General features: G+C 39.9%; 2 protein-coding genes across 4 annotated transcripts in view; one reads left to right on the top strand and one right to left on the bottom strand.

The window, feature by feature from the left end:
* sema3b (sema domain, immunoglobulin domain (Ig), short basic domain, secreted, (semaphorin) 3B) overlaps positions 1–33,959 on the top strand; it is an 87,464-nt gene extending 53,505 nt beyond the window's left edge. For both annotated transcript variants that reach the window (XM_065961020.1, XM_020635336.3), the window contains exons 2-18: positions 5,025–5,520; positions 9,438–9,595; positions 11,305–11,367; positions 21,234–21,353; positions 21,811–21,904; positions 22,120–22,239; positions 22,331–22,473; positions 23,214–23,328; positions 25,317–25,386; positions 25,479–25,623; positions 27,779–27,998; positions 28,126–28,217; positions 28,323–28,364; positions 30,490–30,647; positions 30,793–30,848; positions 32,036–32,175; positions 32,599–33,959. In XM_065961020.1, the coding sequence (XP_065817092.1) occupies positions 5,328–5,520; positions 9,438–9,595; positions 11,305–11,367; positions 21,234–21,353; positions 21,811–21,904; positions 22,120–22,239; positions 22,331–22,473; positions 23,214–23,328; positions 25,317–25,386; positions 25,479–25,623; positions 27,779–27,998; positions 28,126–28,217; positions 28,323–28,364; positions 30,490–30,647; positions 30,793–30,848; positions 32,036–32,175; positions 32,599–33,111 (2,442 nt within the window). In that variant the 5' untranslated portion in view covers positions 5,025–5,327 and the 3' untranslated portion in view covers positions 33,112–33,959. The remainder of the gene's footprint in view (positions 1–5,024; positions 5,521–9,437; positions 9,596–11,304; positions 11,368–21,233; positions 21,354–21,810; positions 21,905–22,119; positions 22,240–22,330; positions 22,474–23,213; positions 23,329–25,316; positions 25,387–25,478; positions 25,624–27,778; positions 27,999–28,125; positions 28,218–28,322; positions 28,365–30,489; positions 30,648–30,792; positions 30,849–32,035; positions 32,176–32,598) is intronic.
* A 19,704-nt stretch (positions 33,960–53,663) lies between these two features.
* On the bottom strand, positions 53,664–129,118 carry sema3bl (sema domain, immunoglobulin domain (Ig), short basic domain, secreted, (semaphorin) 3bl). Of its 2 annotated transcripts, none has more exons than XM_020635335.3 (16): positions 128,682–129,118; positions 106,801–106,961; positions 97,986–98,048; positions 87,747–87,866; positions 76,727–76,817; positions 74,409–74,525; positions 73,944–74,086; positions 71,524–71,638; positions 71,250–71,319; positions 70,846–70,990; positions 64,861–65,092; positions 64,591–64,682; positions 64,308–64,349; positions 63,947–64,172; positions 60,575–60,702; positions 53,664–59,511 (listed from the first exon to the last, which is right to left on the bottom strand). In XM_020635335.3, exons 1-16 carry the CDS (start codon positions 128,785–128,787, stop codon positions 58,999–59,001), a joined length of 2,364 nt encoding a protein of 787 aa, XP_020490991.1. In that variant the 5' UTR covers positions 128,788–129,118; the 3' UTR covers positions 53,664–58,998. The 2 variants fall into 2 exon arrangements, with proteins under 2 accessions (XP_020490991.1, XP_020490990.1); XM_020635334.3 differs by having other exon boundaries at positions 60,575–60,705; positions 128,682–129,116.
* Positions 129,119–144,179: the final 15,061 nt, after the last annotated feature.

Below are 144,179 nucleotides of genomic sequence, written 5' to 3'. Positions count from 1 at the left end.
AGACAGGACAGTGGATAGAGTCAGAAATCGGGCAGAGAGAGAGTTAGGAGGGACATGTGGGAAAAGAGCCACAGGTCGGTTTCGAACCTCCACACATGCGGTGCACTCACTAACATTTCCTTCTACCCTTTAAATATTTTAAAAATGCATCAAGGATGATTTTAAGAAGGAGGGCAAATAGCAGATATGTAAATAGTTTTCACCTGGATTGTACATTTGATTTTTTTTCTGTCTATTTGTTTCACAGGAAAATGCTGTGCAACATCAAATATAACTCAAAGAATTTGAATAAATGTGATATTTGTGTTCCTACATGTCCAGTTCTTCATAACCTCTTCATTTCCCTCCTCCTTCTCTTGTCCCCCCGCTCTCTCTCCCACCTATCAGACAAACTGGTTCAAAAGCCACCAGAAACCTGCTGTTTCACTCATTTGCTCTGTAAAGCAGAAGCCCTCCCACCTCCTCACAAACCCATTCTTCCTCTTTCTTCCTCCATCCATTCCTCCCTCCTTTCATTTCTCCGTCGCAGGGAGGCTTAGACGCGTTGGTCGCAGGCCAGGGAAACTCTTTTCTCCCTGCAGGCGAAACAATTGGCTTCTTTCTCTCCCCCCACCCCACCTTTCTCCTCGCTCATTTTCTTCTCCATCGCATTCCCCCTTTTCAGTGGGACGAGGGTGAAGTCCTCTGTAAATTGCTCTGTCCCCTCCTAATTTTCTCTCCCCGCCTCTTCTACATCTTTGTCCTCCATTTCTATTCTCCTACCTTTCTCTGACTTTCCAGTTCTCCTCTCCTCCCTCTCCTCTTTTCCCACAATTTATCTGTGCTATCTCTCTTTTACAAACTTCTAATAATTATCCATCCATTTTTGCTCATTGCCTCTTCCCCAGTTCATCTGTCTGTTCTCCATGTGTCTTTTTAACCCCCCTTTCTTCTATGCCTAATTATCTATTCATCTCTTCTGCTTCTTTGTATTTCCACCCTTTTAAATCTATAATTCCCTCCATTTTCTCTCTCTCTCTGTCTCTCACTCACTCATTTAACCCTTTGTTTGCCTCCTTCTTTTCCCAAGTGCCTTTTAATCCTCCTTGCCCCTCAGTCATGCATCCTTTCCTCTCCAACTATCTCTCCTACTCATAGCTCTATTCTTGAAGTTTTTTGTCATCCCACTTTCTTCCAATCCTTGTCTCCTTGTTTCCTCCCTCTGTTGCCTCCTCCCTTTATGTCCCCTCTAACCTGTGGTAGTGGAGGTCGACAGGTTAAACTGCCGATATCCATTCATTTTGTATTATGTACTGTAAAGTATGAGGTTGCACTCTAACCTCGCTCTGAACAGCGTGTCTCACCCTGGAGGAGGGCCGCTTTGTCTACCCCGCTCTATTTAGGCTGGTTTTTGACAGTATGGCTCACCCCCCACCACCACACACACACACACACACACACACACACACACACACACACACACACACACACTCTAAAGAATATCCCTCTCTGTCTTTATTTTTAATCCACTCCCTCTTGGCATGCCGCTGCTCTGTGTCTATTGAAGCTGAACTGAATGCAAGTGTCAGCGGGCCCAATGGCTTTTTTATTAAGATGCATTATGGAGCATACAAGGAGTTTGTGTATTTGTGTGTGTGTTTGTGTGTTAGCAGATCTAAGTGCTGAGAAGCAGAGGTTTGTAGATGAGTATATGTGCTCCTGCACACGCTCAGGGCTCTGACATGAGACAAGGATGTGCAAAGAACAATAATGCTCTCCTATGCTCATAATTGGGAAGACACACACACGCTTTCAGAGACGCACTCACACAAGGCTCAGGGAGACCGGAGGGAACAATAGGACCTGCCGCTCCTTTTATAGCAGCCGGCAAGAGTGTAAGGGCTTCAGTGCGGCCCCTGTCACTCCCACGGACTGTGACGTGTGTGTGTATGTGTGTGTGTGTGTGTGTGTGTGTGTGTGTGTGTGTGTGTGTATGTGTGTGTGTGTGAGTGTGTGTGTGTGTGTGTGTGTGTGTGTGTGTGTGTGTGTGTGTGTGTGTGTGTGTGTGTGTGTGTGTGTGTGTGTGTGTGGGTGTGTGTGTGTGTGTGTGTGTGTGTGTGTCTGTTAGAGAGCTGCAGCTAAGGAGAGTGCTGACGTCCTTCTGCCTGAAATACTGCAGCATCTTTGCAGCTCAGTGCAGAAACCTTGAGCACACACACAAACACTAACACTGCCTTGCCCTCTGCCTCACACACACACACTTAAACACACACATTTTTAATGAATAATATATCCAAAATAACTTACTGATGCAAGCAGAAGTTTGATTTTTTTTTTCCAGCTTCACACCTGAACTCTGCAGACCAGAACTGTAAAAGTATCCCAGACAATCCCCCCCCCCCCCCTTTACAAAACAACTCTTTGTGCACATTTGAAACACTGAGTTGCATGTGCGCTTTTGTCCATTCATGAGTGTGTGTGCATGTGTGTGTGAGTGTGTTTACATACTGCAGGGTATGTGGGAGTTTATGTTCCTGTTCGGCTCTGTCCTGTTGTGTTGTGGCCTGGGAGCTGTGAGCTTATGAGAGCTCTCCTGTCTCCACGCCTCAATAGCTCCATTATTCATAAAACTCAGTGCCAACAGCCTTGACAAGCCTGTGTGTGTGTGTGTGTGCATATATGTGTGTGTGTGTGTGTGTGTGTGTGTGTGTGTGTGTGTGTGTGTGTTCATGTGCATGTGTGTGTACGTATGTGTGTATGTGGTGAGAGTTTCGATCTAGACTCTCATCAAAGTATTTCAAAATGCATATAAGTTTGTGCTTGAAAGTGACTGATGCAGATAGGCTCTCACCAATAGAATTAAAATAGATGCTTTAAATAGACAGAATTGGTTTTGGGGGGGTTATTTGAAAATGCTTGATGCTTGAAGATAGTAGAAACGATTACAGTGAGACAGTTAAAAAAACAACTCGCTCCACTCATCCTCAGTGACCATAGACAACAGAACAAGAGGTTTCTGTTACCAATCTCTAATTCAAGTCAATAAATCCAGAGGACATCAATCAAACATGTCAGTTTCTTTACTTGGATATTTTTGGTGTGCAAAATGTATCATAACTCTAGATATACAACATGCACTTTTATCAGAAAAAGCTCTCTATTTCACCCTAAGGAGTCACCTGTAAGGACGTTTGAACCATAGGCCGTCAATATTAATGGACGAAACCTGAGTGATGTCAACCCTCTGTTACTGCAGGGGGCTTCAGAAGCTTATCTGTGGCCGTCACCATGCTGGAAATCCGGTCTCAGCTTAACTTTCAGTCAACCTAACGACAGGAGATGAGGCGGGTTTTAAGCCTCCTGACATACTGTCACATTGCGCCTGCCTGTCAATCAGGTCAGCTGCGCGCTTAACTATGGATATAAATGGGCATTTTTGAATGTGGTGTATACAGTATGTGACTTATAGGTCTCCTGGAGCTCCTTGATGAACTGTAGGACTTCTGCATTAGCTTCACTTTTTCAACACCATAGGTTGCCGCTTGGTTGGAACACTTGCTTGTGATTATAAAATTCAGAAATGAAACCTGGGTGCAGCCCAAGTATGGCTGCATGATTTCTGAAACATCTACAGTAGTACTGCACAGCTGGACAAATCTAGGCTAAAAATCAGGTCCAGGAATAATGTTTTGATTACATTTGAGCCTGTGCATGTACAATATTAAGGCTGAAGTTGGGTCATGTTTTCCACTGTTTTCTTTTTAAGCTTTCAAGTATTAAAGAAGGCAATAACTGTCACTTTATGTCTGATAGATTCAATACAGTAATCAGCAGAGTGGAGCCTCTGAGACACAAAAGCTGTTTCTCTGCAGAGAGACAGATAAAGGACAGTGATAGAGGTAATCGTTAGGAGGAAGACAAAAAGAAAGGATTGAAAGGAGGAAAAGCAGACTGGCGGCCTGTCACCGACTGAGTGCCAACTGTGAGGTGTAATGTAATAAAGGGGACTGTTTCCACTGAAAGGCTTTATTGTTGCAGCTGACCGCAGAGTCTAAAGTCCTGAAAGAGAGGTGTGTGTGTCAGGCACACTCTTTACTACACAGCACTCATATAGATGTAGGCTTACAAACCGGTGACCTCATTCCGGCTCCTGCTGTGGTTTAGCTGTGGTTTACGGCAACACGCTCGCCACCCGGGCACAAAGTTATTGGGTACTTCTCCCGAACAATAACACGTCTGTCACTTTAAATTTGACCCAATTGCAAAGCTAACTTTTATAGACATCCCTTTTTTTGTTTCAGTGAACAGCAAGTCCCCAAACACTCATTTAACCAAACTACTATAATCTCATTTCTCACTTTTGTGAAGCTCTAAATAACTTCCAATTTCATTTATCTGCTGCTTTCTAATTCAATTTGACACCAAATCTGGTTACAAAAAAGCTTTGTGTTGTTTGGATTCTCTCACAAGTGACTTTCTGTTGAGCACCAATGCACTCACCCATTCATACATCCATCAGCGTCACTGTCGGCTCATTAGTCCTCACTATGAAGAGATTCTGGTGCCAGTGTGGAGAGGGCGAGAGACAGCCTGAGCAAGCCAGAGAGAGAGAGAGAGAGAGAAAGGGGGAAGCCACTCTGAGTTGGCAGGACTGCTAACACACACAGAGACTGTGCTTGGCTTGGCAGTGGGCATATCTCTATCGCACACAAACAGACTTCATCACTGTAGTCTGTGTGTGTGTTTGTGTATTTGTGTGTGTGTGTGTGTTTGTGTGTGAGTTTTGGACTCAGTTTCGTGTCCTACTGTAATGTGAAGAGATTATAGTGTTGTTGTTATAATGGAGGCTGGCATTAACACAGCCTGGCAGGGGGATCCATCTGACTCTTACTAAATATACCTCAGACACCAGTGTTTCTGTGTGTGTGTGTGTGTGTGTACATGTGTGTGGGTTCCTTTGTGTGCAGTGGCATCACTAGCAAAAGTGCACTTATGCAATTAGTGTCCATTTTCTAAATCCTCTCCCTTTCTGTCTCTATTTTTAGGTCCCTATGCCCATGTGTGAGCTTTGTGTCCCATCTCGGATGTAAGAGGTAAACTGAAACAGAGCTCTTCAGCACCAAGAAGGACGACACAGAGATTACAACGAAAATTAAGAACCAGAAAGGAGATTCTAACGCTTCCAAAGGCTAACAACAAGAGGGAAGATCTGTGTTGGGTTTGCAAAGCTGAGCTGAGCCCAAACCAGTCCAAGCTGAATATTTGGCATAACTGCTCCGTGGAATCTAAGTTAGCCTGAGAAAACGGAAATTTTCTACATCAGCTTTCGAAAGGAAAGTGTTGCCAAGATGATGACCATGATGATGATGATGGCGGCCATGATGGTCACCTGCAGCTCTCTGTTCCTGCTGGGTCTGGCTGCCGCTCACGCCTCCTCCAGCACAACGTCTCGCACTTCCACATCACCCTCCGCTCCCTCTTCTTCTGCTTCCTCCTCCTCCTCTTCATCCTCCTCACCGCGCATGAAGCTCTCATACAAAGGTAAGAACAAAAGCTTTGTGGAAGAAAGTTAAATGGGTTAACTTTTCTCTGGTGTGTTGTGGTTTCTTCATGTAAGTTTTCATGTGTGAGTTTTTGTCTTTTTTCATGACTTGATGCATTTTTTTTTTTTTTAATTCTCTGAAATCATCCACTCGCACTTTGTGTGTGTCATGTGAGTTTCTGCCACATCCTTTGCAGAGTAATTGCTTCTGATCAGTAGCCAGCACTAATTTGTGGTTGCTGTTACTATACACAAACAGCACACACACAGTTTAAACACACTGCGGCGGCTTTTTGTGTTTCATATCCAGCTTTGTAAGTTAGAAGCCGGCAGCTCAATGCCCTGCACAACCACAGAAACCAGGGACGTGTTCTATCATTGAAAGCCAGCAATTACAGCCTGAACTAAGGACTCACCAAGGACGTGATACTCGCCGAAGGCCGTCTGCCCAGCAGAGATATGTGCTCTCTTTAATTTAGGCTGAAGGTAACATGAAGCATATGGTTCAGGTTGGGAAGAGAGCAGAATATCTTAGTTTTAGATGGCACATGGGGGACTAAAAGAGATTCTCATGAATCACTGAAACACCTGATTTGATTTAGTTTGCAGGTCGGCAGGATCATACAAACTGCAGTATTCAATGCAGCAAATAAATGGGTTAACTGTGGACTCATTTTTATTTCTCATATAGCCTGCGATAGGGGGCAATCATTTTCAAGCAGGTGGCCACTGAATGGACAATATTGTAGATATTCAAGTCATATTAACTTTTTACTTACAGTGTCCTCCCTTGAGCTGCACTGCTACACTCAGTTGTTCTTCCAGTCTTGTGAGCATTTTAAAATAACATGATAATCATGGGAACAGAATTATGTAAGAATACATAAAATGTACTAACCAACCATTAGGGCTGCATCAAACATAAACCTTACATGCTAAATTTTACATGTAAAGTGTCCCCATGTCAGTAACTCAAATGTTTTTACATTTCAACTTCTAACTTGCTAACTTGCTCAGCACAGTATCATTCAAAAATATTTTTCTTCATGATGCACCATAAATGATAGTTTACTCAGCAGTTTTAGACTGTTTTCTTTGTGGCAGGTGGCAAGGAAATACTAAAAATGCTACGCTTTACATTTTCCAAGTCCATGTCCACATGTCAATATACCTTGTGATTGACTGGCAACTGGTTAAGTGTGTAACCTGCTTCTCGCCCAATGACAGCTGGGATGTGCTCCAGTGACATTGATAATTGGATGGATATATGGATGGATGGATGGACATGTCAACATTAAAAAGTTTCGGACATTCTTACTTGCTGACACAAGTTCATCAACATGTTACTAAAGAACATTTTGTCCTGCGTCCAACTAGTGATGTTCCTAGACGACTGATTTCCTAGTTGGTTCAATGGCAATTGAAAATCAAGTTAAACAGCCAAAATTGAGCAAAATGAATTTAACTTGTGTGTGGCTAACGTTAGCAGTGCAGGCCTTTTCTCTTCCCTGCAAGTTTACATCCACGTCTGTGATAAATGTGATTAAACTTTGGTCATTATGCAAGTTTATATCTGACACAGCCTACATACATTTTAATCTCAAGACCAGAATACTGCCAAACCACGCTGCACGGACGAGATGCTATCCCTCACTGTGCTTGTTTACATTGGGGTAGTAGGGTAGGGAGAGCAGACCCATTAGCTTCAGGTACAGCCAGTCTATGGCTACAACCCCAGCTAGTGGCAGGTGACTGCGCAGCAGTTGGAGCATTGTGAGCAAAAATATTAATAATTTGTTAAACCGACTAGTAAGTCTGTTGCCCTCTAGCTAGGGTGATGAGCTTTTACCGTTTAATCAAACACGCAGCACACTACATCCAACACATTGACAAGTTAATTTCAGGAAGAGAAATAGAGAACTGTGCTTGACGAATATGGGTCTGAGTTAGTATAAGGGGCCGTAGACAGATGATTGGCTGTATTGATTGAAGCCACACTCAACTTTTTTGGACCACTAGCAGTATAAGATAGGGCTTATTTATTTGTTTGTATTTGGAAGTACATTTGGTTTGCGTGAGTCAACAAGACTTCCATCTTCACACACATTTAAGAAACACAAGATAAAGTAAATGAAATGTTTTTTTCTACAGCAACTCTGCCATGTTAATTCAACTATTTCTGCAGCCTTCACTCAGATGAAGAAAGCTATTTTTATACTTCTTATACCACTACTGAAGATCTAAGAATAGCACAGTTTATTTTTTCTCCATACAGCCACACAGTACAATGAGAGCGGCTGTGGACTAACCCATTACTTATGTCAGGCACTTATATAATGGATACATGTGAAGAAATGGATACTATAATACAGCAAGTACTATAACTGTCTTTTTCACATAACACATTTACTGAAAGTGGCACAAACATATAAAACATTAGTAGTAGACCTAATGTCCTGATGTCATGCAGGCGGCTGTTTGGTGGCGTCAGAGTCTTATTTAAAGTTATAAATTGTCATTAGAACAACAGCAGACTAATAAAGCCATTGTAATGTTTGCGCCAAGAGTGCCTTGGTCTTGCTCTCTAAAGCTCTTCAGCGGGGGAGGTTTCAGTCCCTTTATTTCTTAAAAACACAGTTTTCCAATGGCTTTGGATAACTATTATAGCCTTACTTAAATAAAACAAGCTTGATTTTCCTCAGCATGTTTCCCCCAGGATTTGTTCTTGCCAGTTTGGAAACTACAAAGACACTCCATTTCTTTTTTCCATTGACAGCAAATGGTGCTGTTACATTCAGAGGATTTTGTCCTTCCTGTTGACAAGACGCTAGATTTAAGGCTCAGAAATGTGGATACTGATATAAAGTGGTAATCTTCCTTATCAACCACATGATATCTGGCCTGTGGCCAACCGACTTATTCAGATCTGAAGACTCAGATGACCTGAGGCCCTTTTGGGTCATTTTTTAGTGTTACTTGTTTTCCTCAAGACTTCCTTAAAAAAAGAATAAGCACACATATAATGGCAATGAACAAAGTGCTTTCTCTGTTTTGGCACCTCATTGCGTTTTAAAGAGGCTTGTGAGAGTGTCCATGGGGTTATGCAACAGGAAGAGAGCACATTTAGGGCTTTTAACCCAACATAAGAAGACAGATTTAGTTGAAAACCTACAATGAAAGGTCAAACAGCTCATTTTATGTTTCATAAAGGCCTAGTCCACAAGTTTTTTTAAAAAACAGAGGTTTTCCTCCTCTGTTTAAAAAAAATAATAATTCTGTCTACCCACGTTCTGAAAAACATCTTTGTCCCTATGCAAACACAAAAAAACAACTGACGGTTGACATGCGCAAGCCATGTCAAAAAACAATTTATTTAATAAAATGTTCTTGTAATTCCTCAGAAAGTTGGAGTGTTGTAAGAAGCAGCAGTGACCTTCGTAGTCCATTCAGGTGTCTCTGTTCATCAAAATAGAGGGAAAACTGCGTTTTCAAAGTACCCGCCTACGTAGCTGAGAAATCCTGGAGAGACTCATTCAAAAGTGTCATATGCATGTCGATATAACGGAAACAAACACCTGCGATGTGAAATCTGTGAGGGACTATAAATAGAAAAGAAAATATCTTCTTTGGACAGAATATAATGGCGACTATAATGGTATAAAATTGAGACACAAGGTTTTTGTCATAGTATGTTGTTTTCTTTCCACTCCAGCTCACAGTTTTTCCAATCCAGGATAATGTCTTAACCCAATCTTAAAACCAGGATACAACGTTTAACATGTGCAACACATAAGCAGTATACTTAAACACCGAATCATGACAAAGATACTAACCCACCAACACTTACTTGGAGCAACATTTAGCTAGAGAAATCTAGGTGTGGCTCGTCTATAATCGGATATTTGTGTGATTTCAGAGTTGCAGCAGTTCCACGGAGTGCGGCGGTTCGAGCTGGAGCGTTCCTGTTGCTTCAGCGCTCTGCTATTGGATGAAGAGAGAGGCCGTCTCTTCGTTGGAGCTAAGAACTTCCTGCTGTCGCTGTCATTGGATAACATCGCAAAGCAGGAGCACAAGGTTGGTAAAAACCCAAAGGGCAAAAAGTCAGTTAAAAAAAACATAATATAACGCAATGAAACCGCTTTTGTTTGGCAGAGATAATACACGTTAATATTATTAAACTTTTATTGTCCCACAGCAAAATAAAAGGTCTTTTGATCAAGCTTAATGAGTCAGACTTGACTTCTGAGGTTTCAAACATTCTTCAATTTGTTATTGAAAAAAGACACGCAGCTTACGAGAATCTTAAACACATTGCAGACCTTTTAGACAATGTGGGATGAATCAAAAATTATATCACAGCGTAATGACTTAGGGGACTAGTTCTGGTAGATGTATGACCGTAATGGAGAGTATTACTCAATTAGCAACCTTGTGAATTTGATTTCTCTGCTTGTGTTATTTTTAAACTACATCAATGAGATCGTTCTGGCAAATGATGAAAATGAGGAAGTGTTTTTTATTTTATTTTAACTAGTGTCACGTTGTCTTGATTTTAAATAATTATTTATTACTGTCAGGCCACACATGCATGCTTTATGAGTTAGTTTTCATGTGGACCAAAATATACAAAGAACAAAATAGTCACAAGTGTTGACGCATGGTATCAAGATGCCCCTTGTAAAAAAGACTGACTTTTTTCTTGCACATGTGTGACCAGTAAAGTGAGCCTTTCACATGTATGAAGAGAAGATAGAAAAATGTGGAATTAATCGGGAAAGGTATAAAAATCAAAGAGATGGATGGAGATAAAAAGGAGGCATCCAACCAAAGAACATTATGATTGATATCAGAAACATATACCTTGAAGTGAAGGTTTTTTAGTTTCGGACGCTTATGTTTGACTTTACAGATGCCCAAACTGGAGAATAACACACTAAACATTCATTGACAATAACAAACTCAAATACTTGGAGACAACAACAACAAAAACTGCCTCCTGCAAATATCTGTTCACAGCTGTATTTGGGTAAATGACAGGCTTTGTGAGCTAGATCTAAAGCCTCCGTTGGTGTAAGTATTATGGGCGAGTTTGATTTATGACTTGGGTGTGCAGATGCAGCATAGCTGCATAGTTTTTCATTGTCCTGGGGTCCTCCTCTTTTAAAATAAAAAGGATGTAAGGACAGAGAAGAGAAGAAAGAAGCAGATGGGAGGGGGCGGGAGCAAAAGAAGAAAAGTGAAGATTGACACGATGCATGAGGCTGGAAGGAAGTTTGATGAAAACCTTCATTGAAACAGACCTCTGGGTTCGTTTGAGGTGCTTCTTGCTCAAGTGCTTATTACTAATAGAGAAGGGACCAACATGTTTTTGCTTTTAAAGGTAGAGCAAGTAGCATTTTAAAAAATATAGTCTTGCACAAAAATAATGCAGCTTGGGTTGAAGCGCGACGCAGAGCTGGACTGCTTTCTGTTATACAGGCAAGTGCCAAACACCATCGGTTAGCTTGCGCTGCTGCCTTGCTAAATTATTGGCTTCTCCATTACAACAAATGGAAAACTCTCAGGTAGCTTGCAGTACAAGCAGAAAACTAACAAATAAAGTCCTGCAGTTGGCAAACACTGCTGGTGGTGATGAGCCCAGGAGGAGGGGCCAAACCAACAATCCCACTCTACCTTTAAGTGTCTAAAAATGGCATCAACCAGACTTATGCTGCTAAATAAATCAATGAATGGACGAATAAATGGAGATTTGGGATAATGTGCCTTTGCATGTTGTGTTTCAGATCTACTGGCCTGCTCCTGTCGATTGGAGGGAGGAGTGCAACTGGGCTGGAAAGGATATCACTGTAAGTCTAATTTTACCACGTTATTATACTTTGTCTTACCTTTTCTTCTCTTATTTCCATTTTACTAAATGAACAAATACATCTCCACTCATGCTTAAAATACTTTTTTGTAAAGAAGTAATGCAGATCAACATTTCCAGATGTTGAGTAATAAAAAAAAACAACCTTTCAATTAGGTCAATGTGTTCTTATTAGCTGACAAGCCTAATAACCAATTACATAATCCATTTGAAGATCACTCCTCATGAGTCTCCAGACACTCACAGTTAAATGAAAGGGTATGAGGAGCTCCTCGTGGAGGAGGTAACGCTCCAGTCCTACGCAGCACAACACAATGCTACCTTTTAATCCACTGCAGTCATGGGAGTCGTCACAAGACACAAAACACTGCGTTTAAACAGCTCAACATGTAATAAAAAGGTGCAACACTCCCACTTTGGACCTGCCCTGTGGTGAGATCACTTCCTCACAATGTGTTTGTTTTAAACCCCACCACATTGAGATCTGCCCAGCCTGTGGGTTTCTCCACAACAGTTCATCGATCAGGGCTTCGGTGTGTTTTCATGTGGCATCTTGCAAAGACAAATTTCCTAAGTGGTATTTTAATGAGAGGCCTGCACTTAGTTAAGGCATTAGATAAACCTAATTAGCACAGCTTGATTTCTACTGGAAAAACCTGATTTCTTGGCCAAGTGGACACATCACATGTTTAAAAATAAGATTTTACAATATCACTCTGACAGCAACTTGAAGGGATAAAAGGAAGTAATGTTGCTATTAGTGGCGCTTCCTTCAATAATTTACTTACAAGTCCAACTTTAGTTAAAATTGGGAGCCAAAACAAGTTAGCTTTTTGTGTCACTTAAGGTTCAGGAATTAAGGGTTCAGCCAGAGGTAGGGTTAAATAAATAAAGAACCCACAGGGTGTTTGCAACCTTATTTATGTAGTGTATTCCTTTTTTTTTACTTTTCTTTATCGAGGATCGCCTGATGGCATGTCTTGATGACAATAGTAGACACAAAATATATCACAAGATCAGACATTTTGAAGGTTAAAAGACAAAATCATGAACAAAAACTTTGTTCTGTAATGACTTTTAAAATCCATGTAAAGCAAAATCAGAAATTGATCTTTAAACATATGTGAATGTTTGATAAAAGGGTTGCTTTAAAAAATGTTTTGGGCGGGGGGACAATTTGCCTTTATTAGACAGGGCAGCTGAAGAGAGACAGGAAATGTTGGGAGGTGGGAGTGGGAGATGACATGCAGCTGCGATGAGGACTATAACCTTCGTACATAGATAAGGCCACACAACCACCAGGCCATCCAATGCTTGTTGTAAACTTGTGAAAAGACTGAGATCTATGTTTGACAAAATTATGAATTTAGAACATTAGTACATTTTCCTAACTTTAGGTTCAGGTTTTTTTGGGTGAGGCGAATTGGTAGCTCGATAACAAACTGGGGTTGGTTAGCATAACCACGAGCGCTACAACAATACGAAAGCACTGATTCCTTTAGAAACTGGGGTTCACCCCCTCGATCGCAAGTTTCCACACGTTCCCACAACAGTCTGCAGCTTTGGCAGCTGGCTGTGCCTTCATTCTGCAAGTGCATCTTCCGTGGATGTCAGAACTTAAGGAAAAGCTTGGTGTGTTTATTCAAATTCCTCAAGGAAGAGAAGGTCCAATAGAGCAGCGAGATTAACCCTCCATTGTCAGCTCACAGCAGTTTTTGACAGTTAAGAAAGGCATATCTTTCTCCCAGAAGTGGGCGTGGTTTTGGCACATTTAACAGACACGCCCACAACATAGCACAGAGATAATGGCTTCATTTTGTATAATTCTAAAACTTTATTTTATTATTTGCTTTTTTTTAATTACTGAAGTTTTCTCTGATGGTTAATACCAAATTTTTCTGTTGTATAACAAACTTAAAAACATATTTTGTATTGCTTTACACTGACTTTAGGAGGGATACAGCTGATATAGGGTGTTGCAAGGATTGAACTCATGACCTTCTATAATGCTTCCAAACCAAAGGCCACCATGCCACTTCTTTTTACTGGCCTCCAAAAAAAGTTTTAAAAAAAATCAAGATGTTCTATTTTGATCTACAGAAGAGAAACATTCAGTTTCCAGAAATACGTTGAATACACTGTATGTGATTATATGTGTCTAAATGTGATGACCTGTGTGTGCATGGAGTCTGGGCAGAGCCAGCTCAGCTTCACTGACCAACATGTAGAGGCCACGAGCAGCCTATAGACCACCCAGGATTACATCACACACACACAATTAGCAAACTCTATGTGTGTGTGTGTGTGTGTGTGTGTGTGTGTGTGTGTGTGAAACAGTAGCTTCCCCAACTGAGTTCTGACATGCCTCAGTTCTGTCTTCATATAGTATATGTGTAACTGTATTTATGTTCATGCTTCTGACAGTGAGTGTGCGCGCATTTGTTCATATGTTCCTAACATATATATCCTAAGTGTGTGTGTCTCTCTTTGTATGTACGTTAAACAAACCCTTCATCAGTGTGATTACACAGCTGTAGCAGACAGACAACGAGCTCCATTCATACTAAACTCCAGGCTCCAGTTTCACCTGACCAGTCTTAGTCTGTGCGTGTGCGCGTGCGTGCGTGTGCGTGTGTGTGTGTGGGGTGTGTGCTCAGATTTTTGTGTGTATGTGTCCTTTTTTTGTGTGTTTTTCACAGACAGAGTAACAGTGGAGACGGTTGAGTAGTTGAGTTGAGGAGGGAATTTGTAAAATTGCTCCAGATGAAGGAGTGATTGAGAGATTGAAGGAGCAAGAGATAAGCTGCCTTTCTGGCCTTTAAGATGTTAGTTCCATCCTATGTTAAACACTCACTCCCCTCTTATTCCTTTTGACTTTTAGTATCTGTGGGAACACTCCCCTACACACCGGGAACTGAGCTGACCTCACACCATTGACCTTAATTACAGGGACGTGTGTTTTTCTGAGGTCAACATCTTTCTCCTCCACTGGCTCTCTCCTTCACTCTCTATTCGTCTTCCTTCTGTTATGAAAAATGTGTTTTTTTTGTTTCGATATCGAGGAGTTCTTTTGTCATTTACAGCCACATCAGTCATCCATCGTATGTTTTCATTTGTTTCCATTCATGAAACAAATGCGCCCTTTTTTTCCATGTAAAAAGTGGAAATCTTTTCCCTTTATTCTTATGCAGAAGAAATGATCTTCAAAATGTTGTGTTTTTCTCCATGAACTTTTTACACTATAATTTTATCCAGCAAAAACTTGTATGCACTGCACAGGTGCACACATGCTAATGTACATACAATATCTTAACAAAACAACATAAAAAGACACTAGAGAGATTCTGTCTCTGGCAGGGTTGTTTCTATTCCGGCCAAACACACCATCAAACATAGTCTTCAGTGTTTCAGATGGTAAGACAGTGAGGGGTCAGATCCATAGACAGCAGCAGTGATCCCTCCCTCCTCAGCATGATGTTTTTCTAAACCAAACACTAATCTAAATAAGGTCTGAAATCTGAACAGTGATGCAGAAGTCCAAAGCTACAAAAACGTTCTGATTTGTACAGCCTAGCCTGAAGAGGGTTAGCTCTAGCATACAGTAATCAGGCTTTTCACCCTGGCTCTGCCTTCCCTGTCCTCCTGCTAACATTCTCTCTTATCTTATTAAGATGGGGGAGTGGGTGGGAGGTAGAGCAAGCAGCCTAACCTGGCATGGGTGAGCTCTAGTCTAAACATGCTTCTTGCTCCAGCTCTGCCTTCCCTAACTTTCTCTCTGCAGACGCTCCTTACTGTTTTCCCTTTTCTCTTTTCGTGTTTGGGACGGGAGATTTCTTGTCCTTTGTTTGGGCAAAGGCATCTTATTATTATTTCAAATACCTTTTTATTCAAATTTGTTTTTATTAATTAATTCTGCTAAGTATTTAAGTCATAGATTAAATGCAAAATCTACTACGAAATATTAAACAATAAAACTGCATGCAGACTGAAGAAATATCAACAATTATTATGAGCTGGTTGCCTGGCAACCTCATAGTGACGACAGGAAGTCACCCTACCCAGATCAATCAAGAAACAATCCAACCCTTTACTTCCCATAACAAACCCAGCGTTATTTGTAACTACTTTTGATGAAGTAAACAAGCACAGCATAAAAGGTACATTTTTATTGTTTTAAATGAAGACAGAACCAGGCTGTTTCGATTTCCCTGATTTGCCTTCTTATCAAAGCTAGGTTTAGTTTTTCTTGGCTTCAGTTTCATTGGAATAGACACTGTGAAATGAAGAGCATTTCAGGTTGAAATAGTTCATTTGTTTGGTTGTCATGGTGTTTTTACTTTGATGGCTTTTATGCACTTCCCAGTTTGGACACGTGTCAGTGTACACTTCATCACTCTTTCACACACATCTTTTGACCAAAGGAAAGCCACCTAACATGCACACAGAAGCACAGAAACACAGAAAGACAAACACAGACTTGTGCACATAAACATAAACAGAGTCAGGCAGTGGCAGTAAACAGTTGACAGTCCACCCAGACAGTCTGAGTCAGCACTTTGACTGTGGCGTCACTGTGGCTATATTTAAAACTACAGAAGAGTGTTTACACCATTATGTTGGCATCACCGGTTAGAGTCCACAGTCTTTCTTTGACAACCGAGAGTTGTTGATGTGATGACCATGCAGAATTCTTTTTACATTTAAGCTTCTGAAAACAGACCTGAATGTTTAGCAAATAAGGCGTTGCTTGTTCCACCTGCAGGGTGGACCAATAGTTGGACAGGCCAACCGAGTATTTGAAACTTGAAACACCCTAACCTTTATACCTTCATCCCCTTCATCTGTCCACCCTCCGATTATCCATCCTATTCTAAATCAATATCTTGGTGTGGTCTTTGTTAGTGAAAAAACACAACTGATTCCCTATGCTAGGCGCTGGGCTGAACTTAGTATAAAGTTGCTAACAGGCTCATGATTAGAATACTAACATGTTTATATCTAATAGGTTTGTTGACTGGGTTCACCAACTTCTCTTAGTGAGATAGCTTGCTAACATAATGACGAGGTCAATAGGAATATACTCTGTATATAACTTGAAGTTTGCTGGTGTTCTGTCGTAAACTAAATTATTCAGCAATTCTTGTTATATAAATGTTAGATGGAAAGTTAAGAGGTCACTTAACTTCTTGTGTTCCTGGGTTCTTATGATGGTTCTTATGATGGTTGGGTTATATATGTCTGGTTGTGTATCGTGCACTTTGGGTTCTTTTCTGTTGAATTGTTTTTAATTATTTTTGGTATTTTGCATCTGTTATATTCTTACTGTTGTTAATGTTTTTCTGTGTTTGGTTTAGTTTGCTTTGTTCTTGCTGTTTGTCAAAGCACTTTGTAAACCTGTGTTTTTAAAAGGTGCTATATAAATAAAGTTATTATTATTATTATTATTAACAATTTACCCTGGAGAAAACACACATTTTTGTACCAAATGTAATGGTAACCCATCCAATAAGTCTTAGGAAATTTTCCATACAACCATGAATGTCAATGTCATGGTGGTGCACAAAAATGAAGGGATCATAGATTGACCTTTATTTATGCTCCAGGGAATACGACTGCCTGCTCTAAATATCACTAGAACCAACCTTTGGGCCAGAATTTCTGTACCAACCATCCAACCAGCATTGCCATTAAAAGAGACAGTGCAACGTATACTAGATTTGCAAAATTGGTCATTAGGGTGGATAAAACCCATTATTTATCAGAGGTATTTTACTTTTAGGCTTAATATGCTATTTTTCACACTTAGATATAATAGAAATCAAGTATATCCTCTGAAAATAACTCTGAGTAATGACTGTCTACAATGAGTGTAACACCCGAGTCCCACTGTCTGTGATGTTTTCCGAGGTTTCTTCTTCTTTGTTTGCATCGCCGGGACGGCCGGCTGACTCCTCCCCTCACGTATAAAAGTTGTTTAATTGAGGGACTAGAGAAAAGAAGAATAACATACTGTACTCACTGCTTAATTGAATGTCGCCTAAGCGTTTCTAGATCACCCTCATTTCAGGTAAATTTACATGCAGTGTGAAGATACGAGTAAAATAAAGAGCGCTAGCATTAGCATGCTAACACAACAATGCACCGCGAGTTGTTTTGGTTTCATGCTGGTGCTCAAGGGCGACATCTGCTGGATCAAAAAATCACATATAAAGCCTTTAAAGTGTCCTTGAGTAGGGTGTCATACTGCCAAAAAAACAAGCCAGAACAATCATTCTTTCACTTTGAAGAATGACTGTGTAGTTTGGTTTACATCATCAGTGTGTGGGGATTCCCATAAAATCCCACACAACAGTAACTGAAACTAATAGAGCATTTCATGTCAAGAAATGGAGAAAATGAAATCCTTATTCGTCTCGATGACTTTGTCCTGCTTCATTTTTGTGTCTGTAAAAGGTCAAAGTCCATCACAAGAAATATGTCAGACACATGTCAATGCTGCTACATTGTCCTGTTCAGCAGAAGTGATCACAGGCATTCCTGGGGTATTACACTGTGCTGTGTAGTGTATCTAATGGTCGTCTAATGTGCACCATCGCTCTGTGTGTTCAGGCTCCAGCTCTCTGCCATTAACTTTATTAACATTTGCACAAGGAACAAGATAACTGCCTGAGGACAGAATCAAAACATCAAAACAATATAATAGCTATGTTTCTAGCTCTAATTTCACAAAAATGCATTCAATAGGGAACACTATTTGTAGGATTGGCATAGAAATATAGATGCTTGATATGAAGAAAGATTAAGGGAGTTAGTCTGAAGTTCTTGTATATTTGTGAAAATAAAGAAGTTTTAATATTATAAAGGAAAATATGCATTAATGGCATTGCATGACTATACTTTTAACATACTAAGTCATCATCACTTATGACAAATATTGTGGATAAATGTATTCAATTGGCCGTTTTGGGGGGAAGAGGGGGGTTATCTTTACTATAATAACAGAGCTAAATGAAAATCCCACACTTTTTATATATTCATTAGTCAATGCATTATTCTATGAAAGTGGACAGAGATTCAGATAAATAGCAGAAGGATAGACAATGGCTTAAATGATAAATAGGCAGATCTGGTTAATCATTTCTAGAAAAGAAAGAATAACGAGAGAAAGGGGGAAAAAAGACATCCACTGTGGAACAATGCAGCTTTAGAAGACATGGAGGAAAGAGCTGAAGCTCAGGCCACAGTGAGGTCACAGCCTGCGTTTTGCTCACTGTTTCAGCTAATGAGTCAGTGGCGGGTCAAAGGTTGGCCAGTGAACCCTCTAATACCCACCCACATACACATACACACACACACACACACACACACACACACTAAAAGAACTGTGATTGCTGGCATAATTCATCTCCTTCGTCCTCCTCCTTCCTTTCCGATCCTTTCAAGATCCTTTGGGCGTCTTTACCTTTTTTTCTTCTTCCTCCTGCTTTTTTTCTCTTTTGGTCCTACTGCCGCTCTGCTGACTCCCTCACCTTCCCCTGCCCTCTGACATACACACACACACACACGCACACGCACACGCACACGCACACGCACACGCACACGCACACGCACACGCACACGCACACGCACACACACACACACACACACACACCAACTCATGTATGTATTCACACACCAACAACTCCAACCCTAAACCCCTGGTGGTTTTCAAAGGCTTAAAAACAGGCTTAAAACTGCCCTTTGTTCTTAAGTGTGAGTGTGCGTGCATGTGTGCATGTGTGTGTGTGGTGTGTGTCAGGCCTAATGAGGCACAATTCCACTTCTGACACTGATTTCACAACCAGGCCTGTCTGTCTGTCACCCTTAGTTGAAACTGAGAGTTAAAACAGATGGATGAAAATAAGGTTTGATTAAATAAGAAATTAAAGAAGGATATAAAAACATAATAATAAGACACTTAGTCTGACACCTTTCTGCAGTGGTAATCAGCATTAAAAATAACTGTATAGAAATCATTGATTTTGCTGCTGATGGTCTCAATCGCTTTTCTAGATCACTTAAAGGAGTCAATATTAATTTTCAGTCTCTTTCAAAAGCAGCTAAAACTCCCAACAGGAGCTGTAAGGTACATATTTTTGTGTAAAAAGAGAAAACATCTGAACAGCTTACAAGAAGCTTCAACAGCTCCCCCATTTAGGACAAAATTGGACAATTGACGCCAAATGAAGTGCTGTGCGATTTCATTTAGGCTCAAATATACTTAAGATTAGGTGGTGAAAATAGAAACTGGAAAATTAACCAATAAGGAGGAATGTGATCACACTTTGTACACATGGTCATTTTTTATTATCACATTCTGCAGCAGACGGTCAGATTCCGGTCTTTAGAAAGCCCTTCTACAGAGGCCCCAGAGGGTCAAACATGCTGTGTAACCTGATCGACAGACAGATGGCCTGTGTGGGGGGAAAGTAGACAAGAAAGAAAGGGAGGGACAGTTAGATTAAATGTGAGGGCTTGTTTGTGATTAGAGATGAGTGTATAGCAAGAAAAATCAAATTCATTTGAAATTTTTGGGAAAATTGATGATGACTTCACAGGTAATATCAGTCATCCAATAGGTCCATTACACAACTCTTGAGCTAGAGATCACTGGTTGATATTTATAATCATGAACATCTCTGTGTTCATGTTTTCATCACATGTTGTGGCAGTGGGAAACAGGACATTTGCCTCAAACCCTGGTTTTAAAAGGTCCTAATAGAATTTTTTTTCTACCATCCAGTCTATAGTGTACAGTAAATGATTTCACCAGGTCTCCTGAGATCCAGCTTACTGTAACCTGACTCTCAGATGAACAGATGTGACTGTGGGTCAATAACCTGCAGTGTAGAGGAGACAAGAAAGGAAGAGAGAGAAATGGATGAGGCACTGAAAGTTATTGATGTGAAAAGAAAATCAAGGTAAAAGAGAGAATACAATGATATGGAGAGGGGCATGTTGGAAAGAGGACTCCCCCCCCCCTTCTGTTTTTTAAGAAGTTTTACATTTATTGATGTACTATCACATGGCTTTTTGTTGAGCAGTAAATGGGAAGGTCCATGCCAGTCCCATCACAGCACACTTAATGCTGTAGCTACTAGACAGCTGAAGAGACACACAGGGAGTCAGGTAAAAACGTGTTAACAGTAGCATCCTTAAGCTCACTTAGTTGACTAAACCTGAGATCTAATCTTATCTTAATACCTTTTGACCATTACATAATGAAGCAGTAAGGTTTCCCATGCCGGGGTTGTGTTCATTTAGAGGTTTCAATGGTCAGTTTGGTCTTTGTAGTCACATATAACGGACAAAACCCTGTAACAACAGAGTGCTGGAGGAGGAGCTCAGGACAGGACAGTGTTGTCACAAGCAGGACGGGAGAGAGGAGCTATGTGAGGAATGCACATCTCTAAACCAAAAGAGAAACAGAGTCCAAGCTTTGGTTGATCTGGGATCCGCTATATATGTGTTTGTGTGTAGGTGTGTGTGTGTTTCTCGTGTGAGTAGTATCAATCCATCACGTTTTTCCACTTTTAAGCTTGGCTGCAGCTGAATGAGGTCCCATTGGTGGTATTCTTTCTAGGAATATGAGGGGGAATGCCACCGATATCCTAAAATCTGTATTATTGATGTGTACCTTTAAGACTTTTAAATCTAAATTGTCTTTCACTATGATGTGATGAAAAACTTTGACCTCATATGTGTGGGGACAAAAACATTGCAAACCAATGAAGATTGTTTTCCCAAAGAATGTCCTTACATCTACTATCCATACTGACTCTTTGGATCTGTGTTTCTCTCTTTCAGTCGGATTGTGTGAACTATGTGAAGATTGTGCATCACTTTAACCGCACACACCTGTACGCCTGTGGGACTGGGGCCTTCCACCCTACATGTGCCTTTGTAGAGGTGGGACACAGGATGGAGGTGAGGAATTACACAAAGCAAACCAACATGAATGCACAAACACTGCAGAACTACAGTGTAACATTTCTATTTTTACTTTTTGTAAACATCATGAGATCTAGTCTAAAAAAATATTTGAGCATGCTGGAGGCTGCAGATATACTTTAAGTAGCTCAAGCTCTACTTATTTTCAGCGAATCAGTTTCATATAATAATCGATCACAAGTCATGGTGCAAGCAGACAGAATTCAACCAATACGCCCTTTGTTTGGGATAAATAGTTATCTAAAAAGTCTGTCAGGCCCTTAACAACTCAATCTTTATCTGGTTGATAGAAGTTAAAAAAAGAAGAAGATCAGAGATAAACTAAAGGGTTTTAATGTATTGGAGATCAATACTTTAGCATGAGAATGCTGTTTTCAGGGGGATCAATTCAAGACAAAAGTGACCTTCAATGCTTTTCCTCTCTCTCCATCAGGACCATGTGTTCAGGATTGACCCCTCTAAGGTAGAGGACGGGAAAGGAAAGAGTCCGTATGATCCTCGCCACAATGCTGCATCTGTACTCGTCGGTAAATAAACTCAAACATATTCACATGATTGTCCAATTTATTTTGAATTTGTCATCCAGAAGAGAGTTTTATCATTCCTGATTCAATGTGGCCCATTAGAAAATAACCTGAATGCCACCTCTTACTGTAATTGCATGATTATATTTTTCTGGCCACCAGTTGATCACATGGTCACATTACCAATCAGTGACTTATTGATCTATTCTGTCTCCTAGGTGATGAGCTATACGCAGGTGTTGCCACAGATCTGATGGGACGGGACTTCACCATCTTTAGAAGCCTGGGGAAACGGCCCTCCATCCGCACCGAACAGCATGACTCACGCTGGCTCAACGGTCTGTCTGGCTTAGGCATCTATTCAATAAGTTCTCTTGTATATATCATGGCCAACATTAATCTTGTTGGGTTCTTCTTTATGTCCTACAGAACCGAAGTTTGTTGGTTCCTTTTGGGTGCCGGAGAGCGAGAACCCAGATGATGACAAGGTATTTTTCTTCTTCCGGGAGACGGCGGTTGAGGCCCAGGGTCTGGGAAAGTCTACCTACTCCCGTATCGGACAACTCTGCAGAGTAAGAGATTCTTTCATTATCTAGTCCAGTATTTTAAATCAACTGGGTGATACAAAAAAGGCTGAATCAGGTCAACTCACAATGGCTATTTGACAAAAAAAAAAAATCATATCCTATTTTCCAAATCAAATGTTTCAAAGTAGCTTGAACTACAGTAGCTGTTGCATTCTTACCAAGCAGCAACCTCTGGTGTTGCAAAATGAACCCAATGCGGAAGTGTAAACACCTGCAGATTATTGAGTGTCCACTAGAGGCTGGCTGTAAAAGCCCCAGAAGTTACATAAACATCCATTCAAACATGCAGTTTTTACCACAGAAATGTTTACTGCCTGGTTCAAAAAACAAAATTGGTCTGATAACCTCATGTCTTTATTGGCACACACTGTACTGGGGTTGAATGCTTTATAACGCATCCATTTAGATTTTATGAAGGATAAGGGTTATTCATAATTAGGTGTTTTGCTGACCTGACTGACAGGCAGGCACAGTGTAACTGTGACCCTCCTCGACTCCAGCTCTTTTAGCCTGGTGTTAGGTTGACTGAAAGTTAGTTTGAGCTTTTCCAGCATGGTGACCTCCACCCACAGGGTTCCAAAGCTCCCCTGCAGTGACCAGTGTTTTACGTCACTGAGGCTTTGTCCACTATTATTTACTGAATTATGATTCTTAAACACTTAAAACATTCAAATGTACGATGTGTTATCCTGTAAATGACTCCTGATTCTGTGGTCTTGAATCAGAATGACCTGGGCGGTCAGAGGAGTCTGGTGAACAAGTGGACGACATTCCTAAAGACCCGTCTGATCTGCTCGGTACCAGGAGCTGATGGCAGCGACACGTACTTTGACGAGCTGCGTAAGTTCAATCATTTACTCAATTATGACAACTTTTATATCAGGCTGAGGTATGATGTCATATGACTTGAAGTTTAACACTGAGAAAGGGTCTTAATTTCAAAGAAAAGCTATGACACTGTGTTTGAGGGTTTTAAGAGAAGATAATTTTTGACCCCTAATAAGAAGCATTAGATGTAATTATGTTATTCAAAAGTTAGAACGAGCAAAACAAAGAGCTGAAATTTTGGCAAATTTTCTGACCTTGCCTCGTCCATTGGATCTTTACCCAGAAGCACATTCTTTCCTTGCAAAGGGAGAAAAAGTCAAAGAAGCATAATAAATCAACCAGGATTTCTGACCTCAGTTGTAGATTACCATTCAGCCTCACATTCCTGCAGACCTGGAGAAAGCATGAGTGAGAGATTAATTGCTAATAGATTCTGGCCTGATCTGAAGCCAGTGTTTTTCCCTGTGGGTTCAGAGAGAGTAGCAGGCTTTTTTCTTGTGAGTCATCTTATACGAACGGTAGTGAAGTGTTAGACACTTCTAGACACGGTTCAGAAGTGAATGTATATTTCTAAAGCTTGGATTCAATCTCAATCAATAAATCTTTATTTGTACAGCGCTAACTCATGACAAAAGTTGTCTCAAGGTACAAGACACAGGATTCTGGGAAGTGGAAATATTCTGGGAAGACAATGTTTCACTCTGCACTTTTCCACCCATAACTACTTTTTTTGTTAACTAATACAAACTTCTATACACTTGCAAAAATACATAAAAGGATGTGGGCCAATCATGGGAACTTGACTAGGCACAATGCCAAGGCTTTGTGCTTTCTTCTCATAATTCAATTTTTCCTCAGTTTCTGAGTAAAGTGAGAAACACATGACAGAGTCACACTTCACAAAGTGAAAAAAAAACAGCCCTACAGTCATGTGGCTTCCATAGCAGCTGCAACAGGTTCAACTCTCAAGATGGTTTTGGTTGATCTCTGTGACCATATCTGCAGGCAGTAATATGATGAAGCAGGGGAAGGTGAACTGGGTGGAAAAATCTGTCCAGATCCAAAACCAACCTCAGGCTAAATCTGTCCATCACATGAACAATGACTCCTTTCTGACCAAACTTTGGGGCAAATCAACAGAAATAACTACCTTTTAAAATGTGTGTATTTGAACAGTTGAGATGATTCGACTGAACCCCAAGGCCGCATTGCTTTTCCACACTTGGTATGTTTACATGCAGATAGAAAAATTTACTTTATTATGTTAGTCTGACTAAAACTGAAATTTTAAAATGCATGTAAATACCTTAGTCTGTTTAAATTGAACCTAAGTTGAACTAACACACCTAGATAATGCATTTGGGTATCAATTTACTCTTGCATGGACCTGAATTGGTTCAAAACTGGACTACCAGTCTAAGCATGCTGCAACGTCCCCACACGGGGACCCAGAAGGCAAACACTTGGTTTAGTGGAAGTCGCATTGTTCACTGCCTTAAGATGTCACCAAATGCTAGAGGGATAGTGTGCATTGCATTTGTATCAAAAGTAAAGAGAAGAGTATGATATGAAATGAAAATATACAGTAAATTGTCGTAGAGTTGTCCATGTTTTCACTGTTCAACTTAAAACCAGTTTGCAGCTTGCTAACTTGTTAGCTCAAAGGGGGGTATCACCAACTACTGTAGAGGAGTAAGACATACTTCCATCAATAAATTAATTATTCACCAGTGCTTGAAATGCATCGATCTGTGGCTAACCTCAATCAAAAGATTGCTTTGAATTGTTTTAAAATGACTAAATCTCTGAGCAAGGCTTGTAAAATTATTTAAAGAGGATTGTCCACCAAGTCATGACCCTCAGGTATTAGTGAAATGTCTCTTTAAAGTCCTAAAACAGGACCATAGGGCTTTGCTTATCTTTCTCTCAACCTTTGACCGCTGGACTACCACAACCTGACCTGTGTGCGTGTGCGTTTGTGCTTGTGTGTCCAACCTCAGGCGATGTGTTCCTGCTGCAGACTAGGGACAGAAAGAACCCCCTGGTGTACACCGTCTTCTCCACTTCCAGGTCAGAGTCTGTTCATTTTGTGTGCGCGTGAGTATGTGTGTCCATGTGTGTTTTGATGTTGCTAACCCAGGTTCCCCCCTGTCCCCCAGCAGCAGTGTATTTAAAGGCTCAGCTGTGTGTCTCTACTCCATGAATGACATCCGGAGGGCCTTCCTGGGGCCGTTTGCTCACAAAGAGGGGCCCAACTATCAGTGGGTCCCCTTCCAGGGAAAAGTCCCCTATCCCCGCCCAGGAATGGTATGTCAGGTCACGTCCATTGAGTGTCTAGTGTCTCTACCTTTGTTAAATAGTTACAAAAGAAATGTTATGTGGAAAAGATGTTGAGGTCATTGTTATTTGAAGTGGTGAGATACTGAGTTTATTACTCATTAACATTCTAAAGTATTTTTATGTGTATTTTTAACTATAGCTTTGTAAACTCAGTGTTTGAATCTAAAAACTATGGTAAGCTTAAAACTTAGATGAAATGAATGAAGCAGTTCATATTACTTCCACCTTAAAGCTCCTGCGTGTGGGGACCTTTCTTTGTGTTGTTTTTGGAGCTCCATGTGGACAGAGTGTCTCACATGCAACTTGCAATGAATCTTTGGCATGGAAAATGTTTATAAAGGCTGTTTCTGCAGAATGCTCTTTATCACCTTGTGGTACACCTACCCTTCAGCAGGGATGGCAGGGACAAAAATAATTTTATAAAAATAATACATCTTGTTTCTTATGGTCTGGTTTGCTGTTTTAGGACATATAGAGGTATCAGATTTAATTTCATTCGATTTGAAAATCAGATAGAAAACCTAATCAGGAGCTTTAATGTATATTTTGGTCATGAGTTAATGACTCACAGGTCACTATGTTATTTGATAATTATATAAAATGAAGCCACTATTCATAGTTATTTTTGTTATTGGTTTTTAAGTAAGTAAACTTAACTTGCTAAATGCAAAGCAGTAATATTAATAATTTACAAGCTTTTCTTCTTATACAGTACTTTAAAACTGTTCATTTCTATGGTACGTACAAATCATTTTATGAAAGGGTCTTGGATGGTTTTCATGCCTTGTTTATAACATTTCTAATTGTGGAACTGAACTGTTAAAAGTGTAATTGTTATCCATAGGAACATATGGTATTTAATTTGACCAGCAACCATGGGATATAATACTTAAAGACACTTAATACACTTGCAGTGTTCAGTATGGGACCTTATTAAATCCCAAAGCTCTCCACAAAACCTCCCAATCAATATGTGCTTATCAGAGCGCTTACTTTCTGCTAAGCACACAAGCGTAGCGTCAGCAGGATTTGTTATGCAGAGCTTCAGCTGTTACTGCCACAGCAGAACAATCCCCATTGTATTTCTGCAGAATGGTAATTGTGTTTGGCCTACAGTAAACCCTCGCTCACGCCATCATCACCTCACTGTAGTCGTAAAAATCAGCGGAACTAATCAAATTACTGAAAATGACCCAGCTTAAAGTGAATTATGCAAAATTGACTAGAAAGCAGAGTCATTGTTTAAAATGCATGAACAAGATCAAGAGTCTTTCTCTGGTTCTATCTACTGTATACACTTTAAATGCGTTCAAAGAACTGCTTGGTGCTACAGCATCTGAGTATCTGAGAATGAAAGTCCAAGACAAGAATTTTAAACCAAGTGTGAAGCTTGACTCTGATCAGGAGAAAATCTCTCATATCCCTGTGATCCATCGCACCATAAACACTTCACTGTCTCCTGCTGGACTTTGGTCTCACCAGTGAAAATGTAATACCAGCAATGGGCAGATCCATCACAAAACCAATGCTCATCAAATGTTGTTTGGCTTATGATTGAGTTTCTAAGTGCACACAGTTGCTTTTGTTCACCAAAGCTACAAACCTTGTAGTAGTTCAGAACTAAGAACTCTGAATTGCTGGTTTTTGTCTAAATCCTCTTGTAAAGTAAAATATGCATAATTACACATCCAAAAATCACTTTTCATATGCATTATAAGAGATATGAGATTAAATGATGTCTTAAATTTACTTTGAGCATTTAGCAACCCTTCAAACTTATTATTTCCTCTTTAAATGTGAAATATGCATGTTTATACATTTACAAATTGTTATTTGCATATCAATTTGTCTTTAGTTTAAATTATGTTTCAAGTTTTTTTGCACCATTTTGCATCTCATTGAAAAGTAAAGCAAATTATTTTCTTCAATGGAATCAAAACTGTCCTTATAAATTACTAAAATTGATCCTATAAATGTTTAGGTCATCAACAGCCATTTACAAGACTCATTTCTGTGCTTCATCACTTCATTGAAACATGCTCTGGTGTGTTTTAAAGTTTGTATCAATAAGGGACTTAATGCTGTAGACTGATTTCAATGTTTCTGTTTCGCTTTCCATCAGTGTCCCAGCAAGACCTTTGGCAGTTTTGAGTCCACAAAGGGTTTCCCCGACGATGTGATCCAGTTTGCGCGTCACCACCCTCTGATGTATAACCCTGTCTACCCTATGAGCAGACGGCCTATCTTTGTTAGAACCAACGTTGACTACAGCTTCACCCAGGTCGCTGTGGACAGAGTCAACGCTGCAGATGGACAATATGATGTCATGTTTATTGGCACAGGTGACAGATTATTTTCAGTTTTTACCTTTTGGAAGTTACTTACATATAGGCCTATATTTAAAGTTGGAAATTATGTAATAAAATACAAAAAATAACTCCCTCTCGTTCTCTCTTTTTTCATTTACAGACAAAGGGACAGTTCTTAAAGTGATCAATGTTCCTAAGGAGAGCTGGAACAACATGGAAGAACTTCTTCTGGAGGAGCTGGAGGTCTTCAAAGTAAGTTAACTCAGAAGAAGCTGATTTCTTAATATAAATAATGTGTACTGACTGTATTTTAACTAAGAACACATGACTCATTGCTTTCCTTTCTCCGCTCTCCAGGATGCTTCATCTATCGTCGACATGCAAATCTCATCAAAACGGGTATGTTTTTATACTTCAAATCTGATGGTAAAAAATATGAAGTGGTGTTCCTTAGGATCCTAAATCAAATTGATCTTCATGTTCATCAGCAAAAGAATATATCCAATAATGCCCAGGCTGTCCCAAGGCAGAATGGTACACTGCCAACAGTCCCGGCAGGCTGGATTTTGAACCAAAGCAAAGCACTTTTTTTTACAAGCTGAGGCAGCACTATACAGAAATATTGAAGGGCAGGTGTAGGGCAGGGGACTAAGAATAGAACAGTCTTAGAGGAGGACAGCAACAGAAGTTGACAGGAGGAAACTGGTTGTAGACCAGAATCAGAGGCATGAGGCTGCAGTGTAGGAACAATCCCTCAGTGGATAAGTTCAAAAGTTTATAAAAGATGAATTGAGGTTGATCAAGGGGGCAAGGCAGAATAGATTAATGCAGGGATAAACCTGTGTCCGAAGACCATTTACTCTTTTTGACTAAGTGCTGTAGTGTCTATCAGTGACTACTTAGTGTAGTGTTGTCAGCAAGCTCAATAAAGTGGGAAAAGATGCAACTTTGGGTACAGGACTTTTTAAGGGTGAACAAGTCAGGCAGCAGGCGTGATGTAAGGAAGCTAAGGGAGAGCAGATAAAAAAAACAGCTTATGGTCACTCAGGATATAGCTACAAATATTCAAAAGCCACACATGGACACAAAAGCCAGCCTTGTGTTGTGGTCTGAAAGACAATGTGTTGTGTATACTGTGGAGCTAACAGTTCCTTTGAAGCAGCAATAGAAATATGTTTTGAGGAGAAAAGCCTCTATATATAAACAGTTATGGTTGATGGAAGGAGTAAAGGTAAAGGACTGTGGGCATTGGTGTTGGGTTATAGAGCATAATTTGTCTTTGTAAGGTGAGCATTCAAGAACACATTTAAAGATGCAGTAAATTGGAGGAGGGAGCAATTTTGGAACTTGTAACTTTTTGTAAGACCAGATGAGCTTAAGTAGGGATAAGTAGGGTTGGCAGTCAGTATCACTGTAATACCACAACCCGCAAAGTACAATGGATGTATCCAGTGGGACCAGCCAAGGCAGTTCAAAGGCTACAGAGTATTTGCTACTGTATGTATTTGTGTTGGTGTAGGAGTTAAACTTAGCTACAAGGTAAGTTAGGTCAGGGCCAGAGGGTGATGACCCTTACCACTGGTCCCAGGATATTTAGGATGATGACAGTTCTAAAACGGCCCTTAAGGGCAGTGGTTCCCAACCTTTGCTGAGCTCCCCCAGGACCCACATGAAAAAAGTAATAAATTTCTGAAGGAAAAAAAAAATCAAAATATTGGCATTATAATCTGATTTACGAGTTTGGCTAACTAATTAGCCTGATATCTTTGAGTCAGGAAACAAGTATTTTACACACTTTAATCGGTAGAACTTTAAAGGAAGACTGTGTGACTTTTTGATCCAGTAGATGTCATCTTTGAGAACCAGCAGGAAACCAAGACAAACTGCTGTTTGGCCACACCTTCGTCACACTGAATCCTCAGCTCTCCTACAGAGCACACCTCGACACACCTCAACCCCTATGCCCTCACGTTTGCTCAAATTGGAACGCACCATAATTAAGCACTAAGCGCAAGCAGAGTTGTCCTTGTCTCGAGCTGCATTGTTGTGTTAGCAGGCTAATGGTAGCGCTCTTTAGTTAGCTCGTAGCTTCACATTTCATGTCAATTTACACGGAATGGCCGTGATCTAAAAACACTTGCGTGACATTCAAATAAGCAGCGAGTACAGTATGTTATTCTTATTTTCTCTAGTCCGTCACTCAAACAGCCTGCTGTCCTGTCAGTGTAAACACGATGTATACGGCTCAGACAACATCACAGACAGCGGGACTCTGGCTTCTCACTCATTTTAGACAGTCATTACTCAGAGAGAGAGACACTGGATTTCTGCTATACAGTATTTATGTGTAAAATGTTGCACATTAAACCTTTGAATAAAAATCCAGTAAGTGTTTTTCATTCATCATCATACTAGTTAATATGTGCATATCTAATTCTTTTGGCGCCTCTCCTGTGGGGCCAGACCCAGACAAAAGATTGGGAACCAATGCTTTAGAGTTTGTTTCTCCTCTGTGTCCCCACAGCAACAACTATATCTGGGCTCAAACACGGGGATTGCTCAGGTCCCTCTTCACCGCTGCAGTGTGTATGGTAAGGCCTGTGCTGAGTGCTGCCTGGCCAGGGACCCATACTGCGCCTGGGATGGAACGTCCTGTACCCGCTATCTGCCAAACACAAAGAGGTCTGTGACACAAGCACGTAATCCAAACTCAATTAGAGTTCATTCCAGTTAGAAATACAAAAAAAACAAATACTCTATTTGCAAGTATCAAACTGCTAAAATCCTGGTGGAAAATCTTTTAACTTCCTGTTAACAATTTTTTCAGACGTTTCCGTCGACAGGATGTGAGGAATGGAGACCCCAACACCCTGTGCTCTGGAGGTATTATTTAAAAACTTTCTCAAAATGAACCAATGAAAGCTCATGTAGGGATGACCACTTTTGTAAGCTGCCCCCCCCCCCCCCCCCACAACAGAGGTATTTTCAATAAATAAGAACAAAGCTTCACTCTGATCCTGCTCCTACTCAGAGACTCTTGGCGTCTGACATCTCGCTGTCTCTGTGCCAAAAAAAAAAAAAAAATCCCAAATCCTTCCACCCTTCACTTCTGGGTAACCTCTGCCACCCCCCCTCCCCAGACCACAATACCCTCATTCTGTTGCTATCTGTCTTTCTGCCACATAATTGAAGTGGATCATCGCTCATACTCAAAGAGCTCCTGGGTAATATGATCACATCATGTGGCATCCAAGCTGGGTTGTGTAAAAATAATGAAGACCAGGATAATTCCCGCTGATGAGATGGACTTTGCCTCATAGCACTCTGCAGGGGACAGTTTGGTAGTTTATACTCTCTGGGTTCTCCAATGATTTGTGTTGCGGCTCTTGAAGACTTCAGTTTTATTCTGACCTAAGCATGGACTTTATGCTTTCTTGTTTTTATAAATCTTGTACAAATACAAGAAAATGAATCAATACTTCCTGCCAAGGTTAACACCCCAGATGCATAACTTTTGTCATCACTCATATACATGTCAAAGATCTGGACAATAAGAGCCCTTGTTAGAATTTACACATCTATCATATGACCACATCAACCCACTTAAGTTCTGACAAATATGAACAACTGTTCTAAATGGTGCTTTGTATTATTGTGTGAATTTTCCCATTGGCATCCTCACACCCTGGCAGCCATTAATAATAAGTGGTGACAAGTGGTGGTGCTGACTCTAATGTATTACAAGAATATTGTGATCAGATGTAATTGCATCACACCTTGGCATCACAAGTAATTTCCATTGATTATTTGGTATTCATAGATCAAGAAAACAGGGAGCTGTGGTTTTTGGAGTCACTTTTTACACTTTGGACGAGGCAAGTCAGGAAAGGAAAGGTCTGAACACTTTAAGCTGTTTCCCCTCCTGACCTTCCTGCATTGTTCTGACCTGTCCTGTCTTGCCCTGTCTTTTCTTTTTTGTCTGTTTTTGTCTTGCCTGGATTGTAAGTTTTGAGCAGATGTCCTGAGCGACAGTAGACCCATAATGTCCTTGTCTCTGCTGCCCCCTTCAGACCACCACAAGTATCGTGCTGCAGAGAAGAAGCTGTATGGAGTTGAGGGAAGCAGCTCTTTCTTGGAGTGTATCCCAAAATCCCTTCAGGCCAGAGTGACCTGGACCTTCCAGAAACATCCACAGAATCCAAGGGAAGAGGTGAGAGTGATGAAGAGAATTCTACTAAGATCTGACCAGGAATTTGTTTTGCTAAATAAGGCCATTTGAGTTACAATTCTCCATAACACTCCCATTAATAATTATCAACAAGAAGTCAGGGGAAAGATAAAGGAGCTACCGGTTTCTGGTCGAACTAAGCCAACAGAGAATCTGTAAGAGTCATAAATTAGCTTCCATTCTTTAACCTCTTTCATTTATCAAAGTCTGAGACTAAAGCTCATTTGTCGAAATTATTTTAAGACACTCTTGAATAATGTGTCTTAACAAAGTGTGTGTTTACAGTTTTGTTCTGGGCTTAAAAAGATCGATACAGACAGACTCAAAGCTGTACACATTGTCAAGCGCGAATGTTCTCATGAAAACGGCTCCAACATTTCAGTGAAACTGTCTTTTCTTTACCAGGTGCGTCTAGACGACCGTATCCTCCAGACAGACAGAGGACTTCTGATTCGACGCGTCCTGAAGAGAGATATCGGCATCTACCAGTGCCACGCCATGGAACATGGCTTCACCCAAACCTTGCTGGGTATCACATTGGAAGTTGTACCTTCGACATCCTCTTCAGCCTCCAATCTACCCTCAGATGCCCCTGTCCGGTTAGACCCCCGCAGCGGAGGTGGGTCCCCAATGACCAATCAGAAGCTTTGGTACAGGGACTTCATGCAGTTGGTGGACCATCCTAACCTCAGCACCGTCGACCAGATTTGTGAGCAAGTTTGGGCACGCAAGAACGCTGAGGCTGGCCAACTGGATAAGAGCTTTCCTGCTCAAGGGAAGGAAGTCCCACCTTTGGGCCCTGCTGTCCGCCCAGCTAACAAGAAGTGGAAGCATCTGCAGGAGATAAGGAAGGGGAGAAACCGCCGGACCCACGATGGTAAACCAAACCCTCGGGCGCCTCGTAGCGCAGGGGAGTAACAACATGGAGAACGAGATGGAGAGAGAAAAGATTGACTGATACAAGATGAAAAGAGGAGAGTGAAAGAAAGTAAAAGACTTAAGAACTTGTGGAGGTGTTCACACATACAGATACACCCACGCACATAAAAAACACATACAGACACACACACACACACGGCACCTCCTCTATTGTGTATATTTATCAATGGATGCTTCCACTATATGGTACCCTAATCCCTGAGTCCTCGTCCCACTGGCCAGCCCCTGCATGTGCTGCCTACTGCCCAACTTGATTCTGCACGATCCCTTTACACTGTTCCACTAGAGTAGTCGAGTGTACAAACAATTACTTGAGGTGTGGGAATGAACTTACACACACCTGACGTTCCCTATGCCACTGACTGTATATGGACGGTGTGTTCACAGCAAAGAGATTGCCCATCTTTTCTTAGGTATCATGTGATTGTCACATTTTATGAAGATAGTGGCTCACAGTATGAACACCTGACTTCTGGACTACGCCACTTGAAACAGCCCCAGAGCTTTTTTTTGGTTGAACTTTCCTCATGACCTGAAGATGTCATACCAATGGACACCACTGATGGAACTGAGTGCTGCACATGACAGGGTGGAATGGAGAAACATGCCGACTGGAATATACTGGAATATAATGGTCTCTGACGGGAAAGACGACTTACTACACACAGGCAATTGCACGAGCATGCACAGAAACCATTTTGAAAACCATTTCTTTTGAACTAACAGGATGAATTATTTAACTTCCCGTAGTGCTCTTCCTGCAAATATTTCCAGTCACATTTCACATAGTTCATCTGAGCATTTAACACATTTCAGTGATGGAGGAGGTGGAGGAGGTGGAGGAGGTGGAGGAGGTGGAGATCCCAGCAGTGTGGGGAAGCCTGTGAAACAAGACCAGCATGTTGCAGAACTGGTTATATTATATAGTTGGGTTTCTTAGTGGGTTTCCTTAGGCACATTGTCGCAGCAAAAGACAAAAAAAACCCACAATACAGTCATGGTTGTATCTGAGCAGATATGATATTGATATGATATATTTCTTAACTGGTCCAAACCACTAAAGAATGAGGAGAGGGATCAGGACTACTGGCATTCCATGATGTGACAGACGGATGAGATGTTTACACTTCACAGACCAAGCTGGAGTACAAAGAAGTCAATCTCTAAAAGCAAAAAGGCCCAAATATGACCCGGTTTACATCTAAACAAGTTTAAAATTTGATGTATCACAGCAAACACAAACAGCAAACCTATTAGAGAAGTTTTTTTATATTTCAAAAACATCACCCTAGAATTCCCATTTATTGGTTTTATTGTTGGCTAAATTCGATGTATCATGCATAAGTGTTAAGGTGAAGGGTTGACATGGTGGTTTGAATGGGAAGCATTTAAACAATGAAAAAGAAGGGGACAGATTGGGAGTGTCTGGTATGACAACACATGTCGCTGTGCTACAGTACAGCATGATATTTATGAGGTTTTTTTTTTAGATTTCTCTTTTGTATTCTAAATGGTACTTGTACTCCTTCAGCTTTTACACTGTCCATGCATATGTTTGTGATTAGTAAATATATGCAAATAATATGAGACGAGCGAGTCACTGATGCCTCATTCACAACGGTACGATGCACAAAAAAGCTGCTTCCCACAATGCACCTCTCTGTCCAAATGAAAACACAATCAGTAACAAAAGAACCAACACACTTTCATCTGACTTCACACACTGTTGGATTCACTTCTTAGCGTATTGTTGCAGTCATCGATATCATTGACTTTTTGCTGCTTAACGATGTCATCTCTGCCTAACGGACATTTAGTGCGACTATGTCTTCCTTCTCCGTCTTCGGTGTGATCTCTCTCTCTCTCTCTCTGTATTATCTGTAAAAGAACCCTTGTTTGTGGGTCGTCTGTGCTAACATGGTGTGTGTGAAGCCTGCCCCCTAGTGTCTATTGTGTGTGTACAGGCACAGATGAAGAGCCCTACCTGTGGTACGATGCTTCATTATATCATAGTCTATTCCACATGACAGAAAGCAACCAGCATTGTAAGATAAAAAAACATGTGCGTTCATGAAATGTCAATATGATTTTCATGATGGTCTTATTTGTGTCTGCATCATATTTATCAGGAGTATCATGGATTGAAGTGGACTGAATTTTCACTCTGTAAGTTTTGGCCCTGAGAAGAAGAGGCGGCACAAACTAGGTCTGTGAGTGGATATTAGATGTATGGAATCATTGTTGTTGTTATTTATATACCTTTTTCTAGAGATGTAATTAACTCTTTAAGTGAACTGAACTGACTGAATAACACCTGAAAAAGGGACCCTCTGCGTTTTGACTCAGCATCCAGGATTTCCCGCCAAAAGATTAAAATAAAAACGAGTTTAAATCTAAGTCTATGTGCCCTGATCTGAACTGAGGCCACATATGTATTGAGTTAATCCACTTTATATAGATTTAACTTAATAGTTATGTACTTAACTTACAGATTTTTTTTTTACATTGGTAGTGATGTCAAAATCGTCTGAGTCTCCCTCTTAAACCAGCTGTTGTTTTGTGCTCTTTTGAAATTGCATGACCGATGTTAGTGGCTAACGCGTTTGACAATGGTGCGGTGGCGAGAAAGAGCGAGAGAAAGAAAGCACAATGTTGAATATTATTATTATTATTATTATTCCTATGTATTTATGTGCAAAGATAAGCTGATATGTTGTTGTGGTGGATTTTTATTTTTCTTATAAATGTAGATTTACGTCTGTATTGTTCATTGTTCTGCTGAAAAAGACTCATCCTCAATGTTGTCCGGACATTACAGCCAATGGGAAAACTTCTTCTGAACACAGTGTCCAATTAAAGTTTGTGGTTCACACAGCCCTCCAATCAACACTCCTGTTGTATCCCATGCCATGTGACGCACCCCTGTATGATAGCTCCAATGAGAGGATTGTGTGTGTAAGTGAGAATGATGTGTGTGCTTGTGGTTGTGTGTGAGTTTTGGGGGAAAGCAGAGCTTTGTATATAATGGCAAAGGAGCAGTGGCGTGTGTGTGTGTGTGGAAAACGGAGTGTCAGTGAAAGTTCAAGGTGGAAGGCCAAAGTTAACATGGTGCACTGTAATTCTCCCAGAGGTCTTTGTGAAATGTCATGTCAGATTGTTTTTGATTAACACAATAAAAATATGCAGTTACTTAAAAATGAAAGTCTGGATCTCTTATTCTATATCGCAAGGATTCAGATAATTTTGAAGTGATATTGAAATTCTAAATTCTTAGTCAGTGATATGCTCAGAATCAAGACAAAGTTGGTCATGAATCTGAGTCAAAAACAATGACCACCATGGTGATGTTTTGAACTAGTTTATTCTGGTTGGGGATTTTAAATGATGTCATCTGTGCTTCGACCACTAGGTGGAAGCCATGCTTTTTTTCGTCTGTTATACATGAGAAAGTCCCAAATAAATGTTTTACTTTTCTATGAATATGCCTAACAGTATTTCAGTAAAACTTACAGTTCAAATGAAGCGTGTGAGATGTTGGAAAACTGTTAATGAGATTTTGCATTTTAAAGTATTGCAGGATGTTAAAAGTGGAACATTTTAAAATAAAAAGGAAATTAGGAAATTAGGAAATAGTCCTACACCTACTTGGAGGTGAAAAAGCTTAAAGCAGAGTTAAACAAATACACCCACAGTAAGTTGTTACTTCTACAGGGGCCAGATGCTGAGTTTTTTACCATCTCTGGGCACACACACACAATTGCACTCAAATAACTTTAAGTGTATTCAACATGCATGTACTTAAATCCAATATTAACCAAATTGAAGGTTGAACTAGGTTTTTTAGATTAAAAATCAAAAGCCAAAACATGAATGAATTCTGCCAATGGCGCTGCAGTCATTGAACTCTGACCTTAATACACTTCCTCTTAGCCAGAGTGCAACTTTTCAAAAGTTCCCTAGGTAGGCCTCAGTGTTTTGAAATAAATCATTTTGTATTCCTTAAACGTCCATGTACTCTAATCACAAACTGTAAACAGAGTGATGATGAACTTAGTAAGGCTCGTACAGGTGATGTTAATTAGGCTGATAAACATTTAGAAAAGCCACTGGAGGCTGGAGGATTGGAACGAGGAAGGGGAACCTGTCCGCGTCTTCTGCTGTGGATCCTGGTGTTACCGATGATATGTGGCAGTAATCCCTGTGAGGGTCCACGAACAGTTTTAACAATGAACCTTTCTGAGGAGCAGCAGAGGAGACTGGTGGACCTGTAACCTGGCACTGCTGGAGATCAACACCTAAAGACCACGAGCCCTCGACAGGATGCTTTCATCCTGAACCATGACAACAGATGGATTACTTCATCATGAAGACATCATGGAGCGGCTATTTTTGTCTTTGCCTTGCTCACGTATGCAATCAATATGGAGTGAAATCATGTTACTTTTTCTGTTGACATGTTGGTAACTGGCGGCTGTGCTCCTTTTGATCTCAGTGAGGGTGAAGTGTGCGTAAAATGAAATGTGATGCTGCGTGTGTGCTGGTCCTGTCACTGGCTCAGTCGTGTGTAATGTTACACTCAGAACTGTGCATGTAGGCAGGCCTGTTGCCTTCAGCTGAATATTCCACTTTTTGTGTAACATAGAAAGACCTTTCAAATGTCGCTGGACATACCGGTGCTTATGCGTGCTTGCTTGTGTGATTATGCGTCATTGCGCACATTGGTGTGTCCGCGGTGTTGGAAGCACATTGATTGAAAATTCTCTGTTTTAGAGAAAATTTGCTTGAAAGATGAGAACCCCTACAGCACCTGCAAAAACATCTCTGGCTCTGCCACTGGCATTTTGTTGCTTTAAGCTGTCCTATTGACTGTTTTTTTATTTTTTTTTATGTTTGCAACAGAATCAGATTAAATAAAGCAATCATTAAATTTAAATACGTGCAACACCTTCTAATACAGCCTTCAGCCTTTCCAGTGTCACCAACAGCTCCACCTGCCTTCAACTTATAAAAAACATTCACTCACACTGCTTCTCATTAGGACAATACTCATATAGTTTGTCAAATGCATTAACACCACACACATCTGGTTTGGCCAACAATATCAACTGGATCACCTGTGACATTAGAGGCAGTGGTTTATTTTGCCTTCTCTTTAAGTTACACACAGTGAATTTAAAAAAAGAAGAAATGACTGGACCATGAATATAATCAATAGTGTTTAAAAAAATAAAATAAATCCAAATACCTCCCTACAGCACAATGGCATAGACAGAAAAGCTATATATATGGGGTCCTATTCATGCCCTCCCACTCAGCACCACAATCCTATCCCTTCGGTTCCCCAAGTATATCAGTGTCTCCATCTTTGACATTAAGACCCACATTCCTCATACTAATATCATCATGAGCTGCCTGTCAGCGCTGGAAACACAGATACACACAGGACCATGCAACACAGAACACACACAAATAAGTGAGGCCACTTGCATTCCTCAACACATGGAAAACCTTCGCATATGTCAAAGTAGTCACTGGCATACATGCACACACACACACACACACACACACACACACACACACACACAGCATGTGCAGCATGTGGTCAGCAGTCATAAACACAAAATTAAATTGGGTCCATATTACTCAAACTGGCAACCCATTAGTTCCCCAGTGTTTTCAATGGCCTTCAGTTTTTCTGTTTGTATGTGTGTGTACGTGTGTTAAAATGGTCCGTGGGGTCCTGATTGAGGGCTCATTTCCGTACGCTGATTTTACTGGGTACACACGCCATCGCATGTGTGCTTGTTTTTTTTTTTTACTTCTTACTTTAGGAGCACAATTGCACATACACACAATTTATGTACAACAGGAGTGATATATTGTCATCAGATCCCAGCTCAGTTGACCATTTTTTGTGCACGACCAAATGTCCTGTAGAGTGAGCAGTTAAGCTATTTTGATTGTCCTGTATTCTGCACTTACACACAGGTGTTCTCCTAAAGTTGTATATACTGTATGTTTGCATCTTCCTCCCTGTGCTGTTATACGGGTTCATTTGTCTGTGCATCTGTGTGTGTGTGATGCAGGTGTATCTCTTTTTGTAAAGGAAACGTATGACCTTATATATTGGGTTTTCATTATAGGGTAAATGTTACTTGGCACACAGTGGCCTTCAATATGAAACATGATACCAGTGACAACACACACACACACACACACACACACACACACACACACACACACACACACACACACACACACACACACACACACACACACACACACACACACACACACACACTTCTCTAAAGCCCATATACACTGGCATGTTTACATTCAATTTGTCGCACCAGTAAACCAGAATAAAGAAAGCTTTTTAAAGGCATTCCCATGCAACTCAATACAATGTTAAACATAGACATGTATGGAACCCACTGAATGCCAAAGTTCTCAGTGAACTCTTAATAGAATTTAACTTGGAGCATGCCATTTTGACCTGTACTTATGCCATCAATGATTTTTATAAGACACAGCTTTGTTTTTCGCTGGCCAAGTAACAAGAAGTGTATTTTAGAAAAGTGGTTACCTTGTGTGGCTACCTTCACCCCCTTATCTTGGTTTGTGATTTGTTTTGCTTACATGGTTAACATCCAAGTTTACTGTCAACCATTCCTCATTTTCATTGCCTTTGCAACAGTTTGATGTGTGGTGATACACTGAGATACAGATCAGTGAAGTAGATGAGTGTGCAGATAGCGTAGCACACATTAAGAAATCGTGCATGTGGTAAACTTCCATAAATGGTATCTCAAAAGTCATTTCTGAATGTAGCATGATGCAACGGGCCAACTACAGTCTACAAAGCTGCTTTTTATCATCCTTTTCCATTTTTGGAGTGAAAAGGTATTGTTTTTTTTTTTTTGTCTAAGCCACTGATTCCATTTTGAATACATTTTAAAGTTAAAGCTGCTGCAGGCTTCAACTGCATCTACAGCACTGATAAACACTTAACTCCTACATACATGCTATTTTTAATGTTGGTTTTAAACCAGACACTGTATCCCTGAGAGTGTAACTCTGATACAGTGAACATATTGTATGTAAATCAGTTTCAATGATCAAATTAGAACATACATCTGCCACCATGTCACTGACTTCATTTCTATAAATGTTTTTACTGTTTCAGCTGAAGAGTATGTTGAATGTTTTAGAATAAATGGGGGGATTATAATCACTTTTTTGCTGTGTCTGCGTATCCAATGTGACTATTAAACAACTGGAGGAAGTTGATTTTGGTTTGCCTGGCCGGCTTGTAGCTACACATTGTGTTGTGTGTCTGTAAGAACTGTCACAACCTGGCTCAACATAGCAGTGATAAAAGAAGGAGACCACACATAGTCGGCTACATTATTCAAAGGAGTTTAATTAAATTAGTAAATTAAACAGTGTTAGATCTGTGAGGACTATCAAACTCCAACCAAAGCACAAACAAACAAAGGTTAATCGCAGTATGCAGGAGAGAAGAGAGGCCGAGGAGATTGAGCAGGGTCTGCTTGGTAGGCTCCCCAACCAGCCAGCTCAGGTGTGCTGCATTTGAGTCCTTCCTGACTCCACCCACATCTACCTGCAAGGAGAACACAGCCAGCATAGGGAAACAAACCAAAGAGGCCAAGCTTGAGGCCGTCACAGAACCAACAGTTGGCACAACAGACTGCCACTCGGAGGCTGAATACATGCGTCCCTGTAACGCCTCGTGTACGGATGACGGTTGCTAAATCATGGCGTAAAGTCGCTCCACCCTTGATTTACCACCGGAGTTCGGGACAGAGGTGTAATGGGGGAAACTGAACTGACAATATTTAATGTTGGAGCTGGCAAGGTGGAACAGCGCTGTGTGTGTGCATGCCTGAGTGTGTGTGTATGTGGAGCTCCTGCTGTGTAGTTCCTTTGCTAGATCTCTATAACTGCAGTCTGTAAGCAGTGACATGGTTAAAGACTCTAAAACTATGCAACGGAAAACTCTCCTTTTTAACCGTAATTGAAAAAAAGATTAACCCTGTCTTGCCTAAAGCATATGCACACACACACACACACACACACACACACACACACACACACACACACACACACACACACACACACACACACACACACACACACACACACACACACACACACACACACACACACACACACCAGCTACCAGGCAATGAACAGAGTGACAGCTCTAATGATTTATGAGCCTACTTAACAGTAATTACCTCGGTGATTAGCCTTAGCAAGGGAGCCTGTTGACACAAAGGAGACAGGGTTCCCACTAACCAACCATAGTTAGTCATTCACACACACACACGCCTGACTGCAGCTGGATTAACAGAGATGGAGGCCTAACACCTTGACACCCCCCTATAGCAAATTGTCCCTCTAAGGAACAAATGGATTAGACACAAGTGAGAAAACAGAAGAGAACAGGAGGAAGGAAAGTATCAAAAGAAAGAAATGAAAGAAAGAAATACAACATTAAGTCACAGAACAAACTTTTACAAATAGATTGCATGAAAAAAATGTGAACAGAAAGGATTATTGAAGGTTTATTTGACTTGAAGTTGGCCAGCTTCATGGAATAGTTTATCCTACTCAGACATAAACATACCCTGAATTATCTCCAATTATACCACCTACACCAGCCAAATCATTCCATTAGGAGTTTTTAAGAGTGTTGTTCTACAAAAGACACAAATAATGTCATGATTGGCTGCTCCAATACCAGCGCCTCGCTGTCTCTGTTATGTCAGGTGCCAACACTGTGTGAGCAGGCAGTCTGAATACCAGGCTGTTATTGAGCTCTTTTTAAAGGGTAAAGTGGACTTATAATATACGTGTTCTGCCAATGTGAAATGTCCCCTGAGCAAAATCAGGTTATTTGATCATCTGTGCGAGTGAAGGGGGCTGCTGTGTCCCTGGATCACACCTCATTCAATCACCTCTTTACATGGAAAGGCTGGAGTAGAGTGAGGAGTTCATGGCTCATACCTAAGTGACAAACTGGATGACTGGAGGTCATTGTTAGGCACCTCCAAAATGAGCCCCTATACTGTTTCAAAAATGACTCCACAGAGAGTTTTCTGCCACCTACATGGTAAAGAAGTTGGCAACTGAATGCTTTATGATTGGAAAATGCCAAAAAAGTGCATGTCTGGCAATTTCTTCTTTTTCCCCTCATCAATTAGATTTCAAACTGATTCTTCCAAAACGTTCATAAAATCATCTGAGATGTTTTAACTAGAGATGATTATAGATAGACACTGTGACAATCATGACTCCTTTTGGTGTATGACGCCCACAATGTATTGTCTCTCATGTTTGAAAATGAAAACAAATTTGAGTTTTGTTCAACAGGTGACTTCATCTGCCCAATAAAAAACCTCTTTTCTGAATCAGTAGTTAGGTGTACTAGATGCCAGTATTAAGTTGATGACACAACACAAAAATCAGCCGATAACGACTTTTTACCAATGCATCGGTTCATCCAGAATGAAATGCCACTGAAAGATTTCTTAAACACTCCATGTTGATAATATTTTCCAATGTAAGACTCACACTGTCGTCACTTTCTTTCACGTTTAACCATGAGAACAAATCTGTTTGTCCAACAGATGACTTCTTCTGCCCAATGAAAAAGCTCATCTCTGCATCAGCAGTTAAGTAAAAGCTGTCAGCATTACATTGATGTGATGCAACAGATACACTTAATGATATTGGTGGGTTGATGTTTGTCAACAGTGCCACTATCAGCTAATACTGATTTTCAACTGATGCACCCATAGTATTCACTTTTATACTTCATACAAGCAGAAACAAAAATATCAGCGCAGTAAGACGGATGGCTGTTCTTCAAATTATTTTATTCACTTTGGTCATTAAAATAGATATGATGTCAATATTTTATTTCCAAAAATAAAAATGGTTGAAATATACAAAATGCAGCTTGTGGATGAAAAATACGATTATAATGAGAAAAAAATCAAGATTGTAAAAGCTTGTAGAAGAATACCATGACACAAATGGTAGGATGCTGTACAGTTAACAATACCTCCATTAAGTGTGTTCTGGCGGGAGGCATGACTTCCTGCTGGTCAAGGTTAAACCACACCTTCAGGAAGGAAGTGTTTTAGTAAGAATACTTCCCATAACACACTCACACACACATGCACACTACCCTTCCACTGTATTGGATTGTAAATCAATACACCAGTTTGAAGCTGTGTGTGTATACTGTACATATGTATGGCTGGCTGCAACATGTTTATGATCAAAATGTAATAAAGCTTCAGTGAATTGTAAGAGAGAGAGAGAGGGTGAGATACATTGACATTTTTACAACCATAGCTATATATGTAAGTGTGTATGAAAAGGTTCGGTCTCAGGTGGCTAGTTCCAGAGGTGCCTGCTCTGTAACCCAGTACAGCTGTCGCAGAACACACACACACACACACACACACACACACACACACACACACACACACACACACACACACACACACACACACACACAATGGCCTTAGGCAGGTCATTACTTCTGACACAGTCAATGCATCTGGTAAAATACAGAGATTTGTTTTTAGCCCTGCTCATAAACAGGATGAAAAAACAGGATGTGATCATACGTGTGTGTGTGTGTGTGGTGATGTGACATACTCAGCCACAGGTATGTGAATTATTTATCTGACTTCCCAGCTCTCATCATGTCAGCATTGTGCATTGAATTGCGTGTTGTTGTCTTTAGATAATCAGCTGCTCTTCCTCTGAATAGTTGTTTGTTCAGCTTTGGATCAAAAACAGAACCTCTTTGTTTCTTCCTCTATTATATCCTTGTTGTGTAAAAGAATGACTCATCCCGTAATGAAAACACATGCTATACTTTGCTTTGACATAAACATCTTCTTAAGGCTCTTCTTGTATACGTTGAAAATGATTGCACTAATGACAGGAAATAACGGGTTCAGAGCAGTTCCTGATGACAGGCCGCATCCTGATTGTGATGACGACTCAGCAACAGCAAGTGGATCGTCTGCACGGTAGACCCAAGTGCTGAGCTGACGTCAGTTGTGAATCACCGCTATATAAATGATGGTTGGGGTTAGGTAAACAAGAGGAGAGAAAAATACAGTCTATTGTCCTCTACTAACCTCGTTGTAAAAGACTCGATGTTAAATTGCTGGATATCAAGTTTGGTGCTGTTCACTGGTTAGGAGTTATTGCTTTGAGGCAGAGGAACACCTTACCCAGGTGTCAGCAACCTTTTCTATCAAAAGAGTCATTTTTGCCCGCAGCTCCCCCCAGAAAAACCTTCTGGAGTCCCAAAACATATTTGAACCTTAAATATATGATTCTGTTTCAAAGTACCTTTGCTCTGCAGCAGTGCAGAAATGGCTCTCTTTCTCTCTTCCCCTGGTGGCTCCTTCTCACAAAATTCACTGTGCTTGTTTTATAAATGTCTGTAACACTTGTTGTTTTCAATATCTGGCGCCAGATTGCCTACCAGTAAGATTAGGAAGGCGCCATTGTGCACAGTGCCGCTGAAGCAGGCGATGGTTTGTTACCTTGAAAGTCTATTAAAAAAATAATAATAGCCGCCTTCTAATTTAATTTGAAAGTTCACACGTTTTTTTTTCAGTTAGAGAAAGTAAAACACTTTGAAACAACAATTATTAATCAAAATAAAAAGTAAAAAAAAAAAATGTATTCCTTTTTTTTGGCAAAGTCACAGGGAGCCACTGGAGACTGGCAAAGGAACTGCATGTGGCTCCGTCCCCCAAACCAACATCAAATGCTGGACACACTATGCAATGGGAATGTAGAGTGATGTTTATCATATCTTTTTACATACCATGTAGGCATTGGGAATTATTTTTGTCATTTTGAGTTTTGAAAAGAAGAGCATCAATAACACAGCTGGAGGCTGTGGTGTGGTCGAGCCTAGCTTGGGATTTGAGGGTCATGTGTAAGGGTGAAGTTGTTTGGATGAGCCATATTTAAGAATGTTGGAAGCAGCGAGTTTACTGTCCTGCACCTGTTCTAAACAAACTCTTTCGAACATTTGTTTTCTTGGTTTTAATAAACAGAACTGGTCAGATTTGATTTCCTTCAATGTCCCTATTCATGCTTAGATTGTCAAATGGATATATCACCAAAAGCTCAATTATTTATTGGTTTTAACATTGCACTGTATTAATATTTGTGTCTGAGTATACAACACATTGAGTATTATGTTCCAATATAAATACAAATACTGGCTGATGGAGCTCAGATTGAATAAAACACTCATTGGCACACATGCAGAAATCACGCCTTATGCAATACTGAAGAAAAAGGAGGTATTTATACGCACATCATGTTGGCGCAGGGCAGACTTTTTTTTTATGGCATTTTACCACACACTTGCTTTAATGCCATAAAACGTTTACATTTTGATTTGAGGTCTTCTTCCGGTGATCATTTTTGAACAATGGAGAATGGATAAAATGATCACCTGAGGAAGACCTCTGGTTGAGACGTTGAGATCAATTAAAACTTTTTGTGGTATTTCATGTAAAGAGTTTCATAGTAAGTTTCAGGGCAGCAGATTCAGAGGTAAAACTGATCGATTCTAATTAGAAAAATGGAGTTCTGATCCCAGGTTCTGCAGACAAGTGTTTTCCAGCAAGACACAGAACACCAATCTCCCTATTTCCCTACATGTTATAGAGCTTTTAGTGTCCATGGAACAGAGACGGTTTCTGTTTCAACTTCTACTAATGAGAAATGATTTCCTTTTGGACTAACTGGTAAATAAAAATGATCTCATCTAAATAAACTGATAATCCAGTAATATTTGAAGAAATCCCATTTAACATCTGTTCTTTTAAAAAGCAAAGTCAACTCTTAATGCAGGATTAGTCTCCACACCCTTTGAATTAAAATCAGTTTTAATGCTAGGGGGAATTCCTCTGACTGTGCTTTGTGTTGCAAATGTTTTTTAAGCAACAACAAAAAAAAACAGAACATGAAGGGAAGTGAGGTCTCTGTGGTTTTGAGGAGCATCAAAGGGTCACTGAGTGATAAATGATGCTGGTACTGATATAAAAAGATAAATAATGCTCAGTCTGTTTAAAGTGGGTCATACGTTTCAGCTTGTGCACTCGCTGCGTGTCCTTTGAGATTGTGCCGTAATGACAATGTCTTTCTATTGATTAATGAGCTGTTTTATTGAGACTGGAATATATAATAGCCCAAGCCCAAACTCAGACTCCCAACACGTTTTTGCATACCATTAATAAGCTCAGTTCTTTCTCCCGGGGGATGAGTGGGACTGAATGTAATAAATTAATGAACAAACTCCCCTCCTTTAGTTTTTCTCTGTAGCTCCAGTTGGTCATTAACTTCCATTGAACTCCAAACTTCTCTTTTTTCTTCACTTCACATCCCTATTCTACATTTACCACCCTTTCCTCCACTTTCCCTTCTTCGAATGCATCATCCCTTATGTGTTTTCTCAAGTCATAATCTCCTCTCACTTTTCCATTATAGCTGTTCTTTGATTGTTTAGCCATTCTGACTTAAAGTTAAGGCAGGGGATAGATTGGAGAGATAAGGGAGGGAGAAGCGCTGGCATGTAGAAAACGGCCAAGGTGAAAATGAAACGTGCGGGCCAATGGAAGACAGATTCAGACTTCACGGCTGAAACCTTTTACCACTGTTTCACTATTTATATCAGTAAAATATAATGATTTGGTGATAACTCATGCATCATTCCTATTATAACTTTCCTTTATTCTTTTCATTTTATCCAGTGTTCCCCCTACCATTATATTAGGGGGGCGGCCTTTCAGAAAATGGCATTAGTGTCAATGTGAATTTTGTTTTGCATGTCAGAATCAATGAAAATATGTGATGTTTCTATGAGCAGCTGCTTCGTTTAAAAAAAATGATTTCTTTATTAAGAGTAGCAAAAATTGTACTTAAAGGAGCAATATGTAACTGAGACACCTAGCGTTTCAAATGAGTACTGCAGTCCAATTTCAAAACATTGAAGGGAACTATCTCTCTCTGCTCCCTCCTCCCTAGTGTCAATGCACACGTGGGTTGAAATGTTGCGGACATTGAAGCTTCAGTGTTAAGTTAGATCAGCGTCAGTGTTGACACCTACCTTTCTGCATTCTAACATCTCTCCAATTTTCAAAAGCATCTCCATCATTGTAGTTTTGTGGCTGTGGGGCTTTTTAGGTCAATTAGAATCACTTATATCTGAACCAGTTTACTCACCGGCTTTTATCACTGCAACACCTGTTGGTTTGCTGTTTACCTGGAAAACTGAGGGGCGTCCAAAATGGATGTGGTGGGGTGCCTTAAAGCCGCCTCAATTCTCTTGTCAAAATAAAATCAGAACATACAAGGACATACTGGCTGCAGCACTTCAACAAACATGTTTCCTTCATGTCTGTTGATAGAGTAAGGTCAATTTATGATTTCATTCAGTAAATATCTTACATATTGGTCTGTTAAGGTAATGTGCAAATGTTGCTTACAATGACAACAAACATGAGGGAAATACATTGAGGTTGGGATGAATTGAATCATGTGTTATAGTCCATTTTTAAAGAATTGACAGAAACTCTACAAACTGTTTTTTACCTCTAGTAACAGAAAGGTGTTTGGATTGAAAGTAATAAGGTGTGAATGTTGAAAGATTTAAGAGCCAAAGCTAGTAGGCAAAACTAAACGTCCAACTGGTATTCAGTTAAATTCGGGGTTCATGTGAGATAATTAAACGCATGCAGTGGAAACTCTAACTCTACAGGGCAGGGTCTGCAGTCAGTCAGTATGAGTGTGAGTCTTTCCAGCACACAGACTTTAAAGGAAAACCTAAATTCTCCAATCAGGATCAATGAGTTCAACAGACTGCTCCAGTGGGTGTGATCACAACCAGAACAAAAAAGAGCTGAAGCTTGTTTGTAGTCAAGCAGACATAGAGTAGACCCAGTGAGCCCAACAGGACGACTGGGAAAAACTGCCTCTGAGGTAAAATCACTGCTCTGAGGTGCTGTAATAAACCTAAATCAGATGTTGTAAAGCTACTCTGTTCCACAACTTGAGATATAAACCTATTTGAATACATTTAAAATGACACCAGGACACATATTTTAGGTTTATGCATTTTGGGAACGCACCACCAAAAGGAACACAACATAGTTTTGGTCTTAGCAAAGGGGGAACGCGGGGGCGCAGAAGGGTTAACCACCACTGTGTTAATGTTCGCATGCAACATTTGGAATTGCATGTTTTGTCACTTTTACAACTCACAAAGGATGTTTATTACCCTGGGAATGTTGAGCTCTAGGAACAATTTCCTCTCAGTGAAAATCAAACAGGTTAAACAGTATATTTACCCACTGTTATTGTTGAGTAGTTCTATAAACGACTTTGATCATCAGATACAGGCTTGCTGTTGGAAAAGGTCCCAAATACTTCTTAAAAATTAATAATGCATCATTAAAGTAATTTAATTAATTCAGATCGAGCCAATACGTCTATTAAATTGATCCAAATGGACTCATTTAAGACCATTAAACCTATAAATGAGGGTCTTGGGTCTTTGGCTGTGTTTACATTTGCACGGTAAACTGTTCCAGTGGGTTTCCACATTGTTTCTTACAGTTTAGACAGCCACAAGAGGACTGAGCTATAGCAATTGAAGCTTAAACACTAAAGCGTCAGTCTGGATGTATGGCCCAAACACAGTCTCATCATTCTTTCTTTAATGTTCCAACAAATTACAAATGTGGAATTACAAACAAACTCAACCACAGAAAGAAGTCTGACAGGAAAAAGTCTGTAAGTATTTTGCATTTAGTGTGGAGACAATCCCACGCTGTATTTGTAATCAATCTTCCTCTGTAAGGAAGTTATAAAAACTGTGTGCACATCCACAAACCCCAAGTGGGCTTGGTGCTTTGTACCAGGTTATAAATTAATTTGCAAAAAGTGACCAGCACTGAATCCTTGAAGTTAGAAGCACAGCAATTGTTGATGTTGGTGATGATAACTTAAATTCTGGGTTGCTGGATATAGCCTAGCTGTTATGTCACGTGCCTCATGTACAGAGGATATAGTCCTTGTCGCAGCGTCCTTGGCCCTTTGCTGCATGTCATCCCCCCGCTCTGTCCTGCCAACATTTCCTCTCTTCAGCTGTCTTACACAGACTTCCAAAAATGATGAGGCACCCATTGGGTAATTTCTTGTTTTTAATTTTCAAAAAATGCAGAAAAACTTCTGTACACAGACTTAATTGCACAAATACGTTTCAGAAACATATCAGGAGTATCTGTGCATTTCAGACAGCTCTCTATCTTTGTGGTAGCATTTGGTTTAAAGTATGACTGGCTATCCAACATTTCTTTGTAATGCTATCAATGATTAACTTAAATGAGATTGTATCATTTTAAAACACATGGTACTGTATACAAAAGTATTGAAGATTTTACAACATACTGAGTGCACATCCTTTTATTTGAACTTTATCCAAGTCTCTAACTTTCGGAAGACTAAATCCTTCATGAAATCCAGAAGAAAGTACTTAGCATTGAAGTGCAGATGGAAGCTTTGTGGCCATCAATATACACAGATGACAGTGTAAGCTGGAAAAGGTGATGACCACAATCTGTAGGAAGCAGAGGAACTTTTCCAAGTCTTGTAATTTGAGAAAGGCCGATAATATTGGGCGATATTAGCGTATGAATTGACTAATTGATATTGGCTAATTTTGTCGCAGATATGCACCGAGATTGCTGGATTTTTTTCTCTTCCTAATACTGATATTCGTATTGGCCCCAAAAATCCCATGTTGGTTAAGCCCTACTTCAAAATCTCAAACAAATATAGTAAATAATTAACTGTAGTGGTGGTTTTGTTTCATGTCACATTGCTAACACATGTAACAATGTTGGGAGTTTAAACTTTAGAATAAAAAAGTTAGATTTCATATCAAAGACCAAGAAATGTACATACAAACCCAGAAAAAAAAAAAAAAAAAAAAAAATATATATATATATATATATATATATATAAATCTAATGGCACATCTACTGCACAGCAGTGTCAGGAGATTTTCCGCATATTTCAGGAAACAAATGCTCAAATGTGATTCAAACAAACAAAAACTTCCAAATGTCTGGAATGTTTTGTATTTTTTCCCTTCATACTTAAAGGTAATAAATGATTTAAAAAATAAATTAAAAATCCTCACGATGTGGACAGGAAACCCCCCGCTCTGAACCCAAACTGGGGCTACAATCAGCCTCAGAGGCAACGTCAATGTAATCCATCAGAGGTGGTTTACATTACTGAATGTAAACCACCTCTGATTGATTTACACTGCCCTGTGGTCTTAGGATTTATAAGTACAGTACGTCTTTTATCTTACAATGCTGACGTTAAGCTAAAGTAGATAAAGTTTGTACACAAAGCATTAGAAAAAACAAGTGAAAGTAGAAGTATTTAAACCATAGAGCCTTAGTGTCTATAGCCTGTGACTCGGTCAGAAGTAATTGTGTGCATATGTCAGTTTTTTAAAGCGTCTGTGGCTGGACACGAGCATTTGTCTATGTATATAAAACATTTTACAGAGTTGAGGATTGTGGTATAATTCTGTGCTTGTGACTGCCAGCTGGAGACTTGTTGGCTGTGGCAGTTGAAGTATTTCATTCCTCATGAACATTGTATGTGTGCAGTCGGCATTGAAGCGTGAGATGTGTTTCTTTATTGCTGAACGAGTCTGACCACAATATGTGGCACATTTTTAAAGAAGGTTTTAGTTGATATGGTCATAACATTTTGGAATGAATCAAATCCTGGAATTGGAGAACATAGGACGACATATTTTGTTAACTTCAGCACAACCCAAAGTCTATTAACTAAATATATTCTCTGAAAAGAAATGTGATACTAGGCAAGTACCAAGCATGGAAGTTGGTCTGGTAGCTGGAGAGGTGCCAGATCACCTCCTGAGCACTGCCGAGGTGCCCCTGAGCAAGGCACCAAACCCCCTCCCCACCACCAGCTCATGAGCGCATGTGTGTATATACTTCAGCGTGTGTGTTGCATGACTACAGAATGTAAAAACTGAAATTTCAATCAATAAAGTAAATCATAATCTTAACATTGGAAAACTTAAAAAAAAAAAAACTGCACCAAAAAGGGAGTGTGTGCGTCATATTGAAATCTGAGCAGCATGCCCCATGACATCTGTTTAAACTGAGGCCTGCTCCTACCTAATGAAGTGACACATAAACACACACACACACAAGCTACAGGTCCCTGTATTTTTGCCTTTTGCTGTTTTAAATGAACAGATGGTGGCACAGCTGCTGAGTACAGTTCTCCAGCTGCTTTTGCATGTACAAAAAATGATACATGCAACTTTGTATTTGTGTATGGTATGCTCCAGGAACACAGGTTGCCATTTGGCCAAGTGGTTGCGCGTCCTGTGTATGGAGGCTACAGTCCTCGAAGCAAGTGGCCGAGGTCTGAGTCATTCCCCACTCTCTCTCCTATTCTTGTCTTAAAATAGAATACTCTGAAAAAGTACCTTGACATATAGAACCACACTTGGACTTTCTTTGTTTTATTAATGTATGCTCAACTATTTGTACCTCAGCCGATTTGGAAAGGAACATTTTCCCTTGATGTGTTTTGCTGGGATGAAACATTAATAAATGATGACACAAATAAAATAGCACAGAAAAAAACAAGCTTTTGACTGAGGTTGCAGAAACGAGAAAAGGCTTGAGAGTAAAATGGTCTAAGCGTAGCTACTACTGAATTTGAGATAAAGCTTTTGCACCTCATGAGTAGGTGGGTGGGTTAGAATACTGCAGATGAGCTCGATTAGTAGGTGTGGCTAATAAGCAGCAGGTAAAGTTGACAGGCAGCAACCAGAGAGCCATGAACATGAATATTTAATTGTAAAACAGGCACACAAAAAGTGAAATCGGTATCTGCCCCAAAAATTCATTTTCATCAATTCATCATTCACAAATTCATCATTTTTATGATAAGTCTCTCTGCATGGTTTGTCTTTTAATGTAGTCAAGGTGTGATTGACAGACATTTAGTGTTAGGTTAGTCAACAACAAAATTCAACGTGGATGAATTCATGTGAATGTCAAAAAAAAAGTTTACAGTAATTTACGTCATGTAAAATGTTTCTGAAGGCTTTTTCCTTCCAAACTAAGATCATCTTTAAACTATTTTTATATAGAAGATGGCTTTTAATCTTTTATGTTTATTTCTATGCGTTTGTGGTTGCTTGTCCGGGCGTGAAGTCCTTTAGTGGGATCAGTTGCTGGTTTGGTTTTAATGAGATGGTCTGTTTGCAGAAGCAACAAGTAGTCAGTGTTACTGCACAGTTTCACAGATGTTACAGCCCAATTACCCTCCAATCACACGCATGACCAGACCCTGGGTAATGTAATGGACCAACACTGGATAATTAAATTGCTAATCATACACACTCATGCTATATGAAAAAAAAAAAAACAGAACTTTTGCCCTGGAACATCTTAGACCCAAAGTATGGCGGCCTTCAAGGCAAAACCTAAAATAGCCTCAAGGTAACCAGTATCTTAACATTAGAAACACCTTCAAAGCCATGGTAAGTTTAAATGTTTGTTTTGGGAACTTTTTGGCATGGAACGGAAGAAAAAATGAGTTTCACACTCACAGTACAGGCCAAACAGCTTTGTTGCAGGTGTACAGACTGCATGTTGTTGATTCAGTGTTAAATGGAGCACATCTTTGGTTCTAGTGCAGTTAAAGCTTTGGCTCATAAATATGTGACATTTCACTGTTGTTCATCAATACTGTATTTGTTGCTTCAGCGGAACCCTCTCCTCTCTCCTCCAACTCTCCCCCCTGCCCCCCTCAACTCTGGACTTTAAACCTTCACCACCCATTATGACAGCTCTCTCTCTCTCTTGCTCTCACTCTCTCTGTCTCTCTGGCTCTGTTCTCTCTCTCCCAGTTTCTTGCTGTCTCTCCCTCACTGACCGCCTAAACAGGAAAACAAAATCAACACCGGACACTGAACAATAATGTCCCTTTATAACTTGTACTGTCCTTCCATCATCAGCAACAAAGACGTTTCTGTCACTTTAAAACACAAAGGACTTTAAAATAGTACACTTTTTCATCAAGTAGGTGTATTTTTTGTATTTAAAGTCAGTTGTTGTTTTGAATGCACATATTTTTGCACATTATTTCACTGTCTTACTATATCTGTATTTATATTTTCTATTTTAGTTCATTTTTTACAGAGTTGCAGGTTTCCCCCTAGTTCTGAGAGAAACTTTTTTTTTCGACTTGTCTGTTTGTCCATTATGTACTGTATGACAAAATTGACAATAAAGAGGCCTGTGAAGTTTTGACTTGCAAAAACTAAAAATAATTCCCTTTCCCGCAGAAAATGAACTGAAATACTTCGTCAGGAGTCACCGTTTTTACATCAGAAAATCCACTTTTATTGCTGTTAAAAAGCTTACAAGAATGAGGCATGCATTGTAGAAAGACACTTAAATAAATCACAAATACATGTTTAAATGAGGCTCTGTCAGAGACCCCACAACCTGCACAATGTTACAGCACAAAGAACAGCCACTTCATGTTACATTTTAAATTCTATGATTCTTACACCATTGCCCAAAGCTAAACCCTCATTTAGAGAGTCCTGTTGGCTTCATTTTCAGTCTGATCTTATTTTCTGCTAAAACCCTGCTTGTTGAACATTTCATGTTAAAAATGCTTCGACAGCCCGTGTGTGCTTGTTGGACGGCTGACTTCCAAAGTTCATGGAGGCCTTAACCGTAATCCCATCATGTGTTTTTAATGCAGTTTCTTCTTCCAGTGTCTGTTACTGACTGAACCTTTGGTTTGCCTGGAGCAGAGTAGCTGTGCAGATCACCTCATGTGCACACATTTAGTTGATTAGTGTTGTTCCAATCAGGAGGAGCGGCTAATCAGAGAAATCACCCGGTGTAGTTTAACAAAAGTTAAAACAATATACATTGACGACTGTCTTGAGTCTCTGTTGAACGATAAAATCCATCAAATGTTATAAATGCTGTTAAATACTACATTAAAGAAGTATGCAGTCTTTAAATTCAACACATGTTTTAGATAAAAGTCAAAAACCATTGACCAACAGCACTGAACGAGGACAGTTCAGGAGTAAAAATGTGAATGGAAGATGCAACACCACGACACACTTTGAAACTGAAATGCAATCGTAGGCTTTACAATGTTGGTTTTAAACATGCAGGAGTTACACACTAATAAGCAGCAATGCAAATTCTGGTCAGCTACTTAAAAATTCCATATTTGAAAATGCACAAATAAAAAATCACCCTGAAGTATTGTGTGCTTAAGACTCAAATCCTGTCAGTATTTAGTTTGCTGGTTCCTTCTTAGATCAGTGGTTCTCAACCGGTAGCCTCTGGACCCACCACCACTCCACATGATGAATCACAACCAAAATCTTTGATATTTTTCAACCATTCAGAATTATTTAACTAAAAAAAAGTGGATTTTTGGACCACAACGGTCCGAAACATGATAGAACAAAAATACAGAATAAAACAAGCATCTTTTAAAAGATCTCCATAAAGTTTTTGACTCCACTATTTTCTCCGGGCACAGATTCCCGATCCACTGAAGACATGTCTGCGACCCACATTTAGGTCCCGATCCACCAGTTGAGTACCACTGATGACAGTTGCAAGAAAATTGAAACTTCAAAAACACCAACTTTACAATCACAACAAAAAGCATATACAACTGTTTTTAAAGACATAAACATTCACTTTTATTTTATCCACTTGATAAACTTTATGAAATCAGACCAGACTAAAACATAAAACTGACGATCCACTGTTGAGTTTATTTTCATGAGTTTACACTGTTTTCTTCCCTACAAACTATCAGACTCTTTGATGCATACCCCCTTTATTTAGTAATTTTCTGTAAGTTTAGTTAGTTACACATCAGAAGCAATATTAAGAAAAACAAAACACAAGTGCAATCTAAGAGCTAGTCTTAAAATCCTCAAACTAAGAAAATAGAGTTAGCTGGAGTAAAATTGTGTCCTGTACAAACTGGTAATAAATATGTAACCATTTGTAATATTAACTTTGATAAGTTGGCAGAAAATGCATTTAAAAGACATTATTAGTTGCAAATACAGACTTCACCAGATGCTTTTAGTACCTTTAGAAAAAAATCTGTCTACTCCTAGTCCCAATCTTCACTCCTCTCTTTTCATTTGTCCATTAAGTCAAACCACCACGGTTACCGAAAGTTCACTGGTGTTTGAGCAACTTCCTGGCCCGTTTTAAAGATGAGTTCTCCCAAAATAAATAAGCCACTTTTATACAAGGAAGGATTATTATAATTTGTATAATTTAAATATCACATGGTTGCCAAAGCAGAGATGGAGGCCCTCAGTTCTTTGGCAACAAGAGGCTACTTATGAGCAGATCATTTAGTTTCTAACCGAATAACTGACTCAAAATGAATCCAAAAATCATACTTAACTTTTGTGTTGAAGTTTTGTCTTGTAAGTGGAAGCTGATGCCGTGACCACTTTGGAACCAGCATTTTTATAATCTTGGTTCAAGGTTTCCATAAAAACTGAATGCATGCTGGGTTTTGAATCAGGCAAATTTTAACTAGCAATGTAAAACACTAGACTTCCATAATGCATCCATTTGTGGTTACAGTGATACAGTTGAAAGCTTATCTTCATTTAAAAAAATATCATTTTAAAAAGTTGTGTTTTCAAATGATACTTTTTTAATTAATCACAGAAGTTTGATATAATGTTCACATTTTAAATTGCTTGTTTAAAATTCCATTAATTTGCATTCTAAAAGAGTTGTGTTTTTTTCCGTACTGTCTTAAGCTAATTTAGATATAAACCTGCTTTTATTTCGAAAGAAAATAATGAACTTCCGGTAGAGCAAAGGTTTCGACATTAACTTTACCAAGGAAGAAGGAAGTCATCACGGATTGAAAAGTAAATGGAAACAGCTAAAGGGAACAATGAAAAGGTGAAATGTTTGATATCACAAGGTGGAGTGGTCCACTTCACCGTCCAGGAGTTTTTCTAAAGTGAAAGGAACCTTTTAAAGGCGCAGTGGTGTTGTTCTTTTCAGTTACTGTGACAACAGGGAGACGCTGCGGTGGCTCACCCACGATGCATTGTGATTAACGGGTTAATGCTGACAGCCCTAAAAAAGAAATGTTTTGTAATGTCTTTATTTTGCAGGTTGATTGATTTGAACATTTCATCCTGTATCACTGAAGCTCCAAATGATGCTTCTACCATCAACATACAGCCCTTAATGGAAACGGAAGATTGTTTGTTCTCTCCTTTCATTGCTCTTCACTGACCTCCACTTTTTTCCCTCTGTATTTGAGACACGTCTTTTCTTTATCTGCTCCGTCTCCTGAACTCTTAATCATTTCAACCCTTCGTTCTCCTCTCCACTCCTGAAGGTGAAATCATTTTTTTTAACCTTTTTAACCCCTAAAGTTCTATTTTAACAACACAACTGAAGACAATAACAATGTGGATTATCATGTGTTCAAACCATGAACCGTCTTAAAACCAGTGTTTACAAAGCAGAAAGCACAAGATTAGAAAGTACAGCTGACCCAGCTTCACTGTTCCCTCTATTGTTAGAATCCCCTATAGGGCCAATTGTCTCCCAAAGCTAAAGCACAAACGAGTTCAGTGGATATTTCATGTGAGAGGCGATATTACGACTGTGAGGTCAGGTTATGTCATTTTTCCATTAATATGATTTTCTACAATTAGCTTATAAGTAAACCAAAACTTTAAGGTGATGTGTTTGGGTGTAATTCATGTAATGTAGTGAACAGTCATGTGAAAATTAGATCACATACATGGTTTTCATGGAGTTTAGACACCTAGAGATAAACAGTGTAGTAATTTGGAGCTTGACTGTGGCCATTAGGTACATTCCATGAGGTGTAACGGTATGTATCCAAAAGCATGACAATAAGCCATTTTGATCTCTAGCTGGATTTCAATAGAAAGTTCAACTCTCACAAGTTAAAATAAAGCAATGAGCCTTTAATCTGTTGAACCATCAACAGTCGTCTCATGGTAGCTTCCAGTTGAGCTAGTTAAGCTTATATATTTAGTATGATGTGTGTGTGAGAGTTGGGTCAATGCAACAGTTTGCAAAAAACCTAAATTCCCCATTGTCCATGAGCTATGGCAAGATCTGATACAGCAAGTGCCTACAGTGAGCCGGTGTTTGTTATCAACATGTGCCTCTTAAATATATTTAACTACATTTTCTGAGTACTGTAAGGTCAGTTATGTCTTGTGTTGAGCTAAAATATGAATATTATATCGCAAAAAGCCAAGTGCAGAGAAAAGTTAGGGACATTGAGCAATAAATATATTTTTTTTAAACATTAGCCGTTTTTTTGCACCGCAGGAACTTTTAAATAGTTCTAGGAACTGTTGGAACCCTCCCCCCTCTTTTTATGATTCCCCTCCGCAGGAACTATGAATAATTTTAGTTCCTAGATCCCTGTTAAGAGGAACCGTATTGCCTCTTGCTTCAAAGTAGGTACAATGGTGGTGCGAATGCAGACAGAAAAAAGTCCCCATGGTGTTTAGTTCTCAGGGAACTCCCCTGTGGATAGCTCCACTTCAGAAAGTCCCTAGAAGTGTGGTAAAGTAGAAAATAAATGGAGAGTAAGTTTATATGTCCCTGTGTGTCAGATTTGCACTTTGCAATACTGAAATATTTGATGCTCCTCCTTTTATAGCCCCAAAAGCCAACTCGGAAAACACCTATTGAGTTCATTAAAATTAACTGCCAAGTGGTGAGGTTGGCAGGGAAAAAAAACATACATCCAGAGGCTTTGTCTGTTTGCAGACTTCTGCCACTAAAAGGCATGGTAGATAGACTGAGGTGTGTTCGTTCCAATTTGTGGGTTTCATGAAAATAATGGAGTTGGAAATGAAAACTTAGATTCACCAATTTCCAAAACTTTAAGTTTTTAGGTTACCTCTTGAGTGGGGAGTGTACATATCTTAATCAAAACATACTCAATAAACAGCGTTCAAAGAACTTCAATCATATCCAGATCTGTTGTGTTGACAGCGAGGGAATGGAAAAGGTTTCCGACTGTTCTTCGAACTATGAAATAGTTCCCCTGGTCCAAAAACACCTAATGAGGCTGTCGGTAAAGTCAGTCCACCAGCATGCACGTATACACCATTGAGGGTTAAGATTTGAAGGTTTTAAATGACTTGATGAAATAAGAGTAGTATCTGTCACTTCTAGGTTTTTCAGTGTGTACAAGAGCGTATGTGTGAGAAGGGAAGCGCAAACAAGCATCCTCAGAGTGTATTTAATAGATTGTCTCTTGTCTCCTTTCTGTTAGCTTGATAACGATGGCAACAACCAGTTCAGTTCAGTAGCAGTCAATTTCTGTGGAGTCTATTCAGACAACTGAACTCTTAAGTCTTTGAGGGCCATATATCCAGAACCAACCCTTAGAACCTCATCTATACACATTCTGATTTTATAAAATCCTTTCTGTTTAGGTCAGTGGCAGGAGCAGACAGTTTTCTCATCTTATTTTCTCAAATACAAATCAGAAAGTTCTGACCATTGGTTTTGACGTTTTGCTCGTCTTGACCCTTTTTACAGCCCAGTTAATCTTGTCCTGTTATGTAATCTTTGTCCCTTTCTATTTGCATTTTGAATTCCCCTTTTCGCTCTCCATTCATTACTCCTTCCATACACTGAGATCCCTTGGCGTCCGGTTCCGTTCTCCAGAGCTCTTGCTACGAGCCTTTCTGGCGCTCTCCTGTGCCTGGCGGTACTTCTCCAGCATACCCTTGTGCTTCCTCCTCAGCTTGTCGTTGCACCACATCCTCTCGCAGTACTCCTCCACATGCGGCAGGTTAGACGGCCCAATCAGCTGCATGATATCCTTGAACCACGTACGCGACTGGCCCATTTGGTTAGATGAGCCCCTGCTGTATGCAGCACAAGGCATCCAGGCCCTGTAGCTTCCTGTTGAGCGGTCTTTGAACGAGTCAGACAGGCCGGCCATGTTGTCACGTGCCATAAGCTCATCCACAGTCTCCCCCTGGAGGACTTCAAGGGTGAGGCGGGCCAGGGTCTGCGTGAAGCCATGCTCTTTAGAGCGACAGATGTACACACCTTCGTCCTGGCGGAACAGACGACGGAACAGGAGGCCCTGCTCAGTAGACATGACTCGATCATCCAGCTTCACCTAAATAAAGCAAACAATAAGTGTGAAATGCTGGATAGAATGGACTTGAATATGTCTATAAAAAACATGCTACTTGGTCTCAATGTGGACTGATTATTTCTACAAGGTTGAAAGAATAGAATCTAGACGGTTATATCTTAAACCCTGCTAAGCAGCAAAGATTGAAACAATCTTTGGCTGATCCAAACACACTTTAAAAAGGAATCAGGGAGAAATAGGGCAAAGAGCATGTAATCTACTTCATTGTGTGGGAAAGGAAAGTGGTAGAAAATGGCTCTTTATACTGTTTTCTCAGCCTGAAATGCAACTGCAAGAATGTACCATGAAATCCAGTCACTGTTAGCTTTTACTTTCTCTCTTTCATACTTTAACTTCCTACCTTAACCAAGTTTCTTCTTTATTCAGTTGCACCTCTATTCTCTATATACCTCCTGATCCCTCCCTTTCTTCAGATTCCAACCCCCCTGCTTGTCCAGCTATCCTTTCATGCCAACACAAACACGACCGACTTGTCAGCTGGATTGGCAGCCAAATGTTTATTTGCAAGGAAATGGAGAGGGGTGGTAATGCCTTAATACTTGCACGGCTGGCCGGGGCTTTTAGCTAAGCTTGGAGAAACATACCCTCAAACAAATGAACGTTTACTGTGGGTGTGGGAAAACACAGCAATGTAATTTTCTAAGTGCTTTGCAACACCACTTTTAAGTCAGAGTAACCATCAGACATCAAGTGACACTTAAGGCCTTCAGTGGCATGTGGTCAAGGTTTGCAAAGAATTCCCTGTTTATCCAAGAGAACAAGCGTCTGTGCTTTTTCCTTTGAAATGTAACTACTTAATTTCAGCCATATGCCAAATGGCTGTCAAATGTGTCAGCCACGTGCAGAATTCACACACAAATCTCACTTTTAGAGGTAGTTACTCTGGCCACCGTTTGTTCTAAGTTTTCCTTCTTCCCCCAACGTTACCCCTAAAGTTTCTCCACCATCCTCACTTCATACATACTTCAGGATAAGTCAGGATTTCAATCTTTTTCTACTGATTGAGGTTGACATATCATCTTACCTCTTCCTTGTGGTTGTCACGTTGGACTAGCCAGGTAACAGTAGCTTGTGGAGAGCGAGGAACACACTCCAGGAAGGTGCTGTTGTTCTCAGTCCCATACACCACCCTGTCTTCTGCCACATCAAGGTCTTCTGGTTATAAAAAAGGAAACAATTGAAAAATAAAAAAAAATAAAAAAAATGAAGAGCATCAGAAGGCAAACCACTGTAAAGTAAAATACTTAACCTCTACTATGTGTTAGAGTCCCTGAATATTCACCTGATATTTCTTTTGTACATTGGTACCATATTTTAGCATCAATGACAGAGGGGCTGAGAATTAAGAGTTTCATTGCCCTTGACTGCTTCATTGTGTACGTTTTGCACATGGCAATTGACATCCTAAAACAATTTTTATCATCACACCGATCTCATGTATGGACGAAGAGTATAAACTAAACCTGCCTCTAAAAATCAGACGTACAATCTTATTCCCAACTAATGCTTTTAGTAAAAATGTGCAACTCATGTTTAGAAAAGCCAGTCAAGGCAAATGTCTGATATAAGAACTGATTGATTTAAGTAAACAGTTATGTACATAGATAAATAGTTGTGACATTTGAAAAACTCCATTAATGCAATCTATGCTGGGAGTAAGATGATCACATAGTTTAGCTTAGGGTCTGAAAAAGGGGTTGAAACTCATATTTGACCCTAATTTCCAGTCAGAAATGTCTCATTACACTTAACATAAACCACATCCACTTAACAAGTCTGTGTAAATATCTTATTTCAAGATATCACAAGCAAATAATAAGGCCTGAATTGCTTGTAATGAGTTAGAATAGCTGCCAATGACGCAAGCTGTATTTAATGAGGCTATGCCTGCGAGCTAGTTCAGGCATACAACTTGAGCTGCACTGATTTTACACTTGACAATGCGCTGTTTTCCACAATCACCTGATAACATCACCTCCTTACAATTCCCGGTCTATTTAAGCTGCAAGATTTCCGGTCTCCCCTTTGCTCTTTCATTGCCAGCTCTGACCTTCACCAGTACTGCACTCATGATCCACCCCACTACCATCTCAGCATCCATCCATAGAGCCTGGCGGGTTTAAGATATTATCCTTCACTCTTCAAATTTCTTAATGTCATGCAGTGATGAAGTTGGAGCCTAGATGCCAAACAAACCTTGTTCTGCAGCTGCAATAAATATTTCAATCCAGTGCAAACATGAGTTGTCTGACTGAACTTCATTTTCTGAGGTATGTATCTCATTTTAAGAAATTAATCGAGAAAATTTTATTTTTTGTACTGTAGCTCGCTGTGACCTGCGTGAATTATTTGGACTTATAGTTTTTGTTTGGCGAACAAGGTCTGTCTTGCAACCGAAGAAAGACCTTTTTTACTTCTGTTTGCAGTATTTATGCGCGGCTCTGCAAACTGGCTGCTGGCCAACCAAATTTAACATACACACTTAAGATCAATTTTAACCCTCTGCAAGAAAGCAAATTCCTCAAAACATTAAAATAATTCTTCAATGTCTTCAATCCAAAATATGCTACCGTCTGTAAACAAAGAAAAACCACAAACCTTAGAAAGCTGCAACAGTTCATTAGTCTTCTGAGTTTACATTCAGAATGAGTCTTTCACAACAGCTCAACGTCTTAACTAAGGATGATATTTCAATCTAAGGAATGATAACATGCCTCTGGGAATTCGACACCTTGGCACAAAGAAAGCTTGTAAAGCGAGAGCTTTTCCAAAGGCCTTAAGGCAGGCATATTTCATCACCTCAGCATTATACCCGCTCTCAGGTGAGCAAACACGAATCCAACACATGCACAAGTTTTTTCTACCTGCACTTCCACATCCTCACTAATCTCCTTATATCCGTCTTTTTACTTTCCTCCAGGTCCTCTTTGTCCATTCTCTGAGTATGATTTATGTTATTACTTTTTTCTTTGAACTTGCTTTTTATATGACAAGTGATAGCTGATAGTTTGAGCTAACATTTCAGCCTCTCAGTTCTTCTTTTCCTCTCTCTCTTACACACTGTTAAAGAAAAATATTGTGACCTGGAAATAACATGTACATGTCTCAGTATTAGTTTCTCACATCATTGCCCCTAAACACACATGTCTCACATAATCCAACAAGGATAAAGTTCGGGAGTGAAACAAGTACAATGTCGTGTTCTACAAGCATTAAATGTGAAATGTTTAAAACAGATATGTGTTTTGGAGAAGTTAATTTGTAATCCCTGTCTATTACCATTCAACATCTGTTTCAAACTGTTTGGATGAATTGACTTGTATACATCTGACTTTTCATGTTAACACACTCTGGCTTTCATCCTGAGATAGAAGAGGTATGAAGACAGACACTGACACAAACACACGGCAGTTTTCATAATGTTGGAACATATCCAACAGCATCGTCCCTGTACTAAAGAGGTGTGAGACTCATGAACAGTTTATACAAGAGCAGGGCCTCAGTGGACTGAGTTTCGCTGTCCACAGCTAAACAGTTTAGAGAGTGTAAAGGAAAGCACCACCCTTGTCCAGATGTTACAAGAAAAAAATGCTTATCTGACATGGGGAAAATAAACTTTGCTTTTACAAGGAAGTTTAGAATATGACATTAAAGGAGCAATATGTAACTCTGACATGTAGCATTTAAAAAGGGTACTGCAGTCCAAATTCAAAACATTGGAGAGAGCTGTCTCCCACCGCCCTCTCCTCCCTAAAGTTGATCTGCACGCAGTTTACCATGTGACGGAAACTGAAGCTTCAGTGTTTAGCCAACTCTGCATCGGTCCAAGAACTTTTCTGCTTTCTGATCACTCTCAAATTTTTAAAAGTCATCTCCAATATTTATTTTCGTTTCTGGTCTTAGAGGTCTGGTCTTATCAGAAAGGTTCAGAAGCTTTTTAGGTAATGTAGAATCAGTTATATCTGAACCAGTTTGCTTGCCCACTTACATTGCTGCAACATCTGTTGGTTTGCTGTTTGCAAGCCAACCAATTTAGGTATTTTAGCCTGTCATAATTCCCCCTTTGTAATTCTAATGGGTGGAAGCAAAGAAACATCAAGAACCCTTCCTGAAAAGGAGAGCCACATAGCCAGCAGCACTTAGCTTAGCTTAGAACAAAGAGTGGACGCAGGGCAAATGCTAGCCTGAAAAGCATTTACATGTTAACTTCTATTACATTAATACAAAAATAAAGGTGCTCAAATGACAACTTGTTGTTTTACATATGCTAACAGTTAAGCAGGCAGTTGGCCAGGTGCTTTATCTCCAGAAGTCAATCGACCTTGCATTTAAATTGTCCTGCATAATGAACCGAGAAAGCAGGAAGAAAATGTCTGAATAACATAATCAAACGTACCACTCAGATTCTCATCCATACACTGCAGCACTGGGTTTCCATGCCTGATGTCCTGTCTGCGGAAGCGCCGTTTGCTGTTGGGAATAAATTGTGCACACAGTGATCCATCCCAGGCGCAGTAGGGGTCTCTGGCCAAGCAGCACTCAGCACAGGCTTTCCCATAAGTCTCACAGCGATGCAGCTTCACCTGCGCCACCCCTGCTGGAGAGCCCACATACAGGGCTTGCTGGATGATGTGATGATACAAAGGGAGTTAGTGATGAGGAAGACTGGAGTTGGAATAAGTTCACAAAAGTATGCACTTAAATAATAATAATAATAATAATAATAATAATAAGTAATAATATCTATACCAACTTACCCTTTTCACTGAAATGTCCATGGATGTAATGGGGGTTGGCACCTGCAACAATGACAATAATTTACCTCAGGTTTTTGCTAATGTTTGATTCAGTTTTCTATGAGCATGGCTTTTTAGAAATTTCTGCTGGACAACAAAGGATTCATGAGAAATAACTGGATTCTCTAATGGTTAATGGCAGCTTTTTTCGGCACAGCCTCAAATAGATTGAGAAGGGATGAGAGATGCCAGATGAGGATAACAAAAAAGTGAATATTGAAACACCCAGTGGAGTCAAACCTACTTTAAAGACTTGTAGCTCCTCCAATGTGACTTCCTCTGTCTCCAGACTGTTTCCACTGTGCAAGGCTATGACCTTTAAAACAGTACCAGTGTCTGAAAGAGGTGTAGACACATACTGTAAGTGACAAAGTTACTGAGAGTAAACAAAACATCATCTAGCATATCCAATGTTTGCTCCCATCTATGCATAATTGAATGTTTGAATTAAGAATCCCATTTGAAAATGTAAACATCACAAGTGAGTGCATTTTGAAAGGAATGGATCACATACCTGTGCCAATGAACATGACATCATATTGCCCGTCTTCTGCCTCGACTCGGTCCACCACGATTTGTTTCAGCTTGTAAGGAATGTTGGCCTTTACGAGCACAGGCTGGCGCATGGCTGGATACACCGGCCGCCACATCAACGGGTGGTTGCGTGCAAACTGCAGCACAGAATCTGGGAAGTCCTTTGTGCTGCCAAACTCTCTGCCTGGCTGGTTGGTGATTTTACTCGGGCACTGGAGACAAAATGGATAAGAAAGATGTAGATGAATAAAGGTAGTGTAAGTTTTCTTAGGATTATTACTATGGAACTAATTTAGAAAAGACAACAGGGACAGTAAAGCACAGGTAGACAAACAGATCCAAAACAAAGAGAAGAGTAACATTTGACCATCTCCCTTTCAACTGACCATTCTACCCCACTGAAGCTTAGATTTTTTAAAGCATTTTTTGGCACTTTTTTCCTCAAGTCTTCTCAAAAAGCCTCATTAGCAGTTTTATTGGACTTTAAAATGCTGGATTAATGTTTCAAACTGCAGTTATAAAGTTATGGGTTTGAAAACGGCTCGAAAGGCGTTTGGTTTGCTGCTGTGAAAAATCCTCCAATCGAGTCACTGAGAAAATTAATGTGCCCATTCTTGGCCAAGAGACTCAATTCATTTAAAAGATTGAACAAATAAACCCATACACACTTCAGATCAGTAGATATTTGCAAAGAAGCGAATGTCTTTGTCACGCAGAGCTACTTATTTGATGTCTTATGTTAGTCTGTTTCACACATTTAATGCCATTATGGGTAAACAATGGAAAAAATTCCAGTTGTGCTATTCAGAAGTAATCAACTCTGTTGTTCCATCTGGTGAGGAAAACCACTATGAGTGATAGGCTTTTTCCTCCAGTGGATGCAAGTTAAAAACATGTTTTGAAAACTGCCACTCCATGTGTTGTCTGTAACAAAAGAACCTCCATGTATCAGGATGTAGCTTCCAGTTTTGTGAACCAAAGATAACTGATTGCAGCACTGGAGAGACAGACTTTGTTTTGACGGAGCTCCCATCTGAGATGAAATTGCTCCATTATGGTGCTATTATGTCACTATAAACAATATGCACTCCAAAAAGGGCAATGTTAGGGTCGATTTAATGTGTCCCTTGGCAGTACCAAAGACGGTTGATGCTGATCAGTAGAGGGTGCTAGGGGGTCGCCCAACCACTCCCCACAAGGAGAATAACATGCCCTGCAGTGAGTGTGCACTTCTGGGGCTGATGAGGCCAGGAGAAGCGATCCAGTTTGATATTGTGTTTACAAGCTACTATGAAAAGTGCTTCTGACTCCACCTTTAAAATTATAATGATGCTAATTCAGTTAGCCAGCTAAAGGCATATTCCAGTATGCATTGGCATCAAGCTGACCAACTAAGATATATTCCGGTCCATCTGTGAGAAATTGTGCCCACCCTTGAGAACATTGATCTGGCAGCCACTGAGCAAAGAGCTCCAAAATTAGATCAGCTACTCTTTGGGGAGTTACAATTTCACTCAACAAGAACTGAGACCAAAGAGCAAGATATCACAACTCGATAACCCTGAAGCATAAGAAGTATACAAACGGGGAATCTGATCATTTTGTGACGGTAGGGTTATCATTGGAAAAAGTTACTGTAAACTGACTAAAATGAAAGCACATGTAAAAGCCATGAAGCTGAAACTTTTCCAAAGATTGTAAGTTGTGGTTGAGGAGGATGGAATTGACATCGAGTTCAGTACACATTCCTAAGAGAGCACTTCGTCATCCCAATCTGGCAAATCCCAATGCCTGATATTGCTCTTCCAGATTGTACACTCATATGGTATAAATATTGTTACTTTGCTTATCACAACAGAAACTGATCCATACAATAGCCCTCGAATGGTCTGGCTTCAATTTCACAGTGGGATCTGAAATGTGCTGACTCTAAATGCAAAGCTATCTATGTATAATGGAACATTCCTGTGAGTATGGTTTACCAAATGTCAATAATTATAATTCACTCCAGAAGGTGAGGAATGTTTAAGCAAATCCAGCAAATTCTGCTGACTTGAGGTTCTCAATCCCAAAAAAATGTAAATTTGTTTACTGTATAATTATTGATAATTAGTAACACGTGCATTATAATCCTGCAACGTCTCTCAGACTGCTCAAATGCGACGCAGATCCTTGATAGCATCATCATCATGTTTATTGGCAGACTCAGCAGTCTATTTGAAAACAGATTTAAACAAACAGGATAAAAACACAATGTAAAAAACAAACAGACAAAACACTACCAATACTGTAAAGGACAGCTGTACCAGTGTCTCCAAAGGGATGACTGATATCGCACAGAACTATGACTTGGATTCCTCATCAGCATTATAATGGAGTTCTGAGAATCTTCCAATCTGCAGATACATTTATTCATCAAGTTTCTCATAAGAGCATGGAAAGTGTTAACGCCTATATTACAAAATAGTTCACCTGCACGAGTCCATCAAGGTTTTTTATTTTTTTTAATCGTATCCTCATGGAGTCATCACTAGCGACTTGAAGCTTTTTTCAGCTTGCCTTTTTAAACCTGCCCTACAGGGGGCAGTATAAAGAGGAAAGAGGAGTGCAGAAGATATTCATCTTGTCATTGGTCTGAGCTCATTGAGAATTGTCTTGCCAACATATATTGTCGTGAGCATATCATATTCTGCAATGTCTGTACATGTCATCATCATCAGAGATTTGATCTGTAATAAAGTGCCCTGAATAGTGTATTTTGCTACAGACACTAAGCACCTGCCCTGACAGGTAAAAGTTGGGATAGTTGAGGTCCTTGTCCCTTTTTGACAGAGCTATTACCTGACGTGTTAATGTGCAATAACAGCCAAAACATATATTAATTTGGACAAAGATGATGCAGCTTAATGAGACAAAACATTCATAAACACACAGAAAATCAGCAAAATGCAGCAGTATAAAATGAATGTAATGTTCAAGTAGATCAGACTGCAGCTACAGAGACGATGCAACATGTCTGAGACTCACAAACCTCATAAACAAATGCAAGCACAAAACAAGCTATGCAGCACTAGTCTCCAGCCCTCTATGGAGGGTGTAAAGTAGAGCAGCTTGATTATTTGGCCCAGGAGAGAGAGAGGGAGACCAGGCACTGATTTTGATGAATTACTGTTTATCAGACCTCAAACAACACATGAATAAGGACTAATGATAGCTGCCGGACCTTAGTATTTATGCAGGCTACACCACTCTGCCTACTCTGTAACTTATACAAAAACACTTCTGTGCATCTTTATTTATTCTTTCTGTTCTTGAAACTAGATCACATTTTACGGAGATATTTTCCCTCTGGTATCTTCTGGCTGCTCAATCTCAATTATTGATTTACAGAATTTACTGATAGATGGATGGATAGCTGGATGTGTACTTGCTGTTTGTTAGTTAGGATCTGTTTGAATTGAGAACACATTTTACATTCTACTATATTTGTTTGAAACCAATGAAAGCAGCTAACATTTCCCAGACAGGTAGTACAAAGAGATGCTGAGATGATGCATTAAAAAAGATACATTCTGTTGATTTTCATGTCAGAAATTAAAGGTGCACTATGTAGTTTTGGTTGTGAAATTTGAAAGTGGGAGAAGTGAAACAATGCTATATTTTCTAGCCTAAATACTCAAACTTTATTCAAGGAAAAATTTGTCCCTGGAACACTGTTAGCTAAAAAAACTACCAGAAGAGTTATGCTTTCACTGTTGTGGGCCCCCCACCATAACTTCTAGCGTATAGCATTTTATCTTCAAACAGTGTTACAGGGACCAAATATTCCTCTGAGGACAGTTTGTGTATAGAGTTATGAACATATAAGCAGAATCTGTACACTTTCACATTTCTCTACCAAAACTACGTAGTGCACCTTTAATGAAAGTGGAAAAAACCTTGACATTTTATATGATGTATGGATAAACAGGGATAAAACATGTGAGCTAACCGCTTAAGGCTCGGTATCAAAGTATCAAACATGAGTCTTTAATGATGAAAAACGATGTCAGCTTGGAGACGAGCAAAAAAAAACAGTCATAACTGAATGAAATTGAATGCTGAAGTCCAGCTAAGATTGCTCTTAACACTCTAGTAAATCTACAATAACACAACTATATCATCCTTTTCTCAATTAGAGAATGTGTTCTGACATAAATTCAAACAATGTGCAGCACTATTTCAATCCAGGGTAAATATCCAGGGAGGATAGAACCACTAAATCTCTCTCAAATGAACCCTTTTGGAAGAGGAAAACTGAACTTTAATGTTCAATCTGGGGTTTAGTTTTGACAGGTGAGTGAGGAGACTTAGTGGATATTACACAGTATAAAGCATAACTCTGTTAAAAGATCCAGGGAAATGAAAAAACTGATTTAAAGTGGTGTGGTAGTGCAAGTGAGAAATTAAAATCTAGGTCATTATCATTAATTTTAAACTGTTTTGCAAGGGATTCTGATGAATATTTCATCATAAACATACAGGGAAGCCTAAGAGCCATCAGTTGTCAAATGACTTTTGATCCATATTTTACTTTTCACTCGTCTCTACTTCTCCTCCAGTTTTCACTCCCCGTGCCTCTTCATCAGCCTTCCCTTCACCATCATCGTTTCCCCTGTTTCCATTTTCCTCTCTGGTTCAGGCCCAAAAAAAAAAGTCCTGTTAATCAAGGAGTCAGAAGAGTGTAACCACAAGAGGTGTCTGCTCCGTTCTCACATTATTCATATTCCTTCTGCCTCCATATGCTCTGCTTCACTCTTGTAATGAGGTGGAATTACATGTGGGACGTGAGAGTGTGTTTGTAGGCGGCCTACGCACGTGTGGTTGTGTGTGAAACATGTCTAAATTACAGTGATTCGGTTTGGAGAACATGGCAGGTCTCCTCAGAGGGCTGGGATGTAAACCAGGAGGAGGCTCTGCGCTGTATACAGTCACCACAGCTGCACTATCACACACAGTAGTTTGTTTTACTGATATGGAAACTTCCACACCTCATTTTTTATGTGATTGCCTGCACTTCCTTATTAGCCTTTTTTTTAATTTCTGTTTCAGCACACTGAACAGTAGGCCTCGGTACAGAACTGAATTCCAAAATCTCATAATGTTCGGGGGAAAATTCTGTGAAGTCATTGGACTGTTATATTCAAGTCTAAATGTTGTGCAAAAAAGAATACAGCTAGATAGTAGATAACTGTTTCTTAGCTGGATACTAGCTGTCAGGTCATCACCATCACCACGAGGTGCTTTTGACCTTATTGGGATTAACATTATCTTTTATGTTTGTCATATAAAGAAACTCAGCAGATTTCTACATCTGAGAACATTAAAAGAATACATTCACTCACAGGCTGCCATTCAGAGCTTGGCACACGTCTGTTGATTCAATGATTATTTGCATTAATAATTTTTATCAAGTTTTAACATGGATGTTAATTTGAAAGAACATTATTTAAACCTTAAACTTCCAGTATATCTGGTTTCCGTTAACATCCAAACCCCGCTCTTACATGGAAAGATGTCTGGCAGTCAACCTGAACAAGAACATACCGCCTCCTGTACTTTAAAGAGATTATTGAATAACAAGCCAAAATGCCTGTTTCTGACCCGGGAGCTTTAATTGTGAAGTGTTGCGTGACCTATAGCCTACATGAAGGTACTTCCAGATCGGTTCTAGTTGTTTTTTGATAATACAGGTGTTATGGTTCAAAAATTGACCATGTTAACTGATGTCTCTGTGGTATCGTTACATCAGATGTTGAAGATGGAAAATGTCCTAACCCACGCCGCTTTGTTACGTTTTTTATTGTACTAACAAAACCAATCAACAGTGTCGTCATATTCCATACTTCATGGTTAACATAAAATAAAGGTTGGTTAACTTTGACATTTCTGTAGATTTAGGGTTACTTAGTGAAAGTTGACTCACCACTCCTGGTCTTGGATAAGGGACCCTTCCCTCGTAGGCCCCCCACTGGTAGTCAGGGCCCTCCTTATGTGCAAAGGGTCCGTTGAAGGCTTCTCTGATGTCGGCCATACGATAAACGCACACAGCATAACCCTGGAACACATTACTGTGGAGGAGACAGGACAGTTTTCATCAGTCAAATATTATGATCCAGAATGGTTAAAAGAAACACAACATTGATTGAAGGAGTAAGTCAGTCACTTGAAATTTCAGCTTTGCTCTTAGAGACTTTGTAACTTTCTATTTATCATATATTTAAAAAACAAAGTTTAAATTATGATTTAAATCAAGGAAACATAGTATTTTTTGAATTGAAATTGATGCATAGATAACTTGTAAACTTATGAGGCTTAATGATTGTTTACCTTATGCTGCTGAAGATGGCATACACATCTGGATTCCTCTCGTCCTTCGTCCTCAGCAGGAAAACATCCTCTGATTTATATTAAAACAAAAAAACAAAATCAAATTGAGAATTGCATTTTTGCATTGCAAAGGTACATATTTGTGCTATTGTGAACTTTGCATGTGAAAGACTGAATGCTAAGGAGGAAGAGTGCGTGTGCTTAAGTCTGTGCGTGCATGTATCAAAGCCTTTAAAGAAAAAGGTGTGTGTATGTGTGTGTGTGTGTATCTCACCCAGTTGGTTGAAGTGTGTGTCGATGCCGTGCGGTCCTGGTACAGAGCACACCAGCCTGGCTTTGATGAAGGTGCTCCATTTGTTCACCAACGCTCTCTGGCCTCCAACATCGTTCTGGCAGAAAAGACAAAGGAGCCTATAAAACAGCTGATTCAATTCCAAAAAAACACCTTTTGATTGTTTGGGCTTTGTTCTGCAGCACATTGGATTTGGACTGAAAGAAATACACAGAGGTTAAAGCAACTTTAAGGGTGTTTGGAGTCTGTTTTTCAGAAATGACAGAATGATTGAGTATTTGAAATTGAAATCAAAAGACACAAGCAGGAAGCAGAGATGAGTTTTACATTCAGTGAACAGTTTAAAAAAGGAATGGAAATGTACTATGTCTATTTGATGTTTATAGTAAATACCTTGAAATGAAAACTGACACATCGATGCTTACTGTTTAATTTTGGATATAGGGCCCGACCGATATCGGATTATTTGGGCCAATATAGATATGGGGGGGGGGGAGGGTTATAATGCTTGTTATAATCCATATAGCACTTTCTGCAAAGAGAACTGCTAGTTTCATACAATGAAACTCAAATAAAATGCTTTGTGACTGGTGAATAAATCTAGCATCAGCGCATATCTGTGATAAAATTAGCTGATACCCATAGTCACTGGATACACTAATATCTGCCGTTACTATCGGCTGGACGATTAATCGGTCGGGCCCTTTTGTATGTAAAATAATCAAATTTTCCAAATTGCTGCTACTGTGTGTTAGCTACACATGCACAGATAATTACACCAAGATATGACTCTTTTGAACCTTTTTAAGTGTAAGCTCACAATACCTTCTGTTCTGCAGAAAATAAATGTGTTGGGACATAGAGATGAGGGTTTATCTATGTGTGTTTATATGTCCCTTTTTCATCAGAGACATAAGGAGTTATTTTGCAGGGACATTGTGTGTATGTATTGTATGTACTGTAATGCATATCAGTGGTAATAATTTGTTTCTTGGCAAGAAGCTCCGAAGGGAAAAGCGATGAGAGCCGAAAGGAGAAAAAAAGAGTTTACTGTGGGGAGAGAAAGATGGAGACAGATGGAGAGAAGGCAAAGAGATTGAGAAGTATGACAAAGTTATAATTTGAGGGTTTAGGTGGGATTTTGTACTTTGTGCAAACTTTTCTGGAACAGTTGCAAAGTCTCTGAGGAGATCCTGCAGCTGTGTTTGAATGTGTGTATTTTCTCGGTATTCTACCACGCGTACCTGCATTTGCTGCACAGAGCGCACAGAGCAATGCATGAATAATGTGAGAGAATGTGCAGAGCAGATGGAGATCACAGTTGGACGATTTGACAGCTGTGTGTGTTTTGGAAGGATAAAAGACGCACAAGATTCTGTCTATCTTGATGGCCTTCACGGCCCTTCAGGGAAACATAGATAATTGATTGCCCCCGAAGACATTTGTCTTTTACACGAGAGGGTTAAGGAGTCTCCCAAAAAAACATAACCTGAAGCTTTTTTCTGCAAATTAATGTAACCATGTGGAAAATGGCTCCTTTGTCTTTTTAGCTACACTTTGCTTTTTTCATCTGTGTTTTTATTTAACACTCTTTAGGTGGGTTTTCTGTGGGAGTGTGAAACAATACATGAGACTGAAAGGCCTGGAAACTAAAAAAAGTTAAGATCCATAATGGATCCCTCAGAAAATTAAAAAAATCCCAGAAGTACTCTCTGACTTTCCCAGATCACCACGGCTAAACTGAAACACGCCTGTGGATGTCTCATTCCTTCAAATGTCTTTGGCCAGGACAAAGCGTAAAGCTTACTTGACCATCTGTTCTCTCTCCTCATCCCACGATTATAGATAATATATATATCTTTCTGTGCTTCATAATTAACTGGATAGTCCTTAGTAACGAGATTTACCTGGGGAGAAAACTGTGTTTAATTTGTCAAAATAAATCTTCATGCTTTGAGCACTTAAAATGAAAAACCCAGACACACAGTGATAGATATCTCAAAGCTAAAGCAAGTTGATGTTAGACTGCAAACACTCAAATCTTACCAAGTATGTTTTTCTAAATAATTTTTCCTAAATAATCTGTCAAGATATTATAACACAAAACATAATCCACTTTCACCTGACAGAAAAGCTCAAGGCCCTAATTGCTTGTAATGAGTGGAAATTGCTGTTTTTACTTGTCAATTTTCTTGAATTAAGATAAAGATCTAATTTAAAAAAATTTACAGTACATTTTTCTTGCTACACTGGCAGCCTTTTCACTTATCAGCAATGTAGGCCTTATTTTAGCTTTTACTTTCATGAAGTAAGGTGTTTAGTTGTTGCCCCACACAGCAATAATGGAAATATCATTATATATTTACATAAAAAATTGAATGAAAACATAGAAAGTGTCTTACCGCACACACTCTCCCGACGCGGGTGTGTATGGCCCCCTCCCTGTCCCCCGCCTCCGTGGCCTTCTCAGTGAAGAAGAAATACACTTTGTCGTTGTCTCGGTCGTCGTTGTCTGGGATGAGGTGAGCAGCAATGAACTTTGGATCTGCAAAGAAAGACGTAGAAATGCAGACAAAGTTAAAAAACAAAACAGTTTTCCCATGTGACGTATTATACCATCGCCTGAAAAATCAGAAGTATCTGATTGGCTGTAAATAAACATGTAAAGTACCAACTAACTATCACTGATTAAATGGCTCTTTTCATCATGGCTTTAAGAAATTTAAGACATTCTAAATGTATAAGTTTCTTTAACCTGTGATTTTTAACACTAAAAGTTAACAAAATCAAATGTGTCATATAGATAATTGTTTCTTGTCTTATTCCTCCATTGAGTGGAACAGATGAATTAAACAGTGATGAGTTACCGTGGAGGAGTTTCTGGTCAGTCTCTGTCCTCATGGTGGAGCGACCTCCCATACTCCTGAAGATCACAGAGTCTCTGCCCAGGAAGTCTGCTGTCAGTCCTGCATACAACTCCCCACCTACACAGAGGACAGGTCAGAGGTGGTCAGAGAGTTTAAAAAAGAGGCGTAGCAGAGGAAACGAGCAGGATGGAGAGAAGGGCCAGGGGGGGAAGAAGTGTAAAAAGCTTTTAAGAATGTAAAGGAATGGTGGCAAAAAAGGAAAAGAGATTAGGGGAAATAAAATCTACGGTAATGGAGAACAGTGAGGAAATCAAAGGTGACAGAGAAAGATTTTGTGGTTTGGGCAAAAAAAAAAAGTGGGGGGGGAAGGGAAGAGGAAATCGAACAAATCCTACATAGAATACACTCGGCGAGTAACCCGAAACCAAAACTCAAACACACTCTGTTCGGTTCCTTCTCCACTGAGACTGAGACCATAAACACAGACTCATTTTGAATTTCTGCAACCCATAAAAACTGATAATCCTGCAAATGGAAATGAAATATTTCCTGTAGCACCACCAGTACATAACCTGAAAAACATTCTTCTGAGTAATCCATCTTTAGACGAGAAAACTGCCTCAGCTAACTCTGAAACAGCTCCAAACCCAAATCACTCCACCAGCTGTTAGATAATGAAGAATAATGTGAGATAGCTACAGACTAATCCTGGTGTTTTGTATTAAATACGACCACCATTACCATACCAGACTGCTTGAGTGATCTCATGGGTATAAATTGATATCTTATTTAGCTGCAATAAAAGGATCATACCAATCCAAACACAGAGAGATTCAATCCAAACAGACACGCCTAGTCTCAGTAATTGCTGATGACAGGGTCTATTAAGCTTTGTGTATTTTGGGAGAATCTCTTGAAATGAAAGAGATGGAAACTTTATCGTTTAGACAGCTGATGTAAGTCACTTTCATCGTCTTTTACGGCTTCTTTCTGGCCATCACTTTTTCTCAACTGCTCATTATGTGCGTTCATTTGTGGGTCGAGCTCTATTTATTTGACTAGTATTCTTTTTTGCATTATAGTTTCGTTATTTTAAGGATTGTGTAATTACCATTAGTGTTATAATGGGAGTATCTGTCAGGTCAAAGAGAACTATTTTCTTTTTGCAACACATTGATCTCTGAGGAGAGAAATCCATTGACTCATTGAGTCAGGAGTCATGTTCAGAGATAGCCCAGAAATCCTCCAGTAACAGGAGGTCTCTGGTCATCTTACCCAACCCTGCTGACCTCAAGACGGACATTTCTGCTGAGTCGGCATTTTTCAATTTAGCTATTTCCAAAGTGGCTTTCTATTTTTGGGTGTAGATACACGTGGAGTGATCACCATCCTCTCCCAGCAAGTACAGAATCTTTTTTATTTTCAATCTCTCTTCAAGGACTTTCCGCAGGCCGTTCCTCTACAGCTCTGTATGTGCGGTTCACTATGTTTCCTGCTGAAGTCCAAAATACTGAGGATTGAACGTTTTCCTGCCAAATTGGATGCCTTATGGGAAAAATTTGGATGCTTAAAACACCCAGCTGCAGAATGAGCAAGGTGGGATAGACAGACAAACACACACACACACACACACACACACACATATATACACACTTTCACCCTCAGTGGCTTACAGGATAATCTGTCACTGCTACAGTTCAGCATTATATCACAAACTAAATAATGTATGACATTCAGAGGAAAACACCCAGAACTTTATAAGCCAGTCAGCAAAAGTCTGTGTGTACCGGCGTGTGTGTGTGTCTCTGTGTGCCAAAAAAAGTTTCCCCATTGGCTGCTCTTATTATCAATTTTGGATACATACAATAATAATATGGCAGAGATCTATGTAGAGAGGTGAAAGGGGCAACAAACACACTCTCTGACGTTGTCATTTTATATAGTTGGACGAGGCAGAAAAAGGATACTAAGCTACATCAAAGACAAGTGCTAATGTGACAGCTTTGTCAAAGCAGTTCTATTTGTCAAAGAGGTTGTGCAAAGAGATAAAACACCAACCTCTTTGGATCTTATAACCTCTCTGTTTGTAGTGATTGTTGAGGGATTGTTGCCTTTAGTGTGACAGTTTGCAGAGAGGAGTAATACAGGAAAAAGAGGGCGCAGAGAGGTATGACGTGCAGCAAAGATCTCCAGCCAGAAGTGAACCGTCGACGTGGTGATCATTTAGCATCCACTGTAACAATATTAATACCAGAGTTTCTTCTCTGTTTCCAATAAACTATTTTTGAGAAATACAGTCAACACAACATGGGACATACCACTGAAGGTGCTTGCAAAGGGGAGGCTGGGGTCATGTGGAACCTTCCCTCGTCCGTTCTCCACGTTGGTAGGGTCCATTGTGAACACGTGCTGTAAAAAGACAAAAAGCATGAACACAGTTTGTAAGACAACATGTATCAAGTCAATGTGTAATGTCCTCAATGCTCAACATGCTTCAGACTACAGACTTTAAGCCAGACAACATTATGTTCATCAATCCTTCCATGTGGTAAACCCTTTTTACCGTCTGCTTTGGAAACACAGTAAGCTCCCTGGAGCACCTGAGATTAATTACTTTGTTCATTAATTACTTTGTTCATGTTTCCAAGTATGGGCACAGAGTGAACCAACCCAATTAATAACAGGTTTGATTTCAAGAAATAAAAGCCATTCTTCTTCTTTGCTGTCCCATTGTTCACATACAAAAAGGGGGACAGGAACTGGTTTCAGTCTCAGCCTGTGTTTCATATTTATTTGTCCTTCTACTGAACTCTGCATCTGTCTGAGAACGAAGACGCTGTCTGAAAACGAGGAAATGCTGGATCAGTGCAGTTTGCCAGACTTCAGACAAATTTTCCACTTAGTTCCCAGCGCACCATCAAGCCTGAGAGCTCAGCTGTATATTGAATATAATCAGCAGGATAACAAAATACATGACATAGTTATCAAATACAAAGTACACGTAGATTCCAAATTTTATTAAAAGACAAATATTTGACAGCAGATATGAAAATCAGTTTTCAAATCCTTAATCTAATTCAAAACGGACCCTAAAGTTACTGAGCAAGCAACATGTCCGATGTGTCCTTGGGCAAGACACTTAACCCTGAATAGCTCCCATTGCTTTGCTTTGCAGCGTATAAATGTGTATGAAGGGGATGAGTTACTTCTGATGGTCACTTACACAGCAGCCTCTGCCATCAGTGTGTGAATGTGTAGGTGTGACATGTGGTGTAAAAGTGCTTTGAGTAGACAGAAGACTAGAAAAGCGCTATACAAGCTCAAGTACATTTACCATTTACCAAGTCAATAAACCACATTCAGGAACCTTTTTGACTTGCTCATAGAAGCAGCTGGTGTATGGTATGTGTTTCTGCTGAATAGATGATGTACTGGAATCACAATTTTATCAGCTTAATCAGATTTGGCTGTTTTTTCAAAGCTTCAAATGTGTCTTCCTTAATTTTTTAGTTCAGAAATGCACCGAACTGCAACAACCCCAACTTGAACCTATTAGACTCATAGAATATCTGTGAGACTTTTTTTTCAAAGCACTAACTAAAGCACCGGATGCTGGCTGGACAGTTGCACATTTATTGCTGAAAACTTTCTTGGTGCAAGTAAACTATATCACCAAATGAGGATTTAAGGAAGTTAAGGAAGCAGCTCAGCTTGCAGCCTACAAAGCACAAGGAACGTACACGACACAAACTGATCTTGTAATAAGAAAAACTTTCTTTCTCAGTTTTTTTTAAACAGTTTCATTGTACGTTTTATGTTCAGGACAGTGGAGGAGACATTTGCTGTTAATATGGCTCCTGATAAAAACCTTGACAAATCAATGAAGGAACTCCACCCAAAAACATGCCAGAGAGAAGACAAGCTTTTGGCAGCTCAACACGCAGCCCCCCAGACTCCATGAGCCCCTCAAAGAAGACAATCAGAAGAATCCAAAATACATGATCTACATTATTTTTATGTTTGTTTAAAGAGCCGTATGCAGAAAAAGAATTGATAAAACTTTGAGTGAAGCATTGAGGAAGAAAGGAGGTATTTAAAATGACAAAAAAATGTATTCCTTTGTCATTTAACTGTTAGTCCATTTCACCAGACAACCATTGGCCACATCCTTTGATTGTGCATTTCATTTTCAGGTCAAAACAGGGTCACTGCAATCAAAATGGAATTTTATTTTAGCCTTTTTTTTTTCAAATCAAGCCACATCAGAGTACCCTTCTGTCTCTGCCAGAGCAGCCTGGGTGTGATCAATCTGAGGCCAAACATTATTCCAGGATAAAAGAGGAATAAAGGGGCGACAGGACCTCCAGGAAGACCTCGTGTTTGATTGCGTATGAGTGATTTAAGTGCCCTTACAGTGACCCGTTTCTGTGACTCTCTGTTCCTCTCATAGACAATGGAGTATTGTTACAGGGAGGGTGAGTCTTCCACTGAACTCAGATCACAGGGGAGATGATGACATTGAAGTCAGCAGGATAAAAATACTGAAAGAAGCACATTGGACAATGCACACACCCACGCACATGACGGTTTGTACGTGCACCAACACATTCTAGCTTGTGCAATAACCCTAATACGTGCTGAGAAACATGGACAGAGCAAATTGCTACTGTCAGAAACACAGCAAAGATTAAATATACACTGGCATATCTAACAGGTCTCAGGAAATAAGGAGAGACAGTTCATTTCATATTTGATCCATATGTTGCATTTTGAATGTTCATGAAGTCGTCTGAATGAGTTCTACAGGTGTCAAACTGAACATGTTCAGCCCAGCAGCACGCACACTTCCTGTACAAACTCTTACAAATAATCAAACTTGAGGCAGTGAGAAATATTCAAGATGTACTCTGAATCTTCTCCCCTTCTACATTCCTTTAGTGCTGCAGAACAGTGTGATTAGTTTAGTCATTTTCACTGGAGTCAATGCACATAAGGATAATTTATTAATACATTTTTAAGTTGTACCATGTGTAAGTCTTTGGGCCACAATTGGAAATCCACCATTTGAAGAAGAGTGTTACTTTGGCAAATTAGGTTTTCAGAATGTGAAGGCTTTCAGACAAACATGTTTTTCTCTGAATCTAGATGTGGGAAGTAATAAAGTACTTTTGCTTTCTTACAATACTGAAGTAGAATTTAAATATATCTGTTCTTTTTAGAGCCCGACCGATTAACCGGCCGGCCAATAATGGTTCATGTTTACCACAGTCATTTTTAACATGATGAAACCTCTTAAAAGACATCAGAGGGACACTTCTACTTTGGAGTGGAGGCTTCTAGTGTGTATGTGATGTTCATGATCAACAGGTTGAACGTCTAGCAGCATGTAATAAGAAAAAGGCAAACACTGTGTAGCGTCTCTTAATCTGCTCTGATGTCATTGACAATCTCAATCCAGAAGATTCTCTCTCGCCTCTCTCCCCTCTTCTGATGTATTTGTTTTACCTCTATACTGTAAATTACATTTCAGAGCCTGTACTTTAACAAAAGTTGAATCAGTACTTTCACATCACAAGACTTTTTTTTACACAGGTACTTGTAACAGAAAAACGTGCATCACTTTTGCATACATTTGCCACCTCTGTATCTAAAAGATACTGAACAAAAAATGTAATTCTTGAAGCTCATGTATATTCCTTTACACGTGATGTTAGTTCACTTTGTAGCCTAGTGAACCTTTGCCCTCCTTTCTTGCATCACCCCCGCTGCTTCTATTCTTTCTCTCTCTCTGAGGTTCTTCTCGCCACTTTTTGTTCACTCATTTGTCATCTTTTGTCTTTCAGCACCTCTTTGCTCTCTTGATACTGAAGTTAAACATCACTGCATTTCTGTGTTTCCCATCAGTGTGTGTAAGTGTATGAGGTTAAGTGTGAGTGTGTGTGTGCAAATGAGACAGTGCAGTTTCAGGTTTGTGGTTTGTTTGTGTGTGCGCATGTGTGTGTCTGTGTTATCTCATTATGATCCAGAGGAATGGTGTGGCTGCCGGTGCAGCTGATTAGACTGTCAGAGTCACTCTGCCAAGACAAATACACACAAGTGCTTTGGATACAGAGAGACAGAGGGAGATATTCAGGCCACTTTGTTCTCAGCAGTGCCAAGCCAAACATATCACGACCACAACTACAAAACCATAGAGACAAGTGACTACAAATTCCATATTTGTGTTCACATACTTGCCAAACAAACCTGACTCTAATGAATGATTTAACAATAAGCTATTTTTGTCATATTTCGAAACAGTGGCAACTTCTCAGCAAACATACAGTGTCTTTTTAAAGGAACAGTCCTTAGCAAAAGTTCTGGACAAAAAAATAAATACCAGCAGTAATGCATGTTATAATAAAAGTTCCTTTGAACCAAAGAGCTCCTTGGGTTTTCTTTCTGGACTTACCATTTTAAACAATATTAAGTCATACAGGATAAAAGCCATTGTCCAACAGCCACCTTATGCTGTTTCAATATTGTTGGATGTTTTTAGTATTAAAAGACCTGATCTTTTTTGTATTTTCTGGACACAGGGGACTTGTTTTTTTTTTTTTTACATTCATTGACAATGCAATGGCTGCAAATTACCAAGAGTTTCTTTTACTTCATCTAAAAACACAAAATGTGACCCTAATGCCAAGCCATTGAAGAACTCACTTTATATAACAGATTGCACTTGCTGTTATAAAAGACATTGTGCATGCAGGAGATGCAGTAAATCAGGTTGAAAAAGGGAGACATCCAGGTCCCACAGTGCAGAAAGTTCTGCAATAATGAACAAAGGCTTCTCTTTTTAAATTTGACAATTTGAAACATCTGTCAAAGGTTGCAGGTTTTTTCTTTAATCCTCAAAGGGCCATTATTGCTTTAGTTTCCACAGTTGAACCGCCCCACCCCCACCACCCACCAAGACCAAGGTGTTGTCAGGTATTTTTGCAACTGATTATTTGTCCAAATATTATTTAAGTGTGTGGTGTGCATCAAACATCTTTTATATACACAATTCCAGATCGGGCTACCTCTGGAGTACCCGCAATTACCAATGAGAGCCAATAGACTGGAAGGCGTCACCAATCGGATGTTGCATACTTTTACAGCTCGCAAACATAGACGCACAACTGTGACACAAGCCAAGTGGAATATTTAAAAGAAGCTTGTGGAATTATGACAACATGGGTGCCTTTATGTCTCATGTATCAGATGACGCCAATCGTTCTCCATATTAGTTTCTCTTCTGGAGTCTTGATTGATCTCCTCTCTGTGGAATCACCACTGTGTATCCTTTACCTCAAAGGATAGGTGTGTGATCTTGCAGTCAGGCCGGATCGTCTACTGTGTGAGTTCAAAGGATTAGAATGCTAAAATCAGTTGAAATCATCCCTATGTTCGTGGTCTCCCACGTTCTTAAAATCGGTTATGATTCAAAAATCGTCTTGTGTGTAGCCAGTCTTTTTCTCATTATCTGGGCCAGTCCTCTCTGTTCCGTAAAATCAATGACTGGGCTCCCTCTGTCAACACTCAAGTGTCACTTCAATTAATGGATTGGAAGTTCCCTCTCATTTAATCTTCTTTTTTTCTTTTCTTTTTGTGTAGAATATAGAGAAAAAGGGTGAGACAGGACACGAGCTGATGAGGAGTTATGGTTATGATTACAGATATAAAATACTAAATGGGCTGGAAATGAAGCAAAAATTACATTAAAAAAAGTCAGAAGCAATAAAATAGAAGGCTTCATTCATCTCCAGTTTGAAGGGCTTCGATCCAAAGACAACATACATGGGAAAATAACTGGGTGATTTATAAGCAATTATTTTTTATTATGGTTTCAATCTTTTAGTCCACATTAAAGCTGCACTATTGACCCTGCTAAAAAGCGTTTTTCCCAAATGGATTGAAAAGTGTCCCATGATGGAATTCTGCCATCATGCTGAGAGGAAGTGAGGGATTCAGCAAGAACAGAGAAGCTGTGAAGTGAAAGTATGCTTTTACTTTGAAAAGGACTATAAGATAGGGCAACTTCCTCCTTTTGTAGCAATCTCAATTTAGGGTCTGCATCCTTCAAAAGGAAGGGAAAGACTGTGTCACAGTGGTGTGTCAAATGCTTTACGATATCAGAGGCTCCTTTTAAATGCGGCCAACAAATGCTACCCACAAAGGCCCAACATATCCCAGAATTTATTTCACGCCAAGTCAAACGAAAGACATAGGCCATGACCCAAACAGCAAACTTTCATATTGTCCATATATTATTTTCCAATTGAGTATGTAATATGATCTGGAATCATAGTATGCCATTTTTTGATTGCTAGAAATGCCTGGATGTCCACTAGATCAGCCAGAACTTTTAAGAATGACACGGGAAAACACTGAACGCATGATACATTCCTCATAGACTATCCAATGCCAGCTAGCTTACTAGCAGCATACGAATAAAAGCAACTGAACTTTAATATGCTTTAAATGTTGTTTAAATAATACTTAAATGACTGTGTAGCTGTATTAGTAATGAACGGATGTATATTGATTGATGTTCTTGTTAGCTTGATGCTAGCTTATCACACGTAGCTTGACTGGAAGTACGTCATGTGACCCGCAGTTTAGTATGTTGCTTACGGCATTGCTAACAGCTGGGTTAGTGCATGAATTATGCAGTATAGTTTTTGAGTATGTAATAGGCAGTTCGTTAGTATGTGTTGTCAGACACAGTCAAACTTTCAAGTTGCACAAAAGTAGGCTACACTTTAAAAATGTAAGTAACTGGTTTCAGCTTAGCTTAAAGGCTAGAAGAAAGAATAAAAGGGGCCTTGAAGTTTCTTTCATTTTTCATCTTTCAAATAACAGGTTGTTTCATAACTTTGGTTATGTTCACTAGTTCTAGGGCAGCTGTTGAGTTTGCTCAAAATGAGGAGCAGCACATAGTAACAATAGGGTAAGAGCAGGAGCTGCTGGTGTCATGAACTGGAAAGCCTTTACCGACCACTGAACTGAACTGAACTGAACTGAATCAGTCTCATTTCAGCTCGGACTGAGCGGTCTACTCAGGCTACGAAGCCCTGGGTCTTTTGTCCTTTGGCTCTTAACTTCCTTTCTGTAATGCCTGTGGCTGTGTGTTTGTGTGTGTATGTTTGTCTTAATACACACTTGCTTCCATATATTTACATTTGAATGTGCGTGTCTTTCATCGTGTTTGTGTGTGTTACTGTCTGTTTCTCCTCTTATTTATGTGTACAAGTTTGTGTCATTGGTTTTGTTTAATGGTGTGTGCTTTGTGTGTGTGGTTGTGTGTATGTGTATTCGTGTGTGTGTGTGTGTGGGATCGGGCCCTCTGTGTGTCATCACTGAAATATGGTGGTTTATTTTCACATCTATGACACTCCTCGAGCAGCCGTGTCACTCACCATGGGGTCTCAGTTTGTGTGCGTGATGTGTGTGTGTGGGTGAGAGCGCGAGTGAGGCAGAAAAACAAAGTCACAATTATTAGCTTTTGAGTCATGAACATGTGCAGAGAATTAATCTAAAGATAGTTTAAGCGCTGTTAGAAATCCCCCCCCAAAAAGTGCTTCTGACATAGTTAATGAAAAAAGGCGACACACTCAGGGAAGAAACGGCGACATATTGCGCTGAGTATGACGCAATTTAGGTTCAATGAAATGGAATTTTATTTCACAACCACTTCAAGAGACTTTTGGCAGTCTTGAACTGTGAACTGTGAATGGATTGCTGTACTATAATATAAATCTAAATGGTTTTATTTGTTTCTGTCTTTGGACAAAATCATGAAATATTGTTGGACTCATGGACAATCATAGTTTATCAAATATTAATAAAGTTTCAAGAGTGAGGGAGCCTATTCTTCACTTCAACACAGCGGACGTATAAATGAGTCTAATTCACAAACCTCTGATGCTTTACTTTCCGATACTTTATGTTTTAAAACGATCCAATCTCCATTATTTTAATGATTGATAGTATCCAATAGAGCTTGACCGATTAATATCGGCAGATATTAGCATATCCAGTAACTATTGGTATCGGCTTATTTATTGCAGATGATCCTGCATATGAGGGATCAATACAATAAATGTGTATATCTTTATCAATCTACTGTATCTCTACTGATCAAACACAGCAAAGAAAGATATCAGCCGATATATCGTTATCAGATTTTTTTCCCTCCCCAATAATGATATAGGATCTAGTATCCAAAAGTACAAAAGCTTTAAAATACTTCACATCTTCACTCATTTTAACCACAAGCTGCCATGAGCGAAAGAGAGAGCACTGTCTGAATTGCCGAAATCATTGCCAACGTATTTGTGCAATTGTTGTGCATTATTTTGGCAGCTTCTTTTGGAATCGAAAATAAGATATCTACAAATATTGGTAACTTGTAATCTGGTATCGTGATAATCCTACTTTGCATTGCCTGTATAAAGTCAGGCATAAAATGAATGGGAAATATGTCAGAACAAGATTGTGACCAAACGAAAGAAAGGTGGAATAAGAGAGACAGAAAAAGTTTGTGTATGTCTGCCTCAAACTGAGATGAAACACCCACAAGGTCAAAGGTCATCCCACCCAGCGTCCCGTCTGAGGGATCGCGGCCTCAGTGCTCTGGAGAGGTCAGACAAATAGACGAGTGTTTGTTCTCCACCAGTTAATGATTGGTTAAATAAATGGACAGGCTCCCTGTGGCGTCTTTCATCCAGACGGACGGTAAGGAGCTGAAAAGACACAGGTTGTAGTCTGAGTGATGGTGTGACACACACACACACACACACACACACACACACACACACACACACACACACACACACACACACACACACACACACACACACACACACACACACACTTAAATACAGAAACACATGCAGAAAGATATCTATAGTAACATCGGTCAGGAAAGCTGAAGTGCTTTAATCACACATGTGGCTGTTCAGCCTGTGAGTGATTTCATGCACACCTGGGCATGCACAAAGTTGTTAGCACATACACACATAACCTTGGGTAATTAAAACAAATGCAGCAATGTTTGTTTGGAGACGTTTATGAAGGTGCTAACATTTTAAGTATAATTTTTTGGATACATTTTGTTACAATTTATTTTTTGGTTGCCAGATTTATTAAAAAAAAAAAGTATTATTTAATCCATGTGTGTAACAATTTGTAAATTATTTATTATTTGTCTTTATTGTTTTGCTTAATTTTCTCTTAAAATTCCTTTAAATCAAACTTTTTTGTTTTCATTTTGGTATTGGCATCTTCTGACTCCCACAGCACTGCAGTCAGCTAGAGAAGGACAGGATTTAGATAATAGCCCTTTTCATAGTTTAATTCCACAACAGCGACATTGTTACACCTGAAGACATTCATATTGATTCTGCAATGGTGTAATAATGGCGTCCCAGTCTGTGAATTCACATTGCTAGGGAATCTAGTGCAGCGGGAACTCCAAATACACACAGTCAGACATGCACACACACACACACACACACACACACACAGCACTGTTCTCCCCCACTGATTCTACTGATCCTGTCTCACCCCTGAAACAATTCTGTTACTACCTCCGAAGGCGGGACAGAGAAGGGATCACTTTGTCACACCATTACCCCTCCGAAGCATTCATATTAAAGGCGAAACATAACAGGGGCGTAAAACTCACGCCCTGAAATGGCAGTCGAGGCTAATCACCAAAATTCCATTACTTACTGTGCATAAATGTGCATCCACAACATTTCTGGAGCTGCACTGGTTGGCATTCAAGTAACTCTGCATTTAATGTGTTACAACACAAAATCATATAAGGCTTGATTGGTTGCCAGCCACTGATTAGCAAAATTGCTTTACCAAACGTTTCTTGGACAGCAACGCCTGTGTTTCCAGCAGAGCTCAAACAAGGGTCCTACTTTCTAAAAAGTGGTTGCCCAGTGCCACCATTCAAGGATACAACTTACTTACAGGGCTCAAAGTTATTCAGCATGAGCAGAGGAAGACATGCACTGTTTTTTTATGACGTGCCATAAAACACCGGAGTCCAAAAACCACACTGAGGATGACAGATTGAGGGTGAGTCGGAAAATGGCACCAAGAGAACACACACAGTGACAGGCCCCTAAACCCACAAGAACATTTTACTGTAGCTATGTACTTCTGCATTTTACATACACACACTCTTCACCAACCACACACTCTTTCCCTGAAAGGGTTGGCACTCCCCCATCCCGCTGTCTCATTTCCCCTTTCTTTACTTTTTTACCAACATCCAGCTTTCCTCCCCCTCGTGCCCAATGTGACCCCCTCCTGCTGGGCCCGGCATGGCAGCACACTGGGCTGCCATTTGGAGGACTGCCGTGAAACAGCCAGCTACAGCTTGCCTTAATAGCTCCATTCATTGATTTGTGTCTTTCAAACGGCTCCAAGTGTCAGGCTCTGCAGAGGGTCTCACCGCGCTGAGTGTCTGTGCAGAGAGTCAGCCAGTGTGTTTGAAAAGATGCATTTGGGCCCGACGCTGCGGCTGAGTAGCCCAACAGAAAGACTCACGGCAGAGCTGCCTGCTGAGGCTTAACCTCCAAACCCCGGGGATGTGAGCACAGAGAAAGGCCAGTCTGAGCTAGGTTATACAACAACAAAAAAAATCTTGGCATCAACCATATTTGTTTCATTAGTCTGGTTTCCTCCACAGGACTCCTAAGGGGACAGCCATCGATTCCTTATTATCTCAAATGTGCCACACTTTATATTCATAAGGACAAAGTGACTTTCTTTGTCCATAAGAAAGTGACCATCTGCGCCCCCTTTTTTCTTACATATTCTTAATAGAAAAAATATCACTGTGGAAAGGTTTTTGTCATTTCCAACCCCTGTAGTCGGAAAAGTCCACTCCAAAGCGCTTAAAACTGAGCAGCCTTTGTAATTGCTTCACAGCTCATTAAAATTTAATATAATTGATTGATTCCAAACATTTCCTTTAGGAAATTAAAAATGGAGTGCAGCAAAAGTTCAGTAGGCATTTAGAAAAATGTGGGCCTTACACAACTGTGACAGCTGTATATCACAGAGCTTTCTGTAAAAACCAACTAACTGTTATTTATGGCATGTGGTTACAAACACAAATGAGTTATGTGTTTGTCTGCCTGTGGGTATATGTGTGTTTTTTGTGTGTGTGAGTGATGTGCTGAGACGTTTCCCCTCAGAAGATATGCTTTAGGCCCCCACAGTTCCCCTCCAAAAACCATCCTATAACACACACAAAAAAAATACACCCTCTCTTACTGAACCAGGGCTTACCTCTCCTCTGTGTCCCACATAGATGAAGGTACACATGGGCTGGAATGCACCGGTCCCACAGGCCAGGAGGTGGGTGCGGTTGTAGGGCTGCAGGAGTCGAACAAAGTTGGCACACTCCGTCTGTAAAACACAGATACACACACGCACAGATTTAAACCTCGTATTTTACAAAAAGTGAGATGAGTTGTGGCTTGTGTTGCATAATGCAGGGTGAACTTTTCCTGTTTGACCCTGTAGATAATGAACCATGTACAACTTTCCATTTCACTTAAAAAAGGGATTTCTACCCAGATCCAGCAAGAACGTTACACACACATATACACACACCACATACAGACAGACTCACACCAGGGAGTGAAGGGCCCTTGAATAAATCAAATCTCACAGTGCAACAGTGTCATCCAAATGTAGACAAGTTGATTTCCAGGGTATTGAGGAGAAACCAAAACGATTTCTTAACAATGCTTATTGATCCCACATGTTTGTGATAAGGGCCAGAAAAGAGTTTTATACGATGAAATTTGATAACTCAGGACTCATATCTCTTATTTACGGACTTCAGCCGGAGAGGCCAAGATGTTGTAAAACAAGTTTCATCACCACCAGGTCAAGAGAACTTTGTCAAGATGTGTAAAACATAAGAAAATGCCAGAGAGCTTAAACGTTAGGGATCGTACTCATATAAAATTTAAGAGAAATGGAGATACTGGGAATAAATTTAAATTTAAAAAAAAAAGTTCAGTCTGACTTTTTAACAGCACTAAAACTTTATTATTCAATAAACTGATCAGAAAAAACTTGAGACAAAGATTGGGGGAAAAAACTGAAGTAGACAATGTGAAAAGGTCAGACACACATCGGAGCAAGAACAAAAGGAAATGGTGACTGAGGAAACGAGTATCCAGAAGTTTTTGTACTCAAATGAGAACCAGAGGAAACAGAGGGCACAAATACTTCCTTCTTCCTGTCTGCAACAGCAGCTGACACAGAGGGTGTCAGTGAAGAAGGAAGGGATCGGCCAGGTGTCACTCCCTCAAGTTAGAAAAGGTCAAAGTCATATCTGCACAATGAGTGTCCGGGGGCTGCTTCAGAGATGTGGATGCTTGATGCGAGTTTAAGATGAACTGAATGTGATTGAAGTGTGTTTAGGAATGTTTCTGTTTAAGTACTCTCTGATTACGATGCATTAATGTGCACGTGTTTAGGTCTCTGTTTAGTTTTTATATTGCATGTGTAGTGTGTTACTAAGCAAATCTGACATGTCTGTGTATGGCCTGCATCCTCTTTAAAGTTTCACTCAGACACTTATACATTGTTGATCATTTCCTCGAGTGCTCAGCGGCGCTGCAGATCTGATGTAAACCATGTCACTGCAGAGCGAGACATAGTTTACATCATCACAGTCTGCTCTACCCAAACACATCTAGGCCAGTAATTAATTCAACAGAAACTCATTTATATAAAAAAAAGTTTATATTAAGCCCACAAATAATAGGGCACCGAGGTAACAACAAAGCAGAACATTTCTGTTACAGAAAAGGGGAAATCATAAAAATAATGTGACAGTATTTCCCCCGAATTATCCATCCATCCATGCTAAAACTGAAGGTTAAATATATCTCTAATTGGCTGAAATTTTCTTGTTCTTCAGAAAGATATATGAGGTCTAGGAAAAGATAACAAGTCAGCTTTTTAACGAATAGAAATCTGTCTCTCCTGTGTTTCCATTCTACTACTCGGGGAGTCGTCTTACACATCCGTGTGGCCAAGGAGAGCAAAGTGTGGAATGACATGTTGAAAAATAAGAAATATGTCTCTTCTCTCCCACCCGAGGATCTGGAGTTGAACATATCTGTGTGGTCTTTTGGAGATTAAGTGTCAATAAAGGGAGTGGTGTCAAACAGAACATGGAGTGGTTCGCTTACTAAATCTGGTTTCGTCTCACAGGGAGAGCTCAGGGAGTAGTCTCGACATCTAGCCAGGATTGGAAATTGAGAAATGTATTCCCTGCATAAATAAGCCAGGGTCAAGGCTATTTTTTGGAAACAAAAGATCTCAATGTTCATTAATTAACCTTTTATTATCAAGGGGTTGATGATAAACCACGAATACTCTTTCCCCAGCTGCAACAAAGTACCCATTCACACATTTCAAACTTTGAGGCTGCCCACAGAAACCTCTGTTCCGTGTCTTTGGGGTTTTAAAAGTCATATGTCAAACTTTTTTTGTGTATTATTAACATATACATACAAGAACATTGCCAAAACCTCTGGAAGAGTCTCAGAGTCTTTACATTCTGAAATTCCCCATGAAGCGTGGTGATATTGAAGCATACTACAGAAAAGAAAAGTATTCCCAAATGAAGATAAATATTGAATTATATAATAATTATTAGTTCAATTAAAAGTTAAGGTTTTAAACAATAACATACAAGTTACTTCCCACACAAGAGGTACAGGAGGACATCCAGTCCAGTGAATTAAATTAAAGTTTGCAACATTGGACTTGGATAGAAAATCATCAGACTGCTTTTTAATAAATTTAAAGAGAAAAACTTTGGATGAAGGACCAGAAAAGGTGACTCCAGGGATGGGGAGGGAAGGCAAATGTCAGAAGGAATAGGCTTTACTGGAAAATGTGGTTATGAAATAGAGGTGATGACAATACCACAGACTACAAATCATTTTAATCAGTTTTATTTGTTAACAGTTAGTATAACACAGCGTCATAATTTGACAGTGATTTATTCATGTTTGAATTTGCTACAAAAACATGCGGTCCCTCAAGAACAAGAAAGTTGTTTTCTGGGATATAAAGTGGTTTGAGCTAAATGTATCATTGATGAATGGCTGAGTGTACTGGTTTATTTTTTGGTGTATATTTTGGTTTCAATTTGGAGGATCGGTTCTTCACTGTATGCCAAGTGTTTGTGACATTGGCATTAGTTTAATGTTGAAAAAAACATTTCATTGGTTGAGCGACCCAGAGGATGATATTAAGTTTTGGCTAACAGTGCTGCTGCTGCTTGTAAACGTTTTCTTTATACCTTAGGTATGACTTTGCAGGATGGACATCAATCATAAAATTTCATCCAAGCCGTTTAAGGCAGTCTTTTCCTCGTCTTGGCGTTTTGATCAAATCAAACACATTTTATATTGTTGCAGATCTGTAGTGTTGTCTTTTGCAATTTGTGTTGTTCAATGACGTGACTATGGTCAGCACCAAACAAGAAGCTGCAAAGAAGTAAACATGGTCAGGAGGCAAGGAACATGTGGTTCTTCTGGACTGCGGACAAGGAGGAGAAACTGGTGGAGTTGTAGAGGGAGCAAGAATGCCTCTTTGACATGTCCTCCTCTTTGTACAAAGTTAGAGGACAGAAACTGCTGCAGCCCTCAAAACCCTGGTGAGATATGTTGTAGCTAGCTAGCTTCAGCCCTCTAGATTCTGATGACAAACCTGGTTCTAACTATGGACTCAATCATTATTCTCTGCATTTCAGGGTTCACAGCAATTTTTTTCAACATTTCTTCCTTCTCCACTCTATCTTGGTACAAAGGGGGAGACATGTCAAAGAGGCATTGAGGCAAGAGATTTGGTCTCTAAATAACTCCACCAGTTTCTCCTCCTTTTCAGTTTTCTGCTTTCATGTGGTAGATGTAAATTTCTACCAGGTGCATGATGGGAAATAAGCTCAAAAGGAATCTAGTTGTAGTCTGGTAGTTAGTAACTCTGCAAGATCCCCAGTCTTTGCTAAATCTTGGTCTGTAACCAAACCCTTTGAGTTGCTGACACATTGTCTTCAGATGTGAGAGGGTGTCAGACGTATTAAAGTTTTTTTTCAAAGTGTTCTAGTGTATGAAAGGCATGGAGGAAGTCTGGGCAACCAATGTGCTACTGCTTTGAAAATATAGTTTGATTTAAATTCCCTTTTTTAACGTCCATGTAGTGCTGGGTTAAGCGCTACCTCAGAGCTAACAGCAAAGAGGGATCCAGCTGCCAAACATGTTCTGTGACGAATGACCCAGGCAGGGAGCGGCTAGTTTGGACATGGAGAGTAGTTTCCAGTATAAACAGCCAATGTTCAGTGGAAAGAAGTCAGATTCAGTAATGCTAACAGGAAATGAGGACCAACACATACACATAAATATGCACCAGTACAGAAGTCCAGCGAACAGGACCTCATACACAAACACAATCGCAGACACACATGAACATCAAGAAGCAGTTCAAAGACGGACTGCTGCGATGCACCGGCTTCTCTGAGTCTTTGGTCTCAGTAGCCGTTTGATCCTCAAAGGAAGCTAGTTTTCTTGATTGATTTCCAGTCAGCGGCAAAAACATTCAGTTCTGAAAAGAAGCTCTCGCCAGCGTGCATGAGATGATTTTTCCAAATATCTATTAACTAGTCCCCGATGTAGCAAATCAAATAATCCTTTTATGATAGAAAACCACAATCACCTACTTGGCTTCCTGGCAGGCTCAGGGCTGCAACTGAGGTTTACCGTCATTTTGGCAAAAAAAAAAAAAAAAAAAGGCCAAAAGGACGGGCAGAAACAGACCCAACTTTGTCTCTGCAGCATCTTTTTCTCGTTACTGTTAAATACAAAGAGCCATAAAGAGGAGCTTCTGTTGTGTTCAAATCTGGAGCCCACATGCGCTATTACTGTAGTGTAAACAGTAGAGAATACTTTCCGACTAAATCGGCTCCAAAGCTTAAAGGCTTTGATCAAGAACATGTTGGACTAATGCTTAAGGCAATGAAGAGAATTAAACAGCAAAGAACATGTTTGACTTGGTTTGATATCCATCTTTAACTAGACGGTGGATGTTGTGAATTTGTTCTGCTATACTGTGATGTTTGTAAATGAAGAGATGCAATGCTCAGACTTCTAATCCATCCATCTGTCCATTATCTATACTACTTGTCCCGTTCGGGGTCACGGGAGGGCTGGAGTCACGGAGGGGGTGCTGGAGCCGATCCCAGCTGTCATTGGGCGAGAAGCGAGGTACAGTCTGGACTGGTCGCCAGTCGATCACAGGACAGACTTCTAATTGTGACCAGAAAAAACTTTCATTCTTCTTCTTCTTTGCTTGTGCAAAGGTTTAAGCAAACATAACTACTTTATTAAGACTTGGCAACACAACCTGCTTAGTTAAAAGAAACAAGAAGAGAGTATGAAGACTTTTTCCTGATATTCAACTACGGCCCGACTGATATGGGGTTTTTGTGGCTGATATTAGGGAGAAAAAAATGTAGATAAATTTGCAGATATATTTCTGAGATCTTTCTCTGATCTTTAGAGATCGATTGATATACACACACATTTCTTGCGTTGATCCCCCAAATGCTTTTACCAAACACTAAAGAAGGTTTATAATGAAGACAAGTTGAACTTAAGTCTTTATTGGCCAGAAGAACAACAGTGCACTGAAACACTAATCTTCCCAATTTTTTCCCAAAGTTTCTTATACTCAGAGATAAAATGCCAAAGACTAGTTTCAAACAACGAGGAACTTATGACGGCTTTACTGTTCCAGCCAAACCATCAGGGAGGCTTACTGATATTACCGAGCTTGACACGAAGGAACAAAGCGCAGAACTCATCACACAAATCAATCAGACGGATAAAACCTGCATACGAACATGCAACTCATTTTCTCAAACCAGAATAATCAGCACACTTGAAATTCCTACCTCATCATTTCTGAAAGCTGTTCTACACTTGGAAAGGGATTTTGTGCTCGACATATGCCAAATATGTTACAAGTTTTGCCTATTAGAGTTGAAGTAATTGGTAATTAAATAATCACTCCAGACGTTGGTAGAAGAAGGAGATAAATGAAGAAGAAGAATGTGTTAACAGCAAGAGCAAGACACTACATGCTTGGCTGAAGTCACTGAGTGCCTCCCCTCAGCCTGTTATTTATTTGTCTGAGCGGTTATTAATGATGGTGAAGGCCATGAGGTTGGGACTCTGGGAGGAAGAGCTATCAGAAAAAAACATGTTTAAAGTGGAAGAAACTTGTTAGGAGAAGGCTTTGGAGACAGAAGCTTTCATTTAACAGATAAACAAACCTATAGCCTACAACCTTCATGATGTATCACACTTAAAAGAGAAATCCAATTACTTTTTACCTTCAACCAAAAGAGTTACTTTGTGTTCAACACACCTGCACTGTTGCTTTTCTCCATGCCTCTGGGGCATAGCACGGAGCAGCTGCAAAATATTTTGTTCTTCCACTTGCACAGTCATTTCACAGATATAAATATTGGTACATGCAGACACTACTGCATGACTTCCTTTGCAAATATCAGCTTTCTAATTCAATTTAGCATTCATTGAAGAATGAATTACTTTGATCAGCAACATTTACCATCGACACTGATATACCACCCTAGCTACGATTGGACGGCTTCTGGTTGACCTTACCGTCAAGTTAGCAAGTGGCAAACTGGTTGTATGTTGAATGGTGAAATCATGTACTTAAAACAACAACAACATTCCCTTAAATGTCAAGTTGGGTACACATTGTTGATGGTAATGCAGCTTGAGAATTTACTGAACTGTTGTTATTCTTGTGTTCATCTTAAGGCGTTTTTACATATGCACTCCTATACATTTTTAAGAGAATTTCAGGAGGACTGTCGCCTTGCTGCAATCTCTGTGCACTATCAGTGGTCATGCACCGATTGCACGACCACTGATAGTGCACTCGCTTGAGGTCAATTCTGATTATATCCTGCAGCTCACTCGGACTTTCTGTAGAAGAAATTCTAGGGTGCTGGTAGGAGAAATTTTGGATGACGCCTGAGTTGAAATTTGGCTCTTTGTGTTCCTACATACAGCTCACCCTGAAAACTTTGGGAGTTTTCAGGATTTTTGTGCAATTGTGAACAAAGCTTTAAATTCAAGAACCAAACCCAGTTGATCACAGACAACACCAATAATCTTGGCCTTACATGCATATGTGTTACTCTCCTTGTCTTTTTTTTCTTCTTCCTATTGTATATGTATTTTTTTCCCCACCATCCAACATACACATTCAAACACAAATTCAAAAGTCCAAAAACCTAAGGGCTGGCCTTTCACCTCTCAACCTCTACCACTTTTTGTCAAACTCAGTTGTGTTTACCAGACTTAGAAGGCAAACATGTGAGATGGAACATGTGTCTGCATGTGGGATTGTCGTGCTTTGTGTTTGATTGTGTGCGTGTGTGTGCGTCTTGCTTTGGAAATGCAGTAATCCATCTAAACTGACACCCCCCAAAAAAAACCTCAGAAACATAAAGAGACGTGCAGGAATGCAGAAGTTGTCTGTGTGGCTGAACATAAGCAGACAAACACCTCAATTTGTTACTCACACTATCTCGCACACATGGTTTTTATGACTCCTTTGACCCAGTTAAGGTAGAGAAACATATTGTTGTAAGACCTTTCTAATAATGCCATGTCACAGGTCTCCTCTACTGTAAAGACAGTACGGTAGCACACACACACACACACACACCAAGTGTTGTGTGAGCCATGTAGGCAGCATGTAGAGGAAACACCTAATAAAAGTGATATAAGACACCCAAGGCACACCTGCCACTTCAAACACACAATACACACACATTCTCTAACCCAATCCAGATGGATGAGGCTGTGTGTCTTTTTTCAAAAAGAATAAAAAGTAATCACAGTAGTCGACTTGTACATCTTTTACAACAGTGTCTTCTTTGTGTGTGTGTGTGTGCTTGTGTGAACCAGTAATTAGTTCCAGCCTATGTATTCTGAGCACCGCTGAAGCCACAGAGAGCTTCTCCTACAACTGGGACCCCAATTAACGATGCCTGGGTACATCAAAGAAAAAAAGACAACATCTCTTCCTCCTTTTCTTAATTGATTCCTTATTTTCTTTCGCACTTCCTTTTTGCTTGCCTGCTTCCTTCCCCTTTCCCATTTTCTATTTTCCATCCATTCTTCATCCCACACTCCCATGTTAGCTTTTGTTTTTCTAACTTAAAACAAATTGGGAATCTAGAGTCTAGCTAGCTGCTCTTTGAGAATGTATTTGGAGCGGCTGGTTAGCATGCTAACATTTGTTAATTGACACTAAGCACGGTTGTAAAGCTGAGGATTTTGGATTTGTCACGTCAGGGTACACAAAAGTTATTGTAACACATTATAAGTGGGATGTGAATGTTTGGGTTATATTTCATGAGAACCCATTCAAAGGTTGTTGAGAAATGTTTTGTCCTAAACCACTGAAGTCAACCTCATGATTGCGCAGGAGAAAAACCGAAGGGACCAAAGTCAGTAGTTTATCTCAGGACCACAAATGTTGAAAACTTCACCGTCCACCGGGTAGATTGGGTCTTTATCTTGGAAACGATCAGCTGTCGTTCAATGACAACCTAACATCTCGGGGCAGCAGTCATTATTTCTGTGTTTAAGTGGATGTCTTCATAACAGCAGACAGAGGATGTCAGGGTTCATGACAGCTTCTCTTGTGCTCCTGTCACTGTTTATGTTCCCACTACAACTTGAGATGCAAGGAAAGGAATTGGAGTTGAGCAACTGTATTTGAATGCAGATATGTTAACAAAAAAAATAGTTGTAAGGCAATAACTGATGTGTTCCGCAACTGGATTTTGTTTAAAGTGCATTCAACACAGACTGTTTTACAAGCAAAGAGAAGTAACCAAAGGGGCTTTGCATGCAGATACTGCTTTTAAAGTTGTGGAGCGTCCATCAGATTTGCATTGTTGCCACAAGCTTGGCTACATCCTCTATCCTGCAGACAGTGGCTTTACTTTGACAGGTCGTGTCTCTCCTGTTCTTGATGCTCTTATAATCTTCCTCTTCCTCTCTTTCCCTCCTCTTTCATCAGCGGGGAAGTGTTTCTTTTTTTATCCTCCTTCAGGCTACAAAGAAAAGCTGAGTCAGCTTATGAGGAGGTAAACAGCTAAAGGTGCTGACACGTCCTTTTGGGCGTTGTTTCATTAGTGTATGCAGGTTTTGAAACGTAAACTTTATTATGAAATTGTTTGTGGCATGAAATTATTGCTTGCTTTGGCATTTCTTTCCCTTGTTTCTTTACTTGTAAACAGGGTCAAAATAAGATGAACACTGTCTACCCTTCACTGTTTTTCTCCTTTCCTGGTATTCCCTCCCTTTTCCTCCTTCCAACCCTTTCCTCCCTACCTCAGTCTATTTTTCCTTAATTAAATATTCTCTTGCCTCTGGATTTTAAGTACTCCTTATGACCAGGACTACTGTGTTTTTCAGAAAGCTGTCTCTTTCTCTGCACATAGTTGCATTTTTCTGTTTGTCTGTCTGTTAAGGATGTCCTCATAATTGGACAATTTTGACTGGTTTTCATAGTCATCAGTAGCATCATGTACATTATACAGTTTACTAAATCTTTAGAGGGAGCTTTGAGCACACTTTGCTGTAGGATAAGAAACTGAAAAGTAAGCAAAAAAAAACATCAGCGGGTAAGTGTTTTTTAGCTTAGCTTGTTGCATGGCTATAGAGGCACATACACTCTCCATCAAAACATGAGCCATTTAGGAAATGCTTAAAAAAAGGTGTGCTTGTAGTTCTGGGATTACACATCTTGTCTCAGTTAAATTGGAAAACTACAAGCTAAAATCTTAAGATATTCAACAACCACAAAGACAGATGTGGTAGCGTGATATAAGTCAGGCCAAAGTTCATTTACATAAACTTCTCTAACCAGGGTTTTGCAGGACAAGTGCCACGCTGAAAGCTGTTTCTATGCTCTTCAATGAAGGCCCTTGAATGCTTTTTCTGTACATGAAGTGACTGCATTGACAGGGGCTGTCAAGCAGCTCTTCATCATGGCAGAGTCCAATGGGTTCAGTTTTGACACTGGTGTATTATACCAGTTCATGTTCATGGAAACAGGAATAGGAAAATTCAGAAATCAGCAACAGACAGGAAATTGGCGCTAGAGCTGGTTACAAAGTGAAAACAAGAAACAGCTCAGAATGGCTATAGCAGCAAGGCATGGACATACTGGAGACACTTTGCAAATAACTTAATATAACAAGCAAGGCGGATGAAAGCAAAGCAAATAAACATTTGAATATATATTTTGAGGCTACAATGGGTCTGATATGTTTGCATGTATTCCGACTTTCTTATTAAAGATGAGATGATTAACCTGATTGGAATTAAAAAATTTGAGTGGAAACATGTAAAAAGGAATATTAAACTGTTAATATCTTACCTGGGGATCTTTACCCGTTTGAATGCAGTCCTCTCTGTTGCCAGGTAACGGGGGCCAGTAGATCTACGAAGGAGGCGAAACAAGAAAACAAGAAAAAGATTAAATGATTAATGACCTCATAACTTGGAGGAAATGCAAACAACCACATTATTCGGCCATATTGCAAGATTTAATTGCTTTGTTCAATCTACACAGGCAGTATTTTACTTGCAAATGTGTCTTTATTATGCCAAATTGAGCAAATCAGATCCTCTCCATACGATGAAACAAAAGCTACTGACTCACAAGCCAATGACTTTAGGAGTCAACATTTGGCTTACAGAGCTGACGCCTTGATTGAGCCATGACAGTCACATTTATCATTCCACTCATTCAAATTATACAAAAGATTCAGTTCCCCCACAATAAGAAAAAAAATATATGTTCTTATTTACCTTTAGTGGTTTCTAGCCAAGCCAATAGTTTAAACACATTTTGAAATAACAACTCTTGATGCCTCCACAAGAAAACAATGATGGTTAAAGGAATTTCATTTGTGGTGCTTAGAGCATTGAAAAATACATCTAAAGAAAAACATCAACAGCAGAGCAGAAACATTATCCAGCGAAACCCATTGACTTAAATTTCACAATTTTTCTTTGGAACCACTTCCTGGGTTATACATTTTCATCATGAAAAAGCTCTTTGGCTTCCCTCGAGTTCCCGGCCATTGGTTTAAATGAGATTTTTCAAAAGCTTACAACCCATGAAACAAACTCTTTCCAACCCAGTGGTGGTTGGATGAGGCTCTATATCTCAGGAGGAGACAGCTATTTGCAAATTACACCACAGCAATCAGCAAAAGCCACTTTCAGCAAGTGATCCAACTTATTTATTTTTCAGAACTTGGATGAACTTAATTTAGGGTTAGGGTTAAGAGAACAAACACACCATGAGCACCCCAAAGGCCAGAAAAACAGGCTCAATGGTTTTGCTACTTCTGTCTGCGACTGTTGCTCCAAACTTCTTCCATACCACATCAAAAGTCTCAGTTAGACCATCATTAGAGATCGATTGACTGCACAAATATATAACTTTTCAAAAATGTGATTGACCATATGCTCCTAGAATAACTACTGTGCAAGTCCGATTCAGTTTGACTATTTTCTGGGCAACCCTCTTCTTACTTACTGGTCAATTTGTGCTCAAATAGACTCCTGAGACTCATCGCTGAGTGTCCTTCAGTGTCCATGTTCTGGGTTTTTTGGCTTTGAAATAAAATTGCACATTTGGCTTAACACAAGCAGAAAAGCTTTGCTCAGGGAATCCCGTAGAGTATCCCAACATGGCCATCTGCAGCTTAAAAAAAGAGGGGATATGAAAAGATGGAAATCTCTTTTTTAACACGTTTCTCACTGTTTAGATCCAAAATTGCAAGGGAGAAAAGTCCCAGTGTCTCACCTCACTCTCGTTCTCCGAGGCAATATCCAGATAAGCATTAAATAGAGTGTGGACCTTAAACAATGGGACATTTTCACACTGGTTTCAGAAAATGAAATCAAACTTCTGCAGAAGTGGAAAGACTCAATGACTATGACGTGTTTAAGACTGCATCTTAAGGGAGACAATAGGTCTTTGTCTGGTCCAATATGAAACTGGCTTTGTTTTGGCTAACTGGGAGAATGGAAACCAGAGAGGAAAACCAACGGGTCTGACTTGCATTACTAATGTCTCATCAAGTTCATTGTGTGTGTATATGAGTTAGTCATGGACCACCGTGGTAGCTATCGGGTTTTAAGAATATAAAAGGGAAGAGATAAAGTTATTGAAAGAATGAAAATCTAGTTGACAAGATAAGTAGTTTCTTCTGACTCTTTAGCTGAAAAGCTGAAGCATGTTTTTTTTCTTATGCTCGCAACATCCTGGGTTTCATTTCAGCCATAAAAAAATTCAAGACAGATTTTTATCTTCTCGCTCATGAAAACCGACAAATCACATCAAGCATGGTCAGCTGACACGGTTTCACAAAGAAACAATGCGTCTGAATTCTCTCTCATGGCTGTATGAAGAAAAGATGTGACATTGGAGAGCCTGGAAACACTGTAATATGTTAAAGATGGATGGATTATAAGATCTTAAATCTTGTAAATGCTTCTTTCTAAATGAGTGAATGCTATTTTTTGTGAGGAAAAAATTCAAATATCAGATCGGATAGGCATCAAATTGAGAGAATATTGCAGACAACCGCCTTATGGTAACACACACTACCTATTGGCACGGAGGGGGAATTAAACTTGATGTTGTGTGTATACAAATATTTTTGATTTACTGTAGGCATGCATCGATTCGTCGGCCGATATTGACCCTGTTGACAAAAATCAACACATCTGCAAATAATGTGGCATGAACTGATGTCAGTAGCGAATGTTTATTTATTGTGCCTAATCAACTTTATGCTGATATCTAGTAAACCTTACTAAGAAGTTTTTATTTTGCAGATGAAGTCACCTGTTGAACAAACTAGTTTTTTAGACTAGTTTTCATGAGAAATGTCAAATGAGAGAAAATGGTTTTGTGGGAGTCAAACATTGGTTTCAGTATCGGCCCTGATTATCTGATTTTCATCTTAAGTTTACTGTACAGATTCTTGTTGAGCAATATCAATCAGCTTATACCGCGATTGTCCATGAAAACCATGTGTGTGAAAAAATATGTATGCAATGCCTTCACAACCATTGTTAAAGGGACATTTTAAAGTTTTTGTTCAATTTCATTCCATGAGTTAGATAAGAAGCTTATCTGTGCCACATATGTGAAGCGAGCGGCTTAATAACTTGGCTTATTGTTACTTTGTTGTTTAATTCAAAAACATATCTTAAAGAAATGTCTTATTGTTGCAGTGGTTAACATACCAGACTATTTCTCAACTGATTGCCTGGCATCAAGCCCAAGAGACCAGATGCCAGTTCCATTTAAAAACAAAGAGGGCTCCCTGCATAAAATGGACTCCATAACCACCTTTGGATTGACTAAACTAGCTCTACATCCAAACCATCTGATTGGAGGGTGTGTTTGACACCCAGCCTGTTTTTGACTAAAAGCTGGCTTGCAATAGTGAGAAATCATCAGACTCAAACATTATTTTCATACATCAAAAAAGTGAATGTAGAAATTAGGATCGGTCTAAAGCTTGGCTCCATTAGTTTCTTTGGCATGAGGCTTGACTGATATGAAAGCATGCCTTTGGAAAAGCCTGGCATACACACACTCTGACCTCTAACAGCCTGATAGCCTGACTGATAATGATATACTGTGAAATAAGGCCCAGCCGACAACCTAGCTGGCATTGTTCTGAGTCAATGTACTGCAATGTTTTATCCATGGTCCAAAAAGTCTCTTTCTGCATGCTTTAGGAAATATGGCTGACCTCCATCTGTCATCGATGTTCCTTCCTCTGTCTGATTGTTTCTTGACAATTTGACTCTGCTGCTTCAGAGTACTCGTTAATTCTTTATCTAATCTCAGATGTAGTTCACATTTCTTCTATCTTTGATCGTTTAAGATTTGGCAAAACTGTCAACTACAAAAAATTATCTGTAAAGAGCTGGAATAATTGATGGTCCTTAAAATAGGCTGTGCTTTACACTTCAAAAGAAAATGAGTCAAAATTTCTCATCGGCCATAAGACTAAACAGCATCTTCAATACTGTCAATTTATGCAAAAAAAATGCTTAAGTAGTCAAGTCAAGTCTATTTGTGGTGCCAGATGCTAAACAATCTGCAAAAGATTACAAAACCTTCAGTATACTAAAAATAGTTCAGTTTGCATTAAAGGAAGAATGTGGGACTTCTTGGTCCAATAGATGTCACCCTTGAGCACCAGCATGAAACAAAACAAACCAATAGCGACATCTAGCTATTCTAAAGACTCCTCTCTAGTCCTGTAATACGACTCCAACCCCTACGAATGAGAATGCACCATAATGAAGCACCATTAAGAGCAAGCGGTGGACAAAACTGTTCTTGGCTCGAGCTGCAATCGCCTGTGGCCAGAAGTGTCGTGTTAGCAGACTAATGTTAGCACACTTTAATTAACTCATTGCTTGCACATAAATTGACAAAGAATGAAAGTGATCTAAACACACATACGTGACATCCCAATAAGCAGTGAGTAGGCTATGTTAGTCTTCCATGTCTGGCCGTCCTGTCTATGTAAACATGATGTTAACACGGCTCCGACAACAACACAGCTGGCAGGACTCACGCTTCTCATTGAAGACAGTCATGACTCAGAGAGACATTTACAGAGGATATACTTGATTTCTGCTGAATTTATGTGTCAAATGTTGCATATTATTCCTTTAACTGGAGGAAAAGGTCTAAACAACCACTGGAAATATCTTAAAAGGACTTATTCTTTACAATGTAGACTCACTAAAAAATAACAGATAAACGCATTAATTTGTTCAACATTTTCTTACCATTAAAGTTTCTGGTTAATATATCATCATAATATTTATCTTGAAACCTAGAAAGTGAAGAGCAGTATGATTTCTACGACATAAAACACCAGATGCAGCAACTTCTTGAGGCTACATGCTGATGTATGTGGACCCTGTTTCAGTTTTGGTGAGCTCAGTTGTAAATATCTGCACAAAACCATTTGTCTTCCTGTCAGCTCAGTGTTGCTGAGCCAAAGTAGAATTTTGGCAGAAGCAGGAGGATGGAATCATGGGATGTGCTGAGTTTATTTCTGACCTAATCAGGATGCAGCATGTCTAGAGTTGCCTGGTTGAAATGTTAGACTTACACATTGTAAGAACCTTTGCACTCTTCGATTTTAAAACTAAAGCGGATAAAACATCAAATCCGGGAGAGATGGTGTAAACTTCAACACAGCCTCTTTTTACTTTTTATCATTCTGAGTTCAAAGGGATACTCTAGAATAAAATGGGGCTAAGTTAGCTGGGCTGGAATCTGTCTCAATAACACGAGGGAATCAAAGCCGCATAAGATACATAATGCGTTTGTACAACCAGGCACACGCTGTACAATTTCAGACTCATTTCCACCCGATTTTTGAGTGGTACGACTGATTACAAAGTCAGGCTAATCTTCAGCCAATCGCACGTCATAAGTCATGCTGTTGACACTGAGACACAAACGGCCAATCACGGTCTGATTAGCTGCTCCCGACCAATCGCATGATTTTCTGGCATGTTTGAAATTTTGGTTATACAACTGCACACACATGCAAAGCAGCAGGAGGTATGCCTGTTTCTGTCTTCCTCGTCCTATCATGAAAGAAATGTTGGCAGGAAACATCTGCAGACTTCCAGCTTTCAGGGAATATTCGTTATGTTTTAGCTGCTAGTAAGCGTGTGTTTACTGTTGATACTGAGTTTGTGTGTGAGAGAGCGAGATTGACAGCGTTTTTGTCCATGTGTGTATTTGACCTATACTTATGAAACAACTGAAATACACATTAGATCTGACTTCAACCTGCATCTGTGGAATTTTTGTTTTTGGTCAATTAAAATGCTCCGTCCTGATTTAACATGAGCATTTGACCTGCCCATGTGATGTGCAGAGGCTACAGTCCTCAGAGCAGGTTTGAATCTGACCTGTGGCAGTCGTTCCAGACTCTATCCAATGTCCTGTCACTTTTATAAAGACAACACCTCCACCCCCCTCAATGTTGCCATGATAAAGTCAGACTGACTCCTATACATGGAACATTTACATGAACCTTAGCAGTATTTGTTTTAGTTGTTCCAGCTAATTATCACTGATTCAGTAAATACTAGATCCAGTTTGGCGAGGAAACACTTTGGATGCGCTGATTTATTGCCTTCTTATGTTGTATGCTTAGGAGTACATTTATTCATTTTCCAGATTTACCCCTCTGTCAGTGAGATTTATAGTGGAAAAGGGTGAAACACTGTTTCTGTGATGCCATAGAGTATATTGTAAGTATCGGTGGGCAGAGTTGGAGTTATAAAACTACCAGCTGGTGGGAAGGATTTCACAGAGGATTACAACTTCACTCTGGTTCTGAACATTGAAATGTCTTTCCAATCTTTACAAATGACGAAACGTATAATCAGAAGTAATGTGAAATGTGAAACAAATGGAGAACAACATTATTAGCCTTAGCCTTATATAAAAATGTAAAGTAACACTTATGTTCCATACAGGGTGTTTGTTGACTTTTTTGCTTAAATTGAGCCAAAGTGGTTTTCTCCTACAGATGCTAAGCTAGGCTAATCAACCCTTGGCTGAATATTTGGGGCCCTCAAGGTTTCCGCACAGATGCCACTTGTCATAGCAACATGTTTTCTTGGAGTGATAATCTATTGTTTGGAAGCAGAAACAGTTAAAATTCCTTCTCTTGCTTTCCTTTCAACACTGGCTTATGGAGTCATTGGCAGACGTGTGCAGTGTTGCAAACCTTTGTTTGATTAAACTGGCATCACTGATAGAATTCACATTGGCTGGCTCTGACAGGAGCATGGGTGTTAAGCGCCAAACAGCCTTAAGCAACCAACAGTGTCAGCAAGCTTCATGTGTTATCATCATCCTGAGGTGGAGAGCAGAGAGAGGAGGCTGAGAGAGGAAGCAAAGAGGTGGACGAGGTGGGCGACAACTGGCTCTGTGTGTTCATCAATTCTCTGAACGCCCATTCAGTTTGACCCATATAAGAGCATAGACACAGAGACACACACACACACACACACACACACACACACACACACACACACACACACACACACACACACACACACACACACACACACAATGCTGTGTTAAGCTAGCTGACAGGTTTTCATATTTGTTCTGTGATAAACAGAAACCTACAGGGGTAGGTTTATAACAATGGATAACATCGAGGAGTAAAATATATTCAGCTTATTTTCCCTGAACTGTTCTTCATGGAGAAGGAATAAATTATTTTTTTATTCACTAACATCTCATTTCCCTGCAGTCAAAGCCTTCCAATAAACTGTCTGAAAAACCTTAGAAAGGAACCCCAAGCAAAATATCTCCACAAATCACTGCACAGCGTATGTCTTTGTCTACTGTAGCTCTGAGTGAACTACATACATTTAGATTTCATTCCCATGAAAAAGTAGTTTTTTCCCCCATAACTGTTAGTAAACTGTGTCTGGCTTTGCAGAATCACTGCATCATTCTGACATAAGACTTTGTGATTCTTCCCAAAACAAACAAACTGTATGTTAATCAGTTAATATGTAAAACCAAAGATCCAATCATTTTTACAGATTATAAGAAAACAAAGCTTTAAGTTTTTGTTTCTGCTCGTTTTCCAAGCTCTGTTCATAAAATTATTTGTTTTTGTTAGAGGGGTTAAACATGAGCTTACTTGTTTGTACTCGGGGTGGATTACACTCTGTTTTTGAGAGGAATGCTTCTCACACACATAAATCCTGAATCAAACACATGCACAAACTAGGCCCCGTGTCCACCTAGCATTTTTTTCTGAGCACCAGCGTCTTTTTTCAGTTGTTTTCAATGAGGGTTCTCAGCAGAAAGCGGCCGCTTGCAGAAAAGCACAGCACCCAGCGTCTTTTCTTCCGGGCGCTCTGCATTTTTTGTGAGGCCAACCGAGTGCTCAAGTTGAAAATCTTTCAACTTCTCAGAAAGGCAGTGTTGACGCCATCAGCGCTCTTTTCCAAATGTATGATATTCCCTGTAGTTTTGCCGCCTACAGATCTTGTACCCACATCCTCCTAGGTCCGATCGGGAAATTAACTATCTCAAATATTAAGCATTCAGTTAAAAGAAACAGAGCAGTGTCGGTCATACAGCGACCGCTGTCAACAGACTGTTGTCATAGAGACAGGACCGACGTGCAGCGCATTTCTTCTCAGCGCACAAACGCTCCATGCAAAGACTCCCGAGCGCACAGCCAGCGTTTTTCTGCCTGGAAAAAACGCTAGGAGGACATGGGGCCCAAGAGCAAATTCAATACTTTGGTCCACACCGGGACTTGAACCGGCAACTGTCCAGTTCCCAACCCAAGTCCCTACACACTGAGGTACTGCCGTATTCATCTCTACACACATTTTAACACAGAGGTCAACAAGACCAAACTAACATTCAGCAGAAAACAAAATAAATCTATCTTCTGCATCATAATTCATGCAGTGACCAAAAAAACCAGTCACAGCACATCCTCTGTGTTTGACAAGCCTCAATGACAAGTTACAGTGCGGATTAAAGGTGACGTAGAAGGAAAGATATGGTTTGATTTATGACTAGCTGAACTTTTACAGGTGTTCCTCCACAGGAAGGGCAGGAGATCATGGACGTGTTCCGGCAAAAGAAGCAAGACATAAATTTAGATGATTTGCTGTACAGCCCAAAGTTTAAAGCACTTAAGCAAGAAGGGCAAACAAACAGAATTGGGGGATGAAAAATCATAAATTCACCAATAGTCCTGATCTTCTATACGGCTAATGAAGACTTTTTTAGCTTCATAATTAATGATGTGATCGCTCTGATATATATATAAAAAGTTGCTCTTCAGGTTTGAGTCACCATGTTTATGGATGATTTATGATGCAGAGTGCTTCAACAGATGTTCTGCATGAAGGGAAGTCTGGAAAAATCTTAACATCTTAAGGCTATCTTTACCAGATTTACATCATCTTGCACACATTGAAACTCCTCGCAGAGTCACTGCAACCTAAATCAAAACAGAATGATGAATGTTGTTCTGTTCAGTGACTACCTTTCTTTTTTATTACAAAGAATTTATCTTCAGAGCACAATACAGTTCAACACTTGAACTCACACTGGGAAAAAATCTCACCTCTTTGGACTCGCTGCTGGTGGGTCCCAGCAGGACAGAGTAGAGGACGTCTTTCCCTCCTAAGAAGAGGCGGTCGCGGTACTCATCCAAGAAGACGGCGGTGAGTGTGAGCTGGCCATGATGACCACTGAAGATGGACGACCTGTTGGTGGACAGGAGGTCTGCAGGGAGAAGAGAGAAACAGATTAGAGATGGCATTTAAACCTGAGGAGAGTCGTGTGAAGAAATTAGATGGAAGGATAAGGAGATACCATGAGTAGGAGAAAAAGCTAGAGGTGAGGATGCTTAGTCAGACCATATCAATAATCATGTCAAATCACTTTCTACGCTGTTAGACAAATCACTGCAGTTTAGCTTGTGCACAGAGTAATCAATGCAGGAGCCACAGAATTAAATACTGAAAACACAACACACCAACCTAAAAAAGACTGTTCAGTGTTCGTCTTTCAGAAGGTTTTACGAGGAGCTGACTCATTGTCAGAGGTCTCCTACCCTGTATCAGAGACTGGTACAAGGAAGGAAAAACTTATTGTAGTACTAGTTGTCTTTAAATCTGTGTACTACTTACATTCTCCCAAGACAGATAATGTAATACCACCACTACTGGCTGTGCTCTGTGTAGATGTGCCAGTCCCACTCAAAGAGATTGCATTCCTTCTTTCGGACTGTTCTGATGTTAGTTACTTTTTCAGTTGTTTCAATTCTTTTAAGATTTATGTTTGGCCTTTGCCATTATTCAGATAAGATAATAAAGAGTTGCAATCGGGAAAGAGAGAGTGGGGAAGACATGCAGGAAAGGAGCTGCTGGTCAAACTTGAACCATGGGCCACACGGCTTGGAGGTCAATACTTTCCTTAGTGGGGAGTGACCTAACCGCAAAGCCATCAGCGCCCCTTTTTTTTTCCAATTTTTCAAAGATAGTTTAGTGATATTGTAACCGAAAGGGTCTTTTACTTTATTTATTCTTCTTCAAATGAATTAGTCATGTAATTGTTTGTCAAGAGAGATTCGACAACAGGCTAATTCTTACTGAAAGTTAAAGTTCTGAATTGCATAGTCTGATGAGAGCACGATCTGATGATAGCCTACACACTCAGCAAACAGCAGTGAGGGAGCAGGATGAACACAGCAGTCTGCATCTGGCTACGGTCTCTGATCTGGCAGAAACTTCAAAGTCAAAAGGTTGATGCAACTACTCTACAGGAGTGGCACCAAATGGGTTGAATTGAAGTTCAGCTTGACACAGGGTGTCTCACGCACAGTCGAGTGAATACATATTCAACATAGACCAGAAAAACAACAACAGCAATCTCACTTTCTAAGCCTTCTCAGCCTCCAAGAGCATTTAAATCTTCCACTTTATCACTCCAACACGTATTCTATCTGCCTCTCCTAACTCTCCCATTTTCTTACCAGGCTCTCTTACTGTATCACCTCTCTCTCTCTCTCTGTAATGAGATGAGGAGAGAAATATTTATGTGTGAGAAGATGTCCTTGGTATGCCAAACTCCCAGTGGAGAAGTTTTTCGGATTAATCGGCTTTCCGTCTACCCTCTCATCACTTGTCTGTCACACTCATTATTCCTCTCACTCTTTTTCCCTAGAGGATCGGCCTGCACACACACACACACACACACACACACACACACACACACACACACATACACACACACACACACACACACACACACACACACACAGTGAGAGAGTCAGTCACTCAGCGAGGGTATTGACAGAGTGAAGCTCAGGGACCCAGTGAATCAGCGTCACCTTGTCCATCGCTGGGGCCTTCCAGACAAACACACCGTTGATCTGTTTTAGTCGGAGTCTCAGTTTCTGCAACCACAAGCTTCCACGCATACACCCATACCTTCCAGCTCTACAGTAGGGCTGTGCCTAAAAGTTATTTCATGTACGGATTCATGCAAAACCAGCAGAGTTCTAATTTACGCTGCTACTAAACTTAGCAGCAGAGTATTAGCAGGGAGAGGCCTGTCAAATGTTGCCATGAAAAATCCTCTTTCCTCCGAATTTTTGTAATAAAAGTTGATGTTCAACTTTACAGCTTCTGGCAAGAGAATAATGAGAAGACACACAAGTGGCAAGATATCGGGAAAGTAGAGTAAGAAAGATAAAGTTTGGATGAGGGGAGTGGGGGGTGCTTTGTGGCTTTTAGCAGCTGGTAAAAGTCAGAAAATAATGAGCAGAGTGAGAGACAGGCAGAGTAAACCACAAGACAGACAGAGAGAGTAGTGATGGATGATGGGTTTATTGGGAATGACTTCTGTAAGCAGAAAAATATGATGAGAAGCGGAGGAGGAGAGGATGAGCTGCAGAGCTGTTGTACATTAGATGTTAAAGATCTGTGCTATATGCATCGTTATACAGTATGTTTTATTTGTTGGTTCTATTTGGGTTTATTCTTTATTTTGTGTTTTAAAAGTTAACTTGGCACCCAGCAGCACAGACGAGTTGATATTTCAGGAGGAAGGTCTAATAGAATCTGTCACTTTCCTGACACAGTTTATCAGCAGAACATGCAGGCAGCTCAACAAGCTGTCAGATGTTGACCGTCCGTCTCCACAAGTTCAACCTTTTCCACATAGCTCTGAAACCAGAGATGACCTCCAGCTGCAGAGGGGGTGAGGAAGAATAAGTCGAGGTGTGTGCTGAGAACTGTTACTGATACAGTGTTACAGTGGGATCTAATTTTCACGGCACACCTCTATGTTTGGACATGAAAGATTGCAGGAGATGAGGACTGACAGATGTATGGAATTTCAAAACAAATACAATGTAAGGTTGAACTAGGTCTTTCTAATCCTAAATAAGATCCCACCCATCCCCTGAAAAGTTTTATTTTTTCAAAACTCTGTGTTTTCGATTAGTTAGGATGCTTTCCATGTAATAGTATTTTCCCAGGTTCAATTCCTGTACGTCACCACTGGTGCATTTCGTACTCTGTTTTTTCATTTCATGATTGTATGTCTACCTTAAAAATCAAAGAAGGATACAATTTTAATAGAAAAAAATGAGTTACATCAATGTCCTAAATATACTGCTTTCTCATGTTAATGGACTGATTCTTACAGAAGCTAACGTTTATGTTAAATCCTATTTTGTGAAGTAGCAATAACAAACACATATGGAGGCTAATGGTAATTTCATCAAGTATGAAGCCAAACGCAGTTCACAATAAATTAGTGGACAAATGTGAAAAACAGACCTGATCATGGTTCTAATTGAAAAGCTACAGGGTAACATAGGTTAACACAATGATGCTGAGGGTCGCATGAATATTTGAAGCCTCCTATACACTGTATAAAACATGAATCCGGTCTCAGTGATGTCACCCATTTGTTTCTGAAGTGAGGTTTTGAAGCACAGCGATGGTAAATAAACTGTTCTAAACTAATTTTAAAAGAAGTTCCACCCCAAAGAGTGTAAGCTGATGAAGACACGAGATATTCTGTCCAAATTCGTTTTTTGAACCAGGCTGTAAATATGTTTACTTCTGATGTCAAAACTGGCTTTTTTTTATAGTGTTAAAGGGACTTCTAGGATTTTGCAGCCAGCCTCAAGTGTACACTTGAGGGACTGCAGTATTGGCATTACCATGCAATTTGTACTAAATTGCATGGCAATGCAAGACATTTCATTGATTACCACAAATGTTCACCTTGTGTTTGGTTGAAAAGTCATTTTCTGGGGGCCATGAGGGTCCATACAGAGTTTCATTATGATCCATCATATATTTCAGTCAGCCTCTTAGTGGTGAAACAATAGGCGGTAATTCCCATCCTGCTATTGTCTTAGAAAGCACAGCGCTTCCACAGGCTAGTGTAAGACACGTACATATCCTGTTTGAAGTTAGAAAAATCTCCTGAGAGAGTAAAGAATCTGGAGTATTCCAAAAAAAATGCCTGTGTTTCTGAACGATAATTAGATGCTACATGCACAATAACATCATCTCATCTGTTTCAGAATTTGCTTGGCAGTTGAGGGTGTGTTTCAGTGCACTCTGACAAGTGCTTTGATAAATATTCTATGCTGAGGAATACATTGTCAAAGATCCAGGTTCCTGAACTTTCATCCTTGAAATAGAGCAATTAGCTACGTCAAGCTCCAGCTCTGTTTGCCTTGTGTACCTTGTTTCACCCCTTCATGCTGTATACAAAAACTCACAAACACACTCAGGCTTGAAGGCAGATTGCTGACGTCTCTACCTTTGTATCTCGTAAATCACACGGAAGTATACACAAATCACCCCAGCGTTACAACAAAAATGTCAAACCGAAATAACAACGTTACACACATACGCACACTCATATAGGAACGGAGGGGAAAGGTGAGTTAACAGCTTCCATCTGCAGCTTGTTATCACTTCGGCAGCTCATCGCCTCACTGTGAAAACCACACCACTGTCTCACCTCTCACCAACCTCTCTCGCTCTCCTGCTCTCTATCTATCTTCACTTGTCTTACATCTATCAATTTAACATCCCTCCACTTTTCAACAGGCTTTGCCTCTTCAGTCCATCCATCTTTAACTTCCTCGATGTTATTTTTCCTCTCTTGAAAACACTTCTGAAGGTGTCTTTAGTTTCTTCTCACATTCCTGTCCATCCATCTTCCTGTCTCACCCACTTTGCTACTAGATATTTCTCTCTTGTCTCTCTTTTTATCCATCTGTTTTCTTGGATCAAGAATCAAAGCACCTGATCCAACCTGAGAAATGAAGCCAGCAGAGAAAACCAAAACCAGTTCCTCCAGTGGCCACTCGAGGCTGTCTCCCAAAGTGAGTCGTTCCCCTATATTGAAATGCCCAACTTTGCAGCAAAATTACACAACTGTAAAATAAATGGCTTCTTTTAATCTTTATAGCTTATGTCTTTGGGTTTGGAAATTGTGCAAGGATGTATTATTACAACTCACCTGTTACATAAATATCAAGACCTATCTTTAAGAGCAGTTAGGCACATCCTTTAAATTTTAATTATATGCGTTCATTATTTTCAAATCAATATTTAAAGTGGATGTTAATTTAACATATGATAATCAGAACTACAAGAGGATGTTCTTGATGTTGTTGACAATACCAGCTAACCTTAATTTGAACTTCACTCAAATATTAAAGGAACTAACTGATTAACTGATATCAAAGTCAACGTCTTTATTAACAGATTGAAGGTTAACAAATTTAATTTTTGATTAATTGTTCCCACCTCTGAAATGAAGCATACTTAGTGGCATGGCCGCTTTAAGAAGAGTCTCTTTTCGTGTTTCACCTTTTGGCTCATTATGAGCTCTTATTTGGAAAACAATGTGGATTCATTGAGCTGAAGAATGAGTTAACTACTCATTCTTCAATGAATTAGCAAACTATTGCTTGGACTGTATGGCTTTGATATCTCTGGGACTAACTCTCTTACTCTACCCTCTATTCTAAAGCTGGTTACTTCTGGCCCCAAATAACAGAGTTATATCAATATCATAGACTGTATATGTCATGGACGTAGCCTTAGTGTCTCATCACAGTTTCTCTTGTCATATTTAACCATATGTTTCTGATTTTCAAATGTCTTGTAATGTCTTGTAATCAAATGTAGCATCACAGTCCTAAAGGAACAACATTTCATCTCACTGTGTACTTGTAAATGATAGATATAACAACAAAGAAAATCCGACTAGGACTTGAACTTCAGTTGACGTCATCCATTGGTTTCAGAGGACTTGTTATGAAACCCAATCATGACGGTTGCCATATTGGGAATTCACACTCTGTTAAACTTTTGGTCAAAATAGCAAGAGACAAGGAAACAAAGCTGAGCCGCCTCAACAATGCTACAAACCTCTCACTTGTCAGTCAACCAAAAGGCATCCATAATTATGCAAATTTTTGAATAACTCTTCAGACCAAGTTCTTTTTTTTGACAGACTCCAAGTGACAGACTGTAAACACGTTTATTTTTGCTGTAAAAATGTCGATATTGTCAGTATTTGAATATCGGTCTAAATAGGACTTCCATGGCGTCTTGGCTTAATTTTTGAACTCCAGAGGATGCAGATGGTTCCAAATGCAGAACTCAGTGCTTCAAAAACCCATTGACAAACCTGGGTAGTGTGACAGTGACTATTTCCATTCTTTGTACAATCTGTGATTAAGGCCCTGTGTATCTAATAACGTCCTTACAGCATCCATAGGGAAACTTACATCTGTCTCCAATGTGTTTTGTTTCCCTACGGACTGCCAGCCAACGCCCGCTCTGACAAACAGCAGCCATGCCAAACCAAAGCGACACGCGAATGAGCATCTGGTTTCACTGTACGTGTCAAACCTCAGCTAGTGTATGATGCAGTGTGAGCCACTTCAAAGACATGTCTGAAATAATCTATTCTGAAGTTTGTTTGCATTGTCAGTGTTCGGCTAAGTAAGGACGAAGAATGCCTTGGTGTCAGTCAAATCTGAAAGTCAGACATGTGGACTGTGCGATTTCATTTCCTGCTGCTGTTTAAAGAACATTTGCTTATTTGCATATTTTTGTTTGAACTGAGAGCTTGCACCCGTCTTTCATCACCCATGGTCCAACGCAATGTAATCAAACTTTTGATTAAGGATACAAAGAAAATATCCAGCGTGATGAAACTGAGGGTGGTAGGAATGCATGACTGCACAGCTGCATTTTGTGATAAAAGGCAAAATGTTCAACAGAGTGGTTGGAAATAGATTTGAAATGACAGGCTTGGAAATGAGGGTGAAAGAGGGTTCATAAGTGAAAGATTGTGGAAGAGAGAGAAACACGTTCACCTCCATATCTCATGCTGACATCTCTAATGTACAAATTGGACAGAGGCAGGGTATAAGCTATGTTAAGCTGCACACACATACGCCCATGCATGTATGCAGGCACTATGGTATATGTGTGACTGTTTGCTCAGTTAGAGTAGGGGACACATCTGAAGCATATTAGACCCCACTGTGGAACAAAATGCACACTATAGCTGCTCACACACACACCATTAAGAATCAACAAGTCCCTGATCAGTTCTCACCTCAGCTGACAACCATCAGTCTCTTTCGCTAAATATTGATCTTTGACATTTTGTTTTCTCAAGCTCTGACACATAAACAAACACACTTACAAGCAAATAAAGACCCATTAGACTCATTACACCCCTGACAGGCTTCCCAGGGTATCATTAGATCGGGGTGTATATTGTTGCAGTGTGCCAAGTATTCCTGGAATCTGCTGCGTGCACAAAAAGTCATCTCACAGCGCTTCTCTTCCTCTCACCACTCCCATTCCTCCTTCTCCTCATCCTCCTCTCGCAGGTCTCATATTCCCTCTCACCCTCTTCATTATGCCTCCCCACAGAGCTCTTTAAGAGATTTGTGTTACTGCTGAATACAGTAGTAGCATTATAGGTCTCTTTAATAAAGAAAAATCATGCACACATCATAGAAACGAATCATACAGACATCCATAGTTTCATGCATAGAAAGGGGCAAATTTTCACAGTACAAAGTACAAAAATGACCGTGTCCACTACTTTACTCAAATTAGTTAATTAGGACATGCTTGCATAATAGCAAGTTAAACCAACACAATGATTATGGTAACCACCACCTCAAGGGGGTCTGTAGGGACTTGGGTTGGGAACTGGAGGGCCGCTATTTCAATTCCCGGTGAGTACCTAATCTGGAACTTGCTGGAGAGGTGCCAGTTCACTTCCTGAGCACTGCCGAGGTGCCCTTGAGCAAGGCACAGAACCCCCACCACCCCAGTTAAGAAGCATTAGCTGTGGGCAGCCCCCTCACTCTGACATCTCTCCATTAGTGCATGTTCATAGGATCCTGTTTGTGCATGTGTGTGTATTTCAGCCTGTGTGTGTAGCATGTTAAAAAAACAGAGTGTAAAATTGAATTCCCCCTCGTGCGATTAATAAAGTATATCTTATTATTATTATTAATATCGGCACATATCATTAAAGGTGTGGTGAAATTCACACTTTTTAAAGTCAAATTCAAATGTTTCAGATTGAAGATCCCTGGTCAGCCGTTCACCTGGAATGTCTGGTGTTTTCTTAAAGTGCACAGATATCACCGAGGCAGCTGTGTAACATGCACAAATAGTGATGAATGTATCATTTATTTGTCTACCATATCCGTCAGCACCAACCTATTCAGCAAGATCTCTTTGGTAACAGCTCATGGGTATACGGGGTGCCGGTGGTCTAGTGGTTAGTTTGCTCGCCACATGTACAGATCTGGTGTGAGTGATTTGGCATGCAAAGATTATCATTAAGTAAGGTGTGCCTCAGGGTTCTTCTTTCTCAAACTCCCAATAATATGTAAGAAATTGGATTTCTTTACTTATGGAAAACATGTTTGTCATTTTTGATATTGACAACTGCATAGTGTTTAACATATATATTATCACCCTGCAAACAGGTTGGACACTTTTCTACTTTCTTTCTCTCTCTCTCTTACCCTCTCTCTCTCTCTCTCTCTCTCTCTCTCTCTGTCTCTCTCTCTCTCTCTCTCTCTCTCTCTCTCTCTCTCTGTCTCTCTGTCTCTCTCTCTCTCTCTCTCTCTCTCCACAGTGGTAGATGAAGGATTGCACAGCTGCAGCCTCTCTCAGCACAGTGAAGTTGACGGATGTGCAAAGTTCAGACTCTCCCACAAACTTTACCAGGATTTGATTATTGTTGGGTTTTTTTTGTACTGGGGAATCTGCAGACATGTTCATGAAAAATCTGTTGCAGTTGTTTCTGTGTTTTTTTTCACTCATCTTCCTCAGGTTTCAATCGCCATGAAGATATTTGAACATGGATTAGTTTGATTAAAGTTCTTTTTGGTCATGGGTTGCATGTTGATTTAGCTGCACACAGGCCTGGTTTATAGAGCAGCAATGTTTGATTTCTTTTTCTTTTTCCAAAGCACTGACCTAATCATTCTTAAGATTTTTGATTCAGCCATTAAGAAGTATTAGATTACCGTTATGAGACAGATGTTTGTCTTTGTCTCTTTTTAAACTCAGGGAGTCGTGCGAGCAGAGATAACAGCCCTGATGAGTCATGACGGAGTAAATCCTTGGATTTAACTGCCAACCTGTTACTGTTCCTCACTGGAGATGTCATTTATATGGCTTGTTCACATTTTTAACACATATGTGATAAAACCATGAGATCTTTGATAAGCTCCAAAGAAGATGTACGCACACACACACACACACACACAGACTCACACACACGCATACACACTGACAAATTTTAAACGTATTCTTGCTCAGCTGTCTCAGGATGCCTATCAGAGTTCCTGTTACCCGATCTGTCCTGCCGGGCCAATCAAAACACAGCACACAGTATTACCTCATCACCCTCGATTCTCATCAGCCCTCACTCTCCTCTGCCTCCCCTTCCTCCCTCATTTCATCATCTCTCCCAACACTCTCTCTCTCCTCATAGTCTCCTCTCCCTCATGGCTGGTTGCTCTTCTGATCCATCTTTCTTGTTCTCTTTCGTCCACTTTCATCTTTCTTCCCTCCCTTTTTAATGTATTCTTACTCCATTACTCATCTGTACCACACTTACTCAAAAAACCAAACTTATCTCAACACACGCTCTCCTTCCCCAGTTCTTTCCCTCTTCTATGCTTCTTGTCTTTCCTGATCTCACCCTTCCTCCCTTTGACTCAAAAATCTGTCATCCTCCCTCCTGCTTTGTCCTCAGACTCTGTTTTATACTACGATATATTTCTCTCAGAGGAGAACACCACTGTTTTTTCTTTCCATCACTTTATCCTTTGATTTACTTCTTTCTCATCCCTCACTCCCTCTATCACTCCCTCACTCCTTCACTACCTCAGTCCCTCGACTCCCTCATCCAGCAGCCAACTCACGATGAAACTCTCTGTTGGCCTTCATGTGTTTCGGCACAAACAGTTCTGCTAACTCTCTGCTGGCCTATCACACAATTTGTTAATTGAATGAAGCAACGTGTAGACACACGCAATTCTGCATGATGCATTTCAATTCTTCTTCTTTAGAGTTGATTAAAGCTACAGACAAATTTGACTGTATTATTATTTTTACTGAATCGATTATTAGCTTGGTTATTTAGCAATGCATGTTGATTTTTAACGATTTGCAATATGAAAGATAAGAGCGCTGTTTTTGCGCTGGCAGTGCCCATTTTCTCTACAAACACTGTGCAATTTAGCATTTTTGGTGCTCAACATCTTTAGCATAAAAAACACCAAGCTTTATGTTTTTTGTGTCACTGCACGAACAGTGCTCTCAGATAAAAAGTTATCAACATTTGGAACAAAGCTGCACTTGTCAATGTAACTTCTCTCCCCAACCAATCAAAATCGAAAAGGGGCGGGACTTTGGATATCATTTTGATCGACAGCGGCGAGAAGAAACTAACCTTACTCGTCTTTATGAGGGTAAACTTTCCAGGTTTAAGGCTTCTGCTTATGCCAGGACACGATTCCTTTACGTCTTTAAGTTTTCTTTGCCATTAGCCAACTTTTGTAAACTAACAACAGCAAGCCGCATTGAGAAGTGCCCTAAAATGAAGGTCATGACCTCTGTTTGTAGAAAATGTTTGTGGACACAGGCCCTCAAAGTTTTATCAACCACAGTGAAACATTTTGTATGTTGTAGACACAAATTACATTTCAAGATTCAATTATACACGTCATAAACTGTAAATCAATGAAACCACTCTCATCTAAGGGCGTCCATTACAACCCTTTGTCACACCAGGGCGTCTCAAGGTGAAAACAAATGTCTTCCTATCGAACATGTGGTCAATGTGAAACGTAATCTGTTTTGTTAGGGACGAAAAAGCATGGAATCATCATAGGGAAGATTTGAACAATAACACATTGTTTAATTAGGTTTCACACTGGACTTGCCCTTGGTCTCCCGGGTGAAGGTTTTGTGTTGTTTGGCCCATCCATCAGCCTCCAAACTCTGCTTTAGGCAGACTCTCTGCAACATCAATATAGCAGCAGAGTCTCAGTGCTCATGCCTTGGTTTAAATCGTATGCACACATTGTATCTCCTTTTATATATGAACTTCTGACAATTTCTAGAATTGCAGTACATTCAGGTCCTGCAATTTCCCGACTTCACACATGTACCTCACAACAGGAGAATGTTAGACACACTCTCAAAGATCAAAATAGCACATTTTGTTGAGTGTGTAGGAGAAGGAGTCATCTAAAAAGCTGAATATTTCTGAGTTAATATCCCTATACAATCTATACAGACATGTCAGTAACACAAATACAAAAGTAGAAAATTTGAACTTCCAAACTCCATTCAATCTGCAGAGTCCCTTTACAACTTTAAGAAAAAGCTAAAGACCAAGCTCATGAATACCTACAACCTTATGATGATGATGGTTTCGTTGGATAACGACGATTGTTAAGATGGTTTCTATACTGATTAGAGCTCTGAAGAACTGCCCTCAATGTTGTGCTTTGCCTCTGGTCACTTCCTGTCAGCACCTGTGTGTCCAGTCGGACTCAATGCTGATCGTTTGCTCTTACTGACATTGTTCCCTTTTTTCCAGATCCTTGCTTGTGTTGTATTTACTCTCTGATGTACATCGCTTTGGATAAAAGTGTCTGCTAAGTGAATTGTAGAATTAAAAAATATAATTCTGGCCGATGAGGCAAGCAGTCAGTATAAAGCAGCAAAACTTTGTGAACATCATCATCATCCCCCCAGTAGCTCGCAAGCAATCTTCCCGCAGCTGCTGCTGCATTCACACATCAGGCTAGCAAGAAAAAGCCTGAATTAAGTCAGGGTTGACAGTTTTGGCTGTTTTTGTCCCTGCTTGCACCCCTTTTACACCATGTAAAAATGTCAGGTATTAAACGCATGTGTAAAAGAAAAGAAGCGACTTGTAAAACACCAGATGCTGTACAAGTACATTGCAACATAAATTAGGTTTTGCCAGTTAATATACTGTACACACACAAAGGTGCACCAAAGCAGGCACCCATGCACAGAGCCTGTCTCTTGGATTGGTTCATGTTTGTCAGCTGCTGTCTAATAGATACATCAGTCCACAGTAGGCCCTTGTACTCAGCTCTTCTTGTCAGAAGCTCCAGTGGAATTAAATGATTGCTGCCAGGGAGGGGGTGTTTGTTTCAAAGGCAGGGGGTGCTGCACCTCAGTGTGCGTTACATGTAATGTCTCCCATTCTGCATTAAAAAGGGTTCCCATCACCTCTGACCTTTTTTTTCTATCACTTTGCATTGGCTCTGAGCCACCGTGCCAAATAGTAGGACACTGAATCGACATGAAAAGACAAGAAGAACCCCCTTTAGTCTTTGTATGGGTTGGCGTGTGTATGTGTGTGTGTGTGTGTGTGTTTGTAAAATCATCACAGTAGGTTTGTTCTGTTCTCTCTGCTTTCTTTTTGCCTGCTGCTCTCTGCAGGAGGATCCAGCTGCACCGTGTGTAATGTCTAATAATTCTTAAATATCTCCATTAAAATAAATACACAAGCAGAGCTGAGGATGTTTATCTCACAGGGAGAGGGTAGCGGAGGGTTGTTTCTTTCTCAAGTTGGAACAATATCACTTACTATAAAACATTGGCAAGACATCTGTCATATCTATACCACAACCCAGCATGCACTTGGTCCACCGTGGCGTACAGGAGGAGGCCAAGTTCAACAATAATCCAAGTGAGCTTAAAGTTTTCACAAGGTGTTATTGTGAGACTGTGATTTGTTGAAAGTATTAAAGGCTTTGGGTTGACATGTAGAGCAGACACAGACGTGTAACTTATATCTACTTTCATTTTAAAACTACTTTTACTCCAGTTTCAGATTTGGTGCTGAAACATTACATCATCCAAAAGTCTGTCTGTAAATGAGAGATACTGTAGCACACTGATTTTTTTTTAGCAATTTGTGAATACTGCCCGTGTAAAAAATGTGCTGCAAGGAAGGTATCTGTTTTGATCCGTGAAACAAATTTGAAGCAATACAAAGTTGATATAATTTTGTAAATTGCAGCTTGCATGTTGCGAATGTGATATAATGGGCGATGGTACAATCTTTTTATTTGTTCAGTATTCACTTGAAGTGTCATTGCAATGACAATCCTCTAACCTGAAAGTATTTTTTCTGAGAGAATTCACTCAACAGTTTTTAATGTCACCGTTCGGTTGACCTTAATAATTTTGCACATAAAGCAACTAACTTTACTCAACTTCTGCAGGGTAGTTTGTAGCCTGTTGGTTGGATCCCCTTGATGATCAATGCAGACACATCTTGGCAACTAGAGGATTTCCGGTGTCTTTTCTATAGATATGTATGGATACCTTGTGCTTTTTAAAATAGATGATGATATGATTTATTGAAATTGATACTGACATTCAGCCCTTCCTAAGAATGAGCTTTTATTACTTTAGGGAATCCACCACTTTTCCACTTACACCATCATCAGTTCAAATTCTGAATCTGTTTGATAGTAAGTAGTCTCAGTTCTGTTTAATGTCCATAAGCAGGTTTACCTTTGAAACTGAACATACAGTAGAAGCTGTTTAGACCTTTCATTGACATCCCTCCTGAGTGATCTGACAACAAGTGAATAGCCTGGAAGTTAGTTGTGTTTATGCCTGTTTTATCTTGTAGTTCTTTCCCCCAGTGTTTTATGTCTATATAAGTTGTACTTCCTGCCTCTGTGTGTATCCCTCCACTGTGACAGGCTGCGTCCAAAATCACGAGGGATAAATCCCTTCCGGGTAGCCAAATCTCCGGAGTTTTTCAGGAGATTTCCATATGTGTGAAAAGGGTTAAAGAGAAACATTTCATATTTGAGGGAGTTTTACCTGAAATTTAGAAGCTGTTTTAATAAAAAGTAAAAGATTTACAACAGAGTAATGTTAGTTTGTCCTACTGATGATGACAGGCATGAGACCAGTCTGAGTCTGTAAGCACAAAAACAAATTTCAGTGCGAAAGTATGTTAAACTGTTTATTAATTATTTTATATTTATGTATTATTTTGAACTGTATTGTAAATTAACTGTTGTTATTGATCCTCAGCCTGAGTTAAGCTGCATGTTTTAGTTGTGCGGAAACAATGACGTCACTGTCGGCAGCTGGTGAGTGAGCTGAGTAGTGTTGGGGGAACAAATTATATCGTGCTGAATGAGTGCACTATATAGTCCATTACATATAACTCCCTATATAGTGAGGATGGAGTAGAGTAGGTAATGAGTGTGTGATTACAGACACAGCCATTGTGTGTCACACTCTGATTGTGTCCACCTGTGTAATTAGTCGCACCCGTCCTGATCACCTCATTGTCTATTTAGTGTCTGTGTTCCTGCCCTTCTGTGTCAGTCAGTCGTCAGACCTTCTCTGTGTCTCTGTGACCACCTTGTGGGTATTTTTCTGTGAACTCTTGTGTTTGTATCCTGTGTTTGTACTCTTATGTCGGACCTTGTTTGATTTGGAAGTTTTGGATTTTGAAATAAGTAAGCTTGTTGTTTTTTCAAATAAATTGTTTGTTGTTCTCCACATTGGTCCTCTACCTTTCATACAGTTTTAAAATTGTGACTCATGTTTGTCGTGACTAATTTTGCTGACAAAGAACACCATCTGGATCATTTCAAAGATGATCTTATTAAACCTTCCTTATTAAATCCTGGAAAAGAATAAAAAATAACATCAAAATAACAGAAGAGAACATTTCAGATCAGTACCAGAGAAGAGGTTGTGTCAGACCTTTGTTGCACAGCAGGGAGTGGTGTAGATTCAGGCTTCAGGGTGTGGAAGAGTGTAAAAAGTTTAGATAAATAGTTTTTCAGGACTTGAATCCCCCTTGGTGAAGATCCACTGCTGAGATTTGTAGCGGTCATGTTAAAATAACGGCCATCGCTGTCGACACTGGGGTTGGTTTTGGCTGGTGTCTTAGTCCAGACAAGCACACCCGTATGGCGCAGGCACACACCTTTTATTTTTTTACCCAACCGTGTTGGTCAGAAGATGGTCAGGGATTCAGTTTTAACAAAGGAAAGAGATACAGCATACTCCCTTTACGGGCGCAGGAAGCGCTCTTTCAAAGAGACACACACACTCCCATAACTCCTGTGTGTAGGTGGAGTTCTCAGTAATCTACATGACAGATGGTCAAAGCCACATTGTTTGGACCTGAACCTTCAACCTCTGCTCCTCAAAGAGGCCAGTGTCTTCCAGCCCTCAGGTTAGCCTCTCTCGTCCTTTTATCCACCTATCTGTCCTTCTTCCATCACTCTCATCTCTCGTCGCTTGTTCAGCCTCCCGTCTTTTCCTTCCCTTTTCATCATCTTAGGCCCCTCTCTTTCTTTTCCCTCATCCATTTATCCCCTTCCCCAACGGTAGCATGACCTCTTTTAATCTGCCTAACATGCTCGAATGTCCGCGTCTATCTAATTCTCGCTTCTCTTCTTCTATTTCTTTTTCATTCACTCGTTCGAGGATCCATCGTTTGTTTTTCTCTCCTCGTTCGCTGATCTTTTATTCATAACCTCCTTCCCTTACCCAATGTCCCTTTCTTACTCTGTTCTTCAAAATTCATGGACGTTTCTTCTCTTTCACGGACATTCCCTTTTTTCCATTCATCGTTCAGCCGGCTGATTCATGCCAGCACTAGGGGCACATGTTTAAGTTCACAGTTCAGTCCTGGTTCAGGCAGTTGGGTCTTGAAGGCTGTGACCTTAGAAGGGAAGCGATGCAGGGTTTATCTTGACATGCTTTGCAGAAAGGCTTAGCTGCTTGAATGGAGAAGGGGTTTATCTTTTCTATCTTACTACTTTAGGGTATCCATGATGTGGTTTTAGATTCATCTTCCAGGGAGGGCTAGATGTTTATCCAGAGGCAGTCGACTCAAACCACATCTACTCAGTACAAAGGACTATTTTATTTTATTCTATTATGTGAGTTTATTCTAATTTATATTGTCCCTTTCTTTTTTCTTTCACTCAATCTGTCCCTTTCTCTTTTCCTTGAAATATGCCAGACTCCTTTTTCCTTCTCTCCACAGCTTCCTCTCCATCTGTGCTCTCTGATCTGGCCCTGTGTCAGACAATGTGTGAGAGACGGAGAGCAGGAAAATGGATTGACACAGTCAGCTTCCTCTCCAACTATCTCTGATCCCCACTGTCTGAATGTTGTCTGTGATCTATCCAAGCTGCCTTCTGAGCGCTGTCACAAGAGACACGCTGTTGACACGACACACCAGTGACACCTCGAGACAAACAGATGTCTACATCAGATGAAGTTGATCTCTCTCTCTCTCTTTGTTCAGAGACATACAACCAGACAGTTAGCTTCAAACACATACACACATAAATGATTTAAAAGACCAGAAAACCTTGAATAGTATAACCTCCACACACACATCAACATCCAACAAACTCAATGTGCTTCTTTTTTCTTCTTTCCACACACACACACACACACACACACACACACACACACACACAGACACACACACACACACACACACACACACACACACACACACACACGTTCTTCGCTCCTCACATCATGCAGGCAGTGTCAGAAACATGTAATGTGTTTCCTCTGTCAGCAAGTCCACATACCAGAACAAAACCCTCTCTACTGTTTCTTCATAGACTCCAAAACTAATACGGGGTTTCAATGGACTGGACAAAGAAACTTTTGTCCCTCTGTTATTCCAGTATGTATGGTTTTATATGATGGGAAATAGACCTAGCAAAAGTTAGAAAGTTAAAAAGAAATCATGTGGATTTCCTACAGTCCAATTAAAGCTTCTGTGAGGAACATTCAGTTTGTGTTGATTTAGTGACCCCTGTGGACAACGGGTTACCTCTTTGTCGATAATGTCCTCAACATTTCTTAGTAGTCATTTTAACAAAAAAATCGCAAGCTGCTTTCTTACATGTGCAGTTATTAACCTTGTCAGGCACCTACCCGCCCCGTCAAACATGTGAATGATGCAGAGTCTTGGCCTTCCAAAATGTCAAATAAAGGTTGCCGTGGCAGCGTTCAAATTATGATTTCACATGCCACCTACCCTGTGGCAGCAGTTCCAAGAATTAATATGAACAGTATAGAATTAAGCAGTCTTTTTGCTAATTGTGTTCTTTACTTTTGTAGCTCATAAGGAGACATCACTATCGATTTCAGGCTTTTTCATAACCAGTTAAAAAAGACACATAGGAGCTTTAACTCAATTGAAGTATGATGTTGAAGAGCTAGCTCTGAGCCGCTCGATGTCAATCACAGTTATACTTTTAAAGGCTTGTGTATTGAATTACTTTATGGATATATCGATGATGTTAGAGTTTGAATCAATAGAGGATTACAAATGTCATCAGTGCCTGCTGCATGCCATTTCTTCTTTTTCCTATTTGAACTATTGTTCATAAACTCTTAACTTTAAATATTGGCTGTTTTGCCAACTGGCTTAGGACTCCCTGTATATGATAAGGAGTTACACAAACCCTTCAAATTCAAACACATGTCAACCATTACTAAAACACTAAACCTTCTAAAACTCTTTACAATCTGTATCAGAGCTTGAGTTTATATACAGCCCAGTTAAACAACATGTGTCTGACAAGCCAGTTGGCGAGCTGACCAAAACTTTAAAGTTTCTCTCCTTTGTTTCCTCCTTCTCTCTTTTGCTGGGTTTAGATCGGCCCAGAGGCCTGGGAGCACTTAAACCAAACTCTGGAAGAGAAGTGGAAAGGGAGAGTGGAATAAACAAACTAATACACGGAGCAGGGAGGGAGTGATGAATCGATGGATCCAACATGGAAAGATAGATGAAATAGACTGGAGAAAGAAAGGAAGAGAACTGATAGATGAAAAGATGAGAGATGCCCTACATTCCAGCAGCTGCGGAGTCTTCAACAGACTCTTAGTGAAAGATTACCCCGTTTCCACTCAGAACAACTAACACCCGTCTGCATGTATGCATGGGGGCATCGCCAACTGAGAAAACAAACTCATTAATTCACAGGCTGTACGTGAAAACAAACAGAAGCCTTCACTCTGAGAACTAATGCAATCTGATCAAAATAGGACGCTGATGTGTGCACTGGCGTTTTCAAGTGCCCCCCTGCCTTTGGCGAGACAAAGAGAATATTGTTTTAGACAGAGTGTGTGTGTGTGTGTGTGTGTGTGTGTGTGTGTGTGTGTGTGTGTGTGTGTGTGTGTGTGTGTGTGTGTGTGTGTGTGTGTGTGTGTGAAGTAAGTGTGAGTTGCACACGAACATACACGAAGGGAATTCAAATGAATAAATGAGGCAGGCAGATTGAAGGCAGAGAAAGACAAATGAAAGACATGCAGGGCAGAGGGATAATGGCAGAGAGATGCATTATGGGAGGTGGGTATAGGGCTGGGAGTCAAGCCAAGCACACATTGCATTACCCGACGCTTCAATGTCACCTCATGAGACACAATCGTTCTCATTTACGTTGTGTCAAGTTAGAAGTGTAAATGAGGTTGTTAAAAAATCATGAACTCGCATTTTCACCAAACACAGTGGCAGATGCATTTACTCCAAAAGTACCCAGAACTTTAAGTCCCAGGCGCCTCTTTTTAAGGAACTTAAAATTTGTCTCCCATTGTTTTGTTTCCACTGAGGTCTAAAAGCCCCATGAAGATGAGACAATCGCATGTGCTGACATTTGAAAAGCCACGCCTGTTTTACACTCATGCTGCTTTTTTTTTTTTTAATGAATAAGAGATGTCACAGTTGCATAACTTTAACTTTAATTTAGAACACATCACATCATAACACAAACAAATAGATTTATTTTTTTATCCCATAACCTGTCTCCTGTTTGAAACTTAGAGCTTACTGATGTATAATTGTGAAAATCATATTTAATCATTTTTTCTTCATGATATTACGATACATAAAGAATGTGACCTTTTGGGGGGTATAGAGTCTCTAAAACTTAATTTAGTCCCTTTGCCCTTTCAGTGGAAACATGTGGCTAACTCCAAAAGCCTGTAGTCTCTGGGGAAAGTTCCTGCAGAAGAAATGTAGCTAATGTTAAAAAAGAAATACAAGGGCCCATGATGGTAAAAATTAAAAGGTAGAAAAGCAAATTGATTAAATAACTTTTTTATTTGCAGCACAAAACAGTCGAGCTGTATAAATATAAAGTAGGCCTTATATGGTGTGAAGGCTAAATACTACAAAACACTTTAATCACTAGCATTTAGTATATTTAAACATGAAGGATCTACTTCACATTGAAGAGAAGTTGTTTAGATATTGTTTGAATGATGGAGGGACACACAGACAGACAGAAAAATTAATTATACCCATCTACATTAAACCTGGATGCAATTTTCCCAAAAGAAAACGGTGCTGGCTGAAATGAACACGAGAGGAGAGGAATATTTCAGAGGTAAAAAAGCCTTCTTCCTGCTCGAACTTCTGCCCACTAATTGATTGAAATTAGATAATGACAGCTTTTCCTGTCGCCAAATTACCTCCACATCCTCCGGGGAATACAAACACCCTCTGGGCTTATCCGGGTTATAATGAAAGAGGGGCTGATAGCGGAGGAGACACAACAACAGAAGACCTCAGGGTGAGACAGGGTGTGAGAAATTAGACTAAAGGGTGAGACATTGAGCTGTCGAGATGTATGGAATTATTTACTGTTGGAAGTTAAAAACACATTTTTAAAAGGATTTAAGTGAAGGGGGATATTATGTATAACAGGGCAAACTGTGGGGCCAACTTTGAGGTCATCTAGGCAGGAAGCAAGAAACTAGTTGGTCACTAATGAGAATCTTAAAGGAGTTTCTTCCCACACTCTTAAGAGTGCTCGAAAAATGGGAGCTGAGTGGTTTTTAATGCTATGTAAAGAAGAGATATTTGTAATATTTTGATAAAGGGGCTCTAGATGTGTAAAAAGTAGAATGTTGGGCGTTGCTTTCCACCTACATGTGTGCACATGACAAGACTTTGTTCAAAATCAAGTCACCACTCCACTCTGCAGCTACTTTGCTGGATTCCATTTTTATAAATGATATAAGTGCTAAAAATATGACCGATTTTATCTTATGGCAAGATTTCTTCATCCAAAGAGAAAGACTGCTCGCACCCTGCATGTCTCCAATACTCCAGAAATGTATTTCACCTTGGAAAAATGTCCCCCTAGTGAAATACGTTTCTGACATGGTGGAGTGTGTGAGCAACCATCTCACTACAGTGCACATTGTTTATAACAGTAAATTTCCACAATCCTAAAATGTCAGAGCGACTGTTAAAAATACATCCACAGAAAGGACGAGGGGTCAATCAAATCTAAAGGGGTTAATTCTTATGGCAGCATCAGTATGCAAAGCTGGTTTCATGGTAATATATAGACTTACAATTGATATAATGGTTAATATTTTAAAGGCATGAACATACTCAATAACACTTGATTTGTAAGTTAAATATTTCATAAATAGTGCAAATTGAAACTTTGCCCAAGTGGTGTGACTAGAAGAAAAGTTTTTTTTTTATTTCTTCACACATGTACCGTTCTCACTCACTCCAACACCTTTGCAATTGTTCTTCATGAGCGTCTCTCTCTCTCTCTCTCTTTCTCTCTCTTTCTCTCTCTTTCTCTCTCTCTCTCTCTCCTTCTCTCTCTCTCTCTCTCTCTCTCTCTCTCCCCTCTCTCCTTCTTTCTCTCCCTCCCTCTTTCTCTCTCTATCTCTCTCTCTCACTCGCTCGCTCTCTCTCTCCCCACACTGAGCATTATTTCCAGTCCAGCCGACAGGAAGACCAGTACACTCATTGGGCTTTTTACTCCTGAAAACATTGAGGGCTGAACTGGAGGAAATCCTGTGTGATATCTATCGCTGATGATGATTGTAGACCCTCTCTGGTCTGAGTAAAATGAAACAATGAGAACCGTCTGGCAACAACACAGTCAAAAGCAATTAAACACACAAGCACACACACACACACACACACACACACACACACACACACACACACACACACACACACACACACACACACACACACACCCACACACCAGCTGGGTCATTTTCTGCCTTATTATCATTAAACCTGAGTGAGTCATGACCGACAACATGGTTTGGATCAGAGAAGTTCAACCTGAGGGAATTCTGAAACCAGCATCTTTCCTTGAATCATATTTCTATTCAGACCTCAAAAAGGAATATATTTAAATGTTAGAAAAGGTTTATGGTCATGAAGTTTTGACACTGAACCTGTGGGACAATACTTCAAGAAATTCAATGAATACACAGTATATTGTGCTAGTTTATAAAGAACTGCTCTGTTTTAAAGTCTTTTAGACCCAATGTCCATTTCGGAGTAATTGTAATATCCTTCCCAGGTATTTCATTGCGGTTGCCGTTCCTACTAAACGTGTATAATGAGACGATCACACCCCGGTGTATCCCACCGCAGAACCAGTAACCTCAGCCAAAATCTCCTCTGGCTGGATCCCCCGCCTGCACTGCACAGCGGTTTCAATCTGGAGACCAGCACATTAACGTATGTGTGACTCCTAAAACACATAAACCTCCAAGACAGTAGCCAAAACATGCACCCGGATTTCACGCTTCCAGCTCAGACCACCGGGAAGAGAATATGTGGTGTGAAATAAATGCACATTTTTAAGAAAATAAGCCTTCAAGCTTCGTTTACAGCAGGGCGTTAAGTTGAAATGTTCACAGGAAAATAAGCTGTTCGAGAGAGAAAGAGATACATTCCTGAGGACGGGTAAGATCAGCAATTAATGCCACCTGTGCGCGCGCTCTCACAGAAATAGGAATGATAAAGTGCTGTGAATGTGAATGTGGTATTGAATAAAGATCACTTGATTACCTTTGTAGGACAGTCTCAGTCGCGGTACATTTAACTTGGTCGCTGAGACGGTCGCGACAAGTAGCGCAACCAGAATCACGTTGGAGAAAGCTGAAAAGTCCCTCATCCTGCCTTGGAGGTGTCCTCCGACTTTCACAGATTAATTTAAGGTGGTTTTCCAGTAATCACACAGAATATTCCAGAGGGAATTTGACGAAAAGAATCTTCTCACGACAGCATTTGAGTTTTTGAGGTATCTCCCCAAGCGCGTAAAAAGGCTTTGACTGAGCAGCTGCAGTGTCCTGAGTGCCGCTCTGCCCGGGCTGATGAGCTGATTCACTGACTCTGCTCTTGAGGCTGACGCTCCTCCAGTTCACATCCAGCAGCTGCTCAACAGAAGTCTGAGAGAGCGTGTGTGTGTGTGTTTGGAAGAGAGAGAAAAAGCACTTACAGCGGGGAGAGAGCGCGCGATTGCAGTTGCGCTCCAAGGGGACTGCCCCTCCTTTACGCACGACAGGCCCTTTCCAAACAAGGCGCACTTGGAGGCACGCTTTTTCAGATGATTCATAACACAATTTCAACATCAAATAAGGGCTTTCAGTAACATGCAATGTAGCTTTAAAAAAAGTTTTGTAGAGGCTACAATGGTGCCTCTGTCAACTTAATTGACCTGCTGCAATGTATTTAAATAAGCAGTTATAAATGAGTTGGTTTGAAGGATAATTAATACAGACATTTTTAGTTTTTCTTTGATCAAGTCAAAGATTATGGAAACTACTTGTACATTATAAAACCCCTAAAATATGCGTGTGGGTATTGAATGTGCTTCTAACAAACTATGCATCTTAAATCATAAAAACACAAGACAAATGGTGACAAATCACCATGACGTATTAAAAGATACATCATGGTGATTTGTCCAATAAATAATAATATTTATGGTGCAAAATTAATCTTTGCGTTGTCTCTAGAAGTAAAACCCACAAGGCAGACATTCCCCAAAATACATTCTAAGTAAGATATGGACAAGATAAAGCATGTCAGTAAGACTTAAATGTGTGAATAATAGTGAATTGGGTGGCATTTTTGTTGCATATTTTTGGTGATGGGAAAATGTCTTTTTTTTAAATGTGGCTCAAGAGCTGACAGCTAGTTCAAGATACTGAAGATACTTTATTGCTATCAATGAATTAAACGGCACTGCCAAAAAAAAAAAACGTGCATCTCCATCTTCACATTTTTCTCAGCTGTGTGCCCCATATGCATACTTGGCCTTTCTTAACCCTTTCAGTGCCGATGGTACGTGTTCAGTAGTTTAATTAAGTTGTGGGATGCCTTCTCAACACCCCCCTCCTGCGTGCATCTATTCATAAGCCAGCCCTCATGTGAACACAGGGGTCACTGCAGGGTGAAGAGGAGCCATTCAAGGTGTCGGTGTTACTTCAACCCAGAATCTTTTGGTGAACACTTGTTTGTACCGCGGAGGACTCTGTCATACATGTTTCATAGACTGAAAGCATGCAGGGAAAGAGAGGAGTGGTAAAGTGCTGGAAGGAATGTGCGGTGCTTCAGTGTCTTGTAGCTGTGCTGAGGGTTTGTTTGTGCCAGGAGAGGGGGTTCAAGCTCTGGTTTCATGTAGGGACTTGTCATGTCCTGGCAGATCTGTGGAGTGACACAAAGAGTCCATAGTGTGCATACTAGTATTGTTTCTCCTTCTCACTCTTAAGTTTGTAAGTTTTGGGGGGCCTTCTTGCCTTTATTGAATAGAACAGCTGAAGAGAGACAGGATATGTCGGGAGCAGAGAGTAGGAAATAGCATGCAGCAAAGGGACAGGGTCCAATTCGATCCCACTGCCGCTGCTAAGAAGTCTATAGCCTTCATAAATGTTTTTCCGGCGCACCAAATAACAGTTATATAAAATAACATGTAAAATCATTGTGCTACTATCTGTCTCATCAGTGTGCAATAGAATAGTAGTTAATGCAATCAAACCTTAACATGGATATTCCACTCAGAATGTACCGTAATCAAAATACCTTTGTATAATTACTGTAGATGAAAGAAACCACGGCAACGCCAACGGTTAGCCTCCCTGTCATTCCAGTGGTATTGTACTTTTTGAAATTAAGATCATGTTTCCAGTAAACACTGATGCTAACTAATGAACTAAAGATGTTGCTGCTTGTCCTTGCCTTCAGGCGCGTGTTTTTTTTTTTTGTATCTTTAAAAGGACAAACATGTTTGTTAGGATTTCACATCTGCCTTTTTGTAATTTCATTGTGTATCATCACAAAAACTGCGTAATATGATCAGTGTTTATCCTTTCATGTGCCTGTTAATGAGGAATTCTGTGCCAAGTGTCCTCTGTAGTACATGCTTTTTTTTAAGAGTTATATAATCCTTGAAAATTAAGTTTATTCATTTAAAACAAAATGGATTATCACTGCAGCCTCAAAGTTGAAGATGAAAGGTTTATTCTGTTGTTTTGACAAGCATAAAACAAACCAAATGTGGCCATGTGCAGGGTCTTAATTATTTAAAAAAAAAGCATGAATATAGAATACAATGTTCTTTTAAAGATGTATTTTTGGGCATTTTTGCCTTTATTTGAGAGATAGGACAGTGGATAGAGTCGGAAATTAGGGAGAAAGAGATCAGGGGGAAATGAGCCACAGGTCGGATTTGAACCCTGGCCGCCCGCCTGGAGGACTACAGCCTCGATACATGGGGTGCGTGCTCTAACCAGACCAACATTTCTGATTTTAGTAAAGAACATCCAGGATTGCACCATTCAATTATTCAGAAACAAAAGGGTTTAACATGTCTTACATTTGGGGAGGAGGGTGGGGGGGGGGGGGGGGGGTCATTGTGGAAGGAGAGAGAAACAGGGAGGGTGTCAGCTGTCTTTCTTCAGTAACATTGTATATTTTTGGTCAGTAATGCAAACCAGGAGATCATTTCCAAAAGCACTGACATGTTGTTGGCAACAAAAAGAATACATCACAAATTAGTTTTATATTCACAATATCACCAAATAAAACTTGGAAATTCAGATTTATATTTGAAAAAATAGATAGCAACACCCACTGATTTCAGGAGCTAGTGCCCACCTGTGATTGTAGTGCTTCTGCTCTGTGTTTCTGTGGGAGTGAAGTGCTCTCAGCTGTGAATGGCTCCTGATTGGACAACACTCGCCCAGACTCTTTTTGAAGGACAAACTGACGTGGGAAAGCAGCACTAGAGGGGCCACAGGCTGGATGAGGGTTTAACAACTGAATTAATTAATTTGTAAAAACTGTAAGCGCCTCACCACCTTCTCAGCTGACTGTTCTCTGTTTTGTACTGCTAACTGGAAATTGCCTTCGAGGTTAAACATGTCTTTACCTCATCATTAAAGAGGAAAATGAGGAGCTGCACTGATTGAATAAAATGAATTTACTTTGCTATGATTTACGTCTCCTGCCATGAACTTAATACCTAAATGTCATAACCAATCACAGACAACTCATATGGGGTTCAAACTTTGTTTGCTCCTGGAAATCCAAAGAAGGATCTCTTTGTGTGTCAGTCTCGCAATCCAAATTCTGAACAATGTAATTCACTCTGTCAGGAACACCATTCTTCTCTGAATTCCCTCTGTTTAAGAACTGCGGTCCTTTGTCTGATTGAATTGTTCTGTCTGACTGAAGGACCTTCTCTGCGCCTCACAAAATCCTCCAAGGGCTGAATTACGCTCTTCAAACTGTCAGTGGAGATGAAACGTAAGACCACTTACAAACATCTTGACATTGCGTCACTTTGACAAATCAGAGCTGTGCTCCTTGAGTGGTGATTGGGAATGGCAGGGCAGAAGTTCATGAATTCACAATGTGGGAGGTAAAGGGCAGAAATAGCGGATGGAGAACGACTTTCAAGAGCAAAGCAAGAGGACAGCTGGAGTGTTTGTGTGTTTACCAGAGGGTTCATTAATCTTTCATCTACCTTGGCAAAAAAAAGCAGAAACCTCGATAAAAGTGTTGGCACAGAAAAGGACAAAGTGTTTCAGGAAAGTACGCACTTTCACTGTAATTGTAGCACAAGACTGGTTAAACTGCTTGTGTAGTGATCGATGATGTGGGTGAAGACATGAGAAGTGTCTGCTCTGTCTGAGTGGTCACTGATTACTGGTGGGGATTTGTACTTCTTCAGGACCCAGTATGTGTTAAGCTACAAAAAAAAAACAGTACTTCATAGTCATATGTCTAACTCGAGATGGTCTATTACATCAGCTTGGTTATTGGCCCTTTCTCCAAAATATGCGATCTGGGTACCACTCTTCAGTTTGACTGGTTAGGCTCTGTAGTCATCTAAGCTACATTAAATATAAAAAGTCCAGTTAGTCTTTAAAATAAAGCTTTTAAGTTGGCAAAAATAAAAAATAAATATCTGGTTGTATTCTCAATGTAAAATTTGCTGAATTTTTTTTCAAATATTTTGACTTTTGGACGTGCAGACAGTAGCAGCTAGGAAATGCTTACACACCAAGCCTACTTGGCTACTTTGCTTTGGTTTAAATTTGTACGTACACTAGCCGCATAACAAACAGTTGCATTACTAATGCACTGTATTTTGAAGGTGAAGAGGCAGCTGAGCCCTCGACTATGGTCATGAGCTTCAGGCAGTGAGTGAAGGAATGAGATCACTGGTACTGCCAGCTAAAATTAGTTTCCTTCAAATGATGGCTGGGCTCGGCCTTAGAGATAGGGCTCAGTCGTTTGGAGGGATCTCGGAGTAGAGCCGCTGCTCCTTTGCATCGAAAGGATCCAGTTGAGGTGGTTTTGTGCATCTAATTAGAATGCCTCCTGGACGCCTTCCTTTGGAGGTCATACTTGCATGTCCAATTGGGAGAAGACCCCAGGGTATACCCAGAGCTTTCTGGAGGTGTTATATATCCCATCTGACCTGGGAATGCTCAGAATCCCCCAGGAGGAGCTGAAAAATGTTGCTGGGGAGAGCGACGTCTAGGGCAGGTTGCTGCCACTGCAGTCCTGCCCTGGATAAGTGGAACACTATGGATAGATGGATAGAGCCCATACCTTTCATCACTTTAAAAAAAAGTCAACATTGACTATTTCTCATACATGAATCAAAGTCTGTCTCAGTAATGAAAGTCCCATATTGTTTTGCCCATCCATCCATCACTCCCACACCCCTCACCGAAGCCTACTTTTACTTCTGTTTCAATGTTACCTGCCTTTAGAGCCTCATCCAAACTAAAAAGTCAACATTCCTTGAGCATTTTTACACTTAAAAGAGAGTTTCAAGAATGGAGGCTTTATATACCCATTTTTCACATAACTTCTCAGACCTGAGAAAAAATTCAGACAAATTCTTGTAAGTCCACCTAAACCACCTGCAAGCTTCTTGAGGCTGCTGTCAAATGTCTTTTTTATGAAATTCCAGCTGACCTGGAACATGAAGCATGCACAATTTCCTTAAGGAATTGTTTAGCAAATAAATACTTTCTATCAATTGAAAAAAAAAAAACAGAAATCAATTGAGAGGAATACTTTTGAAACAGCTGCTGCCTCTCTGAGCAGGGGAATGTACTGACCCAGTTTCCACGCAGCTCTGCATGTTTGGCCACATACTTGGGACACAACAGTCTATCTTGGACTCTGTGATGTTATTTCTGTGGTTTTCATTTTTTTGTGTGTGTTTTTTTTATTTATTATCCTTAATGATAATAATAATGGTCATTTTAAGCACAATTTGCATGAGTTCTGTTGCATTATCTTCTAAACTTGCTCAACTCATAGCAAACATCATCTTGAAATAATGCTCTTCTACAGTATGAGCCAACCAGCAATAGGAGGCTATTTAGATGTGATGGAATATTGAAGCTAACAAGCCAACAATGATTCTACCAGATTTGATGTTACAGTGCACATGTGTATAGGTAAGGTTACGCACCCTAAGACCTCCATCACTGTCCTCTATGGATTACTCGGCTTTTCAAGAACTTTATATGCTGTCAGGGATGGGTCATAAAATTTAAGAAATCCCTCTGCAAACACAGCTGTAATAATTCTCTACTCAATCTTCCTAGCTGAGGGAAAAGAACAAGAAGTCATAACTTTATTTCTGGAGGAGCTGAGAATGGTCTGAAGGCTGAAATTTACACATAACTGAATAATTTTCATCCTGGGTTCACATGAAAGTGTGGTTACGTGAAGGCACAAAAACAGCTTGCTTTAAATTTAGTCAAATTTCCTTGTGTAGATTAAATCCTTATCTCACTGTTGATTTCTTGTTTACCTGGGACTTGAACCCCAGTCTCCTGGTTAGCCTTGTTTGACGGATCCTTCACCTCCCACGGCCACCACACTCAACATATTTACTCTTAGCATCTGTTACACCCAAGCAGCAACGTCCAGTGTTGAAAAATGAAGCCAAATAACTACAGTTGCAAAATCTGGGAGAGTTCATATTTCATGCAGAAATAAAAATGTTTACAGCCTGGTTTCAAAAGGGAATATTGGGACACACTGTACAGGGCATTACTTTCTAAAATCTCTTATCCTTTTGATTTTATTGAGCCTAAGATATTTATTAAGTTGTGTAATTATTGGCACTGAGTTGACTGACAGCCTTGTAGCTGTTTGCCAGGAGACTTGAGTCCTGCCTCATCACCATCTCTTTGTCTGTGAAAGTCAGATTGAGACAGCATTCCAACATGGCCTCTAACATTATGGGGCTTTATGATGCCTCTTAGGGAACGTCACAGGATGACGTCACTGAGACTTTTACAGTCTATGGTTATACCACAGATAGTTTAGCAGATGGCCTGTTGTGTCTGATGAACCATACCTGAAAATAATAAATGTATTGCACTGAAATACATTTGGTTGGTTTAAATATTCAGAGAGCATGAATCCTAATTACTTCAGTTCAAATTCTCATATGTTTAATGATCCAACAACTCTAAAATTCTTAAATATTCCCATTCAAGCCAAACTTTCTGTTGACTGCAAACTAGTTAATTTTATCATGAAAAAATGTTTTGTATGAAGGATTGAATCAAAAATAACTGCTTCTCACAAAAGAAGAGAAAGAGAGAGAGTTAAGAGATTTATTTTTCAGTGAGTCATTGTGTTGCAACGCTATTTGTCCCCTGCAGGTTCTGTACGTAGAAAGGACATGGTAGAAGAAGGAAAATAGATGATGAAATGAGAAACACAGAAGAAGAAGAAATGGTCACAAGAAGAAGAAAAAGAGGGATTTAATAAAAACAGATGGATGCAGAGGTTGTAAATGAAAAGGCCGGAAAGATATAACTGAAGCAAGGGAAAAGAGATGTAAAACAAAAAGGAAGAGCTGGGGGAGAAACAGGAGGGGCTCATACATACAGGGAGCCAAAATAAGCAACTGCACTTTAGAAACAAGCTAAAAAAATAAAACCCGCGACTGACAATACTTGAAGGTCATTCCATGTTTAATTTTGTTGCTAAGTTTATTAGCTAGCTTGTGTCTTGTTGCGATGTGCGACTTGTACTCATGGCATTTGTTTACATACGCAGTGGGGAAAGAAGGCTGTGACGTAATGGTGCACAGAAGTGAGGTTATAAATGCATACAGGTACACACTCAAACACAGACATTAAGCCGTAAACACATGTGGCCTGCAGTAACATTTTGATCTGGTGTGGTTTGGGAACTCTCTGCAAGTGAACACACACACAAACGCACACACACATCCACACACACACATCCACACACACACACACCATGCAGGACTATCTAAGGACCTCTTTGTGCCCCAAGTCTCAATTTAGACTGATTAAAGTCTGACCTAAACACTGAACTCCAACTCCCAGACAGACATACACACACACACACACACACACACACACACACACACACACACACACACACACACACACACACACACACACACACACACACACACACACACACACACACACACACAGGACTCCTGCCCGTCCTGATTAAGTTGTGACCCTGCCACTGACCACCGGACACTAAACACTCCCAGACCAGGATAAAACACAGCTGACGTACCGGACCGACCACATGGGGACTTCCATTATGCAGGAAAAAGAAAAAACTTAAGCTCTGGAACTGCATGAGGAAGTCATTTAAAGCTCTTTAATCTGCTCGAATAGCATGTGGATTCAGTTCCTCACAGCAGAAATAGTTTAAAAGAATGACATTTGCACCTTTGATACTATTAAACAATTTGTTTTTGCACTTGAGTGTTGGAATATTAACACGTGAATCCAATTTAAAAAGTCAATAAAATATTGTTCTAGGAATGTGAATTGCTTTAATTACACCTATTTCCACATTCTTTTTTTAATAACCAAGTGTGAGTCTGATCAGTTTCATACATATTCTTTTTTACAACCATACATGCAACTTAATATTGCTGCAGGTCTGTTGTTACTTTATATCTGAGAAGAAGATGTCTCTGCAGCTGTAAAACACCACTGCAATAGCAAAGATCATTAAAAAAAAAACAGTTTGTGCAGAATTGGTTCATTAATATGTTCAAATCCTGTGGATAAACAAATGATTAGATCTTTGTTCCCTCCTGCACCACACTGGCTATGATCTAACGACAGATGTTTAATTCTTTGAACGTGCTTATTATTGCTCTTGTGGTTTTCCACAGCTAAACTAAAAGACACATGAACTCTCTCCTTCCCACCTTCCTGGGAGATAATTGTCTGCATTTAATTCATAATTAAGTGCAGATTTCCCAGAAACAGACTGATTTGTGTCCTGTGGTGGGAGGAACAAAGTCGGATCAAGATGACACATTTTCTTTCTGCGCCATACACCTACACAAGCATAGACACATAAAGTTTAAAAAATGTTGCGTCTCAAACTTTATTTTATACTCCACTTATAAATGTCTCCTTTGAGTTGGAACATGTACAAAATAGTTCCTGGTGAAGACTGATGTCTTACTTTCTCTGTGAGGAAGGACATTTGGTTCTTTAAGGACATAAAATAGAAGAAAAACCATACACACACTTTCATGCACACAGTCCTATGTTCAGTCCCATCTGAGCAGCCTCTCCTGTCCTCACCCTCCTCCCCTTCCTCTAAATCATCCAGCTCGCCCTCTTCTTCTCTCCCCTGCAGGGATCCCTCAGTTGGTCTTTAGTTAAATGTATAAAACAGACTGTGAGGAGAGAAGCTTCCAGTGTCTACATTATCAGCAGAAATGCCAACATAAATTCCCTAAATAGCTTGTAGGGATAAGTTTTCCTGTAACTAGCATTCCATTGCACACAAGTTTTTCAAAGTCAGTTCCCAGAGTGGACTGCAGGGATACATGCATTATAAATGACATTAATTGATAGCAGATTTACTGCAAGAAAGTGACTTTCCACTGCATATTTATATATTTTTTTGGTGTTTTTAAAATTATATTTTATAACAAGGTCACATATTTTGCTAATTGCACTTACATGTAACCCTGCAAATGAGTCCAGGGACCGACGTACTAGCCACGCGTTTATCCAATCAGGTGCATTAATTGAGGCTACGTCATCTATTTTGTAACCTACAGCAAAAACAACTTGGCTATCAAGAGTGGATGGAGAGGTGCAATAAAAATTGGAACACGCCCACTTTTCTGTTGGTATATGCCATAGACTGTAAATATTACTGGACGAACCCTGACCCGTCTGTTACATAGGCAGAAAATGAGTCCAATCGACGGCCGCATCCATATTGGATTTGCAGTCTCAATCTAACTTCGGATCAACCTAGCAACAGCAGTAAGGCGGGACCGGCAGGACTTAACTCCGCCCATTCAGTTCAACGTTAGCAGTCCACTTGACAGCATAGCTAACAGCTAGGCTGCTATCATCCCCTATTCCTGCTCGTCCTGAGAAAACTCTACAAACAGTAAGTTAACATTTAACTTTTCTACAACACAGTTAAAATGAATTATATTCAACACAAATATTTAATTAAAGTCTTAAAACTACACTTTGTTAAATATACAACTATGGTTATTAGTTATTTGTCAGAGCAGTTAGACTTTGTCAGTGTTAGCAGAGAAATACAGTAACAAAGTTTTATCCATAGACTGTAAATAAATATGAGACATCCAGAAGAAATCAATATTACAAAGCATACAGTTCATGTTACTGTTCTGACAAAAAGAGGAATGTCTGTGTCTTATATTTACTGATGTCAACAGCAATGACGGTGAACATGACAATTGAAAAATAATGATTTAGTATTTATTATAAGACATTTGTTTTCTATAGAACCCCGTGAAGTCATGGAGTCTGTGGACAGTGTCAGCTTCACACCAAAAACTTTAAGTATTAGAAAAAATAGTGTTTAAGACTGGCATCTATTATGATGAGTTGCAGCTACCTTGTTCAATATTATTCCTGCAGATGTGGCTCATAACAAAAAAACAGCCTGAGCTGTCACATGTAGTTAATTGTACATTTTGTCTTGTCTGAGGCATTAATTGAACACCTTTGTATTTCTCCTATAGACACAGTGTGGATTATTGGTGACTGGTTGGTTGAGGTGCCCAGAGAGCTGCAGAGACAGAGGAAGAAACCTGAGCCTCAACAACATTTGCATTTGTTGGTTCTTCTGGGGTGGACTTCAGTTGCTTCTCTTCAACAGCTCGCTGTGAGGGAGGTCTCCCCCGGATGGCCTGAGTGATGTCACCCACAGGCTGAGAGCTGGAGCTGAGGCGGGTTTTAAGCCTCTTGACAAACCGTTACACCGCGCCCGCCTGTCAAGCTGGTCAGCTACACGCCTTATTGTGAATAACTCTTATCCTTCATCAAATCAAAAGTGATGAGTCATCAAAACATTCCCCCCGTACAGTGTGTGTCCATTGAGACATGAGCTAATCACACCTATTTGTTTGTTTTGTACCAAGCTGTAAACATGTTCATCTCTGCTGTAAAAACAAGCTTTTTTAATGTTGTTTTTCAGATTAGATAAATATTTCTATATAAATGCACTCCTTTGTGTCTACTTATGAGTACATATTTGAAATGACAAGACTAAAATGTGCATTATTGCTCAACTCAATAGCTTAGGGAAGGAAGTCTACTTTTACACAACTTCTTATTCTTTTGACATTTTTTTTTACCAAATACTAATGTAGTTCATTTCTGAAAGTGGGATGGAACAGAGTCATTTTTGACAGAGTCAAAAATATGCCCTTAAACACAGCCCCATTCTTAAATCAAGATACATGGAGAGTAAATAAGATCAATAACTTGTGAATAAAAAAACACAGTTAAGAATTATTTAGAAATTTAGTCTTCCCAGATCAATATTACATAATATCAACTTCTCTCATCTAAACTGGACAAAGGGGTTTAAAATGGGAAGAAAATGGTTTGATTGCAAGTTGTTTGGAGGAGATCTAGTTTTATTTGAACAGCTGAAGCATGAATACAGTCTTCCAAGGAGCAAACCCTCCTCCTCCTCCTGAAGCCTGTGGAGCTCCTTGATGTACTGCTGTCTCATCTGCTGGCCATCTTCTCTCACCAGAACTTCGACTGTTGAAAAGTCATTCTGAAGAAGCCATGTGACATGGATCCAGGAGAAAATGGACTTTTAGTGAGGGGTCTTCAGGATGGCAAAGAAAGAGAGAAAATATCAGTTATTCATTCAATCATTTTTTTGTTCTCATCTATTTTTCTGTATTCATCTGTGTGTTAGAGTACATTTATAAATTCAACAGTGTACTACCCAGACAACAAAGGTCCAGTATTCAGGTAATCAACATCTATTTAAAGTTAAGAAGATAAACCTTATTGTAATCGTGTTATTTTCAGCTCTCTCTCTCGCTCACACAATGATATTCCACATCAAATGGTCTCAGATTTTGTGTGAGGAAAAATTAAGCAGTTTATTGTGGATCGTACTTCATCTTAACATGAAACAAATATAACCTGAATTATTTAAATCATTAACAGGTCCCAACTCTCTGTGCTTTAGTACAAAACATACATGCTGTATTCTTCAAACTATTTCTTGTACTAATTGCTTTATATCTTATTTTCATTCCATATGTTATTTACATTTTATATTTCTACTGCTATATTCTGTGTAAGAGCATCTGTAACGATTAAGAACTATGTTAATAACCAGATTAAATTTACCTGAACTCATACAAAGTGATTTCTTTTTAAATTTGTTAACAGTTTACTCAAATCTTAAGACACTACATCAACCATGTAATGTTAATGTCATCCTCTATAACCTGCACAGCACATTAGGTTGAGTTCAGTTTATGTTACTGACGGATAATTACTACACACAGTTTGTTTTTTAATGTCCACATTTACGTGGAGTATAACATTCATCATAATGTCAGAAAACCATATTTACAGTCTGTGGTTAACCACCGAGGTGAACCTTTAGCTTCTAACATCACACAAACTCATTATTTTCAACAACAACATCTTAACAACAAACATTTCTAAACCATTGTAAATAATGGGATACATTGAGTACAGTTAGCCGACTGGTTTACAAGCTAACGTTAAACAAGCTAGGTCCGTAAATATAAATACTGACACATGAGTAAGCAGTAAATATAACACTACTATATCACTTACCGAAGAAAACTGAAGCATCAACTTGTTGGATGGTCTGTTAACCGCACAGCAATCCATGTATGTTGTCAGATATGTGTTAAACAAACTCTCCAAACGAAGTAAAAAAGAGAAATCAGACGGATCAAGCTGTTAGCCTCCTGACCTGCTGACCTGACAGACACATGCAGCGCGCAGAGCTGTCAATCAAATCTACCACAACCCTTATATGGGCATAGTCGTTTTCCTTAAAATAATAAAATCCGATGAGTTATAAAAAAATTCACCCCCCCCACAGTGTGAGGAGAAGGGGCCGTCAACTTCTCAGATATATCTCGTTTTTTGAACCAGGCTGTAAACATGTTGATTCCTGTGGTAAAAACGGGCTTTTTTGGCTGTGGGCTTATGGCACTTCCGGCGCTTCTGCAGCCAGCCTCAAGCGGAACCTCGAGGAACTGCAGTTTTTTGTACTTCCGCATTGGCTTCATTTTTCGAGACCGGAGGTTGTCCCTTGGTATATGCCCATCAAGCGTCCACTTTAGTGCTCCTGCGCGCTCCCTAGCGTCCTCGCCAGAAGCTGTGGAGCCGTACCGTTCATGCAAGTCCCTCACAGAAACATGACATGCACAAGTTTAACCGTAAGAGATCTTTACGGTAAAAATGCATAAACAAGAGAACCCTGATTGATCTGTTTTGCTTATTGAGGTGCAGATATAAGGTTTTTACAGAGCTATCTTTGATCTACTGCCCGTGCTAACAAGAACTCTGTTAAATTACAACCACAGCTGTTGCTGCTGCATGACAGATAAAGTGCGTTCTGGCTTTTTTTTCCCCCACGACACTTGCCTTTGGCCCTCCTCCCAGTGGTTCCAGTCTGTCCTGTCACTCATCACTAAAGCAGAAGGGACTTAAACAATAATCATTAAATTAAAACAAACACTCTGGGCGTGTGCATCCACTCTGTGAGGACAAAGTGACGACTGTTGTGTGGTTCCTACAGCACGCCGAGGTCCTGACCCCGAAACAAAGGTTACGATCCCTTAATGTGGTTGATCAGTATGATGGTGTCATTACCACTCACACTCACACACACACACACACACACACACACACACACACACACACACACACACACACACACACACACACACACACACACACACACACACACACACACACACACACACACACACACACACACACACACACAGCAACAGGCCATGGTCTACAACCTCTTGACCCATGGATGACAGTGCCAGATGTTTATTTGTTGATTTCCTCCGTCCTGAAAGACATCCATCATCGCTGTCTGAGCGGTGGAGGACAGCGTGTTCATGTGTGTGAGTATGACTGTTGTATTATGGCCGTCGAGTGATACGCTGTGTGTCAATATTTAGCTGGAATAAAATTTTAGCGAGGACATGGGTGGTCGTTGTGTCAGCATGTGATCTTGTGGCTCACATAATTATCTTTGGTAAAACTTGAATAGATGAATTGATTAAATGAAGACTTGACATTTAGAGAATGTATTATTCCAGGGGATGTCCTCACAATTATTCAAAGACAAATGTAGGTTTTTATTATATGTTAGATAACTAATTACATTTCCTCATTTCATGTAGCAGTGTCACCTTTACTACTCCCCAGCAGACATTACACATACACACACACACCCCTCTAACACACTCCTCACAAACTTTTAACACTCCCTCAAGATGAATGAAAAACACTGAAGTCCAAAACATGTGGTTAGAGACAACTGCACTATTTGACACTTATGTGTATGACGCAATTATGTGGAATCTTAATTTTCCTTCTTTTTTAAATCAGAAGTCTCTGTTCCTGCTGTACTAAAAGAACCACATTACATTTCCTAAAATCACTGTCAGCAATCCCAGCTCAAATTCAGCTAGGACGCCTGTATGTACGCGGAGGTGGATCCAGGATTAGAATAGAGCTAGTCCAGAGGATAAGAGTGAGATGTTCCCTATACTGAACTCATCAAGTGGCTGCAATGGTGCGTGGATTTCTATCTCCCTCTCCTTTAATGAGAGCTTTATATTGATGAAGATGTGCAAGATTTGGAGTTCATAATGAAGTTTATAATGAAGGTTTCTGCCTGTGTTATCATTGAGCATGAACACTTTGAACTACACTTTTGCATGTGGCCCATTCTCACATGGAACCATTGACATGCTTGAGGTCAGCAGCTGGATAGGCAGTGGATTGTCAAGGAAGGATTTTATTTTGAAATCTAGATAAAAATCTACCTTTTGAAAGGGCAAATCCTACAGCAGAAACAGTCAATATGGAAACCATTGACATACTCACTGGCTGCCATCGTTTATTCTGATGATGGTTTGTTTATCTCTACAGACAGATATCTGATTAAATTACAGATAATCAAATATACATTTAGATCACACATTTCTACAGCCGCTGTAAAAGCCAAGTTTAGATACCCTGACTACAGGGTGGCAGTAGAACAGTCTGAAGTGACTTGTGTTGGGAACCAGAGGGTCACTGGCTCAAGTCCTGTTGCGGAACAAAATATGGAAGTTGGTCTGGTAGCTAAAAAAGTGCCAGGGCACTTCCTGAGGTGCCCTTGAGCGAGACACCGTACCCCCCAAACAGCTTTGGCGCGCTCCCTGTGGTGTGGAGAAATCATTTCTCTGTGTCATTTTAAGTAAGGTTTGTTTGAAAGTCTGTTACCAGTGGCTCTGTTGTTAATGAGCTGTGATGTCACCTCTTCAGCCTGTCAGAGTATATCCTCATGTCTGGATGTCACATTTCCAAAGCTAACAACTAAAGTGGTTTGACTGAAATAATATTTCCCAGGGTTGCGTATCACATTTTTCAAAGCTTAACCTGCAAAATGTGGAAAACACACACTCACAATGCAACGCACACTCGCATGTTT

Source organism: Labrus bergylta, chromosome 12 (genome assembly GCF_963930695.1).
Source record: "Labrus bergylta chromosome 12, fLabBer1.1, whole genome shotgun sequence".
In the NCBI taxonomy this organism is placed as follows: Eukaryota; Metazoa; Chordata; class Actinopteri; order Labriformes; family Labridae; genus Labrus; species Labrus bergylta.
The sequence above is the reverse complement of the archived record's forward strand: the minus strand, read 5'-3'. Positions and strand labels throughout refer to the sequence as shown.

Bases quoted from the DNA above. Each gene is read 5' to 3' on its own strand.
- sema3bl (XM_020635334.3), bottom strand. From the start codon at position 128,787: ATGAGGGACTTTTCAGCTTTCTCCAACGTGATTCTGGTTGCGCTACTT. The intron at 74,087-74,408 runs GTAACTCATCAC...CTTTCTTTGCAG, and splicing joins TGACCAGAAACTCCTCCACG to ATCCAAAGTTCATTGCTGCT. The intron at 64,173-64,307 runs GTAAGTTGGTAT...CACATCATCCAG, and splicing joins TGGACATTTCAGTGAAAAGG to CAAGCCCTGTATGTGGGCTC.